This window comes from Vanessa atalanta, chromosome 23 (genome assembly GCF_905147765.1).
Source record: "Vanessa atalanta chromosome 23, ilVanAtal1.2, whole genome shotgun sequence".
NCBI classification, from domain to species: Eukaryota; Metazoa; Arthropoda; class Insecta; order Lepidoptera; family Nymphalidae; genus Vanessa; species Vanessa atalanta.
Genome location: NC_061893.1, coordinates 4,439,764 through 4,561,942, shown reverse-complemented (window position 1 = coordinate 4,561,942; position 122,179 = coordinate 4,439,764). Strand labels below are relative to the sequence as shown.

The 122,179-nt window shown below is 32.1% G+C and overlaps 3 protein-coding genes across 4 annotated transcripts in view; 2 read left to right on the top strand and 1 right to left on the bottom strand.

Moving 5' to 3' along the window:
• Positions 1 to 37,195: 37,195 nt before the first annotated feature.
• On the bottom strand, positions 37,196 to 44,941 carry LOC125073178 (pro-corazonin-like). Its single transcript, XM_047683902.1, has 3 exons — positions 44,822 to 44,941; positions 38,139 to 38,341; positions 37,196 to 37,324 (listed from the first exon to the last, which is right to left on the bottom strand). Exons 2-3 carry the CDS (start codon positions 38,334 to 38,336, stop codon positions 37,226 to 37,228), a joined length of 297 nt encoding a protein of 98 aa, XP_047539858.1. The 5' UTR covers positions 38,337 to 38,341; positions 44,822 to 44,941; the 3' UTR covers positions 37,196 to 37,225.
• An 8,195-nt stretch (positions 44,942 to 53,136) lies between these two features.
• Positions 53,137 to 114,870, top strand: LOC125073007 (lateral signaling target protein 2 homolog). Of its 2 annotated transcripts, none has more exons than XM_047683662.1 (14): positions 53,137 to 53,355; positions 78,316 to 78,456; positions 101,368 to 101,505; positions 102,059 to 102,249; positions 104,313 to 104,460; positions 105,817 to 105,922; positions 106,771 to 106,926; positions 107,139 to 107,241; positions 107,706 to 109,256; positions 109,522 to 109,614; positions 110,073 to 110,269; positions 111,306 to 111,527; positions 112,224 to 112,337; positions 112,712 to 114,870. In XM_047683662.1, the coding sequence occupies exons 1-14, from the start codon at positions 53,293 to 53,295 to the stop codon at positions 112,846 to 112,848; spliced, it is 3,360 nt and encodes a 1,119-aa protein (XP_047539618.1). In that variant the 5' UTR covers positions 53,137 to 53,292; the 3' UTR covers positions 112,849 to 114,870. The 2 variants fall into 2 exon arrangements, with proteins under 2 accessions (XP_047539618.1, XP_047539617.1); XM_047683661.1 differs by having other exon boundaries at positions 111,306 to 111,528; positions 112,213 to 112,337.
• A 5,831-nt stretch (positions 114,871 to 120,701) lies between these two features.
• The window catches only part of LOC125072977, an 8,530-nt gene continuing 7,052 nt past the window's right edge, over positions 120,702 to 122,179 (top strand). The window contains exons 1-2 of the mRNA XM_047683612.1: positions 120,702 to 120,738; positions 121,231 to 121,445. Coding sequence (XP_047539568.1) covers positions 120,702 to 120,738; positions 121,231 to 121,445 — 252 coding nt within the window. The remainder of the gene's footprint in view (positions 120,739 to 121,230; positions 121,446 to 122,179) is intronic.

Below are 122,179 nucleotides of genomic sequence, written 5' to 3'. Positions count from 1 at the left end.
TTCAACGAAACCAGAAGACATCGCCAATGACTTTCATTATCAAAACTATCAGAACGCTTCCGGCAATTAGAAAAGTTTATTCGATACGTTTCCGTTTCGTTGGTCAGGCTGCAAATGTCGGATGCAATAAATTTCAAACCAATATTATAATTTAAAACAGTAAAATGATGTTTGCTGTTGATTAAATCTTTCTAAATAAACAATATTTTACTTTTGGTACTCTTTCTTACAATATATTCAAATACAATTATCATTTTATTCTGTATTGTTGAAATATTATTAAGTTATGATGATTCTTTCGAGATAAATATTATAGTCTATGCCGCTCTTCAATCTATAGACTAACTCTTCAGAAAAATCGAGATGACCTGTTGCTGCGACAAAGACGGATAAAAATAAATTAAGCAACACCCTTTCACAGATTTATTATATTTACTAATATGGATTTTTTTATTCCGTTGGAATCTAAGTAGACAAAATTTACAAAAGTAAACTTATTGAAAAAGTATCCATACATGTTCTCAGTTATTACTAGCGTTAAAAGAAATGCGTATTTAAAATGCTTAATATGACACATTCATGTTATGATAAAATAATTAAAGATATAAGAATAAATTCCTCGCTTTTATATTTAGTAACACTATGTAAGTAAATGTAAATAGAAAATGATGTATTAATATAGTAGAATGTAGTAAGAAAACTTGTTACGAGATGTATTGTAAATAATTGTATCGACAAGTTTTCATCGATCTGGCCGATTGCTAGATGTTTTAATAAAATAAACGAAATATATACCATAATATTGTTTTATTGCGCATAATACTACATAGCTTGAAATTCTGATGCTGCCTGAAAATAAAAGTATTCACATAAAACTTCGAAACTCAAAATAATAAAAATATTCACCAACGCCATGGACTAAAGGTCAAGGGAATTTACGTAGACGTGACTTTACAAATATGTAAATCACATATTAAAGTAATTAAGTGAATATAGTTTTTATAAAATTAAAACTAAAATGGAAAACATTTAAGTAGCTCAAATAATAGTTGAATTAACCAAAGTGTACACTTTATGTTATCCACCATGCTACTTATTATGTATAGTGGTCTTCAATGGTATACTAAAGGATACTACTAAAATATAAACTACTTAGCAAAGTGTAAATGGCTTAAACTCAAAAAAAGAAACGACGTCGGTTAAAATCCGGCTCGAAGGACCAAACCATAGTGTGATATATTTTATGCAAAAACGTATGCTTTTTTATACGTATTCTATACAGTTACGAATCATTTACACCCGATTGTATAAAAACTTTGTTTAATAGTTAATGGTAGTTTCTTAACGAATTTTGACTAAGGGTCATGTCAATGGTAGTGGTCAAATACTGAATATAATTGGTACATAATGTCTCAAAGTAAATTTCTTTGGAAAGTTTCAATTGCAAAACAAGGACGTAAATTTCCGTAGATCCTTAATGTTTATAACGCCATTAATTAACGAATTTATTAACGTTACGCTAATAATATTTGTCAGTATTTTTTTGATAATAGTAGTTTAGTAATGAAAACTTGGTATATACATATATATAAATTTGGTGGTAGGGCTTTGTGCAATCCCGTCTGGGTAAGTATCACCCACTCGTCATACATTGTACACAAAGCAGCAATATATGGTTTGTTTCGATTTAAAGGATGAATGATGTTCATGATTGAGCCACTGTAACAACAGGTGTAACACACTGGCTCATTCATCAACATAACATCTCAGTTTACAAGGTTGGTGGCGCATTGTCGACGTAAGGAATCGTTAAAATGTCAACATATATAAATATGTACATTGTACATATAATGGCAAAATAAGAAATATTTATGCCATTCCTTACACGATGCATTGTTAATCAGAGGACGGTACACCTAGGTAGACATGCACAAGACTTCCAATATCTGCGAGAGGTATTTTGGAATTATTTTTATACCAATAGTAATTATAAGTAGTCCTTACTTCTTCAACCGAAATAAAATTAATTTCCACTTCTGATATTCTATTATTAACGAAAGTAAAACGATGGTATTAATTGAGAAGCACTTAAAGCCGTCTCATGAAGTTTCATTGAACTTTGAATGAGGGAAAAGAGAGTGCACTTGATTCGTATTACCTATAATATTTTCAATTTTACTTTAAACTAAAATTGTTATTGTAATACTTATTTAATTGTTACAAGCTTTTACATCATTTGCAGTTTGCAACATTTCTAGATAAGAACTGTTTCCTTGTATTATATGGAGTTGAAATATTAAATGTTAAGTTGTTTGGTACCTGTTTGTAGTCCCAGCGCCTCCAGACCTACGTTATTTTAGCAAAGTTTAAATTTTGGGGATTTCTAGTCTACTATGTAGTTAAGACAAAATAAAAATAAATAAATATTTGACAACATCACATACATTACTCTGATCCCAATGTTAAACTTGTGTTATGGAAATCAGAAGTAACGACGGTACCACAAACACCCAGACCCAAGACAACATAGAAAACTAATGAACTTTTTCTACATCGACTCGGCCGGGAATCGAACCCGGGACCTCAGAGTGGCGTACCCATGAAAACCGGTGTACACACTACTCGACCACGGAGGTCGTCAACGACAAGACAAGACAGTATGCATACTTACTAGCTCCAAAGCGGGGCCCTTTCACAGGTAGCGCGAACTAAAGGTGTGTAAGAACCTTACTCACTTACGTTAAAGCAAAAAGGCTCATATTTAAATATGTTTTTAAGAATATTATGAAAAATCTATATTTACAATTGCCAGACCATTTCCGTGGGTCAGTACTGCCCCTAAACGCCATTATTTTACTATACTAGGATTGATTCTAGATGAAGGAACTCAACGATCAACAAATATCGATCCTTGAAAAATGTTCGTTTTTACTATTACTTAAAATTTAAGAATATCTATATTAATAATTCTTGTGATCGCTACTTTATTATATTCCAAATATCATAACAAATAGTATCTCAAAATTACATCGTCGTCAAATACAATAGCTTTGACTTCCTATCTTATAACCTCAAATTATACAAAAACGGAGCAATCAAGGAAAACAATTGTCCCAAAACTACATTAAACGAAATCGATTTGGGATAAAAAAAGCCTATTTCCGTCCAAAAACGGTCGATTTAGCGACGATTTAGTATCTCAATTACACTGTAATATAATTTTAATATCCTTGCGGTGCAAGGAGGTCTGTAATGGCATAGATTATAAAATACGTGACTCCTGCGCTGTCATTAGGATCTTTTGTTTTTCGAATACAACTTTAAAATTAATGCTCTATTTTTAAACTCAAAATAGTTTGTACATTTTAAATTGGATTTTGAATTAAGAATGTTACATTTTTTATTAGTTTCAGACAATGATACGCGGTAAAATTACATATTGTTTAAGATATATTTATAAAAAAATTAACTTAATAAATGTAGTTACAGAAAATAAAACATTTGAAATGTTACAAGCTTAATTTTCTCATAGATTAAGTAAGAAACTTCTGGAAAACCATTTATTTTAATAACATTACGTGCACTTATACACGTAACATCGAGCAATCGTTTTTTATGACGTATAATTAAATTAATAAAAACTAAAACATATTTTTAAATATTTTTTGCTGTCACCGATCGCGTGACATTTGTTTCAAATTAGTTCTCAAATGAGTCTAAGGGGCACGAGAATCGAACCCAAGACTGACGTTCTGTAATAATCGCTGTAGCGTGAGTGGATTATAGTATGCATTCCGTGTATTGGTTTCTTGGATTATATTATAAAAATATATATATTTTGATGTAAAATATCTGATCGTGGGGTTTAAGATTGACTAGTATGATGTGACAAACTATATGAATCTGTCTTACGCAGTCATGTCACCTCCCCCGATTCTCTGTACGCAGTGCATATAATAACATAGTGTATGTATATATAAATTATTAAAATAGTAAGAAAAGTATATTTATTTTACTAACGAAACTCTGTTTTCATTTATTAGGGTTCCTCAATTGTATATTCTTTTAATATTCATCGATTTCGATATTGCACATTACTGCGGATCCCGTGACGGTAGATTTTTTTTAATATAATTGTCCTCAAGTTACACACTAACAAATAAAGCTTGTATCAGTATGTATATTGTTAAATACAATTTAATATTTCCTTATAATAAAAATCTTGAAATCCTATACGACCAGTTCACAATGAGCTCACTATAATAGGAGGCTAAGTTGACAGAAACGTTTTCGTGAACAATTTATCCGTCACGCCATGGTGGCAGTCAGAGCAACTAGATCATAGCGAAATTAATGCGTTGGCTCTCACGCTATGATACATGTTTTTATTTATACAAAAAAAAAAGTCAAAAACATTAAATCATAATTATGAGGAAGACTTTCATTATGTTATATGGTATACTAGTACTACACTAGTTATCGCTCTCGGCTATGTCGTCTGGTGTTACGCACACAAAAGTAGTCAATGTCTTTAGGGTTCAATTTGCTTAATTCATAATTTCACCAGATTAGATTCAGTGGCTTGGCCGTAAAGTGTAAGATAAATCGCATTTATAATATGTTTATTTTATACATACATATATGTACGGTACTGCTTTATTCGAATAACAAAATTTATGAGAATAAATAGTCCAAGAGCCGGCAGTAAAAATTAGGATAGCAGGATATTTTCAATGGTCAAGTTAATATATAATTGAATTTAACTAACATGACTGTATTTTTAGATGTTGAAAAAGAGTAACTACTGAGTTTCTTGAAGGTTCTTCTCGGTAGAATCTACATTCCGAACCGGTGGTAGCTTTACTTTAAATAGTTTGTTAAATGACGATTCAAAAGTGCTTGTAAAAACCTACTTAAATAAAGTTTATTTTTATTTTTATAAATAAATATCAGTCATATGTGTACCAAAATATTTACTTGATTTAATTGGAAAATCAAAAGTATAGCATTATATTATATTGAATTAAACAATTATTTCTGAATCATAAAACAACAAATTGTCCAAAGATAATAATCCCTTTCATTTTCGTGTTACCTCCATTCATTTTAGTCTTCTCTAAATACAAACTCGTTAATCAACTTTCAATCGAAACGAAATCCAATTTTGATGAATGAAATTTACGTCTTTGTCTCTATAATAGAATTTTTCAAATTAAGAAAGTGAGACAGAATTTCTTGTCAAAATACGAAAGTATTTTTGATAAAAAGAGATAGACAATGTATGTGCATACATGTTTTAAATTAAAAAAATATATATATAAGTTATCGGTACAAATAAAAGACAAACAGAATAAAGGCTATTAGGTTATACATAGTGGTACAAATGGTGGAAATGACGCGGTCCTGATGGATATGGACCAAATGAACTTATTTCTCCAATAGTGTTTTTCACTTTTATTAGACAAATAACAAAACTAAAAAAACTTTGTAACGATGTTCTTTTATGTAGTTACGACTTTTAGATGTTGAAAATGAATAATAATAATTATTGGAAAATATTTAAATGAAAAATGATTGATTTTATATAGAAATATACATATATCTTCTTGCTCTATATAAGGTCAATGACATTATATAAGTTTTAAAAACAGTATCAACAACGCGTAATATTACGTAGTAAACACTTAAGTATTATTTATTAGAGGGTGCGGAAAGCAATTAGCGAGTAAGTGAGACTGATTAGCGCCGCATCAAATATAATCCCGGCTGGCGAGCAATTTGAGGTTCACATAGACCTCTTAATATATAGAGAGTCATTAAATTTCAGGGAAAAATAGAAATATTAGTAAAATGATCTTATTTCTTTCCTGTTTCCGTTCCAAGTTCTCCGTTCCGTTTCGCATTCAACTTGAAATAGAAGTCTGTATGACAATAGCCCAAATATAAAGAAACATAGGTGGTTTGTATAGCATTTAGCTATTAAACTGCCTCATTATTATAGTGGCCAGTGTAAGATTGAAGATTCCTATATACTGGATTGATATTTTGGCTGATAAAAAGTGTAAAGGATACTTAAAATACTATTCATTTTCACGAATAACCCGAAAACAATACCGTTAAAATATGCCCATTTCTTAAAATATCTAAGTCTGTGGTACCTGAAACGAAGCTCGGCGTTCATCCGACTCATTACGGGACCGCAGTCGTATCAAATAGGAATTGCGAACATATAATAACATCTAACACTGCATCTGAGTTATATTTACAGCATACTTAAACGTATATATCTTGAAAATCTCAATAATAATAATGTTAATATTCAAACGTTTATAATAGCAAAGGCTCGTTAGTGTAGTGGCTAGTTTTATAAGAATGGAGAACCTGATGCGTTGAGTCCAAACGCAAGGCGGGCTAATGAAAAATTGTCAAGTTTATATGTCGAGATATCTCAGTATTCAGTTCGAATTTTAGAAGTTGAGTGTGCAATTCTGTGCTTTGGACACATAAAGCCGATGTTCTCGATTGAACTCTTCCCGGTTTTGTCTTATATCTATCGCAACGGAATATGAGTGTATACAGAGTGTGTAAGAATATGAAATGTATAATTCTGTTTGCGCACTCTTGAGAGTGACTGTTCTTTCTTAAATGTGTCCGAAGGAGATCATATTATCAAAGTTGTAATTATATTCCGGCGATCACAAAATTCTCTCGGAGTTATTCGAGTTATTCTACGGGCAAACATCAATGTATTATTTTATTGGTAACAACAGCCTTAAAGGATATAGACCAATTGTATATACCTTTCTATAGCCTATGTACATACCTCATCGTTATGGTTACGTAAAAAACCAAATGGTGTATGACCAAAACTTTAGCTTTTAAATCTATACTTATAAATGCGAAAGTAACTTTGTTTGTCTGTTTGTCTGTTACTCTTTCACGGTACGGGTACTTCGGGAAATTCGGTTCAGTGACACACTGAACCGAATTTCATGAACGAGCCCCAAAATCGTGAACGAAGTCGCAGGTGACAACTAATTTAATGTAAACTCACTTGATATTAAACAGACCTCAGCCATTAAAAGCAAATGGTATATAAATGATTAAAATAGTATATTTGTACAATTACATAAATATTTTATCATAATGATACTTTTCTTTTATAATACATGTAGGCGGCTACTGCCCATTGGTGGTGTGGTGGTGACGGCACTGTAAGAAATTTTAATCATACCGCACGTGGGTTTTGCCTAAATAGTGGTTTTTAATTTAAAAATGATTCATTAATATGTATTCCTGTCTTTGGTTGATAGCTTATACGGTATAAAGTCTTGAATGTTTATTATGGACAGAACAGTTATTAGGTTTTTGTTTTCAGTATTAGTCCGAAATTAGGAAGTTGAGTAAGATACAATATCACGCTGTGGAAGTCTCAATTAAAAAAAAACGCCTTTTCGCGTTTCCCCCGCCTGGTGTGGTTGGGTATGTGGGGCTTGCAGGCGATTAAGGCACCGATAAAGAAACAGCGGTACCCAATCTGTCTTTTCGGGGGACGTTTTGGGATCGCTTGCACATACTATCGTGGATTATAATTAATTTATTGCCTAACTTATTTCAATAAGAAAGAATCTGTAATGTGTAAATGTGTTTTTTAACCCAAACTGAAACTCAAACTCAAATTCCTTTATTCACAATAAAAGCATTATACTTACTTATGGTCAAATTAAACACTACCACCGGTGCGGAAAAGGAAACACCCTGACCTGAGAAGAACCGGCGGGTCTTTTTTTTGTCAATCTAATTAAATACATATATTGAATATGAATAGAAATAGGAGGACAAAGAACCAAAGACAATATGTGCCCATTGAAGTTTTAAAAAGAGAAATAAATAGTGTTGATTTCAATAACACGATATCAATTACAAAACCAACAAATAACAGTAAAACCCAATTTTAATATTAATTTTATTAACAGACAATAATAATTAAAATGTCACTCTAACTGCCTTTACCAGTCTCTATAAAAAAAAAAAACTAAAGCGTTAATATTTAATGAGTCAACTTTTCAATGTTAAAAATTCTCTCTCCCTATTATTTTCGCCCCTACTCGATAATGCTTTTATGTTCCCCACTTGAATAAAAAAAAAAAACTAAAAATAAAGAGTAAATTTTAAGTTAAAATTGACTTTGACAGATGACAGCTAGATCTGACCCTTGACCGTCTTGTGCTCAAATATTAAGGACGTCAACACCTGCGGGAGACGGGTCCGCTCATGTCGTTTAGATTCCTGTTTAAACCTAACACATATTATATACTTACATAATGTATATAGTCTAATGTTCTTTCCTCAGTTACAATACTTATGCGTTTTAGAGAGATCACAATTTTTGGTAAATTATAAGAGTTTTAAATAATGTTGCCAATTAAGGGAATAATTTTATTATATTCAGATTTCACAAGGGTATTTTAGTTTAACTGATTATTAAATTATTAGTTACAAGTTCTATTATTAATATACAATAAGTATTATGTCAAGCGACTTACTAACATAACTGAATTAATTTTGATATTCAGAAATATTACATAGAGAGTTCGTATGAAAAATTATTATGAGTGTACAAGTGATGTTTGATTTAAATAAGTTGACGAGTGGTATTTTGATGGAAGTGGTCACTTCCAAAGACACGGACATATATGATATGAACCATCCACATGACATCACCAATGCGCCACCAACCTTGGGTAAAATATCCTATGTCCCTGGTGCCTTTAATTAAATTGGTTCAGTTACTCTTCAAACACACAACCAAACTCAAACTTAAACTCAAATTCCTTTATTCAATATAGAAGCATTACACTTACTTATTGATTGTCAAATTAAACACTACCACTAGTACCACCATACTATATTGCTGCTTGACGGTATCTGATGAGTGGTCGCTACAGAGACGGGCTCTCACAAAACTCTACTACCAAGTCATTTCATATAACCTAAAGTAATCTTACAAAATCAGTAATATAATATTATTAAAATATTTGCTTTTGACCCCATAACTACCAACTCAGTAATCGCTTGATAATCTTTGTGTCTCAAATAACATATAATATTCGTGAGAATATACATAGACTGACCGTTATATTATGACCCTTGGATATTCGTACTACGACGGTTTTGTGTTGTAAATATAAATAGGAAGCGTAGAGAGAGAGATCAGCATCTCTGGTTTGATGATATGCCCCATCATAACTTTAGTCCCGAGAGACAAATAATAATTTGGAAATCGTCACACGGAACTATGAGTGAGGAATACTCCCATGATTATACTAAATCGATTTTGACAGGTGATTATGATTTTATCACTGTAGTTTTCGGAATTATAATTGCAAAAACAATATGGGCAGTGGACACAAGACAAAATTTTCTATCATTACCATACATAGAATCCAAATTAAGAAGTCGCTTCTTTCTAGAATGTTCCTTAATTGATGTTCCTTATTATTGAACTTTATTAAGGTATCAAAATATAACCTTAAAATTCTGTATTTGTGACAATGGAAATGACGGCATGTATTTCAGCCAATGCAAATAGTAAGGATAAATCCATGCACTAAAATAGGAGGCTTTTAATTATGTACCTTTATATATATATTTAACGCCAAATAACAGTACTCTGTATTGTTGTGTTCCGGTTAGAATGGTGAGCGAGCCTGTGTAATCACAAGCACAAGGGACATAACATCTTAGTTCCCAAGGTTGGTGGCGCATAAGTGATGTAAGGAATGGTTAATACTTCTTACAGCGTCTTTGTCTATGGGCGGAGGTGACCACTTACCATCAGGTGGCCCATATGCTCGTCCGCCAACTAATGCCATAAAAAAAAAGTTTTCAGGTACTTAAGATCTTTTTTTAACTACCAACTTATCAACAAATTAATCCAATTTAGTAAGAAGAACTCAATTGGAATATTTCGAATCATTTTAATATTTAAATTTGGAATACAAGCGACAGAATAGATAATTTTTCAAACATAAGCCAATCGCATTAATAAAAATATCATTAGACAATTGAATCTCAAGCGTGCCACATTACACACTGCCAATTTTCACGTTTTATTAACTCATAAAGTCCCCTCCCATACAATAACTGTTTTTGTAATTCCCCAGAAACAAGTGCGCCTTCATAAACTAACAATCCAACCCTACAAAGCTTGGGGCCACGGTAACCCCGAGAGATTACGCGCGTTAACCGACTTGATATTGATTCTTTAGAACGTCCAAAATTGAACCATATCGTTCAAACAATACAGTTGAAAATAGGACACCTTTTACCAAACACTTACGCTATTGCGCAAATAAATTCAAAAATGGCAATAATCCATACGAACTACGAACAAAATGAAACCTTCTATGGTGTGGAATAAAGTTTAATTTTACATGAAATTGTTGTTACTACAAATGTTCTTTTAGAATTGACAACCGGGCGTGATTCCCATAATCTGCAAAGCGTTGGTGCAGTAGTGAATTCTGCACTTGACTGTCCGCTCAATGAATGGATAACATCTTGTTCAAAAGAGATATAAATTAGAAGGGGTGAACGGTGTCCCAATGCGATGAACTTTATTGTTGCTTTCTCACGCTCGGCTTGATCGTATTGTCGTGAAATTTGCTGATGGTTTTTGCATTTGTTCAAAAAATAGTAATTTGATTTAATTTTAATTAGGATATAATTTATGAAGTCGAGATGATGAATTGGAATTAAGCTGAGTGTACCATACATTCGGTTTAATTCCAATCCAAGGATGTCCTAAAGTAAAGTAAAAAAAGTAACATACTGAAAATGTTCCACGGCTAAAGTTGTTGTTTCCTTTTGAGGAGATGGTTTAGAGTTTATAACACGACGCGTTCTATTGTGGATTGTGGAAAAACATGCAGGCTTCGCGACGACTTTTTCCTTCACCGCCGAAAACGAGTGACTTGTGTTAACTAGTTTAAAAACCTGATGCTTTCAAGTTATTGTAATCGGATGTTTATGTAAAATCATTGGTCGTATACCGAATATCAAAGGTTACCAGTTCAGGGCAATAATTACGTATATGTGATATTTTTCAATTATGGAAAACCTAGGCAGGAAATCTACATGCTGTGCTACTTGAAATTGACATTTTTATACTAGTAATATCATTACTGACCTTAAGTTAATATCGATTTGGAATGTAGATTCTACTGAGAAATACCGGCAACTTAGTTATTTATATACGGAGTTAATTTCAGTTGAGTTACAATGAAAGGGACAAAGCTGATCACGAATATCTTGCGATAAAATCACCATGTACTTGCTTAATACAATAGCCATATTAAATAATAAGTATATTTGATATTTGATGGAATAACGTATTTTAACACATTTGAACTCAACCATTCATTAGTAATACAAATACAAAAACAATAAATAACTGCATTTTTAATCGACATCAAAAAAGGAGGAGATTCTCAATTCGACTGTATTTTTTTTTGGCATCGAACATCCTACCCAGACGGGCTAGCGCAAAGCCCTACCACAAAGTTAGTAAAAAGTATATTAAATCATGAAACATTTAAAAAAATACACAATTTCTGTAAATGAAGCAATAAAATAATAATAGGTACTCTCGTAATTCAGTCAGCCTTTCATATCTAGCGAGTTAATAAAAGCAAAATCAATTATCCGAAGAGAACGTACATGTAGGTTAGAAGACAAATAGATAAATAATTAAATTCGCGCACCCCACATCAGTATATCAATGCGCCATCAAACGATTATATCAGATGCGCAGTTATGGTATAATTCGATCACACCCCACAGTTTTATTGTAGCTCACTCCATATTTGAATTGAAATAGTAGGGTTGTCAACTATATTTAAAATCAGCTGAAGCTCACCACATTAAAAGTCCGCCAGCAGTGGTTTGTCTAAATTTAAATCACAATTTTTTGTCTAAGTTTGTCTTTTTTGTCTAAATTAAAATCAAAATATATACTTGTTAATGAATAAAAAAGTATCCTACATTGAAATATTCCATATATTCGGCTACTTAAGTTTTAAAAATCAATTTACTAGAATCCGTTCAGTTTTAATTGGAAATGAAAATATTTGCATATATTTTTTTAACTGTGACTTTTTATTAATGGATACATAGTTTATGAGATGATTTAACGAGTTACATTTATATTTGATCCAAGCAATATATTGTAAGATCTTCAATCATATAAGAGCAACTCAGATTTAATCACAAACATAAGACTGTTATTGTAATTTGAGGTTTGAAATTTTCTATTACTAGGTCATCATAAAAAAATATTGAATATTATTCGTGTGTCAACCCTAGTAGTACGTTTTTTTTTTTAATTCGTTGTCACGGGTCTGTGACAGACAGCTAAAGTGTTTTGTTTGTTTTGACAACAGATTGTTATACAACTGCTGGTTATTGTTTATTCGATACCATTTTTGACAATTGTATTTTTTTTATCTGCATTTATACGTATGACAAGTTTATTTTTTAAATTAAAATGTTAAAGGCTTGTAAATGGTAATATTAAAATTCATATTCATTTTGATTAAGGTAGATAATACTAGGTATATTATTAATATTATTTAAATGAACTGTAACACTTCAATAAATATTTTTAAAGTGCTTCTTCCACAGTTTTTGTTGAATTGTTGTACGTATATTTAAATTGATATGTTATTGATAATATATATTCATGCTAAGAACGGAAACGATCTTATTAACTTTATAAAAAATGGTAATTATTTACAAATTATTCGAATTATATTTACTATTTATTTTTACAATCGGAATAGGGATTGAGCGGGGAAATGTTGCTAGCATTCTTGCCACCAATCCAAGCTGTACAGTAACTACTTCTAAATTTTTATTTTTGTATAGTTAAGGCCTAAATGTCAATAATTATTATATCATAAACATATATCTATATTATTTTAGGCATTAGTTTCATTATGAGACACTAAATATATCTGCGTATAAATAAACTAATTAAATTAATAGTTAGTAGTTATAATATAAAACAATGATTTAGTTCCTAAAATAAATAGACAATGACGAATGACTTTGTAGTATATATTATAATGACATTTCAACTAGAATTAATTGTTAATAAAACAGATATTCCATCAACCCCAATACATTTATTAATGAGAGCTATAGTGTTATAAAGATTCTTATCACGAAAATAAGATCGATTATAATTCAATCACAAACAAATAAATTTTATCGGACAACCAATTCAAAGCGATCTCTATAGCTTTTGTAAAATCAAAGAACTGTAGAGGATGGACGGGTCTTATAAAACTGGACCAATTTCTTAACCCACAAAAGCGCGTTAAAACTCAATAGGATGGGGACCAATTGCTTTTATAATGTTCGAATAATGGTGTAGATGTGGCAAAAATATTATTCCTATAAATTTGAATGTATATATCGTCACGTATAATTAATAAGAAACACTGAGACACTTTGAAATGTAGTGTTTATTCATACTCGGAATACTTTAGTGAATATTTTAAAAATTAAAAAAGCGTGGAGCTATTACTTGTTGACTTTCAAGCCCAATGGGTCAGAATTGATCCTGCGACTTTTTACATCGCTAGGCGGCCCGTAAACCAATGCGCTAATTTTATTTTATAAATAAATATAATTTAAACATAAAGACTAATTTTGAGACTTGTCCGTAGTAGTCGAAAACGGTCAGGAGGACAAAATTTTCGTTCAAAGTCGTAATAACATCATATATATGTTTTGGTTGCTTTGTAGATAAAAAAGCGTGGACTTATTTATTTACTTCTAGATATAAAAAAAAATCATTGTGGTTTACATAATTAAAATCTACTGAGTTTATTGCTGGTAGAATCTACATTCCGAATGGTTTTAATTTTAATTCAATAGTGTAACATGACGATTCAAAGATGCTTTTATGAGCCTACTTGAATAAAGGTAACTTTTTTTTATTTTAAAGAACATCGCGTCTGTTTGTTTGTTATTCTTTGTGTAACCCCGCGTATGCAATAAGTTAATTGGTTACAGAAGGGACGTTACGGCTCATAGTCCTTACCGTTATTGATGTTCTAAGCACGCCTTGTTATAATTTTATCAGCTCTTATTATCGTTACAACCGCAAGATCTTTTAGCGCATTTGTTCATGGAAATAATTCAGCGAAAGAAACTAAAGTAGAATTGCTATCCCTTTTAAACACTTGCGTGAGAAGAGGATAGCGTTATTTGTGGTTTATATAAATGCCAAATTAGTTTGTTTTTAAATTAAGAACAACGGTGTGGCTAACAATGTTATTTATTGAATTAATAATTTTGTTTAAGTAGTTGTGCGTTGAGTACAAATGTTTCAGTCCGTGTGTGTCTGTAAAGATCAATGCCCTTTTAAACAGAATAAATTAGGCAATTATAGAACATTAGTTGTCGCCTGTGGTTTTGCTCGCGTTTTCAAGGTTGGTAGTCAGGTGTTAGGCGTAAATTGTAAAAAGTCATTTTTTGTGGCTTCACTCCAAATCTTATCAAAGTCGGTTCAGTGATTTGACCATGAAAGCCTAACACATAGACATACAGACAGACAGACCGAGTTACTTTTATAATATTAGTATAGATATAGAGATATATTTTAATCTATTGTATGGCTTTCAAGTCGACCTCTTGTTTTTTTTTTCATTTTTGTGTGCAGTTTCAATAATTTCTCCGATTAATATAATAATCCTCATTTTAATATAAAAGAACCAAGAAGATAAGCTAATAAGCCTGATAAGTGGTCACCTCCAGCCATAGAAATTGACGATGAATATTATTAACCATTTCAACATATCGCCAATGCGCACCAACATTGGAAGCTAACTGAACTCACGCACTCTATAAACGGGAACACAACAATACAAAGTATTGCTAACTAGTAGAATATATAACGAGTGGTACCACCCAGACTGTCTTGCAAAGAGCTCTTCCAACAATTCCTATTCGATAGCCTTTTCCGATTATCAATTCGATAAATATGTGAAAGTATTCGATTCGATCGAATACTTTTACATATTTATGCAACATTACATTCAAATTAAACAAACTTATATTTCCAATATATACTTATATATAAATTTGAGCAGCTTGTTTAAACGAGCTAATCCCGAGATCCATTAGTAGTCGGATTCGAAATATTACAGTAACGCGAGAGAAGCCGCGCGGCTCAGCTCGTGGTTTAATATAAATATTTCATATTTAATCAAAACTTCATCAACTCTATATTGATCAAAGATTTAATTATTCGTAAATTAATTTGTCTCATTTGCTCTCGTGAACGTTTATTATTTACAATTAACTTCATAATGAGATGAGCGTGAATAATTAAACATACATTCCCATTAATCATTCTTTATGAGGTTTATATTTTCATTCACATTTTAGTTTATACGAAAACTATTAAACGAATATAAATGACGAATAATCGATAAATCCGATATCGATGATTGATGAATTGTTTAAAATTTATAATATTAATAATGTGACTTAATCAATCAATCAAATCGTTGTGGCTTTCATTTTTGATACGAATTATTGACTTTTCTAATAATCACGAATCGATTTAACATAATATAATAACTCTATTTTTCATTCACACACACACATATGCAACGAATCATGTAAGTGTGTATATTTACACACGCACACACACATAAATTATAATTCTAATATAATTACCGAGTGGTTTTTGCGTAGTAGTGATTAATGATTTCAAGTCAATAGAATTAAATAAAATTAAAAAAAATGTATATCTTGTTGAATTTCATATGATAGAGAAAAAAGACTATCAGAGTTGTATCTATCACATGTTATCAATTAATACTTCCGGTCCTACATATACGGCTAGTTCGGGTACATCTTGATGATTATTTATAAGTATAGATTAAAACTTTTGTTCAACAATTTAATTAGTAATTTCATAATCAAATAAATAGTTGATTCATATTTGTTTATACTTGGAACATTTTATTATATATTATTCTATTTATTAATGGCGCCTTCAGCTTCCGGCGCAATTAATAAATAGTGCTTATTGTTATTTATATTTTCTCAAATTATGTCGATTAATCAATGCTATAATAATTTTGTTTTATTATGTATAATGTAAGGATTAAGCTACTAGAATCTCATTTTACTAATCTGGCTAGGTTATCTGCTGCTTATCAATTTCCGGTGTAATATATTAATCTTTAATATTTAATGTTACATAATCCTGTATTATTAAATAATATTTGTCCGTAAATAATCATTAGAATAATTAAGATAAACAATGTTTAATATTATCTTTTAAGTTTGCGAATTTAGTATTAAATTAGGTCAAGATATTTTTGTATAAATACCGCCAGTTTAAATATATCGGGCATTCGTATTTTAACCGTGGTAATGAGCATTACAAGTGTTTTCTAATATAACGTATCGTCATTTTCGCCGCCACCCTGGTAACCCACCTTCTATACACAGCACCCCTTTTTAATTTGTCAAGCGTGAGTCAATCATCGTGATAAACTGCTCCCCTCTATTAACTTAATTATGACCCAATTCCACTGTTCGTAAGTTCTTTGTATAGAAGTTTGGTTTTGATATACGTACGCCAATGATTGTGATGTCTATGTTTTCAAAATATTATACACGGAAGAGGAACAATTTTTTTAAAACCATTCAGTAACTTATGGATATAGAACCTTTTGAAGTATACTATGTTCATTGAAATAGATAATTTTTTACTCTTATTCCATCCTTACGATAAGATGTTTCTTCTCTGAATTTTATTTATGTTAGATCACCTTCAAGCTATTACATATACCCCTCTCTCTCTCTTTCTCCTATACATTTATTATTCTATACCCATCTGATGTTGGACTCTGTTTTTCTAGTAGTTTGCTTCTGCGTCGCTCTATTCGACTTATCGTAACATTGTTGGAACTAAGATCTCTTCTGACCGTATCTGTCCATTTGGTTTTAAGCCACCCTCGGGGTCTGAATACCGTAATGTTAAGATTGGGCGCTATATTTCTTACAGAAGGTCTTCTTCTGATATGCCAAAACCAGCGCAGTCTGCTTTCTTGATTTTTTCTGCTATTATCAATTCCATACAATTATTATTATTGAAAACGTTTTAAAACAGATATATATATGAATGACTTTTCCACTTGTTATCATAGCTTCATTTCATTCTATAATCTTTATTTAAGATATAAATTTAAGAAAACGAATATATATATATATATATATATTTTATGGCATCGGTAGGTGGACGATCAAAAGTGTCACCAGAAGGTGATCAACAATGCCGATAGACATTTTAACCATTACTTACAGAAACCCTTCAAACCGGGACACAACAATAATAATTGTTGCTGCTTGGCGGTAGAATATAGGATGTCCCGGTGGTACCTACCCATAAAAGTCCGAGTAAAATATCACTTCTATCCTATGTATCAATGCGACCACAGAGAATCAGTGTTGTCCAAACTCCAAGCCTTTTCTTTGAGTGGAGAGAAGACCTATCCAGCTGATTAAGAGATGGAGTAGTTTTTCTTGATTACGTCCAAAATATTTATTATCTAAGATTTCCGAATATTTAAAACTAAATGTATCTTTGATATTTACATTACGCCAGGATGTGGAAGCATTACTGGCTTCAGAACTAATCATTTTGAGAAGCTGCAACGTGGATTTAGAAAATTAGTTTTCCAATGAATGAAATTATATTAGTTTGCTAAAATGATATTTCTTAGTAAAAATTTGAAATGAACAGAGGAATAAACTTTCATTGATAAAAACAATCTACAGGGAAATAAATTCATTTAATTTTTTCAGTCATGGTCTGTGATGCAATGAAAAAAATTATAACCAATGAACGACGCTACACAACTCTGTTCCTAGTATGAACAACTTAAAATAAACCAATAGAAGTAATGAAATTAACCAACAAATTTTGCGGCACGCGACCGAATTACAAAATAATTGCATTTCGCTTAACGCCGTCGAAGTTAAGGGACGATATATAGCTATGAGTCTATTTAAATTTGGAATCTAATTAGATTCTTACTTAGTGGTTAGACTTTGTGCATCTCTGTCTAGGTACCCAGCACTCATCACATATTCCACGGAACGTTGCTAACATTGCTAACTTTGCTTGGTGTTTCTGTTTGAATGTAGGTGTGTTAGTGTAACCAAATGCACAATTGACATAACATCTTTGTTTCTATAGTTAAGCATTGACGATTTAAGAGATTGGAAATATTTCTGTGCCAATATGGACGGTGACGATGATCAGGTGGCCCATTTGTATCTACATATTATTGTACCTAATTGTAAAGGAAACCATGAAATTTTCAAACGCTTTTCTTTCATTCGTTGTTTTTGTGTAATTATTACAGTAATAAAATATAATTAGTATACTTTACGATATAACCTACGGACATATAAAGCAAAAACAAATGTTAATTTTTAACTCCAGTAAATGTTTTGTTAGCACAGTGAAATTTGTTAAATATTATAACTAGTAAAATATAAACTAAACAAATACATGTTTTTAACACACAGAAACGCAATTGAGTCTTTATTTTATAAATCCAAGTAAAAATAAACATATCATTACATATATATTAATTTAAAGCAGTGCTCTACCCAATAAGAGATCAATTCGAGATGATACCGTAGCTACATTATTGTAATAGCAACAACCAGAGATCCGCACTATAAAAATCACTGTATCAATAAATGCAGGCTCACGTACGGCACCACAACGAATCACTGCATTGGTTCACATCAAAATTTCATAAACGTTCGTTCCGAATACCAACGTTTGCCGATATCTCCAATATTCACTGCGGATGGTACGAGTATGTAATTGGTTTATAGCTTTAGTGTGTTCGAAATTTGTGTATATGCCTGTTATAGAGAACTAGTTCAGTGGCTTCAACCACGTGAGAGGAGGGGGGGGGGAGTATGTATGCTATTTCGTGATGATTGGTTGAACAGTTAAGACGTAAACGCGTAACGATGAAACAATTGAACAATCTCATTTTCGAATTCGTAATATTTGTCGTAAAGATCGTTGGGGATTTTTTTGCAGCAATACTATTCTGGGAGATCTTTTGCAATGTTGAAAATCATACCCTTAACGTAAAATGCGTAAATGTTAAAGTCACTAAACTATACAGCAAATTTTATTAGAATCTGAAATGATTACGGTTTCATCAGAAACATAATGGTAAATACAAAAAAAACTTTACTAATATAATCTTAATACTGTAACATATAACACGCTCACTGAAAGTTTTGACTATTCTATCAAAACTCTTTAATTTTCAAGGATAATAACAACCCTAAGATGATAATGAACCAACCACCATATAACCGCATGACGATGATTAATATATTATAAAAATAATGTTTGTCAATTTTGTTTATAATTTAATTATTATTTTAGAAAATTAGTAACATGCCAATTTTATTTATCCAAGCGAGTTGCTGGCGATATATTTAATGAAATTTAAAAGTGTTCTTTTTAATTAATAGGTCGAATGGCAAATACATACACACTCATTCCCTCTTAGGGTGTACATTATATAAATAACAATAAGTTACACAATATGGGACTACCTGTATAATCGCGTAGAGTAAGCAATGTGCCCTTACTTTCATAAATGTCCCTACAACAATGATAGCTGTTTGCAAGCTGAGCACGTTTTTGGTTGAATGTGTGTAGTGAGATGTAAGCATTTTGATACTTTTTATATATTAGCTTTTTACTAGGGATTTTTTTCTATTATTGATGAAGGCGTACTAAGGTGTGCCTAACTTAAGTTGAACGTGCGAACTTAAGGTGACGTTTCTTATATTTTTATAACTAACAATGCTACCAACAGAATTTGACCTTGGGAGATTATCTCAAATACTAGACAAATGTGCAGGAGATTATATATAAATATATGTATATTTGTATAAATAATAATCATAATCCGATGTCAGCACAACCAGAGAGAGGCAAGGGGTAGGTTTGGATCGACATAGAATTCACTTCAAATGTGACAAAAAAACTTCTAAAATAAAGTTTAATAAATTAGTTGATTTTATTTGTTATTTTGCATTCAATTCTATCTAAGAGATAAATAGAAAAAATGTACTGTAAGAATCCCAACTGAATGAATAGGTTAATCTCAATCACTTGCCTAATGTCATGATGAGCAAACTATATAAATAATACAAAAAAATAATAATGACTGCGATAAATGTATTATTTTATCAGACGTATAATTACATATGAATATTAAATACAATAAATTAAAAATTAACTTAATTAAATCTATAACGTCATTCCTTATTGCCTCCACTGGTGACATGGCTGTTCTTGCTCAGAGATCGGAATTACGACTCAACGTGGGCCTAAATTACACGGGGTCAAGATTTATACAGTCAGCATTTTTAATTCACATTTGTATATATTTAACTACTTAATTTTAATAAAGCTCTATTAACACATATGTGTACATATGTATTTAATAGAAATATTTTATTAAATATCCCAAGTACCAAAACCATCTGATCTAACTATAGAAATGGTAAATGTCATAAAAATAATAAGCAACTCAGTAATGTACTTAGGTACCCTACAGTTATCATTTTATTGTACACTAGCTACCACCCTGACTTCGCTCACATACAATTAAGGTCATCTGTGTGTTCTTCAATATAAATAAATTATAACACAGAAATTGATCTATTTCTATATGAGAAAACTATTACTTTTGTTATTATGTAATATTAGTAGGTGAGCTAGTAAAAAATTTAACGACGATTCCGCTAACCAATTAAAATGTTTTGTCCCTTTATCTGTAATTACACTGGCTTGCTTACCATGTAAACCAGAACACAGACAACGGAAAAATAACTGTTGAGTATTGTTGTTTTTAATGATTTTGGTACGGGACTTGGGAATTGCTTTGGGATTTGTATTTGACCTAGGAATCTACTGCATCTTAATTCCCAAGATTGGTGGCGGATCAGCCATGTAAGGAGTAGTTAAAATACTTCAATATACATCAATCTTCTATATGCATGCATATAATAAAATTGGAGTTTTTTTTATGGTATAGGTGGCAAACGAGCAGGAGGCTCACCTGATGGAAAGTGACTACCATCGCCCATGGACATCACCTTAGGAGACTTGCAGGTGCGTTGCCGGCCTTTCAGGAAGGAGTACGCTCTTTTCTTGAAGGTTCCCAAGTCATATCGGTTCGGAAAAACCGCCGTCGAAAGCTGGTTTTACAGAGTAGTTGTGCGAGGCAGAAAATGTCTTAAAAATCGCTCTGTTGTGGATTTTCGGACATCTAAGTAAAAAGTGTCTGTTTGTAATATTAAAATGACCGCGTTTTACTAAATGCATTTATGTATATAGTACAGTACTTATACCGAAATAACATTTTTTTTTTTAATTCAAACGCGCATTAAGTCGCGGTCTCAGCTAGTGGTATATAAAATACAAGTATGTAAGTGCATGTACCCCTTAGTGCGACGGTAACATAACATTTACCAACAGAATATACATTATGTACATTGTAAATAATACACAATCAAATTAATTAAAAAAGTTAAATGTTATCTATCTCTACATTTCAATTAAAGATGTTTTAAATGCCAATATAAAACCGACACGTGTAGATCAATTTTGACAATAAAAACTGTCACATTAAAGGTTCAAAATAAATGCTAAAAGGCATATTTTAATAGGTTCAATTAATTACAATTTTATATTCCGCTATCAACACACAGTTCGAACTTAAAAGGTTTTAAAGCATTCAATACTTGGACCAAATACTCACAAATCACTGCGACGTGTTTGATTAGCTGAGAGTGTAAAAGGGTGAAGGAGGGTTCAGTATGTATGTATAATATTATTTTCATTTTTTTTTTGTTTATAATTTTTTATTTATTTTTTATTTTTAGAGGTTTGAATAGAATGAGTTGTCATTTATTTATCAATTAAATAAACATAGGCCTCTAAATATTAATAAATATCATCATTTTGCAAAATTCAGTGAACTGCTCACTTCTGGACATAGGCCTCTCAAAGTGTGCGCCATAACTTCCTGATCTGCAATTTCGACACACAGCCGAGTTCCGGCATTTTCTCGTCATCGGTCTACCTAGCTGGATGGCGCCCTACGTTTAAAACGGGCAGCTCAAAAGAGACAGTGACGCTTATTAAAACAAGTAAGCTTATACAAACTTAGACTTGAATTTAAATGTAATACTTTACCTTTAAAATATATATTACATAGTTAATTTTTTTCATATATTTCATCATCCTAAAACAAATCTGAATTAGATTCAATTTATTGTGACTGATAAACTAAAAAACGTAATAACTACAAAAAAAATCCAAACAAAAATTTGATTTAAATCCGTCCAGTCTTATGGATCCAACGAATACAATCCAAGTACAGTTCTACATTTACGATAATAGCGAAGTTAATAAAAACCATTATCAAATGAACCCTAAAACCAGAAAACATAAACCGAGAGCGAGATAAAGAGGCAAAGAGGCAAACATCGGACACGTATTGGGCTAAATATAAATGTCTCTGGGCGACATTAAGATAACTACAGGAATGTTAAAAGCTATTTAATATTATGTTCTGTTCAAACTTTATTATGAAATAAGTGAGGTGCGTGGAAAGTTATGAAAGACATTACAAAAAAAAATTAAAAACTAAGATACTATTTTGAGACGATGCTCTAGCTGCTTGTCATGACTTGCTGTTTAAAAAGTCCTCAGTGTAAATACAACAAAAATATTGCTATCTCTTTTTCGCACGTAGAGTTGAAAAGGAGAGAAAGTTCTGTCAAATTAGCTTAGTTTAGAAATGTTACCAATCATTCATAAAGGCACATAGCTCATGCTTAACTTCATAAAGTAATATGTGCTATACTTGGTTTGATTAAAATTTTCGTTAACTATATACTTATTTAACTCAATTGAGTATTACATAAATTTACTTAGCATTAAGTTTCATACGAGACTGAATTATTGATCTCTTAGTCAAATCTATTATCTGGTCGTATCGGACAAACACACACAATAAACGTTAAAGATGTAGATAAATCAAAAAATACTACTAGGATATATATAAAGCGATATTTTTATTATGTAGCTTAACGGACGGGCAATTTGATGGTAAGTGTTTGGCCACCTGATGGTAAGTATTATGCTTATAGATACTGGCGCTGTAAGAAATATTAACCTATTCCTTACATCGCCAATGCGCCACTAACCTTGGGAGCTAAGATGTTATGTCCCTGTTGCACTGACTGACTCAACCTTCAAACCAGAACAACGTACTATTAAGTATTGTTGTTGTTAGCCGAAGAACAGCTGATGAGTGGGTGGTATCTAACCATAAGTATTGCCAAAAACCGTAACATCAAGTAAATTTTATTTAATAATAGTAACTCCTGGCCAAGATTTCACCACGGCGGCAAATCTCATGCCAAATGTTGATGCAGTTGATGCCCAAATATTGCCGCAAATACTAATTCCTCGCGCTCCTAATCTTATGGGACCAAGTGTGGAACCAACATAGAATAATAACTAAGTTATTTTAATAAAATATATATTGTTAACATTTCAGTCAAAGAACTAAAATTTTATGAATAATCGATGGATCTTTTTGATTAGAAGGTTTTATGTGTACTACGAAACTTAAACTTAACTTAAAATATATTTTTAATTAATTTAAGTACGTCTAAAATTAAATCTATTTATGATTTAAATACCATTATACACCGTCTCTTATACCAGAATATCATAATTTGACTTTATTTTTTATATCCTGCATATGACGCCCATTCTTATAGGCTAGTCTAGTCTAGTCTTAGAATGAATTTTGAATTTTTTTCGCGTAAAATTTATAAAGTTATTTCTTAATAATCTTTTGACGACCTCCGTGGTCGGGTAGTGTGGGTTTTCATGGGTACGCTACTCTGAGGTCCCGGGTTCGATTCCCGGCCGAGTCAATGTAGAAAAAGTTCATTAATTTTCAATGTAGTCTTGGGTCTGGGTGTATGTGGTACCGTAGTTACTTCTGATTTTCCATAACACAAGTGCTTTAGCTACTTACATTGGGATCAGAGTAATGTATGTGATGTTGTCCAATATTTAATATTTCGTCTAAAAAATTTCTTCTAATAATCTCTTTGATACGGCAGTCTCCCAACAATTCGTCACTACGTGAAATTATATATTTTTGTCGCATTTTGAATAAATACTTATAAATTATAGTAAATGTGAATGAAATATTACAACAAAATAAATATTATTAACATAGAGTTGATTCTTTCTTTGGATATCGTTCATTTTCATCTAGAAACCCGGAGCTCTATTTCACGTACCTATGAAATTCAAGTGAATTGTCATATTATTAAAATGTATACAATTTTAGAATCAACATTGAATGATCTGAATTTGATATAATCTAAACTCAGAGACTGTTCCTCCTAATTTGGTCGTGTAACATAAAGTTAATATTACTTTCATGTTGCTTCACATCTATCTCATAAGACGGTATTTAAACAAAAAAAGCGATAACATGAGCCAGGTATTAATGAACGTGTTCGCTGACGACAACACATTACACGTCCTTAAACTAGGGTTGGCAATTGGCATTATGTCATTTAGAAATACAGATTAAAAATATATTGTTATTTAATAACGTTTATTTTTAATTGTTCCATTTTCAAATGTTACAGTATAGGGTACGGTCGTTTCCCTTTCCTCAGAATTTTTAAAACAATGTCTTAATAACGATATTTCGTTTTGTTATTTGAGACAACCCTAACTCAAATCCGTGTGCGTTTTATGTTTTACATAAATGTAGTTTTTTTTTTTTTTTTAACTAAAAGGTAGACAAAATATTTGTATTGGAACTTTTTGTTTAGATTAAATATGAGCTCAAGGTTTTGATGACTATAAATTAAAGAAAAAAAAACACTTTTTACATGGCCGTCTTGGGAAAAGATCTTCTATCCCTTATGTCTGTAGTTACACCTAGAGCTGTTCCCACCCAGACGGATACATAGACTTCCCACCAAGTAAATTGTTTGTTGAAGAAATCAGAGGAAGTGAACTTAGCGATGAGGCCGCTTGTTGCACTGCAATATTGTACATTGCGTAATTTGTTGTATATGTATGTAAATATTTTGTTATTTGAAGTGCAATAAACTATAAATAAATAAATATGTACGTACATCTAAGCCACTAATCGTTCGAGTTATCACTCGATATTTTAGCCAATCAATGAAACGTTTACGGGCTGTTACGATTTTTTCTTACGCAATTTCCTCGTATGCCTTAGCAGCATACGGCATGATGCTTTCATATACCGTCGTACCCCCTCTCCCCCGCTTCCTTGTAAATATATGACACTTATAGAATTGTACTATTAGAGATTTATTACACCTTCACAACACTATGTGCTACCCTCCTTACTGGAAAAAAAAAAAAAACATAATAATCTTATATTTTAACGATTGCGATATTGCTTACTCAGTTCATCCAATTATGTATTTGATTTTTAACAGCGATCTTACATTTACCAGTCAATTCGTTAAAACGTCTGGTGGAACTCTGTCAAAACTTCGGGTCAAAAATAAATAGCGGTTAAGCCCCGAATATGTTCTAATAAAAATAAAATAAAGTAATAGTGATATTATTATTTTAATTATAAATAGTATCCTGTGTACTTTTTATAATTCCCACTGTTACTTTTGCATAAAATTTCATTAGAATCGCTCTCGTCAAATAGAAAACAAAACATAATATACTTCTTGCCTTATTATTGCATATTATTATTTTTACTATTTAATTAATATATTTTTTATTATTACATGTAAATACAAGCAGTAATGTACAAGTATAGATAGTAAATAATTCAAAACAAAACATGATACAACAAGAGAGCCGAGATGACCCAGTGGTTAGAACGTGTGCATCTTAACCAATGATTACAGGTTAAAACTCGGGCAAGCACCAATGAATTTTCATGTGCTTTATTTGTGTTAATAATTCGTCTCGTGTTCGGCGGTGAAGGAAACATCGTGGGGAAACCTGCATGTGTCTAATTTCAACGAAATTCTGCCATATGTGTATCCACCGACCCGCATTGGAGCAGCGTGGTGGAATATGCTGCAAACCTTCTCCTCAAAGGTAGAGGAAGCCAGCAGTGGGAAATTTACAGGCTGTTAATGTTATGCATGTATGATACAACTTTTACCATTTCTCGGTTCTAGATATTTTCTTTTCCGAACCAGCTTTAGTTTCTACCGTGACTACCAATAAGTATCATGCTTCTATACTTAATAAATAACGTTGAATTTTAATTTGTACAAATCTCGACACAACAAATTTATGAATTCAAATATAACCATTAAATAGGATTATTTTAATAAATTTAAATCTCATATAAAAAAAAAACCTTGAAAAATAAGGCATATTACTCAATACATCTTTGACTTAGTAAATGTTGCTTTCAAGGTACTAAAATCTATAATTAAAATGGTGGTCAAGAGTAACTACTGAGTTTCCCTGACGGTTCGTCTCTGTAGAATCTACATTTCAAAGCTTTAAGCTTTACTTTTAGAATATACTGTAACATTACGATTCAACAGATTTAGACGTACTCCGTGGTCGAGTAGTTTAAACACCGGTTATCATGGGTACGCCACTCCGAGGTCCCGGGTTCGATTCCCGGCCGAGTCGATGGAGAAAAAGTTCATTAGTTTTCTGTGTGGTCTTTGGTCTGGGTGTATGTAGTACCGTCGTCACTTCTGATTTTCCATAACACAAGTGCTTTTCATTGGGATCAGAGTAATGTATGTGATGTTGTCCAATATTTATTTATTAACAGTATTTGAATGAGTGTACTATAATAAATCATACTTTGATTTTGTTACTGTTAACTTTAACTCTTTAACTCTACTGTCCCAACAATCCGAAAGAAGTAAGTTCAACTACATACACAATAATTACCACGGTATCATCAAACATTGGCACAACTATTCAAATCTAATCTAGAACTAGTAAATAAAATAACTTCAAGTATAAAAGTGCATCTTAAACCAGACGACGCAATCTAAGAAAGAGTTGTAACAATACCACTGACCGTTGAAACTTTATCTCATTACAATAAATCGCGCCGCGATGTGGACATTGTAAGTTGAATAAAACACAAACTTGTAGGTTTCGGTTTGCGATTACGTTGTGTATATGTTTATTATGGTAACGCAAATAACCCGGGATGGCCCAGTGGTGAGGACGCGTGAACATTAACCGATGTTTGCTTGATCAAATCCAGGCGTGTACCACTGAATTTGTGTTTTGTCAGCAGTGACGGAAACCATTGTGGGGATACATGCTTTTGTCTAATATGAACGAAATGATTCCACGTGTATACATGGAGGAGCGTGGTGGAATAAGCTCTAAATATTCTCTTTTAATAGAGTGCCTTTTAATAGGACATTTACAGACTTTTTCAAAAAAAATATATTTATACAATAATTTAAAAAAATATTATTAAAAATTAAAATTATAATATATATAGTTCTCGTTTTCGTTCGTATTTTATGCGTACACGTATCGTTTTGATTTGATATTTCGTACAGTATATTCGCGTGAAGCTGTCTAACAGACACTATTACATTAAAGGTTAAGAAACCTGTATATTTAATCTTTCCTTCTCAGTAGCTAATAATGCAAATATCTTCAAACTTCACCGCTAGCTTAGTATCTAGAATAATTAGGTCGAATCAATATAAGTTATTCGTAAACTTCTAGAAAATTTAAAAGTAATAAAAGTCTAGCGGATCTGTAGTTGGTCGTGTCTGTTTGCATTTCGATTAGACTATGAGACTAAAATACAATGATAATAACAGAGAACATACCTGTTCTTGTTCATAAGCTTGTGGACTGTAATATCTCCTGTTTAACTAGTTTAGCTTTTGAGATTATTCCGTGATCGGAATTCGTGAAGGATGACATTATTAGATAATCTTAGAATATATGACTGGTATGTATCGGTATGGTGGTTCACTGCTGTAACTGTTTAAGAATGGCAACACCTGATTTTTAATTGTGGTGCTTTATAAGTAATACCTTAGTAATATATTTCATATCTAAGGCATATCGAAGTCATTTATGATTAAATGCGTATTTTTAGAATTATAATAATAATAAATTAAATAAATATATTTATTTGAAACTTTACCAATTGAATTAACTTATTTAAATTATTATTAATAATTATTATTATTGTAAAGACGAACAAAAGAAAATATATTTATACGGCAAAGATAATATGGACAATATATTATTTCGAGACTCAAATAAAAAAAAATTGAGTCGGCTAAAAACCTTGTTGGACGATAAATGTTCTATTTAAAATCACTGTTCTAAAATTCGAAATTCAAATTTTCCTCAAATCGTTTTGTTTTCGTAGTCGTGTTATTTTCCTCCATAAATGTTTAATACAAAAGGTAACATATGCTCTGTTTAATGTTTCAACGGCAATCGAATCTTATTCGTGATATCTCTACGTTTATTTTATAAAGTCTTAAGAATGTAAACTATTGGAGCATCACTATCAGCTCTATAAATCCCAGGTTCGCGGAATAAAGTCGTCACGATAAAGTACGGCCCACGACCGATACTTGTATACGACTTTAGGAGCTGTTGCTTGTATGTTTTTATTTATTGTTTATTTGACTTTTAAAAGTTTACTTAGTTAAAAATACTTGTACTAATAAAATTTTGTTGGAGTTTTTTTTTTTACTAAAGAATATTTAGTCAAAGATAGAAAATTATTGAGACGAATATAAAATAAATATTAATTGTACAAAGAGTACAGAATTGTTGAAAATTAAAAAGTATTTTTTATTTCGTATCTCAAAGAAATTAAAAATATAATTATAAGCAAAAAAAATCTACTAGATACCTTTTTAAGTTTTCCAATATTATTTTAAATTTAGAACACAATATGTTTTATACGTTTTCTCATATAGTTATTGTTGTATCTCGTAGAACAGTTGCAACTGATTACAATAGTATTATTTATAAGTTACTCTTAAATAAAAAAAAACATAATGTTGTCTTAGATTTTCGCGATTATTACACATTGAAATAAGACTAGTTTTTAACGGATTTAATCGCGTATATTAATTATTTTAACATCCCGACGTTTCGAGCACTTTGTAGTGTTCATGGTCACGGGCAGTCTGCCCGTGACCACTCTTACCACCAGTCTTATTTAAAAAAAAAAACATATATTACAAACGTACATCAGCGTTGTTGTTCTCCTACGAAAACAAACAAATGATGAAAACAAAAATTAATCGGTAAATTTAAACTTTAAGCATTTTTTAATACGTAATACTTCTCTTTACATTTGATCGAACGATATCGATTTTAATACCTAATTAATCGAACAGTGAAATAAGTTCAATTCCTTTATTTGAAATTTAATTGATCGTTCACTTTGTATTTTTAAATCATATTAATTATTTTTTTGACACATTGGCACATTATTATTATTTCTGGATTGTTTTTGTGTTGGTTACAATGTTGGTAACAATGTAAAAACTCGCAGGAATGAATCCTTGGGCTATTGTCGTCCCCACTCCTAACACGAGTGATAAGCTTAAAAGGAGGGGGTAAATAGGAATATTAGTAAATTCTTAATTAATTTGGGGCACTGCTACTATGTTTTATATATGTATATAAAAAAACAATGTACATTTGTAATATAATACGGGATGCTATTATTTCATGTACAAAGTATGGGAGATCAAGGGAGGGCTACGTCTACGGGTACGGCATAATCGTTACACAAAAAATATGACGTAAGCTATTGCTGTTTGCATCGTTAATCTAGTGGCTAGCTTATAAGGCAGAGTCTATGGTTCAAATCCCAGGTTGAAAATTAAAGTAAGTTTTTATATTGAGATTTTTCACGGTAGTCTGAACTTGGAACTTGGAGGTACAAATCTGTTGATGGATCGTGTAGGTATGGAAATGGATTATAATCAACACAGTACTAAATAATACTTACCCAGATTGGATCCCGCGATATTCGGTAAGGATCATTGGCGTTCCCAGGTAGAGTGGGCACAATAACAACAAAATAGTGAAAATGAGAATATTAGTAAATCATAATTGTATCGAAGTGTTGTAAAAGCGTATCCTCTCCAAGACTCAAATCCAAACCCCCTAAAAAAATCCTGGTGGTAAGGACTTGCATTAATAAAATGAATCCATCAACCCACAGTAGAGCAGAGTGGTAGAATAAACTCCAAATACTTCGCAACAAGAAATCCACACAAAATTTACAAGATAATAAAAAATAATGAATAAAAAAATTTGATTATAAATACGAGCCCGACGGCCGTTGCCTATTTATAAAATTATTCACAAACAACGTAAAGTAAAAAAAAAATCGATACGAACCTAAGGGATCTTTAAAACGTAGAATCAAAAGTCATTACTGTCCAATAATTTAAAAAGTTAAGCGACGTATATTATAAATCATTTTAAATTTCATCTCGACGCGAATTTTTTGTCTTTTTTCATTAATATAACACGAATGCGTAGAACGGATCACGCGTTCTGGTAGACGCTGACTGAATGATAGAAAGAGATAGAAGTGATGTATTTATTTGTTATTTCATGAAAATACTGATATAAAATTTGTTTACTACATAAATTCAACATTACTAAATATTTTTTTAATTTCGTAAGAGGCATAGGTAATTTCTTAAGTTCCCAAGGTTTGAGGCACAAAAGGATGTTTAATATTTCATACAGTACTGTAAATGTATGGTTTCCAGTTTGCCTAAATCCCTATTTAAAAAAAAAAAAAACATTTTAATATTAAAAACTATTGTTACTTTGCTTAACTTCAATAAAATTGTTATATTGAATGGAGTATGTATTTTTTTTTCTAATATATTATTAGATTACTATGCTTATAGCTAACGCGGTTACTTTTAATAATAGCGCTACACATCGCCTAGGCCATGTAATATCTATGAATGCCAACGAAAAAAGTGGCACTCAATTGTAAGCTTTATGTTGCTGACGTTTTTTGTTACGGGCAACTCGTTTTAATAATTTCGTCCAATCAGCGATCGAGTTTGTCGACCGCTGACGCCCTCCTGCCCTCTGATTGGTCGGTTCTGCGGAACAGATTGTGCGATGGCGGGAAACGGATTTAAGTTTAGGGCATCTCATTCTTGCGATGATAGGGATGGGAATTTCTAGATCGATTTTAATTGCACAAAGTTTTATTAATTTGATGATGACGTTTGTAAAATTTATTTATATTTTATTGAAATTATGATAACTTATAATTTTATTATTTCTCTGGTTAGATACATGCTTTTTACATTAAATCGCTAAAAACTTCGATACTTTTTTTTATTATTATAATAAAAGCTAAAAAACATTTGACTTCCAAAATATTTTTCATAAGTGTAATAAAAGTAAATTTATTGATAATATCAATAAATTTACTTTTATTACATATATTGTTGCTTTATCGATAACTGTACGCCGTAATGTGAACCAATAGGAATTAATATTTTTTAATGTTAAGCATTTTCTCAAGTAGGTACCTATGTTTACAATTATATTTTTCGAGGTACATGCTTAAGATATTAATTTAAATTTTAATAAAATATCTTAAAGTAAATCAGAGATTTGCGTTATGACGGACATTAACAAATATGGTCAAATTATTAAATTGAATTAACTTAATAATTTCTACACAATAACAGTTTTAATAATTTATTAAACAAAAAATATCTGACTTCTTTATATTTCCAACGACTCACTCATTCATATTATTATTATAAAAATATTAAAAAATATCATCGATAACATCCAATATAATTTTATCGACTCTACCTCATCACTATTACGATCTAATTGAGACAGACCACGTTAAATTCGCTGAGCGTTATTGAGTCTTACCAGTAGTTAGACCGAGGGCGCGTTTACACCAGACCCTGTTGAGTTTAATGACAATTTAATTAAGTTATTTTAATCTAATAAGATATTTTAATCGATATATGTAAACGAGCTATAGACATATAATATTTGAACTGCTTTATTTTGAACTAGTTGAAAAACATACCTAATATATTATATACTAGTTTACTTGCCCGGGGTAGGTATCAAGATACCGTATGTTTTTTTGTACCCCTGACATCGCGTATGAAAAATTTTATAAAAATTATTAGTTAAGACGAGAAAGCGTGATAAATATACAAACTCAGTTTATCATTTATTATAAAAATTAGTAAAGGATTAATCACTGAAATACTAAATCATTTCATTGTATCAATACATAATTAAACATCATAATTCTTAATTGAATTTAATTATTTAATAAAATATTTAACTAACTGTCGGACAAGAGTAATTACTAAGGTTCTTCTCGTATCGGTATAATCTACATTTCTAACCAGCTTTACGTTTGATTCAATTGGAAATCAAGTAAATTTATCATTTATTACTATTTACAGTTTAAATGATACAAAACGTACTAGAATGACAGAAATGCCTATACAGCCCACTTGAATGGAGTTGGAACTTACTTTTATGTGATTTAACGATTACTTGGTCGTAGGACTTTGTAGAAACTCGTCTAACTATAGGTCTACTCAAGTACGTACCAAACAATCATCATCTAATCTACCGCCAAACAGCAGTACTTGGTGTTGTTCTGTTCCGGTTTAAAGGGTGAGGTACAAATGTTGTGAGGAATGGTAAATATCTCTTACGGAACCAATGTATAACGCACCCCGTGTTAACAGAAAATCATATTATTTTCTGTTAACGCACAATCAGTGATCTGCGATTTGTGTAAAGTTTGTTCTTACGAAATTAATATTCCTATATTTGTAAGTACTAAGTATGTATGCTTTAAGTTTCATTTCAAAGCAATATTCAATTGGCCTATGATCTGCCTATGGCCTATGGTCTGGATCTTAACTGAAGATCGTGGATTCAAATCTAACAATGGCGGTTGCAACTGTATTATACGCTGTAGGTATATATGTATATTAGTATAATACAACAATATTGAGAATTGCTATTTGGTGGTAGAAAACGTATTGACGATAGCACCTACTCAAATTAGTTTTCACAAAGACTACTTATAATAATGATGACATTTAAACTCTTTTTCATTGACGTATTATCGAAAAAACGCGTTGATTCGCACTATTGGAAATATCTAATCGCCTTAGATTTTGTATTCGCTTTTGTTAATTTACATAAATGTATCGCGCGCGAACAGCCTTTTGTTTAATAATTTTAGCGTTTAAAATACACGCATCAAAAGTAAGGTATACTATGAATCAATTGTCATGATTTCATTGAGTGAGATATGAAGTTAGGTTTAACAGAATAGGACAGCAAAAAAAAGGTACAATAATAAGTATGTTGGCTGTGTTCTAAGGTTAGGTAGGTAGGTCAATGTACATAGATCTATTTATTTAGTTAATCAAGTAAATTGTTAAGATTACATTTCAAAAAAAAAATATTGAAGCGTTGAATTTCTTAATGTTTTATTTGAATATTTATCATAAAACGTATATCGTTTGATCGAAAAACCGTTAAACCCCTAATAGCCCTCCAAACTAACCTACTTTCAAAGTTAATACTAACATAAATGCATCAATAACTACCACCTTAATACGCTCGTAATGGCGCTTGTTTCAAATGATAGATGAACCACTATTACTACCAAATACATTAAAACGCACACATCCTTATATCCATAACCATTGGGGCTATAATTCAAAATGTATTAACTTTTTTTGGAATTTAAATTCGGTTTGTTATTTTCAACTCTATGTAATCGTAATAAGGTCGTATATCGATGTGTTATAATACATGAAATATGTATGAATGCTTTTTAATACTAGTGTGTATTTGACTGGAATTGTTATATAATTATATTGATACATAGCTTTTGTAGACATTTTAGTTCTAAGTACTTACATAAGTTTTCCCATAAATCATCGTCCGTCCTTTCGTTGTTACATGTAATTTTAAAAATAAATATAGTTTATTTTGTCATATAGGTAAGTGGACGAGCGTATAGCCCACATGATCACCGACTATAGACATCGGCGCTGTAAGAAATATTAACCATGCGCCACCAACCTTTGGAGCTAAGATGTAATGTACCGTGTGCCTGTTGTTATACTGGTTCAGTCACCCTTTAGACCGGACACAACTATAGTAAGTATCGCTGTTTGGTGGTAGAATATCTGATGAGTACCTACCCAAACGGGCTAGCACGAAGCCCTACCAAGAATATATATTGCATGTTTATGAACTAAAGGTGAATTTTAGTAATGATTTTGAAAATGAATAACAGTTATAGGATATTGTCTCTAAGCATATAGACAAGATCAAAAGATTATTTATTTATATATGTATCATGTCAAAGTCTAAAGGCGTTACACTTGCTTCTTGATAGTAAAATGTTCATCGGTTCGGAAAAATACGAGGTGTATTTTTCCGAACCTTGGAGGACTTGAAAATAACAGGCGAATGAAAATGACCGAGTTTTTATTTTAAATTACATTTGATACCACTATTGTTTTCATACAGTAACAATACAATAAATATTTTTTCTTTTAAAACAGAGTGGAATATTTAATTCCCAAGTTGTGCAATCAACTAAGAAGTAATTAGTTTTGTAATAAACTTTAGCACACAAAACGCTCTTTAACGATTCTTTTAAATTTTTCAATCAAATATCAATAAATATAATAATGCAACACTCGTTTCCAGTCAGCTTCTCGAAAACCAAAATGTCTCTATTCTTTAGAGCCATTTTGATCTATATGCCTCATACCATTATGTGCATGAATTGTTAGTTATTTTGTTACGTTGTAGCAATATATTGCTTCAAACTTCATCTGCGGAAATTTGTGCTTAGGATTTATGTGAAAAAAAAAATCAATAAAATGCACCTCGTGTTAAAAATGTATCGTTTTTGCAGATTCCCGGACAGAAATAACTCCCACTGTTTTGATTGTATCCAATGAAAAATTGTCATAATCATCACATATTTACACTAATGTATTAGGATATAACGGAAAAACTTCAAAGATAAGAATAAAGAAAAAAGGAACTTTAAAGGCTTAAGTGCTATAGTAATTGAGCTATGGATAAATTGAACTATAAAAAATATATCGTATTTCTGTGCAATGTTATTTTTAAAAAATATACTCGAAATTAATAATACTTATATAATATCTTGGTTTAAAAAAATGTCTGTTTATAACTCCCATGTCAGGTGTCCATCTAGTGTCCAATATTATTATAATTTACTCATACTATTCAACGATAGATGGCGCTACTAGTAGTTTCTGTCAAATACATAACCTAGTTTGCAGTTTTCGTTAAAAACACTAGATGGCGCTAAACTATTACACGCTAAATAAGCCTAATACATGTTAATAATAATGTTATTTTCTTATTACTTTATAATTTAATACATTTATTTATAATATATTTATTATAATTTTAATGCTAAATAAACATTTTTGTAATACATATATGCAGTGAAAGAAGTCTTTATTATATAAAAAGCTGATGTAAATGTAAAAGCCTTTAACGGAACGTTGTATATTACTCAATAATAAAATCAATGTTTAATACACAATAACAAATCATTGAATATAGGAAAAGGCTAAGATTTTAAAGTGTTGTTGTGTTGTTGTTGGAGAATAATTCATCTCTAGCCTCTAGCGTACCTATATAATCAGATATCATGAATTTTGTAAACAATAAAATAATATTCTTTTAGTACTTTAACTAATATAGCTCCCTGTCATGATAAATATTTGATATGACGTCGTTTGTAAATGTTTTTTTTGTTAGTACCTATACATGTTGGCCTACGTTTTAAGTATAAATTTCATCCTCAGCGCAAAGATTATCGAGGTAACGGTTAATTAATTAATAAATGAACTATTCAAACCTTAAAATTCCGCGTGGTCAATTCCAAAATCCATCCATCCCTGGATCATACATGAACTGATCTATTTCAATTCTGAACATCAAATTGAGACACAGAATAGTAAAAATATTACTATAGTTCCTTTTTTAATAAATTCGAACAGACCTTCAATTATTTACGAGCAGCGTCACTCTAATGTTTTATTTAAAACAATTTTACTATTGACATAAATAAGGTTTATATAAATGGAACTTAAAGGTCACATGAGGAAATCATATTGTTATTTCACTCGTCAACACGAGCAAATTAACCATTACTTACATCACCAATTCGCCACCAACCTCGGAAACAATGATGTTATGTCCCTTGTGCGTGTAGTTACATTGGTTCACTCACCCTTCAAACAGGAACACAACAATACTGAGTACTGCTGTTTAAAGGTAGAATAGAATAGAATAGATAAATGGATGGTACCTACCCAGACGGGCTTGCACAAAGCCCTACTATCAAGTAAACTAGTTCGCTATGAGACATTTGTTTAAAGCCTTATAAATAAAAACAACTTTTAGCAACCGTTATATATTTTATTATAACTAATATGCATAGTATGGACTGTTGTCAACATTTTTCAAACATTTAGTTAATATATATTAAATACATACAATCAGCTTAACATTATATTTGTATCTATAGACAAACATTTCTATAAATGTTTTATTTATAAATAAATACATATTCAAGTCATTTTTTGTACGTTATTCGGTACAATGTTTTATAATATTTTATTATACATTTAAAATATTACTGAGTTTAAAGAAAACTCACTGGAGCCGATTTTTTTAATAATATGTATTATTGAGTTATTAATAATAACAATAAATTAGTCAGAGTCGAGTCAAATACATAAAACCAGCCATTTTATGCATTGACGTAATTAGAGATTTTTTTTTTATAATGAATCCATTTTTTAAATGAAAATTTAAGACTTTTTTTGTGACATACAAAATAATTAGTTCATGTCTTATACTATAGTTATTTATTTATAATTAAGTTAAGATAATACATTAATACAAAATCTCATGTTATGGCAACGTTGTAGAAGGTACTAGAATTTACTGAAAGGCGTCGTACAATGAGTCCTGTCCGGGGTCTGATTTGTATCGCTTTGGTAGTTCGCCGTCCTCTTCTAAATAATCACAAGGGGTTAGAATCTGAAAATGAAGGAATATAAGTTACATTAAATCCTTTTTTCAAAAGAAGTTTTTACATGGCGGCGCCTTTGAAACTAATTATTTGTTTCAAGGCACGGCCATGTGGATACTTTTTTCGTATTAAAAAAATATATATATATATGAAACCAAACAGCATTAAAAAAGTGTGGTCCAAGCTCCTGAAAATGGTGAGGAGACCTTTGCCCAGCAGTGGGAAATAATAAGATTATTACTCATTTACCTAGACTTTGGTTAGTTATTATTTTCCGAACCAGTCGTAGTTTTAATCGTCAATCAATCAGTAAGTGTAATGTTTCTATGTAAATAATATAATAAACCAAATATATGTCTGTATAATTTTAATCCTTTCTTTTGGTTTGAACTGATTTCAAATTGAGTTGCAAGTTCTCAGAGGGTGTCTAGTCAAAGTCGAAGTCAATCATCTTTATTCAACGAGATTACACTTGTATATTGATAGTCAAAAATCTATCTGAGGTATGGTTTATGTAATGTTATGTAATGGATAATTTTTCATTTAATTTCATTGTCACATGTGTTGCTACATGTATTGTATTGTATACATGTTACACCTATTGTTTTGAATAATCAATTGTTTATTGATTTTACAGGTATAATAACGTCGAAAACTACACTTAAAGATACACGTACACCAGCTGATAACCAGTGCCATATTGCGACTCAACTACCTACACACAGCATTATACCAGTCATTTTAATGAACATTATATGTTTAATTCTTTATTGTATGAAATTAATAAAAACTTTATTTCCTATTATATTAAACAAAATGTACCTTTTCCGTAAGTGGTTTTCCTTCCAGCAAGTATTTAAGCTTGTGCATTTGACAAGGGTTCAAAATCCTCTCTAAGCTAAACTCATTTTTCTGCCCATTTCGCTTGCCGTTCGTCCAGCCTCTTGAGTACTGGAATGTCTGTGATGCCACCGACGTCATCGTAACAATGATGAGAAGGATGGTTGTGTTCGTAACCATGGTAACTAAAAAATATACGAACTTATATTATTTTATAGTCAGTGAGCCTGGCTAGCTCCACGCAAGGTTAAAATGTAACAAACGTGTATGAACATAGAGGAACACATACGAGTAGGCTTTATTATAAGACCATTATTCTTGCTAACACGATAGATCTCTGTGCAATATTTACATCAGTTGCGCTTTATACATTGGAAATATCGAAGAAGTGATATTTTTTGATCTTTCTAAGGCATTCGATTACATGGTCCACGAAATGCTTCAATAAATTAAAGCTTAAACATTAAGGTGTTGTAATAAAACGTTTTTTTCTCAATACTTCGTCCCTAAGTCGAAGAAGTCAACGAGTGTAATAGTAGAATAATCTTTTAGGTTTGTTATATAAAAATTGCATTCCGCAAGGGTCAATTCTAGGCTCTGTTTAACTTTATGATATTAAAAGTATTTATTATATTAGTTTTCTTGCTGCCGATAATGTGACAAAAAGGAAACTATACTGACGACAAAAACAATGCCTGATCTTTGGTATAAAAATTGGTTCTAACCGTCTAATTATCAATATTGTGTTTACTTTATTCAATATAAAACATCAAAATTAATCTTAAACATTACTTACTACAATATTTTTATAAATTATTTTAGACTTAAAACTTTAATGGATCTAATTCGAATCTTTCATTCTTAGAGATGATCATACCACAAGTGCATATTACGTAGTTAAAAAAAATTAAACGATTTATTGTCTCAGATACTGCTGAACGCACTAAATTTTTTGGTTTACATAGCATTGTTTCCAATGTTATAATACTTATTAAAATGTATTCATTCTTCTAAAACTATTTGGGTTATATCAAGTTTTTATCAAAGTACGAATACCTACTGGTAGGATCACATTATATTTGCAACAGCACGTCACTTGTGCATCCATATAAATGTCGTTAATAGTTAACTAGTAGGACTAAAAATAAAGTTGTAACAATCAAAAAAAGTACCGACATAAAAACCCAGTGGTTACTTTTTCAAACATTTAAGACACAAAGTTATTTCTGTTAAATATAATTAATTTTCTTGATTTCAAAAACTGAAAAAGTATTATCACCACCGTTTTTTATCAACTATATAATCTTGTATTGAATAATATTGCCATAATTATTAATAATTTTCCAAAAAATCATTTGAATTTATGAATCGGCAAAGTTAAAATAACTTTGTTTTAATATTAATTATGAGGAGACTCGATTAAGTCTCTTAAACACGTAAAGTCATAACTCTCATCAGATCAGATCAGATCAGAACTTTAAGAAAAACTAAACATTGACAAGAAAATTGTCGCTTCGTGTAACCACTGCCTTAAGAGTTTACTACGCATCATCCTCGCTTATGAAAAATATTTCACGTTGAATACGAGTTTGAAAGACTGAACAAACTGAACTGAACCGAGTGTGCATTTTATTTAAACCTTGGTTATAGGTTTGTTGGTGTTCTGTAACTTAAAAAAGGCATGTTATTCTCTAAAGGAAAAAGCTTAGAGTTTATTACGCACAAGTAGCAAAAAATCATGTGTCAATAAACAGTATCCGCTCGCCTGGATGTGAACCCGTAGCTTTATATTAACATTCCCATGTTCTATCCACTGTGCAAGATATCGCTCATAAGTGTCGAGATTTAAGTGTAAGTGGTCACCACCGCCCATAGACAATGGCACTGTAATAAATATTAACCATTCCTTACATCGCCAATGCGCCATCAACCTTGGGAATTTACAATGGTATTTCTCTTGTACCTGTAGTTACACTGGCTCACTCACCCTTCAAACCGGAACACAACAATACTGAGAACTGTTATTTAGCGGTAGAATATCTGATGAGTGGGGGGTACCTACCCAGACACAAAGCCTTAACACCAAGCAAAATATTATGTCATAATAAATTCTCGCATGTTTAAATAAATAATGTTGTATTAAAATTTCATCGATAGAAAAAAAATCGAATTGAGAAACGCCTCCGCTAATTTTCATCCAGACTTTTATAAAGCGTATTACAAAGTATCGAGTGAAACATTTTTATTTTAAAAGAAAATGTGACAAACGGTAATTACCGGTGTTCAATGTTAACAAAGGCGCCTCTTATTTCCTCTTCTCTCCTCTTCTATAATTATTACAACTAGACTCCACTTTAGAGATGGGGGACGCATTTTACCGTTGCTTTAATGCGTCCTTTTCCGATAATTTTATACCAATCTCAGTCCACTACTATTTTCACTATTAGTAATTTAGTAATTTATAGATATAGAGAGGCCTTTAACGGTCCCGTTACTGGTATAAATAAAGGCCCTGTTCTCACCGTAGCAAGACTGTTTGGAGCTGTTTGATATACATGTGGCAGAATTTCATCTTTATTTATCTTATAAAGAGGTACAATTTGTTTGTTTGTGTATAGTGGTAATCTCCGGAACTAATGAGCCAATTGTAAAAATGTTTTCACTAGAAAGCTACAAGTATTTATATTCATATTGTTTGATTTTATTGATTCATAAATTACACCCGTGCAAACCGGGGTGGATCGCTAGATTCACATATAAGCGAGAACTAGATGAATTACAACAAAAGTCATGCACACTTACTAAGTTGGTCGAACTTGAACTCGCGATTGTCACTGATACTTAAAAAACTTATCATTATTTACACTCATAAATTCATTCATTCGTTCATTCATTCATCAAATTTATACATGTAGTTTTAAGATTATTAAAGCTATTTCTTAGAGATTTTTTTAGTCTAGTAGATATATAAGAAATTAAAACATTTAGTATAATAATATATCCTGCTTTTTAACATATGTAAATATTTTACTAGCGAAACAATAAACGCCACTTTATTAATAATATTAACAGCGTAGTTGTTATAATAGAAAACGCAAATGGTATAGGATCTCTTGGGTTGTGATATAAGAACAGAAGTATCTCGCGCTGTATAATCTTTACATATATTAATCAAAAATATTATATTATTTTAATATAAAAATACAATCCATTATTTTTTTGTATTTATTATCATTACCATCTTTAAAATGAACTCAAATCGGTGGTTTTTGTAATATCTCGAATGGGAAGGGGCAACTCCGCAATGGTAGATATGACAAGTCATAATTATACTTTCATTATTATTAATAATAGGCTCTTATCAGTTATTTTAAATCAAATAACAGGTTAAAGTTGAATGTAAAATGATCATCGGTTCGGCTTTTCCACAGAATATTCTACTGCGAAGATCCGGGACGAAAACTCGAAAATTACGCTTTTAGGTACTTTATTCAATAAAAATTATATATTCGAATCGAACGACAACTTCGAATTTCAAATATTTTTGTGACTTTACAATATTGTAGTATATAGTAATTAATAAGTGTACTATTTTTTTTTTTTTATTTTTTTTTTAGAAGCGAAGGTACAGTTTGTAATGTTTATGTTAATTTCGTTTTGAAATCAATTGGTCTCTTGACAAGTTAAGAGAATCTTTTTATGTCACACCATTTGAGAGGTACGATCGTTTAGTTCATATTCTTTGATTCTCAATATGATCATAGATTTGCAGTAGGCTGGATACCGCAAGCCGTTCGACCAATTGTGCCCAAAGTTTTTAGCTTGACGCGCTCATACTTTAGTTTGTGTCCGTGTAATTGAGCCGTTATAAAGTGTAAAAACTTTTCTAGGATAGTAAATCGGTGAAGGTATTACCTATCATTGGTAATTAATTTTGTTACTCAAATAGCTGATCCAATTTTAAAATATTTATAATGATGTTCAATTATGGCTTAAGTGATGTAATCGTTGTTATAAACAAGTGCGAGTCGGACTCGCGCATAAAGGGTTCCGTAAAATTATCTATAAGAAACGGCAAAAAAATAATATCTGTTTTATAGGAGCCCCTTTAATTTTTATATCTGTTGTTGTTGATAGTATCTGTTGTTATAGCGGCATCGGAAATACATCTTCTGTAAAAAAATAACTGTCTAACACACACACGCACACACACACACACAAATGCGCATGCGCACGCATGCATATACATACATTTTAATCCCACATTTGCCTCCTTTTTGGTAATTACTTCTCTTATTATTACTTTTTTATATTGTTTCTTTATTATTGTTGTACCTTAAATATCTTGTATACTTCTATCTAATTCGTGATATGGAAGAGCGGAGTTTCCTGGCACAGGCTTTTCATATGCTTAAAAGGATACTCCAACAACTTTATATTTAAGTACAAACTTGTTAAATAAAACATACCTTTTACTTTTTTTTTTAACTATCACGGTTCATGAGATACAGCCTATCGACGGAGACGGCAGACGGAGGGACAGCAGAGTCTTTTTAGGGTCCCGTTTTAAACTTTGGGTACGGAACCCTATAAAGATGATACGCTGAGTTTCCATAATATCTAATGAACATGCGGTATCTAGCCAGCTCTAAATCTGTGGATACGATATTTGAAGCGAAAGATCTTGTGATCCGTTGTTAGTATTTCTATATGGACCATTTGTTTCCTACTATAATATACTATAACCATTTAGGTAAATTGAATTTTCATTCACACGCACGTAATGGGTTTCATTTCTCAACTAACACTGTTTTATAAAATACTTAAACTATATAATAATATTATTAAATGCATATTGCAATTTTTTTTTTTATTTTTATGTGTCTAATTTTACGGTATTTGAGCACAAAACATTCAGCCAATATCACACATGACACGAAAAGAAATAATAACATTTAGTTATGATGCCTAAGATTAATATGTAAGAAAAAACATTTAAACTCATCACAAAATAGCATGAAATGATATTGACTATAATAATTTTAAAACAGGGTATCACCCAGTCGGTCTTCAATATTCGGTTTTCGCGTGTGAGATACGACGTGAGTTCTTACAGAATAGAGCTTGAGATGTTGTTTACTATGTACTTATTATACAAAATAATCGTCTCCTCTACCTACATTTACTTTGATATCGTATAGATATATGGATATTTTAACCGTTAGTCCGTTTAACAGTCTTCGTCATGATTTCTTTGCTTTCATCCTATATTATCATATATTCATCCATATTTGTGGGTTCCTTGATTTTAATAGTACTGCTATTAAAGATTTGTTTTTAAAGAATTTTACAACCGGTCTATCTGATGATAACTCTGATGCTTTTGCTACTTTACTCGATTCTTCAGGTTACAGTTTTTTTTTTTATGATAAAGGTAGATGGACGAGCAAATAATCTGATGGTAAGTGGTAATGACCGCCCATAGACAATGAAGCGGCAAGAAATTTTAACCATATCCCAAATCGCGTATGCGCCACCCAGGGAACTAAGTTGTTATGTCCCTTGTACACTGACTCACTCACTCTTAAAACCGGAACACAACAATACTGAGTACTTTTGTTTGGTGGTAGAATATCTGACGAGTGGGTTATTATTATTCATGTACATATATATTTATTTTTATATTTGAGGTAAAGAGAAGAGCTGGAAACCAAAACTGTGTTTCGACTCAGCCATACTGAGCTGGTTCGTTTTACCACACAATATTATACGTGAAATTTATATTGTCATTTGTTTAGAAACTAAAAAGTTTAGAAACTTCTTTTTGCTGTTGCGTTTTATAAAATCAATAGTCTTCTCATACGAAAAACCACAGGTTGAGTTTGACTAGCTTTATACCTCATTTTACATAGTATATATGCAATTTCGGAGGACCTTATCTTAATTGACCGTTAAAGATTACCTATGTTTGGTTACTTTTTTTTTTTTTTGTTGATCCATAATTTGAAGTAGGACTACGGTGTTTATTTTGGCGGCATTTTTGGAAAATTATATTGATATATATTTTAATGAAAAATAAATATACAATGACATTTTGTATTATTATTATTTTTGCTCGGTTATTTGGAGTGTTTGCGATAACGCGATTGTTAAAACGTAACCTATCCCACCAAGTATCACGTTATGTCAAAAGTTGACTGATTAATTGTAATTAATAATTAATTAATAACATATATTTATCGCACTGTCTAGTCTTTAATTAAGTGGATTAGTAATTAAATGTGATCTTAATTCTTTTGAAATATTAATGATTACTTCCAATTACTTTTACTTTGTAAGGTTTTGTGAAAGCCTGGGTTGATATCATCCACTCATAACAAATTCTACTGCCAAACAGAAATACTTAATATTTTTGAGTAGTTCCGGTTTGAAGTGTCAGAGTTCTAATATGACTACAGATACATACAGACTCATAAGTATGTGTACTTTCGGACTTTTCGAAACGTTTATTTAACTACGTACCTATTTAATTTAATTAAATATAACGCAACTTATAATAATAAAAATAATTTAAATTAAAAATTATCTGTTATGTCACTTATGCATAAATTGAAAGAGTACAGAAAATTAAAAATAAACATTTAAAGTCATCAAAATAACTTTACCTTTTCGCTTAGAAGTCCACAAAGAAAATTTTCACACTCGAATCAAACTAAAATTAATTTAAAATATACTTTTTTAAATTTCGAAGTATCAATTGGATCTTGATCCTTCTTCAGTTGACGGTTGACTACACTTCGTAGAGTCAACTTACCCCTTTTATACGAAACGGGGCGCGCTACAGTGGTCTCAGAATATTTTCAAAACACCCACGTAAAGAAATAAATTTGAAATTATAATTGGGAGTAAAGCGTTATATCTTATCTTTAGTGCATTAATATTTTCAGCATTTTTAAAAATTTATATGGACAGCGCTTTTCTCTTTAGCTACCAAAGTATAGGTAGTTACATTTAAAATTTAACTCAGATGTTTGTTACATTATAAGGATTTATGTTAAATCCGGAATGGCATTGACAATAATTTTAGTATTTTTTTTACATCCAAAATTAATTAATTATGACAATATAACATGCAATGTTCCCATTAAGATATGTACGTCAATAAACACAAGCTTCCTCGCTAATTAATCTTAACGTATATCGTATATTTATCTAATAATAATCGACTTGTATATTTCCTTGCGTCATTGTAGAACAGCCATGAACAAACGCAGATTTGCACCCCGCGTGTAAACGTGGTTTGGTATAATTTAGCCCAGTTGCACCGACTAATTACACAAACTAATGAATTACTTAATTAACTTATAAATATTATAAATGTGTGTTACTGGCATGAAGTTTGTTGCTGGTAGCAAGACTGGTCATCGTGGAAATCTTTGCCAGAGGCCATGAAGTTTTTTTTTTAAAGTCTCTTTTGATTTGGTTGTTTGGAAGAAATGGGCAAGTCATCTTAATAAAGTACAAAGGACGATCTCTTGCACTATATATTTAATAGTTCTAAGTATTATTTTGTAATATTTTTGGTGGTATACAATTGTAAATAAAAAATCAAAGATTCACTGTCATATGTCACATGTGTTAGCTTAGATTACAGGATAAGACAGAAAAAGCTAAACTTGATGAGAGATGGGATGTGCAAGAAGGTACTTTAACTACCCTTCGATTAACTGAAGATATTAGAACACACACTGCGACCCAAACGATCAGGGAAAAAGTGATATGGTGACATGAGTCCGAGCCAGATTCTGGAACAAATTTATTAGATACTCGTGTAGCCCTAAATATTAGCCTTTTCTCATTATAAAACTACATAACACATAAACAGCCTTATAAACAGCAACTCAGGTTACAAACTATGAAATAACCAAAAAAATAATTTAAATGCTACACAAATAACAATGCATGAACGAAATTTTCGTAAGCGAGCTAGTGATGGTTTCCACCAATAGGGAACATTGAGACGTTCAGTAAGTAAGTAACTTAATGCTCTGTTCGACTATCTCTTTAGTCTAGTGGCTTAATATAAGGCCAAAAATCCAGAGGTTTTGGGTTCAAACTTTTATCAGCCCAAGCTGGGCTAAAAAATTATTGGGTTTTCGATCGAATAATTCTCTGCAACAGCTCGAAGTCTCGAAGTTGGAGTTAGGAGAGTGAAGGAATGGAGAGTGAACTTGTGTCTGCGCACACAATTGAGCACTAGAATATTTCCTGCGTAGTTGGTTGACAAAAAAAATCTTAAATTCTATGGTTGGCGTAACATCGTGTGAATTAGCTTAAAAATCGTTCGGTCAATTATTATTGCCTATTGGCAATGGAGGATAGGTGTTCCAAATTTAAAATTTAAAAAAGCCGTAATTAAACCGCCATTTAGTAAACGATGTCGATGATCGATTGTTCCGGTGCATTTCACATATGAAAATATTAAATTATACGTTCTGACATTTCCGAACTCGATAGAAACCTTACATTTAAAATTTTCGAACTATCAATTAACTCCAGTTGTGAATCTGTGTTCATTGTATGTGTAACGAAATGTAATAAAGGTGCACTTATATTACATCGATATTTATAGCATATAGTACAATTTATTAATAAGCTTTGATGTAGATTTATAAATAGTCAAATTTGTAAATTTTACTAACAAAACCTCTTTTAACAAATTATGTATATTAAATTATAATACGCGAGAATAAGCGTTTATTCAAAAAAAAAAATCGACACCTATGACAGGTTTTGTTTCGATTTAATTTCATTGTAAACTGCGAGTTACTCACCTTAAACCCAAACCTTATTTAAATGAAGTTTTTAATGGCAAATAGTTTACATTGCTTCAGTTAAAATTGCAGTTTGTTGATAGCATTTATATTACTTTTGTTTACGTTTTTCATTTTTTTTTTCTTATACAACCGTAGTACGGTTAGGTAGTACGTAGAAGTTTTAGACAGTATCTTTTTTCCGCTATATAAAATTAATTATTTGATAGTAAATCACTCAATAATTCTCTTTTTCTGCACATCTACGGCTGGAGCTCTTCAAAATGAGACTATAACCCAGTGGTTATCGTATTGTATCCCAGTGGATAAAAATCGCCTTACCCTACAAATAATTTACAGGCTGGGCAATTCTACTAACAAAAATACTAACAATTCATATAAATAAGAAGAAATGGTATTCAGTTATCATTACGCTGAGAGTTTTGTGAGAAATTCAGTTGGATCGGAATAGAATCGGGGACGTATCGTTATAAATTAGTAGAATTTCCTCCTAGATTTCTCTTCTAACTAATAATAATAACTAGTAATAACTACCTATTCCGATGACAGATATGTAATGCCGGTTATAGGAATGAAATTATCGAATTTTTATCGTACTGTTAACAAACTAGCACTAGAAGAAGCTAGAAGGAAGGACTATTGGATTAGTGTGCAAGCAATGTTTTTACATAATTACACATGACTACATGTCATTACATTTAGTAATGACATGTAGTCGTTTTAAATATCGTACATACGTCTACATTCATGAACTAGGAGATTTTTTTTTACATGCCTAAATGAAGAAATTAACAAATCAACATAAATAAAATTTATATCAGAAGATGCAGTACGTTTCGGAGATGCGATTTTAGTGCTAATTTTAATAAAAGCCCTTCATAGTTTAGTCCATTTTCAATTAAGATTACTTTTGTAGTACCTACTTATACGCTTATTACGCTAAGAGAAAATTACAATTTAATAACAATAATCTTTTTTTATAATACTTAAAAAAAATAGATTTACAAAAAAACGCAAGTAACATATACATAATGTATTTTATAAAACGGAAATAAGTATAAAGATATTTATTAAATAATACGTTACGACGTTAATAGTTAATTATGTCTTTTGGTGTTCTATCAGAAGATTCATGGAATAATAAATAGCGAAATAAAATTACAAATTGTTACAACTCATTTGTTAACGACACCATTGTAATATCGTGTATTAAAAAAAAAATATTCAAAGAATTTATTTTTTTAATTTCGAACGTCGAAGGATGTTGCAGGTACAACTTGTAACAGAAAAATAGTTTTTTTTTTTTTAATTTATTTGAGCGTGGGCTGTGGTTATAAACAGATTCTAATCAAAGGTCTAATAAACCTTAGCCATATAATTAAGAGAAATATAATCAGACACGATGACATCAGTCATTATTGAAGTAAATCAATAATTCAGGTTTCCTAGAAGTGATAATACTAGACACGTCATTTATCCAACTATTATTAGAAAATACTGTTTTTGTTATGTATTTATATATAAGTTTGTCAGAATGGATGATGTTAATGAATTAAGTATGGTGATATAAAATTTAAATATCGAATTAGGTATACAGAGATCCAAAATATTGATATAAATTTCTATTTAGCAACTGTAAAGATTATTTTACTATGAACCTTTTTATCTTATTTAGTTATTTTAGTTACTTCTTTAAATAAAAATTCTATTACAATCACTATAAAATTCTGATTTCATAACCAAAATAATACAGATCATTAAATAAATAAATATTTTCTCCTTGTAGTTAATAATGATCATACCAGATATTTATAAAAAAAAAAGATTTTATACGCCTTTAAAATTAATAATATTTTTTTCCGGTAACGAGATATTGTTAATATATTAGTAGGTAAAGTACCTGGGTATCACTATAACTTACAATTTACTCTAATATTTAATAATCTACAAAGATTTCATATTTCATAGTCGTATTTTTAAGCCATTTCTATTATGTAGATTTATATCCTTGATGCCTTGAGATTGTTTGGAGGCAGCTTCTAATAATTGTAGTGTAATTTATAATGTCTCAATACAGCATGATGAAGCTTGTAATCAACGATCAAATTATACAGAAATTGTATTAATGAGCTATTCAGTGGTTATGATAGTGAAAATCATTAGCAAAAACTATAAGACACGTTTGATTCAAACGGTTTGTCCGTTTATGTACGAATTATAACAGCTTTGTTGTATCCATGAACTAATTATTGTATCAAAATATCGTCCAAGCAAGATGTTTTGAGTACAGATAAGATCTTTATCCACATTTATTGTTAAAAATTGAACTACATTTGTGTCTTCTTGTGGCATCTAAGCCGAACTAAGTGAAATCAGACAACTCCAGTCATAAGTGAAATATCAAATCTTTAATAACTGTACTTTTTCTTGAGTTTTAAAATCAATTATAGATTGAATTAATACAATGCATTTTTACTTAGTTTTTATTTAATGAAAACGTAATTATGATTTGTACAAACATAACTCAAAATACAACGATACTGACAATTTAATTGAAATAATTTTGTTACAATGTCATTGGTAGCTGCCAGCTGGACTGTCTACGGCAATGGTGACCACCTACTATCTGATAGCCCATTTGCCACAGACCGTAACATGTTATTAACATTTTTTCTTTCAAATAAAATACCATAAAATATTTCACCTATAAGCTAAAACATTTTCATAAACGAAGTTATCAATAAGTATAAATCATGTAATGACGTGTAGATATTTTGACAAAATCATCACTTCCTTTGTGCGAAAGACAATAATTTTTTTTAATACTTTTGCTACAAGAATTAGGTATAAGGCCTATATAATATTATATAATTATATATCTATTCTTTTCGATAGAAATCCTCCTACGAAGATTATATAAATTTTTAATTACCGATTATTGCGCCTGAATACTTTTACCGAATTATAAACGAACCCTCTTGTTATTGTTTTTTTAATTGAACCTTAGAGACAAAGGATTAATAAAAAAAGTTAATCAAGAGAATACAAATTTTCTACCATCAATATAATTTCTGAGAGGTTAAAAACATTTGTATTTATATATAATAAAAATAAAACATATTAACATATAAAATTAAAAAAACAGCTTAAAAATATATATTAAGTCTTTTAAATAAAGTATATCTATATTTTTATACTAAGAATTTTAATATTTAGGAATAATTGTATCTTTATATTAGTAATTAAATATGCTATTCTGATGTACTACTCAAGTCAACTCAAGCTTAAAATTAGTCTTTCACCTTTAGTTCTGGATTTTTTCTACTAATTATTATGGGATCTTATCAAATTTGAAGAATATTGCATAAAATCAAATTTCAATCTGCAATGGCACTAAGAGGCATAAATCTACTACTAACGAAAAACTGTAATTTTAAAATGAAAGGAAAGAAAAGAATTGCTCAAACTTATTTTCAACTACTACAGTGCGCGCCGGTAAATTAATTTTATCATTTACCCACAAATAGCATTTTATTAAAAATTGCTGACTTGGTGTATATGTCTGTATGATAAAGGTGCAATTTGGATCATACAATTATCGGTTGAAAACGATTACAAACTACACAGACCTATTAGAATAAGCGATCGTATGATAATTCCAAAAATCTATTGTCGTTTTAAACATATATAAAAGTTTATTTGTTATTAATTTATAATTTAAACATATTTTTATGAAAACACATCGTCAAAGCGTGTTTTTAATTTAAATTAATAGCTCACGTGAGAAAAGATTTGACGTATATTAAGGCAAAAACTGTAGAAGGCTGGAAAGGGGGGGGGGGGGGGGATTCGATAGAGGGAAATTGAATCATGTGTTGTATCGACGCTTCCTTATCGTTATAAGAAATGGGTAAAACATTATACAATAATATCTAGTTATAGCAGCCACTATCGTTCTGGTCGGGTCGGATGTGTCTGGGTGGCACTATAATAATTATTAACAAAAATATTTTGAACGCTTTGAATTCGAAAATAGCAGGAAACATCAGAGCTGGACTTTTCAAAACATTCCTTTTCATTTCTCTCGGTGGTTGCTTTTTTTTCTTGACATTCATTAAGTTAAGTGTAATTCATATATTTAGTAAATATTTTTGACTTAGACTTTTGACTTCTGAGTAGGTGTATGAATCATTTTACAAGTAGGGTAACGGTAGATTTATTAAGTTGATTTAAGTAAATATATTTTGAAAAAGAAATATAGTTATAGATCTTCATAAGATGATTTATAAAATATTGTTTGAAATACTGAATACCTACTCTAGAACTATTAAAATCAATGCAAAATTTGTTAAGTATTTTGGGGTATCACTTCTTTGATATTGTAACAAAAAACCTTTGAGTAACGACGTCGTTATTGCGTTGTTTTCCCGTGTAATATAATACAAACAAATAATATTTTTTGTAACGCCTACAACAGCTAAGTAAAAGGTCTATTTTTGAAACTTTACACCTTACAGTGTTTTGAATCAATTTATTTTTGTATAAATATTTATTATTGATAGATCACTTATGATTTGAAATAAAAAAAGGGGGGCTCATGTGATACATTTTATAAGGATTACAAAAAAAGAATGAAACGACGCGACGTTCAGGTTTAATTTAAATAAACAAAAATTTAACCTTAATTATATATGTATCAATAATCTATCATCTGAGGGTAGGTAGTATAAGTGTATTATCTATGGGTAGATTGTTGATAATCAATAAGCAAGTGAAACGATTCTATGTTGAATAAAGATGATGTATTTGACTTTGACTTTTTTTTATCTTTTAAGGAACTTATAATATTAGTTGAAATAAAAAAAGTTAAATACAGTTAAACCTATTATAACCTAGGCAACTAAGTATATATTTAGAGGCAACATTTAAAAACGAAATTGCCTTAAAAATGTGGAACGTGGAAGTGTGAATGGCAGCTTAAATTTGACGATAGTCTAATAAACATGTACTCGCCTAATTTTCTGTAAAACTATATTATGTTAAATATCAAATTATATTATATGAGACTATGGATGAGCCTACCTGAAAATAAAATAGTTAAATTAATCGTAATTCAAGTATCATAAAAAAAAAACAAATAACTAAATTGCTCAAAATTGTTGCAACACATTTGACATTTACACATTTCTATATATATGGATATTTATATTCTATATGAATTAAAAACAAATAAAAGTTTATGTAATCATACTACAACAGCTTTTAAATTTTCACTGATTACATTTATTGTAGTTTTAGTTTCATAGGTCTAAGTAATTGACTATAATAGGTAAGGGTCTAATAAGATACTGATTACCTAGGTAATTAATACAGGTAAAGAAATTCAGATTTTATTATTTTTGGTTTTCTCTGCGTAAATAATCAGACACGGTTTTTACCGCAGTAGCTGTCTTATACCCAATACGAAAAACTGTTGCACTCTATTAAAAAAAGAAGAAGCAGATCAATGTGATATATAAAACATCGACATCTGAGATGATAAAACATATCAAAGACACTGCTATAAGCCCTTGGAAGCATATATAAATTAGGACAATTTTATTCGTATTGTAATTTATAGGAACTTTAAGATTTTGTTTATTTAGTAACGATAATATTCTGCGGTAACATAAGAGGCGATGTAGATTGCAAGGCACTGGACACATACTTAAAATATAATTTATTTTATTCCTTGTGTAATAATTAAATATATTAATATACTTTTTTACAAAATTTTAAAACTTGGAGCAACGTAATTATTTATAAAATTATTACCCTTCTCTATTAATATAGCAAACATTTACTGATCCTATTTTAAGTTATATAACGTTGTTTTATACTAACTCAATATTTATATTTACCTAATTCGATAGAATATAAATTAAAATTTTGTGTTTAAGCATAGTCAAAGCAATTGTAAATATATTATTTACAATAGGAACATATCAATAATTATCTATGTGCAATTTAGTTATATCTATTGATTCTGTATAATTAGGTTACAATCGTACGAGTATCCGAGTTTGTTGTTCACCATTCGTTTGACGTATGAATGGAAAAGTTGCGTGACGTGCGTCGAGGAACTGTTGCTCGTTCATTCCATTCACCACTCTCAAACGTGAACGCGATTAGTGAAACATGTCCGTCTTTTGTGTTTTTTGACGTAAATATTGGCAAAATTCCTTTTGTGTTTGCATCTGCGTGGTGATTTTCGGTGCTAAATCTGTTTTATAATGTGTGTGATCGTGTTGTGAATAGTTCATATGAGGCTGTTATACAAAACTGGTCCAATGGAGTCTCTCAGAAAATGGTTCTACAAACCAAAGGTACTGTCAAAACAATTGTTCTGTGTTAATATCCTTATACCCATTTGTTTTATAGCTTGGCCTTTAAATCGTAATCGTTAAAGAAATATTTGTTTTTTTTTGTAGTAACAATAACTGCAGGCACGATGAGTTGGTTTTTTTACGATTGCAAGTCTTTGTTATGAGTGATTCATTAATTGTTTCTTTTCCTTTTACCTACTGTTTAATCGACCATACTTTGCAAGGCAATTTAAATTGCTTATCTTCGATATTAATTAGAGAAAGGGTTAAATAATACGAAGCGTTCATTTAAACTTACGTCATAAAATACAACATAATATTGTGAATGCTTACTTACATAAAGTTTTTCATTTAATAAAAAATGTAAAAATAATTTAAAAAGCCATTAAGTTAGTCATTATAAGTAAAGTTGTCATACAAATTTATAAATCATAAACAAAATTAATATATTTTTTAATACCAAAAATCTCAATAAAAACAAAGAAGTCTTGATTCTCTGTCTCACAAATTAGAATATATATTTATATATATTTTAAATATTGATTAAATTAAAAAAAAATCTTTATTAGGTCATGTAAGTACTTCCCCCTTTTTCATTGTGATTTAAGATTAGATATGTTTTTAAATTAAAAAGAAATTAAATAATTGTAACAAATGATATTGTATCTGTGTTTACTTAGTCATTGGATCTGGTTATCAATTCTGATTATTGTATTGATGGAGAAGATTTCAATATATTTTATCTGTAAACAATTAATTTCTTTAGATTTCATGTAAGATAAACTTAAACATTTATTTCAATACCTGTTCTTCATTATTTTTTAAATATTTGCTGTGGTGGTTCACTCTGATAAAGACCAATGCAAAGCAATGCAAGCCGGGGTGTGTTGTTAGTACCTTATATAAAATTAAGAGAGAAGAACAACTAAACATAGAAGAAGAACATGTCTTCCAAAATTCCATATAATTTTGTAATGATTGTTGGACTAATTAAATATATACATTAATAGAATATATCAGCTATTTTAACACTTAGATGCAAAGTATGACACACTTAATATGTACCCTTTTACTCTTATTAGCTACACACAGTAACTATACACAATGTACTGCATTTAAATTACTTAATAAACACTAGCTACCGAGTCTTGTTTTTTGTTACTAATATTATTATTATTACTTCAAATGCCATGTCCTCTTATGTCTGTGTTTATATTTAGGAATACATTAACATATTATTGAAACTGGTTTTATGTTTACTTGTTATAATTAAACAGCTGCTGGTGTTATTGATATATCATTTTATTAATATATGTTAATGTTAAACATTCACATTTAAAGTGAAATATTAAATACTTGAAAAGTATTTTAAAAAGTATGTATAGCCTATTCCATGTAGGATTAAAGATAAACGAACCTTAGATTTACATATTTCACGTGATTTGCTAATAACTCAGCTTTCTCATGCACTACTAAGAGTTTATGACTTAATATATTTTTATTTATGTTACAACACTATTAAACTTAACTACTTATTTTCACTTAATTTTAAGCTTCCGAAATTCCACTAACAGTTTTGTTGATGTTCAAAACACAATTTTTTTGTATATCCCTAGTGAATATCATAGATTAATCAAGCTTTTGACCAATTAATAATCGAATCAATTTGCTGTCTAATGTTGTTTATTTGGCTTTTCTCCTCTTATGGTTGGAATAGAGTATAAGCTAAGATCTTTATTTAGAGCCTCATCTGGGACCTTACAACTACTTTGTCCAAATGTATAACATTTTCGGACAAGTTATCATAAATTAATATAAACTTGAAATAATGTTTTGATGTCAAGAATTTCCAAACTATTTTATAGAACTAAAACTCTTGCTATCCTTTTCAATCCTACAGGTTAGAAAGAGCTAGTAGTATTGTATCAATCAGTATTGTATTGAAAGTACAGTTTTGCACCTATGTCCCACTTCTAGTAGAAGTATAATAATAATATACTCTTAATTTTATAGAGTATACTTTACTATGTATAGAGAGATTTATTACTGTCTCGAATGTGTTGTTTTAATTTTACAACATTGTTAGATAACTGTTCAATGAATTTCCAGTTTAAGGAATTCATTCCACATATTGTGAATTCAACAATTATTCAAAACATTGAATATACAAATAAATATTACTTTGTATGATAATTCAATTAGTTGTAGGATTTTAAATAATAACAATGGATGATATTAGTCTCATACTGATATGGATTTTTTATCACATTGCTTATCTACTAATTATAAAGTGATTTTAATTGTAATAAAAATTTTCTCATAAAATATAATTAATTGATATTTTTATAATAAATACTTTTGTTTTATTTATGTTGTTCTTAAAAATTAAATGTATGTGTAGTCAAATAGAATTTTGTGCTATGACCCTTAAATGGAATGTTTTAAAATATATTTTTCATATTATACTTAATTGAAGCATGTGATGAACACTTTAGAAATGTCATTTTACAGTATTCAATTATATACAGTATTTTAACCGGTTTGGAATGTTTTAATCCTGAATGAAAATAAATGGATAACATTTTATATCACATACTATAAAAAAACTAAGCTTTAAAAGAAGATGTTTATGTTCGGTACAATGAATAATCAATGATCTTATTTATTTGCAATCATCTGTGCATCTGTGGTTTTAATTGAAACACAAATAGATCGATAATATTCTCAATAATCATTGTATTTATTAATAATATGCATGATAGATTGTTTTGGTGTCTGTAGAGATATAAATTCACATTGGTTTATGAATTAAATCATCAATAATTTTTTTTAGGGTTTATGTGAGATTCCTAATTATCAGTGCTGAATTGGGAAATTAGTGGCACACTCCCATGTCACAAAATATCCCATCACAGTCTGATAGTGACATCTATTGCATTATTTGCTAGTCTGTGATGAGCCTGTGATCCATGACCAATGTTGGTCAGTAGGCCACTGCTATTGATCAGAATTATGGTGGTGTCTTCATCAAAAGTAGTTTACACCCCATTAACCTTATATCGCTTTTGTCTGTGAGAAGATCTACTTACATGTAACCTATATTTGATTTTTGTTTAAAAATTTGTCATTGTTGGTAATAATAATCAATTACTTTTTTATCCTTTTATATCATTGTTATGATTATTATAAATTAAATACACATGAAATGTTTATTTAAAAATAACGTTTATGTGACGCTGTTGCTTGAGGTCAGACTGTCCTTGTTTGGCAGATGTCGTGAGCCTCTTCCCATCTCGCTCGCACACTTTCACTTTTTTTACCGCTTTCCCAATAGCGGGTGAAACTCGGTCGTACTGCCAAATGTTTCGCGAATTATTGCCATTCATTAAAACTATTTAGGTGTTTTGCAAACATTTTAAATTGACATAATATTTAAATAATTAATATGTAAGAATACGATCAAATGTCTATGACAACATATTTGCTAAATAAACTATTTTTTTTTTAAATTAATTATAAATAAGTAATACGAACAACAAAAAAATAAAAATAAGGCTTGTCACTCTATATATAAAATATAAGTTGCCGACCGCGGTTTCGCTCACGATTTAGGGATTGGTTTTTAGGTGTTAGGTATAAAAATAGTAGTTTATGTCCTTTCTTGGAGTTCAAGGATGCTGAATAGCTCATTTCATTAAATTTGGGTATAGGTATTTGGATGTAAAACAGACAGACAGACTTTCGCATTAAAAAAATAGTATAGATTATATGCTACGTATAGATACGCAAACCTTCTTCGAAACGCACTGCATCTCCTCGTGTAAATTTAATGTACCTATTTATTATTTTATTACTTTAGTCATTTTATCAGTTATGGATTCAAAAAAGTGGCCTCAATTATTAGTTGCTTACTAATATGGATTTGTTGCCATACACAAATCTAAATATAAGACCCTATAAATTGAAGTATAATGTGAATCGTGTTTGCATGTCCTCACAATGAATAATAAAATATAATTTAAATTATAAGCGAACACGCGATAGTGGTCTTTAAAAAAAATATTTCTTGTAGTATGTAACCTTTGCGTATATTTTAAGAGTTATGTATGTAGAATAAAAACTGTATTACTCTATTCCTACCGTAAGAGGAGAAAAGGCAATTAAACAACATTTGACTGCTTATTGACGCCATATCATTGGTCGAGAGCTCGATGAATCTATGATATTCACTATAGATTTGCGAAAAAATGGCGAATTGAACGTCCACGAAACTGTTATCGGAATTATGGAAGTACTACACTTAACTACTTATATCCGCTTTAATTTTAGTGGATATAAGTAGTTAAGTGTTATATTATAAAAAAAAATATATATATTAATCATAAACTCTTAGTAGAGCACAATAAAGCTGATTTATTAGCAAATCGCATGAAATACGTAAATCTAAGGTTTGTTTATCTTTTTTCCTACTTCCATTGGAATAGGATATAGTTACTGTTATTTGTGAAGGGCGAGTGAGCCAGTATAATTACAGGCACAAGGGACATAATATCTTATTCCCGTAATTGATCACGCATCACGACGGCGACGATATTAGAAGGCTTGTCGTTGTGGTAGTGTTAGTGCCTAAGGAATAAGGTTACAACCTACCATCATGTGGCACATTTGCGTCTTAAGCCTTATTTTGGATGCAACTTCTCCGGTTGTTTGTAAAAATCTATAATTGTTTATCGTTTTATTTATTCAATTCTTTGTACCATAGATAAGAAAATGTAGATTGAATTCGTCGATTATAAATGTTCAATCGCGAACACGTATTCATAGTACGTGTTTGTTGTTTTAAATCGTGATTTATCAGTAACGACGTTAAAGGACCGATATTACGTACGATAACATATTCTACTTAGAGGTCATGAAGTTTTATTAATAATACACTTTGTGACAAATAACAATGCTATGATTTCATCGCTAATATAAAAGCCTTTGAACTTACGGTATTATTTTTATTATTAATTAAATTAATCAGTAATCGTATAGAAATTCATGTAAATGTAAGTGTTTATTTTCAGTGTTTGATTCTAATCATTCTAAACTAGCTACCCGCCCCGTTTTCTCATGGGTAGATATGTGTCTACGTAACACGTTTAAAGTTCGAGCGCACCAGTCGGTATGAATGTTTCCGACTTCTTTAAAGAGACTTATGATTAATATACATTACATACTAGTATACAACCTTTACCGTAAAACACTCCTTTAATTGGTGGAAACCTATTGATTTTAATATTACTTGTCTGTTTATTGGCGTTAAATGAACGACAGACGCGGCGGATGGCTTTGTTACGTTTTTGTTGTACATGTAAACTGAATTTCTACCAGTGCTTTCAATGTCTGCAGTCGGTATAATAATGATAAGATTTAAATCAATAAGAACTTAATTCGTCTTCGATTTTCGAGTTTCTTGTATGACGTTTTTCATTCTGGATAAAATATTAACTATTAATTTCCGAATGATATCTATGAATGTTGCTTTAGGGCTGGTTAGTTAGACAATGTTGTGTCTTCTTCTTTCTAATGATAAATATTTATTTATTATTATCTATCATGATGACAAAAAATATATTTCGAAGTAACAAAAGCGAATAAATATTCTCAGTTGTGCCTTTTGTTAATTCGTCAATAATAATTAATTAAAGTGAATATTTATTAAAAAAAACCTTGATTAAAAAATGTGCATTCGCTTTAAATTTTGTATTTGCTTAAGTTGTTTCACTATAACGTTCCACGCGCTCAATTTGACTTGTTGTTTTGTAGTCGGAGGAAATCAGTGTTTAATTAAACACCACATAAGGTCATTTGGTATTAGATCGTTGTCAAATATTGACATCATGCAATCCGTTGTTATTCTCTGACACCACAATGTCACTGAGTACATTGAACCCTTATTGTTAATAATATGTAAAACAATTCATTCATTATAAATTAAGGAAAAAAAAAACAAATGAATGAGAACTTTGTTGTGGTATTTCAGGCTGGGAAACACGTTGCAACCTAACTTATCAATAACTGTTTGGTTATGTATTATTCAGTCAATACAGTTAAACTGTTGAGGTTAAAATAACAATAATTATGTATAAATATAATGTGCTTATCTCCTCTTGTGTAAATTTTGACACATATAAATTTGTCACGATTGCTTCCAGCACGAGATGAATTGGAAACATAAATTGAACACTCAGTGCTGTTTGCCTTAATTTAAGCACGTGATCTTCGGTTTTTACACTTATTGGGTGATTGGGTTGATTCTCAATGAAATGAAATTTATCAAGATGAATTGCAATTTTTTTCTGCAGATTTTTATTAGTAGGATTTCCATTTCGAATATAAGTCCATTTAATATAAGTCGAACAATGACCTATTCGAAGGCCTATATTGTTTTGTATTTTACGATATATATAGACATACCAGTCATGGAATATATAATCGAACACATATATCGATTAGATACACAAAACAATAATTTTCTATCGCTAGTTTAAAAGTTATTTCTGCAATCGTTATCGTCTTTCGAAAAGCTAGAAACAGCTGGTGACCTTGACTTACTATATATATATATAGACATTATATTATTCCTTAACTTTAATTAATTCATACTTGTGCCAAATGAGCTAATTATTTAGCAAATGTATCTTGAGACAGCTGATAGCTGTCGTAAATACAACGTCAATTTAATTTCCGTCACCTATCTAGAATAAAGTCGAGGTTAATTCGTTTTTAAAATATATAAAAGAATAGAGAAGATATTTATTCTTTATCTCTTTCCTAACTCATTCAAAATGCTTAGATTGGCAGTAAAGAGCTAATCCTCCCATGTAGGACTCCTAGGGGTACACTCCGTCAGTAACGTCACGGTATTAATATAGTAATCGAAGACTATGACGTTCTGACCTTAGTAAGTACTTTTATAACATTTAATTTTTCTTTGGATATCAGAGGTAAAATGATTTACATAACATTTTGGTATGGTTCTAAATATCTTTAATTGGAGGGTAGAATTAAAAAAAAATCAATTTGCTCTTAGCAATGTTTTTCTTCTACAATAGTAATTTATAAATAGAAACAGCTTTGAACATAATTTCCATAGTAGGTACTAAAGATAACGTCTATTCTAATTCCGGTAAGGTGCATATAAAATTTATTTCATTGTTTTTGTACTCTTATCTCTATGTAATGGAAGATATAAAATCCGTATCAAAACTGTTATTTATGAGTAATACGTAACGGAACTCGAGTCTTATTATTTATAAATCAAGTCTAGTAATTACTAAACAGATAGTTTTAGTGTGGTTTTCTTTTTAATTAATTATTATGCCTTCGGAAATGTTAATAAGAAACTGCCCGAATCTGTAATAAATTATGAGCTTCCATTTAAATTTTCATCCTAATTTTCAAATCAAATCAATTTTATTCTTCACAATGAATCGTTTATGAATCATCAATATTTGAATACTACCACCGTTTCGGAAAGCAGCCTCCAGCGAGAAGAAACGGCAAGAAACTGGTATAGTTGTTCTTTTTTTAAATAAACAGATTTACAATGCTGTTTTTTTACAGAAATTAGTGTCCTAAGGTGGAACCCGAGCCTAAATCCAGGCGGTTTTTTCCAAAAAGTATTCTTTTCATGAATAATACGATTTATTTATGATTTTAGTCCTAATAAACTTTTGAATTTAGTAAATGGTAAATTGATTATATTTTCCGGTATCTTATTATATAATTCACCCTTTTAATTGATAAATTTTGAAAAGAGCTTCATTCGTCTGTATTTTACTCATAATTATAAGCAAGGTTTTCCTTAGTTCTAACTTTCATAAATGACGTCTTTCTACACAAACTTTGAAACCAAATTTTAACCTCTTAGGTGATGAATTTTCGATGAAAGGGGATTACAAACAAATTCCATATAGAATTCTTGTGCAAAATTTCATCTCAGACTCACAGGATTAGGCACTACGTTGTATCACATTTAAAAATTTTATTACTAATAAATTTTAGTATTGTATTAGGTATTTGTCCGTCAGTGCTCTAAGAACATGGCAAGGTCGGTAAGTTGGCCGAACTTAAATTACTCACAAGTGACTGCGCAGAAAAAGTTTTTAGAAACAAAAGTGAAGGAGTGCGGACGGACTTGAGATACAAATGCGACTGAGATTAAAATTACGCAAATACTCGATTGACAGTATTGACAATTATAAATTGATGATATTTATGTCTTAGATTAATTGGTTTCTAAATATTTATGTTGGTTTAATACATTGATTGTTATGACGTGCGTTTAAAATGTTAGTAGATTAATATAGAATTTAAAGTTTTAAAGTAGTATTGAACTGAGTAGCGTAACTCGTAAGCAATCGCTTTTCTTAAGTATAACTGCTAGTGTAAGTACAGGCACAAGGGACATAACATCTTAGTTCCCAAGGTTGGTGGCGCATTGGCGATGTAAGAAATAGTTAATATTTCTTATTGCGCCATTGTCTATGGGCCACTTACCACCAGGTGGCCCAGTTGGCAAACTATGTAGAATTTGTAAACAATAAATTATATATTTTTATCTTTAAATAAAATCTCACGCACTACCGACCGATTACGTCTGAACGATTTCGTTGTACGTAAAACATTTCAAGTTATTACATACAAACATGTTCTTTTTTAAAAATGTTTTTTTTTTACCTTGAAATATACAAACACGATTGAAGGTTCTTGTACTAAAAATGTCCTCCTAGGTTGATATAAAAAAAATATGAATACAGTACAGACAAGGCCGCGTTACAGTTTTATAGCATGTATTAGATAATATGTCTGTCTGTGATGTACTCATTACGTCATACTCGGTATAAAGACCTTGTCCAATGTATAATTTCGCGTGGGTTGAAACTATTCTATTTTTAGGTAAATAATAATAAAGTAGTAGCGATATTACGTTTGTGTATTGAAGTGTTTTTTTTTTTTTGTTTCAGCGAATCTCTTAAAGTAATTGTTGTAATTGATCTCAGACTGTTTAGCATAATTTACAAGCGATTAATCTCGACAAACTACCTATTAAGACGTAGAAAACGCAGCTAGCTAGCGTTTCTTTTGTAACTGCTTAAGGAAAATAAATTTGTTGCCCATTTAAGATTTATTTACTGGCCGTAATTCAATTAATAAAATTTGAATTTGCGATAATCTTACGGGAAACAGAATGTCGTAATTACGCGTGCGCAAATCCGGATGAATGAGGTACTTAGGATTATTACTTCCTTCGCTAAGCGACGTTAGATAATAGTAATTATTTATTCGTTGATAATTAAATACAACTTTTAAATAATTAAGAACATGGCCGGATGCCCTTAAATTGGCATTATCATTTAATGTTAAATTACTAACTTAAAATAAGTGCTGGGCGAAGGCCTCCTCACAGTTTGAGAAGGTTATCAATCACGCTGCTCCAATAATGTTTGGTAGATACGCGTCTGGTAGAATGTCTAATTTATCTGACAATTGCAGATGTTTTCAATGGTGCTTGCCCGGTTCAAACCCACAACCTTCAGTTACGATTCATGTGATCTTAGCAACTGGGCCATCTCGGCTCTTATATACTTATTGACTCAATCAACAATCTCAATAGTTGTCTTCTTCCTGACATTTGAAGTTAATATTAAACAATATTGTAGTCGTATTGTGTTTTGCGAGTCTCGTAATCAATGTTAAATTGAAAGCGATATGGTCACGATTGTGCTGCATTCAAGGAAACGTAACTCTGACGTAGTACTAGAAAGCTACGGCCCTACATATGCGTTGATGAATGAAATGATTGCGATTTTTGTTGTAATTGTTCGTTATTTAGTACTAGCTAGCTAGTATAGCTTTGGCTTATTAAAGTTAGATTGATTTATGTTAGTGTGCTACTTCACACGAGTTTTAGACAAAGATGAGAATTTCGAACGTAAAATTAAAACTAAATATGTGTCACACATATGGCATTGAAAAAAAAAACCGCTGAATTTGACGACTGCGAATGAATGTTTGCAGTAATACACGTAAACAGATTATCAGTATCGAAACGTATTTCTGCATTTAAGTCAGGCTAATGAATGATGAATCCATGATTTTATTATCTCTGGCGTCTAACGCATAATATTTTGATTTTCAAATCTATGTATACCAATCAATTCCGATGTGTCTGACGTACAGTCACACAGTTTATTAGCTTTCCCGTCAGCCTTTCATTCAATAGTAATGTGTTAACACGACATTTCCAATATCAATCTATACTGGCATGACTGACGGAGCTGTTCAATAGGTTTTCCGGTAAACGGAACTTTACTTTTATATTAATGATGTATTTTTACATAGTCATGTAAACCGTTACATAAATAAATATTTGAAATGAAATTTCATCTATAGTGTGTTTAGGTAGTTTTTTATGTTGGTGTGTTTGGATAACACATTTTATATGTTGTTCATCAGTCAATAGAAGTTTTATAAGCTTGACGGCGCCTTCCCTCGTTAGGCAGTTGTAAACATCACGGCCGACAGTTGTGTCAAAAACAATATAAAAGTAAGAACATGACAACTAGGGGAACTCTCTTGTCAGAACTCGACCGGAGCACATGTTGTATCTTGCTTGAGCCGATAAGCTTGTATCGCCTGGATAACAGAATCAATTAAAAAATCAAATCAGTCGGAAATCGATCGATCCATCCTACCCCAGTGTCGATCTTACCCTTACACACCCTCTATATTACGTTAAATGACATATTTTATATTTTTTTGTTATATACGATCGCGTATACATTTTAAATTTAATAGTTTATATATAAGGCGATTAAACAAAATACAATTAATTTTTCTTTATGTAATTGGCACAGATTGAAGATGATATCGCTGGTCACGTATTTGGGTTGTAAAGCTGTCACAGGATGACGCACTAATACAATTTTAAGGAATATTAGTAATTGTCCCAATGACATAAGACATTAAAAAAATTAACTAGTGGGTCTCCCGTGAAACTTCCTGATTATTCAAAAGCTTTTTTTCGAAACCTACGACACTTATTTTTTGTAATTAAATTCATTGTAAACCGCAGGTCACTCATCTACATTTTGCGACGAAAATGATGAGACCTTTTTTTTATAAAATTTTAAATGTCAAATATTATACATTAGTTCAGGTAGAATTGGAGTTTGTCGAGGCGGTCGGACATAGGCCACTTGATAGTAGTTAGTCACCACCACTCATAAACATGAAATATTAAACATTAATTACATCGCCAATGCGGTACCAATATTGGGAACTAAGATGTTATGTTCTGTGTCTGTAGTTACACTGGCTCACTTACCCTTTAAACTAATGAAACTATTCAGTAATAAATAGTACTATTTGCGGTAGAATATCTGTTGAGTGGGTACTACCAATTTCATTTATGTCTGGCTGTGTTTGATTGCCGTCATTTTGGATTATTAGTGTGCGGGAAAAGAGAGTCCACCTGCGTTTGCTGGCACTATATATACTGAACTAACTATAACATATGTCTTGCGCAGTTGGCTAGTTTCTTGCTTCCGTGACCAAAAACATGAATTTAATATGAAACGCACGAATTTCCATTCAAGTGCAATGTAACTTCATTCTTCACTTTACTAGTGAAATTATATTATCATTCAAGTGTGATTTAGCCTGAGCGTTTTAAATAAAATATATATATATAAGTTTTAAATATAAAGTTGATAAGGAATTTATAATAAACTAGACTCGTTTTCGCCTGCGTCTTTGTCCGCGTGTTAGGTTAGGTTAGGTTTAAGGTTAAAAAGCCTATGTCCTTTGGGGTTAAAGCTCACTTCATGCCTAATTAAATCAAATTCGGCTTAGTGAGAAATGAGGACCATGTTGTGATGAAGGTCTTGTGTCTCATCTTGTGTGAAAGACGATATGGTTAGAAAGAATGTTACTTGTAAGATGACGCCAGACAGAGAAGTATGGAAAAAAGACATGCTGCGCCGACCCCAAGTAAAAATTGGGATAAGGGAATGAGGATGATGATCGGCTTAGTGAGAAAGCATAACAAACCGATTGACAAAGTTTCTTTCCCATTTATAATATTAGTATAGATTGAACATTTTGTTCGGTGAAGACATTTTGATTATTATTGTCGCATTTGAGATTGTTGTAGGTTTTTTATCGATTTAACGGCTTCCATTTTGAAACTTATTATTTTAGTGTCATTAACATTTACTAGCTACCGTTTTGCGGTTTCGCATGGGTGTCTCCTTAAAAAGTTTATTGAAGGACGAGTATATTACCAAGAATAAATCTTGCTTAGAAAGTAGCTTCGCAATGACATTGATGGCTTAGGAACGTATATAGGACAATTATACAAACATTTATTTTTATGAATAGGTATATTAAAACCCTAGCAAGCCCTACAAAATCTGTAATAGATCCTAGCTAGTGAAAATCAATAAGACACCGTTATATTATCTATAGATAAAATTCAATAACTTTTTAATGGCTCGACCCTAGGTTTGAACTCAGCACCTTTGGATCTGCAGCCTTATAAGCTAACCACTAGACCAACGAGCAATAGGTATACATAGTATAGTGCTGCTAAATAACAATAGAATTAATTATTCTTTGTTGATTGTATTACCCTGCCAAATATCAGTCTCGTTTGTTGAGTTGTTCGATGTAATGCTATTTATTAAAAATAGACATGTCTAACACAAAAAAATGTGCATTATTCAAAATGGTAGTGGCTTTTTAATATAGTAGCATAAACTTTATAATTCTTAATTTAATGAATTTAGAGTTCGATAATTTGAAATTATTAACGTATATAAATGTGTCTGTGTGTGTGTAATTTTTTATTTCGCATTATCTCGAGAACAAATAATGATGTCTATACTGAACGAGTTTCTCCAACGCGTAATAACTTAAAACGTAAACACGATTTCATTAAATTCGGATCGAAAAGAAATCCTAAAAGGTAGATTTATATTATTTTTAAAGGTCATTCGCTAAGTTGGTGGTGTGGACAGAGCAAAAAATATCATCCAACTTTTTTTTTTTTTTTTACGTTGTTATTATTTTTTACAACTGCGCAAATTTCGCTTTCTCTATTTATATATAGCGATGATTCATGTATTATTATGTTAATAATACCAACTTATTATCTTATCACGAGCGTTAAATTATTCTATTCAACTGGTTGAAAATTTTCCTAAATATTGATTAAAGTGTAGGCTACACACCAGCACCTTACGTGTTTTTGAAATATAATAAATATGTAGTTTACGCGTGACCACAAACACAAAGAAATAATCATTAATTTTAGGAATAGTATTTGTTACCTTTGTCATTTAAACGTGTTTTTTTTTTAATAATATTTACTGTATAATTTTAAATTTAATGATTAATATATAGTATAGTAGTAATATTGTATTTACATTATAATTAAAGCAGCTCTGTTAAAATGTAACTGGGCTTGATATGTTGCATGTCAGATGGTCTGTGATCGAAAACTACAAACAAATGGATCGGCCGCAAAAGCCAACGACATCGTGACATGCCTCAACGGTGATAACTAGATGAGCTGTACTCTTTCCAGAACTGTAAAAACAGTAAATAGATCTTATGTAAAGATAATAATAAGACTGTTAATTTAAAAAAAATATATAATAATTATTCAATTATAACAATAATGTGAAATTAAATAAATATTTATGTTTTTCTCCAAAACAAATAATTCGAAAATGAGTACATGTTATGAAGTCGTGACGGCAGTTTTGACTAAACGTATTGATCGTATACCAAATCATTGCTTATACCTGGCACATAATATAAAAATCTAAATACGAAAATACCAGATATGAGATAATGCACTTAAAAGACTGATAAAAAACTCAATTGGGTTTCAAATCTTTACGCAGGTACATGTACTACTATAAAAACGTCTCAAGTCCGTGCCAATACCTAAGAATGTTCTACTATGTTTCACATGTCAATATATAACTTCATTTATTTATATCGGAATATATAATCATAATTAATTACTTAGTAATCGTACTATTGAATAATAACGATTTTAGCTTGCGAGTAGCGGGCTGTAGTTTTCTAGAAGGGTTCGTTGGACACAACTGCGGTTTTGACTTATAAGATATTTATAGAACATGTTTTGATTAGTTATTTTTAAATAATTAGGTATAACATTTTGGTGTAGGCGTAAAAACGTGTAGTAGTGTAGGCTAAGAAACCAGTCTTACCAGTAATTATAATCAATGTGCTGTATTATTATAGCAATTAAAATTAGTTAATTGGTTAATTTTATTTTCTGGTAAGTGTATATTTATCTAAAGAGTACATTTTAAGTTTATTTCTAAGAAATCAATGATCTATCTGCCTGTGTTTACTGTGTTAGTACAACTTACTAAAGGTCACGTGTTTATCATATATAGCCTATTCCAATGGAAGTAGGAAAAATGATAAATAAACCTTAGATTTATTTATATTTATTTATATTTTCATGCGATTTGCTAATAACTCAGCTATACTCTGCACTATAAAGAGTTTATGATTAATATTTATAATACAATATTATTGCGCTTATTACTACTTTAATTTTACTTCCAAAATTCTTATAACAGTTTCGTCGACGTTCAAATCGCCATTTTTTCGCAAATCCATAGTGAATATCATAGATAGATCAAGCTCTCCACCATGGACATTGCCTCAATTTGCTGTCAGATGTTCTTTATTTGGTTTTTTTTCCTGGTATAGTTGGAATAGAGTATAAATTTATTATTAAGTTTGTTTAGCAGTTGCCATTTTCGATGTTTTGAATATGGATTTGGTTCCAATGAGATAGTCCATAGGTTATAATGTTTATTTTTGATGTCAAGATTTGTATAATAAGTATATTATATCTATACTTTGTAATAGATTATGAACTAACTTCCTTTTAGAGTTAGGGACTTCGAATTTTTAAATATAACTCATAATACATATAATTTCTTTACATGTTACTAGTTAACGTAAACGTATATAACTTTTATCGCGCGTCATCTATTGTACAATGATGTTACTGTAGCAGAAAGGCTAATAAGTGTATCGTATTGGTATTTTGATAAAGTTATATTAAACTTAATCTGTTTATATGTATCGGTCTGATATTCAAATTGTATGAATCTGTTAACCCAATCCATTGAGTTTTGGTGCTTGTGACACTATAATGCAGATATCACTTTTATTGTTTTTACTAAACGAAAGAGATTCACGCGTGAATCTTAACTGCTGATTGTGGGATCATATCCAAGCAAGTACCACTGCAATTTCATGTGCCTAATTTGTGTTTATAATTAATTTCGTTGCTAAGTGGTGAAGGAAAACATCGTGAGGAAACTTGTATGTGTTCTATTAAAGTGAAATTATGCCACATGTGTATCAGCCAACCCGCATTCGAGTAGCGTGGATGGAATTAGCTCCAAACCGTCTACTCAAAAGGAGAAATAGTTCTTAGCCCAACAGTGGGACATTTATAATCAGTAACTTTACAACATGAATTAAATAAAAGATAATTTTTAAGGTTTCATACGATAAGTTATTTTATTTTGTTTATAGTTAACAATGGTATCTCAGCGCTAATAAATATTCCAGTCATTCCGAAGTCTGTGGAGATAGCGCTGTGCATCGCGCCTTGAATGTCGACGAATAAATTGTCACACGATTATTATGCATTGTGTGTTTATAAAGTGTATTCCAGCTGTGCACGTGACGCTCCCGTGTGCTCTTTGTAAAGTGACCACATATACACAAAACGTATGTGTCGCAGTGTGTATCACTGATTGAGTTGGTCCATTAGTCTAATAGCAGAGGGTGACCGAGATCTAGAAAAACCTGAGGTTATTTATTTAGTTTGTGTATACAGTTGGTGTATTTATTTGTTATAGTCATTTTAATGAAAAGAAAATATTCTTATTTTGATACTCTTTATTAAATGAAGTGAATTTACTCAATATGTAGGCTATATCAATGGAATGAATAAAAATCAACAAGACTAGAAAAAGTTCGTGACTAATAAATATATATATTTTTTTATAATATAACATGATTAAGCGTGAATACTTTTACGCTGTTATTTGACTTTCAAAGTTTCGATAAGAAATTCGCCGAAAATCAAAACGTCACATTTTCATGAATCCCTAATGAATAAATACCACACGTTTTATTCATGATCTCGTTCCAACGATACTTGAATTCTCTGTCAAAGTTGTTTATTCGCCGACTACAAATAATAAGTATACTTATAGTTTTAAAGGCAATTTATGTTAAATAAATAAACTTAAACAACGACAAGATATTGCTTTGAATATTTTAGTATCATACAGTTTATATAATAAGTAGCATTTGTTTGAGAAATCAATCACTAACGTTAAATTATTTGATTCCCGATGTCGTGTTAGATAACATGAAATGTGAACTATAAACTCTCTCAATCGAAGAGAACATTTAGGTACTATATGTAACAGGAGAATAAATCTGTATATGGTATAGGTATAGCTACAAAGTTATATCTTTGTACAGTATATATAATAGCAATTTATTTTGTGTTATATTTTATTATACGAATCCAAATAAAAGAAAGAATACTTCTTGGTTCCCTTCAGATATAACATTTATAATACATACATATTTCTTTACATTAGTTGATAATATCATTGAATTTAATAATAACTTGACGAAAACAATAGTATTTATTACTAGAAACGTATGAAAATGACAGAAGCGAATTAATTACAAAATTCTTTAAAGATATTCATTCAACTGCATTCAAGAAGGAAATAAATATTATAAATCAAACATTAAATCTAAATTACAATGTACAATGAAAATCCTATTTATATCCTCCGTTATCAGAAGATACAGTACATGATTGTTTTATTAAAGTAATCGTAGTTGTTATCAACAACTGTTCTATATATATATATGATTTTCATATAATAATAATAATACCTTACTCCTTTAATGGCTAATTCACCACTAACCTTGGGGCTATGATGGTATCCCCTGTGTACAGACACATATACATTACAGAGCTATACTGGCTCACACACCCACAATTGTGTGTTGCTGTTTGGCAGTATAATATATTACACTATGAATAACACCAAGTCTCTTTTGGACTAATCTAGTTTGTACAGTGAAAATATTATGTTCAAAAGCATTCTCTGTATAATATTAGTATGGTACTTATGATAAACAAAATCAACATTTTCGAGTTATTTTATAAGTCATGCGCTCTTGGTATTTTGGTAAGAATGTTTGCCGCACTTACGGTCTTTGGTTTACGTTGTGTTAATAATTTTCAGAACATTTAATGACGGCTTTGTATACTGTTATTATAAACCGCTACGAGAGTCGTGGAGTAGGATAGGATATTATTTATTTTAAATAAATAATATAGTTGTCGCTCAAGACTTCGGTCGCGTTGTAGGCATTGGCCGTGAAAAAGCAACAGACAGGGTAACTTTCGCATTTTTAATATTAGTAAAGATTATTTGAAAATATTGCTATACAGCAGTAAGTAGGTAAAAATATATGCAATCACGTGAAGTTAAATACTGTAGAAAAATAATCGTGTATTAATTCTTCTAATTCCCTTCGGTTTCAACTTGGAGGAAAGCAATGATGAATGATCATAGCGAAACCATGTCTGAAATTATAACAAAATAGAATATCATCTTTGAGCGATTCGCTAGATGGAATTAAATATGATTGGTTATGAAGCAACGAATACTTTTTTCTTTTTTTTGTATAATAAAACAAGTGTTTTGACCTTATTTACGTCATTATGTTCGTGCCTGGAGCACCTTGAACCGTCATGGAGACGGAGCCCTTAATTATGAGGTCATTGTACGCTGAAGCCATAGCATGGACTGTTTTTTTTCTCGAAAGTTAGCGAAATGTGATACAGGTATGGAACGATCACGTTAACCACACTGATATTATTATAATATAAATGTTTAGTCTGTATGTTTGGTACTTACGACTATTCTAGGCTCATATAAATACATAGATGCTAGAAGTTATGCTTTACTGAATAGATTAATTTATTATTATAGGTCTATAATGTAGAAATGCTTAATAATATAAGGTGCTCTTAATGCGTTTTAATTCTCGTATACGTTTTAAGCATTAAATACATTTTAATATCCGTAATATTATTTTTTATGTTTAGGAGCAAAAAAAAAATTGACCGTAATAAAAGTATACAGCGAATGATTTCCTTGTATTTTTTTTCCGAAGTATAAATGTGAACAAAATTCCCACCTCCTCCTGATTAAGGGTTTATTTAAATCCGACGTCAAGAATTAGTTCTATTGAAATGGCAAACCCTCATATTTAAATCGTTATATAATGTAAATACTGTATGTGTAATTTTAATACGTTTAATAAAATTGGCGTCCTTGACTAAATATCCCTTTAAGGAACGGGTCCTTTCGCCTCATGCCCGTAATTATAAAGGTTCTTGTAGCGCTCTGGTTTACTTTTGTTTAAATAATACACATGTATAATACTTAATAATAAATTATCGGTTAACTGTAGATTGGTTCATAAGTGTGTGGTATAGTAAACTGTAGTGGGTTCAGCACTAAGTTGCTTAACATCTCGTCTCATTGCCTCCACTGGTGACAGAAGAACTGGTTCATTTTTATCGTAGCAGATTTTTACTGAGATTTAATTGAGCAGCTAGTATTCCGGCTACCCTTACTAGGAGTTTTGATTTGTAGAGTAACTATTTTTAATTATTATTTGTATGTTGAGTCTTAAATGTAAATAATTGTATTCTAAAAAAAATATGTTGAATTCACCGATGGCTATTTAAAATTTTCTTTGTGTAGATTCCAACGAGAAAACATTTAGTATGTTACTTTTTTTTCGTCATTTCAATTACATAAGTAGTATATATAGTTGATTGAAAACAATAGATTTTCTTTTATTTATGTAAATATATTTTTCTATTTTCTATCCACTTTACATAACAAGAGACAATTAACCATCGGTAAATTTCTTCGTTTGAAATATTCACACAACTAAAAAATTGTCAATACTAGGTGTTCCTCGCAAACTTCACAAGATGAAAACGAAACTATAAATTATTGCTTAACTTCATGCTTCAGCTTATTACTCTACAAAGAACGTTCATATTTTCGTATTTTTTTAATTAGTCGAAGTACTTTTACTGTTTATGTCATTAAAAACATTTTTGGCACTATTAATTTAAGATCGCTCTTCTCTCTCTCTCTATCTCTTTCTCGTCCTTTCCGTGGGGTAAGAAAGAGACAACGATATCGATAAGCTTAAGGTTTTAAGTTCAATTTCGCACTATTGTCTAGCTGCTATACCCAAATATATACTCCATTAATGATATGATTCATATTTCGTGATAACATCTGATTTGAACGCATTTGATTCTATCAGAGTACGCAATGTCGAGGTCAATTTGAGGCGTTATTTCAAATTGTATATAATTAAAATCACCTTTATCGTGTATGGACTAAGAGCGAATTACGCCCAGCAATTGTTTGATGACTAATAACGTCAACTAATACGGGTATGACTGCTCTGTTTTCGAATTGTAATTATAGTGTGTTATGTTTACAATATTTAATTATTGTATAGTAATTCATTTAACACGGTACCTTTAGTATCAGGATACAATTTTGTAGCCCTGTCTTCCATTTTATTGATAAATCTGTTGCAGATTATTAAAGGGGAAAGTGATAATATTAGTAAGGTAGATAGATAGATCGGCTTGTTACCAGGGTTGGCATGAATAAAACATTTTGATTTAAATCGCGATTTAAATCAAATGATGTTTTCAATTAAAATCAATGATTTAACCAGAAATGTTTAATTTCACTTTCTTTTATAGAAATCAACATAGAAAACAGATTTAGAAATTATGATTAAGTTACTAACTAGGGTCGTTTAAATCTGAGATATCAATATAATTATTATAATATTTCAATAAAAAATGTCCCAGTCTGTTTCCTAATGTGCTGTGAACAATTCCAAAAGTGGAAAACACTCTTTCGACAGCAGCTGAAGAAGCTATCGCCCCAAACAATCGCTTCATCACTGGATTTTTTTTTGACTTTTCCTCTCCCGAAAATCAATCGTGATTAATAAGGATTTTTTGAAAACATTAAGGACTTTGAAAACAGTGTCTATAAATATATGCTCATACTAAGTCTGTGTCAATTAGCTTGGCAAACGCTCGGACCGATTATTTTCTGTTCTATTACGTTGATATAAAAACACAGAACTTTTTACAATATAAGTAAGATAAACTTAAATATGACGTAATCAAGTAAGCTGACGCATTAACTCGTAAGTCGTAACAGATCTTGTTACAATAACAAAAACATTTTACATTTTACGATTCATCGTATACGGGACCGTCATAAGCAAAATATTTAATGTTGATACGTATATATACATATATTAACTACTTCAAAATAATATAAACATATTGGGTGTCGTTGCACTATTTGGTTATGTTGGGTTTTTTCTAACAGGATAATCTCAGTAACGTCCCGGTTGGACGTTAACATTTCTGCGATCCCGCGCCTTTAGTAAAAACGTAACGCAATTGTTTCTTATGGCACTGGTCGAGTCGGATTACCGTTTTTTTTAAATATTATATAGGTCGGCGGACGAGCACATGGGCTACCTGATGAAAAGCGGTCATCACCACCCATAGACAAGGGCGCTGTAAGAAATATTAATCATTCCTTACATCGCTAATCCGCCGCCAACCTTGGGAAATACGATGTTATATCCCTTGTTCCTGTAGTTACACTGGCTCACTCATTCTACAAACCGAGTATAAATACTGAGTACTGCTGTTTGGCGGTAGAATATATGATGAGTAATCTAACCAGACGGGCTTGCATAAAACCAAATCCATTACCAATGAAACTGAGGGAATCGACCTGGGTATTGTTCATTTGTCCTCTATAATGTCAGACACTAAAATGTCTCCTCGCCTTGTCTTCGAGATTGACAGCTCTGATTCGGCAAAGTATTATCTTCCATACTTATAAAATAAAATGTCCTGACTGACTGATTCATCATCGCCGAGCGTAAACTGTTATATTATTGTACAGTTGGGGTATATGAAATTTGGTTGGATCGTTTTATTTATTAAAAACCCACTAAGGAAAAAGGAAATTTTGGAAATTCTACCCCTAAGAGTAAATAGAGGTTGAAAGTTTGTATGGAAGTTCGTAATTTTTTAAGTTAGAAACATGAAACTTGATTTTTGGGCTACTTATTAGAAATACGTATTTAAGCGTTTCTTACCCGAAGGGGTGAAATATAAACTAATGTGGTATACAAAGAGGTCTTAAATTAACGTAATATTTTAAGTTAATCTGTAAATATATTCAACTTCCACGCGAGCAAAGCCGCGGGCAACAGCTAGTTATATATCTTAGAACCTTTCAAAATTATCCTCCATTACATAAATATTAGTTGAAATATTACGGACGTACGAAACTTATATGAATATTATGAAATGTATATAAACTTTAATAATATTATAAATGAGAAAGTAACTCTGACTGTCTGTTTGTCTGTAAGTCTTCACGGCTAAACCATTGAACGGAATTCGTTAAAATTTTGTATGAAGCAAGAACATAAAAAATGTAAACCTAAGAAAACACATAGGTTCCTTATTCGACTAACACCTAAAATATGAGCGACGCCGCGGGTGAGGACTAGTCAAATACCTATATATATATACCTATTAAAATATTAGTTTTATGATATTCAACGCATTTAATATTGATCTTAGGGAATCCCAGAGTATTTTCCTCGTAAGAGATGGACACATTCTGTTTAATGTTATGTTACATCTGGTTTTTATTTTATAAATAACTACTTTATCCTTTTAAAATATTTTGATACTTTAAAAAAAAATATATTTGACGGTAAACTAATAAACTTATTATGTATATCCGTTTCTTAATATTTGTTATTAAAATATTTAATATAACATATGTGTCATATTATGTTCAAAAATATTTTTTTTTTGTAGTTACGATTTATTATCTTAATAAAACTGCGTCATATCTTTACGGTTTATATTCTCTTTAACTCTTACAACTCGTGTTTTCATGCAACTTTCTCCAGCTATTTACGATTCACGTTATCGGCGACAGTGAAATAAATACCTTTCGACTTTGTCCGTTTACGTTTTGGCGATTTCTTTAACCGGACTTATACAGACAATTTAGAAAAAAAAATGCTTTAATGACGTCATGTTATCCGTGTAATGACATGTTTTTGTGCTGGACGTAATAATAAAATATTCATTTTTTTTGTTGTTGTATAACATGATTGTTTTTTTTTGTGAACTGGTTTTTGGAGATCGTGTTGATAAAGTTGAACCGATGATCGGCTTCGAAATGAAATCTGTAATTTGTTTGTATTGGAATACATTTTTATTACCGTGGTGACTCATATGAGTTTCATAATAATTAATCTTTGTAAATAAATTATAATCCATATTTCCTTTTCTATATGTTTGAATTTGAATAATCCGTTCGAATTGTTACTTGTTGTGTTTCAAAATCCTGTTTGTTTTTTATTATGTGTACCTTCGTAATATTTTAAACGTAACGATCAAAACAAAAGTATTAAGCGGTTTTTTATCTGATATATGTTTTCGAGGCTTGAACACATTTTCCGATACGATTCAGCCTTCGAGATGAGTTGGCTCGTTGCCAATATATCGGGGACCGATCTATGTGTATTATCTTGCCGGGACGTTGATATTAAATTCCAGCTAATCGCTCTCACTTCGCTAAAACCGAAATAAAACAAGTTGAAAAATATTTGGTCACTGGTTGTCGTGTAGCAGCGGAGTGGGGTAAAATCTATACCAAGATTATGAAGTAAAAATTGTTTGTTTGTATAAATAAATAAAATAAAATAAAACAACTCCGGAATTAATACAATACGAAAAAAAAAATCACTAGTAAGAAAGCTACATTATTCCTGAGTGCTATAGGGTGGGTATACAATATTTCTATCATACCAACATCTCTTTTAGTAAATTTCCACCCGGGTGAAGCCGCCTCGGGTCGCTAGTGATTTCATAGTAGGTAAGGTTATTTGCGGATACGATACCAAACTAATTACCGTATTTCAAATTAATTTATATATTTACATATCAGTACATTTCTCTTCTTTTTAAAGTACTCTGTGCTATTATTGCTCTAATTATACTTCTAGTGTGTTCATAATACTGTTACATACAACAATATAATTAACGTAATAATGCTAATCAGAATATTATCATCACAAGGAAGGCTTATCAGTTTAAAAACATAGTCATTGAAATAAGCAAAGCCGTTACACACAATGTCATCGACGATAAAATAAAGAGATACTTGGAAAACTTATTTAACTGTGGTAATGATTGTACTGCTATTGGATTTATATTTACTTTGAAAGTGTTTTTTTTTTTCACATAAAAACTTTTTACGCGTTAAACTTTTTGCACAAACAATTTTATTTCGCATATACTTAAAGAACCTTTTTCTTGATTTATTGAGTTTTTATTTCAAAGGCCGTGAACTTAAAATCGAGCCGGCACTCCGCTCTATTTGTCCAAAGCAAGGCTAATTACAAAGCTGGTGTTGTTTACAAAAACTATATAACATGAAATATTTTCATATGACTTAACGTTTCAAACCAGTTTTCTTTTGTGTACGTTGATACAAAAATACCTTTTACTTTTACCATATTTGGTCAGTATTCGTGGAGTTTAAGTTTTTTTGTGTCCTTTTATAAGACTAATATTTTATTTAATATAACTAGTCATGTAACCGATGGGATATCCTACCGGAAAGTATTTACATATAAATTCAATAGTGATTAATTTAATATACTGACTTTCATATCCCATTAAACATCGTTAGGAGATGCGTTTTGGTAAATCTTTTCTTAGTGTTCACCTTCGTTCCATAAGGAATTCCTGTGTAAAATTTTGTCTCGTTAGACCTTAGGCTGTGCGACGTGTTTTGTTTGCCATTTTAAAATTTTATTAGACGATCTTTATATATTACACTTTCAATATGTTGATAAAAACGTTAAGTAAATTGTATAGGAAATATTATGAATTATATACTGTTTCTTATCCGCTTGTTTTTTTTTTATACGATTGAGTAATTTCCGTTTATTGAAATTATAGCAAATAAATGATTGTTTGATTTAGAATTTTTTTGTTTCTTTTTTTTATATATATATATATAGAATATAGGCCAAGTAGTCAGAGATCTCAGGCTTTCCAAGTGGCGTTGACCATACATCTTGTTAACCATTCGTGGCAGCTTTGAAATTAAAGTTGTAACGATCGTTTGCGAAATTATACTGGCTCACTCATCAAATGTATAAAGTATAACTATTTTATTTGGCTTTGAAATGAATTGATGATGTTCTACTGATTATAGTTCAGATACTGTTTGGGTTCCCTGATTATTATAGACACTGTTAGTGTACACGGATTACATATCCCTATGATCCATAGGGATATGTAATCCGTGGTATGACTAAAATTTCTCGTGATACGTAGTCTTTATGCCTGGCGATGAATATAGAGTGAAATCATAGTGCTCCGAGGCAGAGCATGCCTCTATAGTCAAGTCAGCAAAGTATTATGCAAAAGCAATCTAGTAAAGTTTCAATATTATGTGCACATTGGTATAGTTTGGTACTGGTCCTGGTGACAAACGATAAAAAAAAACCTGAATTTATATCATAGGCTTGCATAGAAATCTAAACGATCGATGCAGTTTAAATTCCATTAAGTTTTTATTCCACCCTTATAAAGTTAAATTATTTTATTTGCTTTTGTTACAGAGGGACGACCGTTCACTTCTAGCGCAGTTTTTCTTCGCCGATGACGCGCTCAACATGATAGCGGCGGAGTTGGATTCTTTCGACGGTCGCAAAGACCCCGAAAGGTGTTCCACTCTTGTCAATCAATTACGGCACGCGCAGGTTTGTTATTGTATTCTTTGTTTAAGGTTTATATTCAACATAAGCGACATGATATTAATACATATGACAGTTGTAGGTATTTAAAAGTTTTTATTTAACTTACAATGTAAAGTACGGGTGTAATATTGCAAAGCTTAGAAGCAGATTATCTTTAACTTGGTTAACTGTGTGACGTCATTCTAAATACAAAATACCCAAGATGGCGGACCAATTATTTGATGAAGATTTCGTTTAACGATTATATCGATTTAAAGAGATTTCAAGTTCACCTAGCTTTCCTGTTATCTATTGAGATTTATTTAATCTAATTTTATTGATCTAGACTAATGCGGATATCTTAATTAAATAATTTGCTTCCACTTAAAAATTTTATTAAGTTTTTTTTTATATTTTATCAATTAAATTCGCGTAAATTGACCTAGAAATTATTAATTGCTGTATTATTTTTATTATTCAATTCATGTATATTATGTGTGTACAATAAATATATCTAAACAAATATTATATCGCTTAACCGATTTAGATGACATTTAGTGTGAGTATAATTTGAACAGTTTTCCCGAGGAAGGTATTTTGTGTGTATATAGGTAAAGTTTTATAGCGCGGGTAAAGCCGCAGGTTCAACTAGTACTTAAATAAATCCAAGTGTGGTTATCACAATGCATCATCTATCAGCATTTATTAACCTTCCCAAATCATTAGGAAGAGTCATTCGCAGATAGTAGCTATCTGTTGTCATGCAAATAAAACCAAACATACTTTACGATATAATGTTCCGTAATAGATAATAATATTATTATCGCTAATTGTTTATGTGTACTATATAATTAATGTGAAGCAAAACTTGTCGGAGTACAAGATTACTTACCAGGTGCAGGGGGTTTTATATGTGTAGCAATTGTCGTAGAAAATAATTATAGCGTGATTTAGAATTGTTGACTTTAAAGAATATTGGCAAGCAAGCAATATATACTTTTTTGTCTTTCAATCTGTTTGCGATTGTTAATGCGAAATTGAGTTTTTTTATCTGTTTGTTACTGTTTTGCGTCATGTATACGCGTTGTTAGCGATGCAGAGAAGGACCTAGTACCTAACGAAATCCTTTCATATTATAATAGCTTATAATAAATAGAAGATCCGATAGAATATAATTTCGTAATACAAGTTGACCAAGTAGATTAAATATAATACTATATTAGCATTACATTAGCAGCCCGTAAATGTCCCACTGCTGGGATAAAGGCCTCCTCTCCTTTGAGGAGAAGGTTTGGAGCATCCATCACGCTGCTCCAATGCGGGTTGGCGGAATACACATGTGGCAGAATTTCGTTGAAATTAGACACATGCAGGTTTCCTCACGATGTTTTCCTTCACCGCCGAGCACGAGATGAATTATAAACACAAATTAAGAACATGAAATTTCAGTGGTGCCTGCCTGGGTTTGAACCCGAAATCATCGGTATGCACGCGTTCTAACCACTGGGCCATCTCGGCTATATAATATAATATAATACTAAGTAGTATAAATTAAATAACTTTGATAAGTACACTAAACTCGTGTCAAAGGAAAGTATAGTAAAACCGTATATTACCAATATATCTTAGCTTATTGTATGTGACGGTCTGTCACATACATATATAATTGTATTTAACTAACATAACTGTATTTTTAAATGTTGAAAAAGAGTAACTATTGAGTGTCTTGCCGGTAGAATCTACCGTCCGAACCGATGGTAGCTTCAGTTAATATGACGATTCAAAAGTGCTTGTAAAAGCCTAATTGAATAAAGTATATGTTGATTTGATTCACGCAAACATTTTATTAACATTTACATTTATAACATTTTATTAACAATCTATATAATAACCACCTCTATCAACAATATAGACGGTTAACAAAACAGAACTATGAAATCAATTAAGATATAGTGTCACCCGGTGTCGATACGATAAGTTGGTCATCGACTATATGATATGATAACTTTGACAGCACGTGACATATGATAGTAATATCATATCATATCTATGTGCGGTTTTATTGAAATACATAAACATGCGGTCGATGCGGCTTTACCTCTTTTGAAATGATTTTATTTGTGTCCTATATACTATTTTAAGTAGTAGAAAACAAGGTTAGTTTAATTTATTCAGGTACCTGAAAAAGCGATCCCTGATCATTAAATAGTGTTATGTTGTCGTAGTAAAACAAAATATTATTGCGATTACATGAACTTAAACATGTGCATACTTGCTGCCTATATTCCATAGGGTGATATAAGAATTATATACTCCCCGATCGCAGCGCCGGGCAGCGATCTACCGGATCCAATCTAAACCAATCAAGGACCCACTCGAATATACACAAAAAATCATCGAATTATTCAAACCGCTTAGAAGTTTTGTTACATACATACACACATGCACACACAGATGGATAAAGATATTTTCGCTTGTTAATATGAAATTAAAACTTCGAAAAGTAGAAAAAGGAGTTAATTATCGTATAATAAAAAGCGTGTTGCGAACTCTTTTTAATTTGTCAATATATTCATTAAAGAAAGTAAATAATAAAATAACGGTCTGTTAATGTTTCATTGCTGGGTTAAGGAAAAGGTTTGGAGGGCACTAAACTCTGCTCACAAGATAGTATTAAGAGCGATCCATTAATTCTATTATATATTTAATTACGTCATAATATTTACAAATGACCACAGATGAGTAAAACAAGGTTAACTCACCGAAAAGAAATCGGTCAAGGTAACATATTGACCCATATGTAACGTGTGTCGGTTTCGTTAACGTTTTAAAAGCCAGTTTACACTAAATCGGACCGACTGTTTTGTAGCTGACCGGCTGTTGGCTGTGTTCACACATGTCGTGTATAAATTCTTTTATCAAGCCAATATATAACCTCATTTTTAAATAAAACACTTACCCTGCCTTATCGCTAATGTGGCAAAAACCTTGGGAACTTAGATGTTATGTCCCCTGTGCCTGTAGTTACACTGATGCCCTGATGGTATTTAGTTGTTTTAAATGTCATATTATATTTTGACGTTGACAGAGCTTCCTTTTTTATATCGCTGGAGAGATGCATTACGCGTTTCCCCACGTGGAAGTGGGGGTATGTGGCACTCGCCGGTGTCGAGTGCGGCCCGGTACGCCGGAATACCCACTAAAAAACATCGCTTTCTGAAGCTACGGTGACTTGACAGGTGCACCTGTGTCAACCTCAAAATATAATATTACAATGTCAGCTGTATTGGTAGAATTAGAGTGACCATTTTATTATTAATACGAGACGTACGTCGGTGTCGGCATAATGTAAACCGGCTCTCTGTGTTTCGATCAAAGACCTAAATATTCACACGTCATGTGAATTGTTCATTGTGTTCGTGATTAACGAAATTCTGAGTAGTTTAGTTCCATAAATAATAAGTATAAAGCCCAATAAACCTATATTATGTTGGTATGGTTACGTTATTTTAGATTGTAGGTGTTCCGATAACATTGTTTAAGTTTTGACTGATAGAAGTAATCACGTCCATTTTATAGTTTTAGTTTAAACTAATTTAAAGTTTCTTATGACTTACTTTTAATTTAGATTTACTTGAATGGTACATGACAAGAAATAAATTAAAATAATTGGTAGGGCTTTGTGCAAGCCCGTCTGAGTAGGTACCACACACTCATCAGATATTCTACCGCCAAATAGCAGTACTCAGTATTGTTGTGTTCCGGTTTGAAGGGTGAGTGAGCCAGTGTAACTACAGGCACAAGGAAAGTAACATCATAGTTCCCAAGGTTGATGGCGCATTGGCGATGTAAGGAATGGTTAATATTTCTTACAACGCCATTGTCTATGGGCGGTGGTGACCACTTACTATCAGGTGGCCTATTCGCCCGCCGACCGATATCATATTAAAAAAAAAATTGGTTCGTCTGAGATTTTGTCACACACGACCGATTATTATTTATATGTCCAAATTACCAACCCAGAGACACTATTGATAGTCTTGACTGGCTAACAAAGCACAACCAAAATCACTGAGTCTAGAAAGCTGAAATTTAAAACATAGCTCTATTTTATAACGTACTAGTTTTCCCTTGCCTCTTAGTCCGAGTGAGTAGAGGGAAGGGGTGGGTGTTAGCAATGAAAAACAACCTTTGTGCTGCTCCAAACTACGATATATCTCTGCGCCAAATTTTGTTCAGTTCAGATCATTCATAATATTAGTTTTCGCAAACAAATGTTTTATGGTTTGGTAGTTGACTATGAATTTTACCCGTTCGAAGTCAGGATGGGGAACTATTATCTTATATGCGTTTTATAATTTGCTAAATAATTTTAACGTAAACTCGATCAGGTGATAATATTATTCACGCATTGAATGATATTGGCTGATATCATAATTTTCTTAAACATTTAAGGCGATAAAGATTTACAAACTTAGTACTCCTTTGACCTAAAAATGATGATTAAAAATTATAAATGATAAACTCTCCATTAGGAAAAATTCCGTATGGAATATAAAATAAAATTCATTAATGTAGGTCAATAGGTCTACGATATTATCGTTAACAATAAACAATTGGTTTCTACTTCCAATAATATTTTAGAATATCTCTCAGTGAGATACTCATCATCACCTAAACCCTATTCCAATCAAAGTAAAGATAAACAAAGCTTAATATTACATATTTTATGCGATTTGCTAATTGCTCTACTATTAGTATGCAGGACTAACAGTTCTTATTTAATGTATCTATACATATAACAAATTTGCAGTGTCTGTTTGTAATATTAAAATAACCGTGTTTTACTAAATGCATACGTATGTATACACGGTACATATACCTAAATAACATTTTTCACAATTTTTGTCTGTCTGTCTGTTTGTTCCGGCTAATCTCTGGAACGGCTGAACCGATTTCGACGGGACTTTCACTGGCATATAGCTGATGTAATAAGGACTAACTTAGGCTAGTTTTATTTTAGAATTATATGTAAAATAATAATAAAGTCGCGTTTTTTAATAAATTCAAACGCGCAAGATGTCGCGTGCACAGCTAGTCTTTATATAATATAATATGACACTATTCCACTTTGCTACTTATATCTACTTAAATACACTTTAACTTTCCTTTCAAATATCCGCTGTAATTCAAATAATATAGAAAACCTCAAATAAATTCAATGTTCATTCATTCTCTGAGTACATCACTCGAGCCTCATCTATCTGTGTGAGTACACCTGTCCACTCTCGTTTTAGGCTTAAGGTTTGCTTAGTAGCTTCTGTCCGAAATGAGCTACAATATAGCATGATACATGCATACATTAAGATACGATTTCCGTTTTAGTAAGATTTAATAGATTAAAAAAAAACTAATAACTTTTCTTAATGACTCACACGCCACTTATTGGGCACAAGTGCAGTACCAACACACGGACTGATGGATCGTTTGGATATTGATTGCATTATTATGTCATTAATCAATCATCTTATAACTATTAATTAATATTGTGGGATACAATCTTTTACCTGTGCGAGGTCAGGATAGGTGGCTACTAGGTACTTACTTATAATGATGGAGTATCAAAAAGTATTATTGCGCTAAGTGCTTTATCAGAAATGAGAATATTTTTGTTTAAAGTAATTTTATACGTGTATGACTCAGCTCGTATTCTTATCCGTCTTTTGTTTTTTTCAAGTCTGGTACAGAGCAAGTATGCGTACGACTAAATTTTAAATTACTTATTTGTTTTATCGACGATTCCTAAGTGAGATAAGATGATCGAGACGTCAAAGAAACCACTCTGGTCGCTACCAAAGTCTCTTATGAACAGTCATTCTCTCTCTCTATTTCATTCCACCAGTAAAGACATTATTGGATTATATGGCATATAATCTCATTTAGATCAAACAGAAATTACGTCACAAATCAGAATATTTTCTTTATTGTTTCGTCGATCATATAAATTATTAAAAACAAATCGTTATCTGCACATGAAAAATGTGAATTTAGAATTGCGCTCGTTAGTCAGAGTTTACGTAGAATGGGTATCGGATACACTGGGTATCCTCGTCTTTTATATAAGGGTATTAATTGAAAATGTAGCGTTTGTGTGTGTGTATGTGTATGTGTTTGTGAGTGTGAGTTAGTATATTGGCATTATAATCCTATTAAACCCTAAAACATAATGGGAGTTGAGATTACCAATTCCAATAAGGTCCTATCCTCAGTTAGTTTAAAATGAGTGCGTTTGTTATAAGTTAATTAATTACGAATTTAAATATAATGTATTAAAAAACATAGTTGGACTAATACTAACAATTAGAGTTAAAATAATCTTGAGATTTTTATCTGTGGATAATTCAAAATGATTGTTGTTCTATTAAGATACATTTGTTTGGAAGATAGCAATCTTGATCTGATTGCCAACGATCATGTTGATGCTTGTATCAATTTGCAAATGCTTTAAGTAAACAGCGAAAACATATGAATTATAATGGAATAAGGAAATAAATAACTTGTGCCTTTTAATTCTGAACAGACTATTCGCTACTTCGTATGTAACATTTGATGTTCATGCTTAGCTTGCGTTAGAATGCCTCTTTAAACTTTTTTAAAATGATTTGTAAAATATTTGTAAATATACCTATATATATTTATATTGTATGTATATATATTGTAATAATTTAGAATTTTATATGTCCAGTCCAGTGGTTAGCATACGTTAAATCCTAAAACTAACTGGCAACTAATGATTTTTTTCTCGTGCTCAGCGGTGAATTTAATTATAGTGAGAATACTTGCATGCGTCAAATAAAAATTACACGTGTCTTGCAGTCCGCATTCGTGAGGTTTGTTGGAATAAAGTCAAAACCCTCAAGAGGGAAGAATGCTTTAGCCGAACAATCGGACATTTATAGTAAATAATATAAAACTTAGAATAGTTAAAATTGATGAATGGAATCAGATATTGTCAAAAAATTGAATTAATTTGAAAGAGGTAAATATGTTTCATAAAAAATCTTTGTAATCGGTTTGCTTCGCTATATCCTGTTGACCTAGAATAACAAAACAGATTAGTATCTAAATTAAAAAGAAAAATATTGACAGGACGTAAATAAATTATTTGTCACGATATTTTTTTTGTGTTTACTTGTATTATTATTATCAGCCAGGTTCTTGACAATACGTACTGAAGAATTCTAGTATATTAAATATTATGTACGGAATATTTATCGGCTCGTTATGTGCCAATGAGAAAAAAATAGAAATTATTTTAACTATTTAAAGTCTAAGTACCTATTGATAACAGTACTACAGCCTTAGTAACTAGCTGCCCGTCCTGAATTGTTGCGGGTAAAAATAATTTAATTTGCTTCTCAAATACACAAAAAAAGCCAAGTTTAAGATTCCAGTGTGTATATAACACACGTACGGACAATTTCCTGAAAAACCTAAATCGTTTCATAAATATTGCTTCATATAAACGCTTATAAACGTCATTACAATAATACCGTACGGATATTTATTCACAGAAATAATTTTTTATCTATGAATAAATGTGAGTCATGTTCTTCGTGCGTTTAGATAAACTCTTTGATAAGTATAATGCAACGCCTAATTTCATTGTTCAATGTACAAATAGAATTGAATGAGTAATGATATGGAAAGAGGATTAAGCGTCAAATAGCGTCAATGGTTTACGGACCTAGCGATGTGAAATCGCAGGATCGATCCTGACCTCTTGAGAATTATCGTCCCTACTCCCTAGGTGTAAATAGGAATATTAGTAATTCCTTAAATAATATGGGGCATTGCTGTTATTGTTAAAAAGAAAGAAAGTTATCTGTTTAACGAGGTCGCAGCGAAGTCCTATAAACTTCTAAATGTGATGCCACAGTGGTATTGGAATTAGCAAAGTATTAAAGCAAATGGGGTAAATTTTAATGTACTTGGAGTTCGACTTGGGATTAGGGCTTTGTACTCGCCCGCCTGGGTCATCCGTTATATTATGGCAAAATAGAAATTTACATTGTCGCTTTAGATTTGAAGGACGAGCGAAATAGAATGGTTAGAAAAGTAACCTATAAATGTCCCACTGGGATAAGGACTCCTCTCCCTTGAGGTGAAGGTTTGGAGTTTAATCCACCACGTTTTTCCAATGCGGATTGGTGGATATACATTTGGCACAATTTTTTTAAATTAGACACATGCCGGTTTCCTCACGATGTTATCCTTCACCGCAAAGCTCGAGAAAAATTATGAACACAAATTAAGCACATGAAAATTCAGTGGCTTTGAACTCGCAGTTCTAACCATAGTTCTAATCACTGGGCCAGCTCGGCTTGATGAGAAAGAAATAGAATATTACGAACTTGGCGAAAAAGTGATTTATTGACGGAAAATACGAAATACAATAATTCGATTTGCCAAATCGCTTAGTCGTTCATAGTTCTAGGATTATAAGACACCGCCGTCCTAACAAGATCTTAAATTCCGTAGTTGGCGAAGTATTGACAGATTAAGGCCTACCTACACCATCATGTCGTCTAGTCCGAATGACGTCATGTGAAAAATTATTTAAAAATAAAATAATATTCAGACAGCACTTCATGGAATTTTAATTAGTCACTCACTTTAATATTGATAAGGTGGAATGACAACCCGAAAGTATTTTTGTAAGTCTAATATAAAATATTTAAAAATAGAATCCCAAAGTTGTACTCAAAAGCAATGTTATTCGTACAGTTTAATGGAAAATGTTTTTAGCATATAATAAACGTATCTTGTGGTTGATATCCTCTAGATCTATTTTGTCCATAGCGGTCATTCTCAAGAGTGAATAGCCAACTTCACGGGAAATTGTACAATGCACAAGTGTGTGTGTCAACCCAGGTGCACTCTCGTTATCTGATGGAACGGCCAATCCGATACGGCGACAGAGGGAGTTTCTGCACAGGACTTACCGCTCTACGTGCTTTCGAAGCGTGGGATTGTAAACTCTGACAATTTCAAACCTTCGTTTTGCTACTCAAAATATCTTGACAAAAAAATTCCGACGTGGGTTCATACCGATTCTTAGATCTTTGTATCTGCGACCTTATATCGACTAACGTGGCAGTCGTATTGATAGTATCACAATCATTAATCTCTTATAATGATATTTAATGCAAATACACGACCCTATTAAAATGTTATTAGGTATATGAATAGATAACTTAAATTGGCTTCGTACGACCATAAAACTAATTGATTTCTGATTTATCGGACGCATACAACTAACTTATCTGTTGCTGTATGCGCATACTTAAGAAGGATAATCACCTAGACTCTAATGTAAACAAATAGATATTCTATGACGATGTAAGTGTGACAGTCGAAACTTAATTTTAACAAACTCATTTCCGGTCAAAACTAGTTTAGACCGGAATTAAAAGTACCATTGACTAAAGAAATAGCTTTGGCTCGACTTTTTTTTTATAAGTGTGCTATTTGTTTTTTTTGTGTATTAAGTGTAGATATATCACATGGTCATTGGACACGGTTAGAATATAAAACAAATCTAACCTTTTTAGATTAATCAAAACTTTACAAGCACTTTTATGATCAGAGTACTTTTAGACTGTATCAGTGAGCATTACAGTGGTACGCTTCTGGTGGGGAATACTTTGAGCGTTACATAATATGCTATGCTACGAGTGTTTGATACTTGGCGTTCATGTTTATAACGTTGATTTGAGCTCGGAGGCAATTGAAAATCAGTGTTCTCATCTACAGTTTACCTGAGTCGTTTTTATACACGTTTTATGGAAATGTTTTAAGTTTTTATACTTTATTTTGTTTATACGGATGTCGTGTGAGATTTTATTTTAGTTAACGTTTCTTTTTGTAGTATAAGTGCAAATCGATATTAAGTATATCTTATTTATTTATCAAGTTATTCTTGCAATGAGATACAACATTACTGAGCATGTAATGTGTTACATTACAAGTGGTACGAATTGGCCTTACTGATGACAGCTGTATTCGAATTTGTAACATTACAAATGCACACTGCAATGTTCGTCTCGACGTATTTACATGATGTAATCATGACGTAATGCACTGAGTACATATATGTATAGTGAGCTACATTACATGCAAAATTCTCTCGCTGAGTATCCTTCTTAATATAATACGTAGAGGGTGTAACAATGTATTTCCAGCGGCGATCTTTAAATTGGCGAAGGATGCAGACATGTGATTATATTGTCAGAAGTGGTCGACAATTCCAAGCTGACCTGACAGTTAAAGGTCCACCGAGATGATGAGGGGTCAATTGGTGTTATTCTTTTTATATTGAAAGAAAGTTCGTAGGGAATTGTTTGTAATTGTACAAGGGGAGTCATTTTGTTTGTAACCATCATTCCAAATTTAAAGTTTTTTTTATTAGTCTGGATGAAAATCGATAAATTGTCGGAATAGTAATTAGTCAATAGAATAGTCGATGAACTGTTCGATTAGAATGGTACTAATTCTTACACTTGATGCTGACGGATAACCTAAAAATGCAATGAACCGTAAACGGTTTTATTGTTTCCGTTACTTTACCAATCAGGATCGCTTTCAAATTTATCAAGATTAAGCGATTGTTTTTTGTCATAGTTGAAGTCATTACGATGATTTTAGTAATTTGATTTTTTTTTGTTCTAAGGTGCGATATTATTTAACATTAATAAGGCTATTGCCTGCATCGAGCCAGTGTAATTTGAGCGGGTTATAACCCAGATAAACAACTCTGAATTTTCATATACTTTCTCGTAAAAAATCTGCACGTTGTATGAAAAATGCTTACACCAATCCCATTTTAGAACAATTGGAAAGTTAAACGTTACTAAATACGATAAATAATAATGATTGTATAAATAAATATATAGTAGGCATTAATATATTGTGTCGGCAATGGAATTCATTTAATTCTCACCGTTCTACTTTCGACCCAAGTCCAGTTATATTGGCTTTGATATCTAATACCGTCGCCTTTCTAGATATTAATTAAATAACAGGATCTGTCCCTCTGTTTACTTACTATATGATATGGTTATACATGTGTTTTTTTTAATAAAATGCGTTATGTCGAAAACTCGGTAATTTGATATTGTTATCTTGATAGTACTGATCAGTCTCAGTTATATGTATATGAAGTTCTGGGCCTAATGTTTATAGGTTTTTCAACGGACCGATTACTAATAGCTCGAAGTATTGGAATTAGGTATGTTTATACTCTCATGCCTTGGAACGTTCCTAAAGCCTTCGGTCGTGTAGGATTTCCCCTGTGGACACTTGTGTGTGTGCACGCAATAGTGTACTACTATAAAATGTAATACGCAGATGGTTAGTTGCCGAAAGTTGGCTGATAAGTCTCTTCTTATTGTCGTGTGTTAAATATACAACTTATAAACACGTACAAGTATCCGTACTGAAATGTTGAAGTATTATGATGTTAAAGTTAAGAGGTGGTCGTTATGCCTAGCAATATATGGTTTGTAGGCTAATTAATTCTCGGAGAGTTGGAAGTGGTTTTAATTATGCCAATTGCATACCAATGGTACGTAAGGTTTTTTCAAAGGGTTTATATTGACGTGATTCTTATGTACCGAGTTGATGTAACTAATATAATGTACAGTATAAATGTAGCGGAATGATGATCCGGCAACGATACAGTCTTAAATAAAAAAAGTTTGTATATATATTACATTTCATTAATTAGTTAATATATTATGTATTCAATATGAAAAGACTGCAATTTACTGGATGAACATTCGGTAAATCTCTGGTATGTCGAATACCGAATATAAAATATATATTCTGTCACTATCACTTTCTTTATTTGCAGGTCAGAAAAGGTTTTTTTATTTCTCAAATTTAAAATTAAAACTTCTACGTTCAGTTTATCACTAAATAATTCTTCGATAAATAATTAATTGTCTAATATAGCTCAGGTTTGGGTTATTGACCGATATTGCCTGGCCTTTGTCAAGCAGTTCAAAAAGTTCCTTTCTTATTTAGTTTTGATTTAACTTATTTTGTAACTGTTTCATTTCAGGTACGTATAATAAATGTTATTTAAGTTTACGATCAGGAGCTCAATTTGAACGGTCAGCTTCCTTATATAAGTATGTAAGTACTGACTTCTTATTCGAAAGTCCATTCCAACGGCAGGAGTAATGATAAATAAACAACTTTGACCTTGAATTGACGTTACATCATTGGGTGAATTGATCGCGTGAAGTGATCTACGGTATTTATTGTTTATGGCCGGATTAAGCATATGCAAGTTATGTTAGTAGTGTTAGTTATAAATATTTTTGTTAGAAATAAGTAATAATAAATTAGTTCAATACGTCAAAATACATTTAACATATCCGGTAGTCCACTTGGTCAATTTAAATTACGGTATATATGTTTCCTTATTTATTTATTTATTAATAGTTGTGTAAGCACGAACGAAAACGAAAATAAAAATATATACTATAGACGCTCCTTTGTTTTAGAATTGCAATCCGTCACGAAGCCCATTTTTATGCAGTGTGTGTCATTTGTGCATATACAGTACAGGTCGTTTTCAGGCGTCACAATATATTTGATTCTATAAGGTATTTGGATTAAAACTGTTTTATATTTTACTGAGAATACTGATTATTATACTAATTTTATTTCCTCATCAAAAATTTTTGCCCTCTTAGAATTTAATTTCTTTGATGTAACCTTCCTAATAAATTTGCTGCTTTTATAAAATAAGTATTATACTTTATTAAGGAGTTATGTGGAATAGTATTAAAAATAAAGATATATTAGTTAAGAACTGTTTGTAGTGCATAAAGCTAATATTAGCAAATCTTATGGAATTTGTAAATTCAAAAACTTTTTATTAACTCCTTTTGACGTTGGAATAAGCATTTCATAGTTCGTTCCATATTTACTGAAATATAATATTCCAGATATACTCGTACGTATTGATTATAAACGTTTATTAATTTTGTAACTAGAACAAGGACGAATCGGTGATACATTAGGTTATGGTCTAGACGTGCTAATTAATTAATAGTATGATAAAATTATACGCTACTTTAGAGAGAGATAAAATAAGGTGTTTTATATTTTTATATGTATCTTTTGTTCAATCGTATTGTGAAAAATATGTTTATCTCTTTCTTTCGAGGTGTATTTATTTGAAATAATTTTAATACCAAGGTTTCAACAAAATCGCATGAATGATACTCGTTGAAAGCAAGCAATATATTTTATGTTAAATATGTTGTCTCGTATGTAAAATTTATTGTGTAATAAACCATGCGTGCATCATCGTAAAAATAAAGTCCGATAATATATTTTTTTTAACCTTATAATGACTTTATTGTTGTAAAATTTGTTATTATCATTAAATGATTACGAAAAACTTCTAGTGGACTCGTAAGTGTTCGGGTTCATATATTTTCAAAGTTAGGTTTCATTAATTGAAATACAAATTGTATCTTATTTTTAAATGCTGTCACTGAAACACTACGCAGCTCGATCAATTTTGACCCTTGGATTTAGTTTAAGGAGAATTGTAAAAGAATAAAGAATGAATTCTTATACCCGTACGACGTACCTCGGGACAGACAGTAAATAAGTGTAGATTTATATTCGTTTTAATGCGTATAAATAGTTTAATTAAAAGCGACTCGTAGTAATAATCATTTTATACTATCTTAAGTGTTGAGTACACTGAAACGAAAATACGATAAAATATAAAATAGTGTATAATAGCGAACCAGAAAATAAGGTTACTAGGTACAAAGTTGACAACAAAAGATGACAGTTCTTTCTTATAGCAAGAAGGCTGTAGACGCAATATGATCATAACTGCAATTAAATTCTATGAAAAAAAGTGACCGATCGAATTATGCAAAGGGATCGCTTTCGCTTCTCTTCGTCGCGCAAGTGTGCACGTAGTATGTACGTTTAATCGCACACCGGTATTAATTGCAACATATGCATCGCTGACTTGTTGCTGACTCATTTGTTATGTCAAGAGTGTTGACGTGTACTTTGACATTTAACTAATTATTATTATTATTAATAATTCTTTGTAATTTCGTCCTCATGGCTTACGGCTTTGCTCTCACCCTTTCATCTCTCGATAGTGTTATTGTGATTGTCGTAACGATAAGACTAAGGCGTTCTATAAGATTATTTTTTATTAATAGTTAATATTTTGATCCGTGCAGTGACGGAGTAAGAATACAATTCACTGCCCCTCTCTCTCCCATGGGTGTCGTAAGAGGCGACTAAGGGACATCTGAGCGACCATCTGCTCATCTGGTGGTAGGATGTCAATCATCCGCCTGGCTTGTTACCACCGTACGCATGGTGAAACACTCGTGAAGTGGCTGCTTGCAGCCGCGTTTCGAGATCAGCCGGCGTACAGCCAGTGCCCGAGCGCGCATTGTCGCGATAAGTGTTGGTCCGGTGGATGTTGCTGTTGAACCAATGCTGGAGGAAAGTATATTGACCCGCCGGTCAGGGAGACCCGTAGAAACGGTTGTTCCGCTGGCCGCCCGTGGCAGAGTACAGGGGCCCAAGCGTTCCTAACCAGCTCGCGAGGCTGCCCCACCAGGCCACGCATAATCCCGGTGTGGACCGTCGTGCCGGTTGGTGACCGGACGGTGGGGTCCCGGCGGCCACTACCGGGAGGGTTCGGGGGCCCTTCCGCCCGGCGGGTCGGTTTATTTTCTCTTCTGGCAACTTATTGGGGAAACACAGCTCCACACTTTGACCGTCCTTATCGTGGCAACGCATCGCTCGCTTCACGTCTCTTCCTCTTTTTTCCCCCTATCCATGACAGTGCATAAAAGAAATGACGGTCGTACAGCGGTGCACACCCCCACCATTCCCACGCTGTTTGAGGTTGAGTTCGTTAACATCCGTGGACTCCACGCTAACCTCAATGCTGTCCACCACCATCTCGAGACAGCACGGCCAGCAATGTTGTTTCTGACGGAGACTCAAATACTCCGTCCTGTCGATACCAGCTACCTTAATTATCCCGGCTACATGCTTGAAGAATCCTTCAAAGCGAAAGCCGGAGTATGCTTGTTCGTCAGGACGGATGTTTGTTGTCACCGTCTGCGCTGCTTGGAGGACCCTTCCTTCTCCCTGTTAGTGGTACGTGTGGACTTGGTTCGTCAGAGTCGGGTCTACGTGTGCCTCTACAGATCCCACAATGGTGACTTGGAGACAAGCCGACTATTTGACCATCTTAGTCGGGTGGCAGATGCTGCGCAAGAGCAGTTTCCTAACGCGGAACTGGTGTTTTTGGGGGACTTTAACGCTCACCATGAATCATGGTTGAAGTCCTCCAAAACTGACCATGCGGGAAGGACTGCCCATGCTTTCGCTCTCACGCATGACTTGACCCAGTTGGTTGATCAGCCCACCAGGATCCCAGACATTGACGGGCAAGCGCCTTCCCTACTGGACCTTCTGCTGACTAGCCACCCGGTGGAATATCAGGTTGAGGTTCGGGCTCCACTTGGTTCTTCGGATCACTGCCTGATATCTACCAAAGTGCCACAGGCCAAGCTGCCGCCACCAACGGTAAGCAAACGTCGCATTTGGCACTATAAGTCGGCAGATTGGGACGGTTTGCGCGATTACTATGCGTCAGTCCCTTGGAAGGAGCGTTGCTTCAGTGAGAATGACCCGACAGCTAGCGCCGCTGCTATTGCTGGTGAGATCCTGTTGGGGATGGAATACTACATTCCTAACTCAGACCTCGCCAGTAAGGGTACGCGTAACCGTTGGTTCACTCGCGAATGTGCCGATGCTGTGTCTTCTAAGCAGGCGGCATATCGCGCGTGGATCAATGGCTGCGTTAGTGGGGCATCTAACATTGACTCACTGAAAGCAACCTACAATAAAACTTCCAAGTCTTGTAGGAAGGCATACACAAGAGCGGATGCACAGCGCATTGCGCGGTTTGGCCATGACCTTATTTCACATCCTAGAGGCTCCCGTAGCTTCTGGCGTCTGACCAAATCTGTGCAAAGCAATTTCTGTCAACCTTCGCTGCCACCGCTCAGGTATCCGGACGGATCGCTAGCTCACAGTCCGCAGGAGAAAGCTGATCTTCTGGCAAAACTCTTTGCGGATAATTCCGTAATCAATGATTGTAGTGCGCTGCCACCAACAATTCCTTCATGTGGCTACATGATGCCTGACATCAAAATCAGGCAACGTGATGTACGTGCAGAGCTACAATCACTTGATGTGCGGAAAGCTAGCGGTCCCGATGGAATACCAGCCATAGTGCTGATGAAGTGTGCAGCGGAGCTGTCTCCTGTGTTAACGCGCCTGTTCCAGCTGTCTCTTTCTACAGGATGTGTGCCGGATTCTTGGAGAGAAGCTAATGTGCAAGCGGTTCCCAAAAAAGGGGATCGATCTGACCCGGCAAATTATCGGCCAATAGCTATCACCTCAGTTCTTTGTAAGGTGATGGAACGGATCTTAAACAACCAACTGATCCATTACCTAGAAGATCACTGTCTAATTAATGATCGTCAGTACGGGTTTCGACCAAAACGGTCCACAGGTGATCTTCTAGCGTACGTAACACACCTCTGGGGTGAAGCTATCGATAAGCGTGGAGAGTCGTTGGCCGTCAGCCTCGATATCTCCAAGGCTTTCGACAGAGTCTGGCACAGAAGTCTTCTCTCCAAGCTGCCGGCATACGGTCTGCCGGTACAGCTCTGCACCTGGATTGCTAGCTTCCTACACAAGCGCAGCCTTCGCGTTCTAGTTGATGGTTGCGCTTCAAAATCCCATGTAGTGAATGCTGGAGTCCCCCAGGGGTCTGTGATATCCCCCACGCTCTTTCTTCTGCATATCAATGATATGCTCTCTCTCGGGAACATACATTGCTATGCAGATGACAGTACAGTGCACGGGGGATACCACGGACGCGCAGCGGCTGGACGGGCGGAAACTGAGGAGAGACGGAGGGATCTTGTTGTTGAGCTCGATAGGACGTTAGGACTCATCGCCAAATGGGGCTCTGACAATCTTGTTGAGTTTAACGCCAAGAAAACACAGGTGTGCGCTCTCACAGCGAAAAAGTCACCATTTTCCCCTCCTCCTTCCCTCTGTGGCACCACGCTGGAGATACATAGCAAAGTCGCCATACTGGGAATCGACGTTCGGTGCGACCTCAATCCAAAGGATCACATCGAGGCTGTTATTAAAACAGCCTCACGTAAACTCGGAGTCCTGAACAAGGTGCGGCGTTTTTTCACGCCTGCTCAACTGCTCCTGCTGTATAAAACACAGGTACGGTCCTGCGTTGAATATTGCTCGCACCTCTGGGATGGCTCCGCTAAGTACCTACTGGAGGCTTTGGATCGGTTGCAGCGACGTGCGGTTCGCATTATTGGCGATGTAAAGGTCACCAACACCCTCGAGCCTTTACAATTGCGTCGAGAGATAGCGGCACTCAGCGCTTTCTATCGAATGTGTCACGGCGAGTGCTCAGAGGAACTATTCTCCCTTATTCCTGCTTCCCCTTTCCTTCACAAGTCCACGCGTGCTGGTTCTCGATGTCACCGCCTAACTGTGACATCAATTCCATCGCGTACCAAGAAATTTGGCAACTCTTTTCTTTGTCGCACTTCCAAAACATGGAATTCTTTACCAGCGCACGTATTCCCCTCCTCTTATGACCTGGGTTCCTTCAAGCGAGGCGTGAAGAGGCATCTTGCGGGCCGGCAAGGCGGGGGCGGCTAGAGCAGATCACCTTTCCCAACTGCACTAGCCGTCGTCGCGTTTGGACTCTACTACCACTTACCATCAGGTGGAGCAGAGTCATTTGCCCTCCCGGGCAATAAAAAAAAAAAAAAAAAACTAACATTCAAGAAGATGTATATCTAGCACATTTTGGCAAACCCCTCCTTGTCACAATTATTACATAGATCAATGGGAATATATGTAATATTTATCGTGCTAATCCCACTTTAGAACTAGACAAAATTATGTATAATATAGGTAAACGTAATATGTGTTAATAAGCAAAACTAGATAACATAGTATAATTAATGGAAAGATAAGAATATTTGTGTAATCTACACGAGCATCATATTCACCCAAGTGACTCAGGTTTTAAAATGAGACTAGGATAAAAAAAAACTAACATTCAGTTCCATAGAATATAATAAGATAGAATTGACAGATTTTATTATTAAATATACAGCAGGTAGCTGCTGTCTCATTTAATAAAAACAAAATCCGCGTGTCCTCTCCTGTCATTTACAATAAAAACAGACATCGAACTGTTTTCTGTTATAATAAAGAAGAAAGTGCAACTGCTTAAGTTGCCATTGTAGTGGAAATAAAATACTTTAAAAGCGATTTAGCTCGTTTACGTCTTCAACCAGCTTACCTTATTATTTTATTGCTTAGTGGTAGGGCTTCCCATCTCATCAGATATTCTACCGCCAACAGCAGTAATCAGTATTGTTGTGTACCGGTTTGAAGGGTTAGTAAGCCAGTGTAACTACAGGCACAAGGGACATAACATCTTAGTTCCCAAGGTTGATGGCGCATTGGCGATGTAAGGAATGGTTAATATTTTTTACAGTGCGATTGTCTATGGGCGATGGTGACCACTTAACTTCAAGTGGCCCATTTGCTTGTCCGCTAACCGATATTATAAAAAAAATATATTTGTGTCCATTTAATTCGTTTGTTTTATAATACTTATTTTATGCGATAACATTTGAATTTTAAGATACTGTTTTTTTTCTAAAGGCAAATAAATGACCTAGGTTCGTTTATTGGTAAGGTTTTTATGTAATGAGATTAAATGGATTTATATTGGTTCTGTGCTAATCCGTGCTCTAATTACGTGCACATACGCATCTTTTACTCAGGCTTCAATACACAAGATTATATATTTACTACCTAAACCCTGCGGCTTTACTCGCGACAAATTTATAAAACACAAACTACCAACCTCCGTTTTACTCCCTTAGGGGTGGAGTTTTGTAAAATCCGTTCTTAGCGGATGTTTCCTACAAGGAACCTACCTGCCAAATTTCATGTTTGTAGGTTTTATAGTTTCTGAAATTTCGTAATGAATCAGTGAGTGAACTTGCCCGAGGTCCTTTTTTTTTTTAAATATCATAATTTTCATATTTAATTGATTGGTTCAACCAAGAAACGTTATCCTCCCGATAATATACTTAATTATATGAAAATTCTGCTGTGTTGGTCCGGTTGAGGACCGGCAATCATCAGAAGAGATTAACTTATATAGTACCATACTGTACCTACTCACAATGTAGCGTAAACCGTATATTTAAGAATGTCAAGTATGGATGTTGAGAAGGTAATGAGACCGAAAAAATATATGTCGAGGGAAAGAGACAGCATACTTTGTCGACCTCTAATATATAGGACGAGGGTAAGCGAATTGTGACGATAATAAAATACTTTATTGTAGGTACACCAAATAAAATAAAAACGATGTAACAAAGTATAGTACATCTTTAAAGAGCTGTGCAAATAGGCGGTCTTATTGCAAAAAAGTAATCTACCAATATATAACAGTAAAAATCCTGTACATATTATCATACGTACTCTTAGGCTAAAACGTTTGGAGGTGAAGGTTTGCAGCCTATATCACCAAGTTGCTCCAAAAGGGGTTCACCAACGGTGAAGACATGTGATTAGATTTTCTACCGACACTTACAGGTTTCACGAGATAAATTATAAACACGTATTAAACACATGCACACAGGTTTAGTGCTGTTCCTGGGTTTGAATCCGCAGTCATTTAACCTGTACACTCATATTGTGTTCGAGGTTCCTTGTCAATTACGAGTATATTGTAGTAGAAAATTATTGCACGTATTCCTGATATATTACTGTCTGTAATTGAAGCGAAGTGACCTTACTGTCAGAATAATTTAATACCTTTGTTCTGTTTTTAACCAAAAATTATTTTCTTGGTTCACTTGAATATGGTAATGTTAATGTTAAAAAATTATCTATACTAATATTATCATTCAAATATTTTTAACTACTAGAGAGCTACAACATTCCTGAGCGTTGATTAATAAATTACAAGCGAGCGAAGCCGGTGTGGTCGCTTGTATTATCGTAAAATTAGTTCTTATCATTGTTTATTAAAATTGAACCAAGTGAGTCCAACTTTTATCACAAAAACAACTTGGTGCAGAATATATACGTCAAAATAAAATCTCATATATTTTTCCAATAAAGATCGTACATACTCAGCGATTATTTTCATATGTAACCTACTTCATAAGATTTACGTATTCCGTGCGGATCGATGGCCCCGCTTTAATTACCTGAAATAACTTTACTGCTCCATTTTTGAAGTGAAACTTTATGCGTGAATAGAATAAATCTTCAAGGTTGACTTTGAGTAAAACGTTATATAATAACGTATGTATCGTTTCTGATGCAGGTTTCGCTTCCGTCACGTGTGCTGAGCTGAATGCTTGAATTTTTAACTTCCATTTCCAGTACCTAAACCTCTTTTCATTTAAGTAATTTATTAGATTGCGATTTAAGCATAGAATGTCGATTTTGAAAAAAGAATTAATCCTTTTAAAAAAAATCTCTTCGTTCCAATAATGGACTCTGCTGGGCGAAAGGTTTTCTTCTTTTTACGAAAAAGGTCTTATTCCACCTCCTTGTTTGAAAACAATTTCCCACTACATGTTTATCCTTGGATACAGCTAAAATGTTGGTTTTATTGACGAATATTTCCTACAACGACGAGGTCGAGATAGAATATAAATACAATCTGACTTGACCTGATTGACCGCAGTTCCACAGAATATTATATACTTTTATGTTATTTATAATATTTACAAAATTTTGAAATTAGAATGTACAGAATTGCAAATAGGCAACCGATATTGTTCAGACATGCATGTCGTTACGTAAGTTTTATCGCACTAAGTGAGCTAATGACATACAATATGCGGTTGTTAAATAAGGTTTATCTCGGAGAGTGCATTGTCCACACGTGTGGTGTGGGTATTAATATTTCATTACAATGTCGCTATCTTAAAGTGTAATTGTTTTTGAATATATTATTTTGTAACATAAGATAACCTTTTATTACTCTTTCAACTAGGTATTATAATAGCGTACTAGTAGTTTCCTGTTGGGCGAAATTCGATCTTAATTCATGGTCAACAAAAATCAGAATTGACATAATAAAAAATTTGTTACATTCTTTCCAATTATAATTAATTTTGGTAAGGTACGAAATTCGATAACAGTTTCGATATTTGAAAAATATTAAAGATAAAACTTGTATGTAAGGAATGTTTAAAACTTGTTCCGTAATAAAGCTGCGCGATAGAATATTGTAAGAAAGTAAGAAAAAAGATAAACAAACCTTTGATTTACGTATTTCATGCGATTTTCTAATAACTCATATATTGTGCACTAAAGAAGAGTTTATGATTAATATATATTTATTAATAATACAACACTATTGCACTCAACCACTTATTTTCACTTTAATTTTACTTCCAAAATTCCGATAACAGTTTCGTCGACGTTCAAAACGTAATTTTTTCGCAAATCCATATATATCACAGATTAATCAAGCTCTCGACCAATGATATCGCGTCAATTTGCTGTCAAATGTTTATTTCCTGTTATGGTTGGAATAGAGTATGTCGTGTCAAAATGTAAACTCTCCCTACTATTTGTTTTCTTCTGTTTTAATAGTATAAATAAATTATTGTATAAAAAGAACTCGTAGTTTGAATTTGTAATGCATCACACAACGTACTTTTCTTATCGTCGTAGTAACGAATTTACGATTTATTTTACGATGCGGTATTATGTAACATTGCGGTGGTTTCAAATTTGTTTTTATAATTTAAAATTTTGTAATGTCTTATATTTTGCGGAAAAAAATACCTATATCATTTTTTTTTTTGTATATGTTAACAATCGTCGAAGTGGTTTACTTTTACGATCAATTTAATGATGTATGTATGTTGGTAAGTAACCTAGTACCACCCATGGAACCATAGGTATAATAAATACACACATGAGATATATGTTTATAATTAAGCATGTAATCAAGAAATAATGATGAATAAAAAAACCTACAAGCAGACGAAGGCTTAGTAAAACTTAATTTAATACATACTTACTTAAAAATATATATTAGTCTCTATAAGCCTTGATATTGGATAATGCTATGTTGTCGCTAACAAATGATTACGTCATCAAAATAGTTCGCTTGAGCAATTTTGAACTGTCCTGCATCACTGACTAACTATAGCGCAGCTGAGTAACATTTTCTAGGTCCATTGTGAAATATAACCCCGTCTCGTATAGCACAATAAGTAATTATCATCACTTGCACAGATGGACGGATATGAACTTTGAATAATTAGTCAAGGTTTATTACTATTTGATGTTATTTTTATATGCTCGTCTATTATAATTTCAACAAATTTTATGGTAGCTGAACGAGTTTTACGAGTGGGTTCTTCAAGAAGCGAAATTACAAATGATTGCCTCGTTATAACAACTCTTTCAGACAATAAAAATCTCCTAAATAGATATAAAGCAATTTCAGTTTTTTTTTTTTTTATAATTTAATAATGAACTGGATTTGAAATGCCTCACTTTCATTTTCATTTTTATATTAAAATAAGAAATATAGTTAATATTTTGCAACTAAAACTGTACAATTAAACATGACCTTTGAAAAACTGTGATGTAATCTTCTACGTTTAGGACGTTTTGTTTACTACCCTCGGAAAAAAGCTTTTACATTGAATCTTCATAGTTCTTACTGATTTATCTATTTGTCCCCAGGATAGAGTGCTCAATATCACAAGTCAGATCATGGATCAAGTGCTGGGCGACGAGAGGGTCGCGAGAGGTTTCCGGGTCAAGTTCCCGGAAGACGTGCTTCAAGATAATTTGGCTGGACAATTGTGGTTTGGTGCAGAGGTTTGTGAGCTATTTGTACCAATAATTTATACTATATTCAAGTTCAAAGACTATTATGAGCCAGATTATCCTGTAGTTAGTATAGTGAAACATGTGGAATTTTAACCGAGGATAAGGGAAATCCGAGTTAGCACTGCTGTTTTTTATACGTACTTATTTTGGGTTGTAATTCATCCCTAGCCTGGCGATGAAGAAAAACTTTAGGAATCACAAGTTTCCTATGACAGAAATTTAGAGAGATGACGATAAATGTGGCAGACTCTTATTACCTAATATTATTAAAAACATAATCTTTAACGTCTGAAAGGCGTGCTTAGGTAGAAGTCGTCTTTATAAACCTATATGGTTACTAACTCTTAAAATGTCAAATACGTTTTAATGGGTTGAAGGAATAAGAAATCTTTTGAACGACGACTTATCGATTTGAAGAAAAAAATATTGTTACAATGTGCCTTACAATAAGGCTTAATAATGTTTTGTGGTAAAATATGTAACAGGTAAACAAAAGAGGTTTAATATGAACCAAAATAAATATGATAGCAAAACTTTCCAGTGCCTAGCAGCCGGTTCTTCCATAATGAGCCGCGAGGAAGAATCAGCGGCGATGAGACCTCTAGCCAAAGCGTTGACACGCAGCCTGGAAACAGTAAGATCTCTGCTACGTGAACAGTGCCTGCGACCACGAGGCCTCGCTCTGCAAGACCACGATGATATGCTGCACGAGAGCCTGAGGATATTTGACAGGTGAACTATTTTTATGGGATGTATTTATTAAAGCACGGTTTCTCAATTTTATAAACGTCATTCTATAAACTATTTGAATTCATGTCACGATTGCTTGTAGCGAAATAGCTACCGTAATTATATTCAACCAACATAGCAAACCGATTATACGAAACAGCAATACGTTCAAGTCAAGTCATAGTCATAGACAAATCATAGTTCCTACGAACAAGCTTTGGGGCAATTGGGACGCCTCAGCGATGGTGCAAGACGACTATCAACGATGAGACGTCTCTAACGTGCGGCTCCCGTTTTATTTGCCACACATGAACCCTAGATTAAGACGAAGCCGTAACCCGGTCTATAAAAAATTTATTAAAGGTGATATCCCTAATATAGTTATATTATATTATAGAAAATATATGACGTCCGATATTATGTAAAGCATTGATGTTTTTTTCACCAAAATATTCACTATAGATCTGAGTAGGTCATAGAGGATTAAAATAAGTATATATGTATATCAAAAATAGTATACGTTAATATGGTACGGTTGAGTACACGTTTTCTTTGACCAAATATGTTAGATTTTGGGGTTTAAAAAAATAATCGATTTGAAGTAAGTTCTTCTAGCGTTCCTTTTGTCTTATAAATCTATGATGTTACCTAAATATTTTTTAAATATGGTATTGGTGTTGAACTTAGATTCTATCCATAAAATATAAATCTAATCAGTCAGTTACTAGATACATTTAAACTCGTTAAATTGTTAATATTAATGGATATATTTTATCGCAAATAGTTTCTTAGTAAACGGACGGATATTAACTCAATGTTATTGTGTTTTTTTTCTTTTTTATGAGCAATAAAAGTGCAGAATATAAATAGGTTTTAATTTTTTTTTTTAATTTATTACTTTATTCATATGTTATATATCATAAAACCTAAATAGTGTACAATATTTTCCAAGTAATAAGGGTGTTGCATATGGAACGGAATATTGATCTGTATTAACTAAATTTACATAATTATTTTAGTATGTAGTAACATATTATCATCTCATTATATGCGGATGGATGTTTGCTATCAAATCACATCGGATCTGAATGAAATTTGGTACAGAGATAGATTATGGTCTGGAATAGCACATAGGTTACTTTTTATCCCGGAAAAAAGTACCTGAAACTTGCAGCCTCCTTCGTAGGTGAACCTGAGTTCAGTATTTAGTATAATATAAATCTCAATCGTAGTGTATGGAACGTAAATAAATTTGAAAATAAGTTTTTTACCATACTATAAACTATTTGTGTTTATATCATTCATCTCGTACTCGGCGGTAGAATAAAAAGGCTGCGAGGATACCTTTATGTGTCTAATTTCAACGAAATTCTGCCACATGTGTATTCCGCCAACCCGCATTGGAGCAGCGTGGTGGAATATGCTCCAAACCTTCTCCTCAAAGGGAGAGGAGGCCTTTATCCCAGCAGTGGGACATTTACGGGCTGCTAATGCTAATGCTAAAAATATAAAATAATAATAATTAATAACAAAATACTTTAATCAATTTCTGGTTTGCTAATATTTTTACAAAAACCGTTTAAACAATGATACGCCTGACCGTATTACGCGCTGCCTCCCGCCAAAATTGAATGAATTTAAAAGACGTTTGACAGCTATGACGTTCGGAAAATCAAACTAATTCTCGTCATAATGTACATATACTACGCTACGAGCCACAGCGGCGAAGTGGTAACATTTAACGCGGATGAAACCGCGCAAAGCAGATAGCAAATCAATAATAATGAATATACTATTTCAGTTTTAGATTTAATATTATATTAGTAAGGTTTCAGCCTATTACCATGTTGCATAATAAGTTCGATAATATAATCTTGTTTGACGTAAAACACCTCATTGGTCTCGTGGTTAGCTCGTGTAGGAATACCACCTAGTTCGGGTTCCGAAGACAATATTACATAGCAACAAAACAAGTCAAAGATTCGGACCAATAAAAATAAATTCAACAATATTGGAAATACCTGGTGTGATAGTTTTAGCTAATGGCATGCTTTTCGTATTTTCAGACTGTTCGCCGAGTTCGAACTGTGCTACGTCAGTGCCATGGTGAACGTGAAGACGCCACACGAGTTCGAAGCTCAGCAGTTGATATGCGTTCTGTTCTCTGAAAGTCTTCGTCGAGCGTTGAAACTCAATCTTCTCACACAAGAACAGGTGTGTTAATTTACGATACGTTTAGTTTTAATAAATTACTTTACTTTCAATATGTGATATGCAATATATATTTTTTTAATTTATATATTTCCTTGCCTGTACAGAAAATGTATGAGATATACTATGTTCTAAATCATGTCGATTAAAAAACTACATTTCATGCAAATAAACGATTATTATTATTGGTAGTTGAGGAAATGAACTACCTATTTTTATGATATAGGTAGGCGTACGGGCAATTGGGCCACTCGATGCCAAGTGGGCACCACAGCCCTTAGACAATGATGCTGTAAGAAATATTAACCGTGCCTTACATCGCCCATGCGCCACCAACCTTGGGAACTAATCTTAGTTATGTCCCTTGTGCTTGTTGTTACACTGGCTCACTCACCCTTCAAACCGGAACACAGCCCTACTGAGTACTGCTGTTTTTCGGTAGAATATATGATTAGTGAGTGTAACTTACCTATACGTGCTTGCACAAAGCTCTACCAAGTAAATCCAAACTCACCTTATGGTAAAGTGTCAAATTTCCTTAAAGACGGTGATATTCTTCTTATACAATGCATCTCCATCTTCAGAATATAAGACGTTATAGACCTTGTACCTATAATTATACTGTATATATTATATACATATACACAATACACACATACATACTCGTCTCAAGCCTGAAGTTATCTCACATGGTACTCTCAGGAAGCGCATAAACCCATTAATGTATAATAATTAATAATGTACATGTCATGTTTGGTCTTTTTCATATGTCATGTAAAATTATATAATTATAATACTAAAAAAAATTATAAAGGAAAATATGTATTAATAAAATTAGTAAACATCATTCCCATATTTAAAACACGAATTTAATATTATTGAAATTTCAATTCTTACATTCTTTTTTTATTTATTTATCTTGTTTTTTCTTTCCTTTTTTGGGTCAATGTGAATACTGCCACAGATTCTACCACTAAAACAATTTTTATTTATAAGTTATATGTATTGCTCATTGTAAAGTGAACTGTAATGTTCTTTATGAGTAATAAAGTTCTTTAACCTGAATTATATAATAAATAGTTGATATCCCAGAGGGGGAGCCAGGAGACCCTTAGTACAGGGCAACCTAGTTTGGGCTCCTGTCTCCCACACACGATTGTACTTATTATTAAGATGCATTTAAACTTTAATCTCTGTAATGTGGGAGAGAATACATTATTATTATTATATCCTGGTACTTACTTCATTAGTATTGGATTTGCTGTCCCTCTCGTGTATATATCGCCCTGCTCAGCTGAATCGATCAGGCAAACATCGTCAGTGTTGTATAGTGTGTAATGTTTATTATGAATGTTCCAGGTGGATTCGTACGACCCAGCCCTTATGTTCGCTGTACCTCGACTAGCGATTGTTAGCGGCCTACTCATCTACTCTACCGGTCCTTTGAGTATAGACAAACAGCCAGGTGATTGTCATGCTATATATTATTATTAATGGGAAACTTTGCGTGTTGAAATATTTAATAGTAAATCAGATCAGATCAGATAAGGAGCCGAGATGGCCCAGTGGTTAGAACGCTCGCATCTTAACCGATGATTTCGGGTTCAAACCCAGGCAAGCACCACTGAATTTTCATGTGCTTAATTTGTGTTTATAATTCATCTCGTGCTCGGCGGTGAACGAAAACATCGTGAGGAAACCTGCATGTGTCTAATTTCAACGTAATTCTGCCACATGTGGATCAACCAACCCGCATTGGTGCAGCCTGGTGGAATATGCTCCAAACCTTCTCCTCAAAGGGAGAGGAGACGTTAGCCCATCAGTGGTAAATTTACAGGCTGCTAATGTGAAATCAGAAAAGGTTCTTTCGGCCTTACTTATAACCGTTGTTAAGCGTAGCCGTGTTCAGTTAAACACTGATTTATACCTTTTTATAATAATTGATTTGACACGTGGAAGAAAAAGACGCAGCATAAAATCCACTACAATCCACCTTATAAACATTTATTGGTAAATACTTCGATTATAAATAAAATGCAGATGGAGCGCTCTGAGCATTATAGTAAAGCAACAAAAGCGAATACAAATTCTCGGTATCAGTGTTGTAGTAATTAACACTGGTAATACGTCAATAATAATCAATACTTAAAATGATTTCACTATTGATGATTTTATAAAAAGATGAGTCGTTCCGCATTCTGTATTCGCTTTTTTTTTAACATTCCTTATGTATTATAAATCTGAAGCTAAAGCCTTTACTTTTTAAAAGTGACAATGTTATTAAATTAATTTTTATACTTAATTATTTTTCAGAAGAAATGTCGGATATGTTTCGACCGTTTCGTCACCTCTTGCACAAGATCAAATCTTTGCTCTGGACGTTGGATAGGAGAGAATTAATGGCATTGGAGAAATTACTCTGTTCCAACGAGGATATATCGAATTTGGCGAATTTGGAATTTTCATCTGGTAAGTTATATGGAAACATTTAACTGATAGAACAACTTAATGAACTTTCTTTACCTTATACGGTGTTTAAAGTTACCAAATTCAATGTAAATTCTTAGTATTTACTTACATTATATATTTTTAATTATGTTTTGGTTATCAAAGGTTTAGGTACATGCTTATTAACTTTAAATATCGTTATGTAATTTAAGAGTGTATTTTTTTTTAAATAGCACAAGCGTCACCTGATGATTCCTGTTACCCGGACATAGGCGAGTTCGTTTCAAAGTTTTACGAGGACCACGAGTCGTGCAGAGATTTATACTCACGACAAAGGTAAAGTAGTTCATTATACTTATAAATATGAAATAATTTAACATTGGCTTAACGATAATAATTTGTACCGCGAGATGCAAAAATTACTGATTTGTCAATTTTTTTAAATTCTAAATTAATTCAGTTTTATTAAGTTTCATTTTGTGAACCAATTCATTATTAAATATTCTATATAAACTTATTGCTGTTGAACTGTTAAGAACATGCCGCAAATGTATCTAAGATGGCAAAGACGAGGTATGCCTAGCACTTGAATATTATGTTAAGAAAAAATTGTTAATTAAAAAAAAAAACGAACTCTATTGTACGAAATTATTTAAACTACCAATGTTTGATCTTTTTGATTACACGATCTGAATAGCTTGGGTAATAAACAATTGTCTGTTTCTTTTGCTATAATATATTTCTTATACAAAGATAATTTTAGTAAATGTTATGTTTTCATAATGTACTTTCTGTTTCAGCTCAAGTGAACCTACGATAACGGACGCCGATTATCTCCCAGGCAATATTGAAGTTATGACACCAATCATAGATGGTCTTAAGCGTTTAACGGGTGATGATGAATCTGAGAGAGAATCAGAGATTGATACCGACGGGCAAATCGAAAGGCAATCGATAGACACCACTAGCACAGACACATTCCAAACAAACGAGAGCAGGGAGTTCGATAAAACAAGAAAGACTAGTAGAGCTGAAACAGATATGTCGTCACTGAGAAATCTATCGACGAACGGTCTCATGATGTTTGACCCACTTGTTATAAACGCGGTCTCCGCTTCGACGTCAGGTGAATCGTCGTCATCGAATCGACAAATACCAGATCAGGAACTGGTCACATCACTGAACGAACAAGTTACAGAAATAGCGGATCGATTATCGTCTATAGTTAGCGACGTAGATATATTAGATCATCAAACACATTCTTTCTCGACCAATGATGTGCCTAAACTGATATCGACGGATAGTTCGGAAGACTTTAGTTTCTCAGGACCAAGAAATGACCAAATGAGCTGTTTGCCCTCTACTAGTCATGGTTACTTGATACCAAACGCGATCAGCCAGGAACCGGTCGTTCTAGCGTCTCTGTCACATAATAATTCAGCAGTTTTCAATCAAGAGGAAGAGAATAATTTAAATCGTGTAATATTAAGCTCAGACGCTCCGTTAATAATGCCAAGTATGGACGCAGACCTTGTAAATATAGATATGGCCATCGCCAGCGTCAGTCTTAGCGTTATATTACTAGACGAAGAATACAACCAGGAATATAAACCTAGCTATGAAAACGAAAATAATGAAACAGAAAATACGAGTTATCCTGAGAAAATATCCACCGATAAGGAGGAAAGAGTTAAGTTCATGCTCGGATACGAAAGCGATCACGAATCGCCTGTCGATTCCGGCGTCAGTACAGAGAACACTAGCCTAGACAGATCTCCAGATACAGACCAGAATAAGGACATCAAAGAGAACCACTTCATGCAACAGAACAGGGTACTAAAGAGTCCAGTTGAAGAGAGTATAGAAGAGAAAGAGAACAACACTCTAGAAAGTTCCTTTTCAGATGTAAGAGAAGACGTTGTAAATATTAATTACGTAGAAGATGATACTCAGAAGAACGAAGCCGGTTCGTCTCGTATAGAAAGTGTAAATATTGATAGGTTAAGCGACGAAGGGTTGAATGAAGCGACGAATGTAAATAGCAGCTTACAAAACTGGGGTGCGAATGATCCCCAGGAAGAGTTCAGGACGATAGAGGATGTTATCACAGAGTTAAGGAGACATAGAGAGTCAGATAAGAAAATTAGTTCGCTAGTTGAAGACAATAAAACTACTGACGTTCCAAATTGTAGTCAGAGTGCTCCGTCGCGGAGGAAAAGTAGGAAATCTGATGTGAAGAGTAAAAAGAAGAAAAAAATGTGGTCGCCACGGAATGTGATATTGAATAATCGCTCAACACAAAGCCAGAATACTCCGCTGAGATTAAATTTAGACCATTTTGTCGATGAAAGGTGAGTTTCATATATTTGAAATACTAAAATGACATGTATTGACGAGTGCGTACCTTTTGTAAAAAAGAATAGTCGCAGGTCCCCTTTAGGGAATTACTAATATATTTCTATTTAACCCCACATTTAAGTTTAAAGCTTGTGGCAATATCTCAGAGGCTCAATATGAAACCTGCTACTTTTTATATTGCTAAGCGGCCATAAACCATTGTGCCACTGACGCCTACATAGTCCCGCCCTATGACCAATATGCATGTCGGGGTTCCAGCGCCCCTACGGAGTGCGCGGACGACGAGCAGATCGCGCTGGCGCTGCAGGCGCAGGAGCTCGCGGCGCGGCAACACGCGCGGCAGAAGTTCAAGTGGGTCCTACTATGTTACTTATATTTTTCTACCGTCGTCGTTCATCATTCTTGGTGGTAGGATTTTGTGCAAGCCCGCCTGGGCAGGTACCACCCACTGATTATATATTCTACCACCAAGCAGCAACATACCATATTAATTGCAATGGTTGTTGTTTGTTGTTGGTTAGTTGTTGGTGGCGCATTGATGATATATGAAATTTTTAATATTTCTTTTAGCGCTAATGTCTATGACCGGTGGTGACCACTAACCATCAGGTGGCTCATTTGCCCATCCGCGTACAAATACCATATAAAAAAATTATCATCAATATCTAACATCTTTAGTGGGCCTTAATGATTTGCAGTCATTGGTGATGGTCATTGGGAAGGTGAGGAGATAGTCTGCCTAGACATTGCTAAGGCCTAAATAAGTTCTAGTGTATTAAATTGACAATATTATTTACTATTTACACTAGATCGAGCCAAGATCTCATCCACCGCCTGTTCGTCTGCATCGCGGGAGTCGCCGACCAGCTTCAGACGAACTTCGCAGCTGATCTCCGCAACATACTGAAGGCCGTGTTCCTATTGAACCAGACCATTGAAATGCCGGAGACCAAGACGGAGGACACGATAGAGTATCAGCCCACCGAGGACCAAATCATACAGAACGGTGAGAACTTACAAATAAGTCCTTTTTTTCTACTTTTATATAATAGGTAGGTGGCCTGCCAAATCTTAAGTGGTCACCACTGTCTGTTCACATTGCCGATGTAAGAAATATTAGTTATTCCATACATTTCCAATGCATCACCAATCTTTGGAGCTAAGAATTTTGGAAAATATATTTGCCTCCTATCTGTACTTACACTGTCTCTTCAAAGCGAAACATGACAACTGTAAGTATTGCTGTTTTGTGGTAGAATATCGAGTGTGGGTGTTACCTACCCAGGCGGGCCTGCACAAAGCCTTGTACAGTGCATTGTACATTAAATACCAAAAGTAATTATACTAAAATCGCTTAAACGTTCACCGAGTCTTCGCTTAATTCCTAGGTATCCTTGTTCAACGTATCACACATATTCAATGTCACTTATGAAGGGAAACTGACTACTCCGTCACGGAACTGAAGCAATATAAGGCACATAACAATAAACAAAAATAAATTACCTTCCGTGAGTTCGAAGTCCATAACGCAGTTTCACAAAAAACTGAACTGACAAACAATACACGACTGTACCTCTTACGAAATAGGGCTTATTTTAGTTTGCATGTATCTGTTGTATCGTACATTAATTGAGCTACATTCTAGATCCTTCTTGATCGATTGATATTTAGGCAATTTTATGAAATACCTATTATTTATATTTAGAAACGCGATCTTAATATTTTTTTCGTCCTTTTTTCCCTTCTGGTTAATGAAAATTTATTTTAATCGCGTTTGTGCATCTAACACAAATTAAGAACCACATTTTTAAATGCTTTATTTGTGTTTAGAATTAACGTCGTGTTGGTCATTAAAGAAAATCATCGTAAGGAAAGCTGCATTTCCAAAAAAAATTTTTAACAAAGCTTCATGAAAGAGGCTGTTAATTTCCTAATTATTTTTGTTAATGTCATAAGTTTACATTTCTTTATTAAAATATAATAATAATAGTTAAAGAGAGGTATAATTGTACGTATAATAATCGTTTATATGTTTATTACAGGTAGCTCCTTTGATAGTGTATATTCAGCTGAAGAAGTATACGCCGATAGTAATTCCGATTCGACTGCATCCGAATCGAATTCACGGCTCGCTCGGAGGAACACGATGAACGCGACAACAATCAATGAACAACAGCAGACAACAACGACGGAGGCGAGAAGGAAGTCTGTTGATAACAGCAGCAACTTACAGGCGTCCGTTTCGACAGGAGATCTCACTTACACGTAAGTGAAATAAACAATTTGATAAAATATAATCAAACCAATTAATCCTAAATTAGTTATAACAAGCGAATACTGTAAGCTTTGCCAATTATACAATAATTTAAATTCACAATATATTTACAACAATATTATGTATATTCACAGTAATATTGATCACTAATAATCAATAAGACGTAAGAATAAGCTTACACCGCCAAGTTTCCAACTCCGCAAAGTTAATAAATCTTTCTTGGGGCAAGTTATTCGTTTCTATAATAAAACTCCGCAGATATTTATAACTTTGCCGGTTCATAAATACACATCATTTGTAAAAAAAAAAAAATTAATAAATGAAGCGTATTATTCAAGATTATATAAATGATAAAAAAGGATGGAGTTAGAGTTTCTTGTCGGTTTCCCTTGGTAGAATCTTCATTCCGAACCGATGGTAGCTTCACTTAATATATTTTTGTAAAATGACAATTCTAAATTATAATTACCTCAATAAAGAATATTTTGATTATGATTTTTAGATAAGTATTTTAGAAAAGTTGTAAATATGAAAATTTTAAAGAATGATGGGCTCTGGAGACTCGTAAATGAAACAAAACTAAAATATTAAATAGTAGATTCGTTGAATTTTTTACCCTTTTTTTGATATAATTCTTCGAGTCCTCGTAATGTATACCTGTACCCGCACGGCAGGCGCGCGGCGGCGCGCGGCGTGGAGCGCGCGCCCGAGTGGGTGCCCGACATCGCGGCGCCCGCCTGCATGCGCTGCCTCGCGCACTTCACCGCCTTCCGCCGCCGCCACCACTGCCGGAACTGCGGTGAGGCGCTTACGATGCCGTTGAACTTCAACTTTTGGGTCCCAGTCCCGGGACCGACCGTTCAATTATTTTTTTCCTACTCTGGTCATCTCGGTTAGCTCGCTCGTTGTATTATGACTGGACACTATATATCCTGTGCCGTTAGCCGGTCACCGTTGAAAGTTACCACCGTGGCCTGATTTGGTGTGAATTTTTACATAATTATGGCCAAAAAACCATTTTATTAATTTGAATACTTATATTTTCTCAAGTAAATAAATTTCTATGAAAAATAGAAATATAGAGCTTTTATGTAAAATAATAATCCATTAAAATACAGGGTACGAAAACATTTTATATCATTTTATAATATAAAAATTCAACTCATATTTCAGGTAAAGTTTTCTGCGCGTCTTGTAGTTCGAACTCTATTCCCCTACCGCGGTACGGACAGATGAAACCGGTCCGAGTCTGCGACGAATGTTTCCAGAGCACCGCCCACGATAGACGAAGGCAGGCAACCTATCGGTGAAAGAGTTTGTTATATGAAGATGAGCTTTGTTGACAGTTGAAAAATATGGATTTAATATCTTTTGTGAGCTAAATAACTATTAAACTTAATAAGAGAAATATTTGCTAGAAATAAAATTAAAAGACAATTAAATAAACAGTTTACTTAATAAATTTAAGTGAAATTGATTATTCCTTATTTTTGTACGAAGTTGTATCGATTTTTTTAATAAAGAAACTTCGTTAAGTTAAATATATCAATAAAAAGAATTTTATAAAGTAAATAAATTAATATTAAATAAAGCTATTTTTAATGCAATCTTTTCTTAATAAAATAAAATAATGTTAGGTTGCTGTATTCAATACCATGATAACGGAATATAGGAAAATGAGTTTTAACTCACTGTGACAAGGCTTGTTTTCGATTGAAGCATTTTCAATATTTTTACAGAAAATTAAAAAAAAAAGCAATATCAAAGAAAAAAAATGTTTTAATATTTGTTCGATAGTTATCATTTTGCCATATTTTATGATAATTTAATTAACAAAAGACACGATATTTCATAAAATCAAACGCATAGTATGTTTTATTTGATAAGGAAAATGCGCTCATATTTCTTCCATTTTCTATTATATTTTCCAAATGTTTAATTACTTTGTGATATTGGAAATTTATTCCAGAACCTTCTACTAACCGTATTGACTAGCTGTTGTATTGTTAAAAGTATATTTTCCATATTGACTGATGTTTTAATTAATCAAATTTTGAATAGGTTTTCAGTTTTGATGAGCTCTCTAATATTTCGATAGCACGTCATTATATGTCAGCGATTGTAATAAAAAATAATTATATACCTTTTATACTAAAGCATATATTTTATTTATGTTATTTTTAAACCAATAGAAGTTCGATCGATGTTGCTACGTTAGAATCAACTTTAATGATTTAAATATTCTGAATTTAAAATTGGCTTTTAAAGATGTCATGAGATTGATTAAAAAAATTATAATAATAGCAAGCTTTTATTTGATCCATATACTCAAACGATTCGGTTGTAACCTGATTGTTGCCAACGCTAAAATATGTGAAATTCAGCTAAATTGGTTTTAAAATTTCAAGTTGGTTCCAAGATTTGACCCAAATGTATTATCGTTAAATAAAAGTTTGTTAAAATGTGGCAATACTTTATTATAAATACCCACCAATAGACAATTTCGTTGGTTTACTGCATGGATTCGTTAAATTAAAAATTACCACTCTTCGTTAAAACACTTAGTCTATAAATAGAATATTATAGAAAAAAAAAAAAGTTTTTGTATGATTTATTAAGGAGTTCTTGCAGTAACCTAATGTTTTCTTTATGTCTTGTCAATTTCATTTCATAAATGAGGCTGTCTATACCTTATCGTGAATATTTCACCAAGCAAATTTTCTCTGATACATATTAAGTTATTAAGCGTGACACAGATAGAAATCAAAACTGAAATCAATATATTATTAAGTAGACGCGTTCAAATAGATAAAAAATATTTTTAAGAATTTTAACTAAGATCATAAAGCATGTAACCCGTGCACTATGGTTTGTTTGTTTCAAAAAAAAGTATGTTTAAACGATCTTTATATTTTCTAACTTTGAAATATGCCATAGATAATAATATCATAGACTAATTGAGGCAAAATACAATGAGATATCTATTGCAATCATTCTCTAACAGTCTGATGTCTATGGTATCTGTTTTGAATATAAATAAGATAATAATAATTAAAATAAAAAAAAATATATTCCATAACTTTTTATATCCAACGGTGTTAGTAAATAAAATATAAGCGTAATTTTAAAATTGTATGTACATTTTGTAAAGGTTTGAGTGTTAATAAATTTGTAACTAACCATTGTTGAATACTGAAGCTACTGGCTGTCCCATAGCCTTTTGTATGTTATATAAGACGCTGATTCGGTATTCTCGAGACCACATGTGTAAGTGATATAATGATACTGTTATTATATTTTAATCGTGTAAAATAAATGTCGGTTTTATTATTAGATAATTGGAAGTTTTATTTTTTAATTATTATCCTCAACAGTCGTAATCGTCTTTTTTTTATTTTATGTGCGCTGGAAAAACTTAGGTGTTTGCCGCTTACTAAGTTTCCGCCGCGGGGGCGCCGTTAGTGGGGAATTTTACGGCCACGGTACGTACGGGACCCTGTTCAGGGCCACGAGCAGTTCCTCTCTCGCTCCCTCTTTGGCCAAATGCATCGTCGTCTGCAAATCACTCGCACACCTCAGGATATCTCCTGGACCACCTGTGGCGGAATTTTCTCCAGCGCGGTCGGGGCGCTTGAAGAACAGTCAGTCATTGTTACGCTTACACATCTTAACTATTCAAATAACCATAGTGAAATTTTTCTTTTGAAAATTTGCAAAAACGGGCTGGGAGGAAGTTGTCACCTGTAATTCGCGGGTGGAAACAGTTTCACTATATTCAAATTTAGACTCATGTTATCAGTAATGAATGTCATAGTACAGAAAGTGCTAGCCAAACGCATCTATACCTATTCCGTGGTAAGTGAGGTTTAACTTTAGTTAGGAATATAAAAATTAAAAAGTAGTAAAATTGTCTATGTCTAAATCTCATTATATTCGATTAGTATCTATTGACAGAACGCCAGAAGGCTTTGTATGAATAGGTTCTATTCAGGAGGACTCTGTAATAATAACTAATATATAGTGTAATTAGTACTTAAACACGACGAGAACCTAATATTGAATAAATTCAGTTAAACTTTATTATTATCAATATTTTAATAATTACCGACTTGGAGCCTAAATTTATCAGAAGGTGTTCATTTTAACAATTTTAATCTTCAATAAGTAAGTTATTGAAATAATCCTTTTTACACATTAAATAGTTATGAAATTACGATACCAAACCATCGTTACGCATTGCTATAAGAACTGTATATATTAAGCGCGAGCGTCCTGTTGTTAGATATAAATGTATTTTACGTATAATTCTTTATAGTGAAATAAAATATTTATTATTTATTTTAAACACCATCGCCAAATTCCCAAAAAATAAATAATCAAAAATACACGGACTGATACGGTGTGATACATCACTAGAGGTATTTACAACACTTTTAAAATCAAATAAAGAAGTAATACACTCGAATTATTAAATATAAAACAAGTTAACGGCTAAATGCTTTAAATTTATAATATAAAATACGTCCTGGCTTCGCACGGGTAGAATAAGGATCTAAGTACATATGTGTATATCGAAAGACGAACACGCGAACAAAGTTTCATTTTGGGCAAGGAGCCTTCGCAGTAGAATAACTTACCCATTTCGTCACATTCGTATGAATGACTTAGCAATTTTTAGAGATCAAACATACCATCATTTTTGAATATTAAAAAGATACGACAAGATCATATTTTAACCTTTTTTCACTATCTTTAAAGTTTTTCTTTTCTTAAGATAAATAAAACTAAATGGAATACAAATAATAAAATCATAAAGTCGATGTCTGATCATTTACAATAAAGCGATTTTCAAGGCAGGTTTTTCTGAATCGATTTAACTTGAGAACCTTCATGAAAAGAGCGTATACATTTCTATAAAGCTCTACAGTGTTGCAGGTGTCTATGGTCGGTAGTAGTCACTTTCTCTTTATTTTCATCCCCGCCAAGCACGACATGAGTTCAGATCATGAAAGTTAAGTGGTGTTTGCTAGGGTTTGAAACCCAAATCATTGGTTATAATTCACGTTTCTTATCACTGGGCCATCGCGAATGCAATAAGTACTTAGCTTAAATAATTTTCATTAAGGGACGCTAATGAATCATTACTGACGCTGAGAGGGAACTTAAAATCACAAATTAAGATCTGTAAGTAGGGCCTTAAGTACCTCACAATTGAAAAAGCAGGAGCGAGGCGGTAAGTCCTTAATTAATTCATTTATTATGTAAATTTCATAATTGTCTTAGTTTATTTACAACATGTTTAAGGTTCACAATAACAATATTTAAAACAAAAAGTAATCACAGATTTACTTGGTGGTAGTAGGGCTTTGTGCTAGCCCGTCTGGGTAGGTACCATCCACTCATCAGATATTCTACCGCCAAATAGCAGTACTCAGTATTGTTGTGTTCCGGTTTGAGTGATCCAGTGTAACTACAGGCATCAGTAGTTCCGAAGGTTAGTGGCGCATTGGCGATGTCTAGATGTTTCTTACAACGCCATTGTCCACCTCCCAGAGATGGTGACCATTTATCATGAGACGGCCCATTACACACAATTACCATTTTCAAATGAATAAAAAATGTCGCTATCGTACAGACTACTGTTTCTGAAATAGTTATTTGTTAATAATAATACCGATCTAATTAAGATGTCGATAACCTAATATCTGCAACAGACTAACATATAAGTAAAGATATATAATGTATGCACATACATGGTGAGTTCATTCACAGTATTGTCAAGAGAGCGTGAAACGTATTGACCTTTAAAAGGGTGTTTCAAGGTACGTTTATTCAACCTATAATGAATGAAACAAATACTTTATTAATATTCATTAAAAAATGTTCATAATGAGCCGTTACCTGCCCGCTTTATTTCGCATTCAATAAAAAAATGTTAGAGTTTTAGATGGTTTTATTTATTTATAAAACACTTATCTAACATTACAGTAATCCAATGATTTAGTTAAGTTGACTAGCAACACAATATTGTACTAATTCCTCAGTAAAATTTAACAAAATAACATTCAATAAGTAATAACGGTATAAAATATTTATATTACAATTAAAAAATAAGTAAAAATGTAACATTTTTATAGTCTATTGCCATTTATCGACGATTTCCCGTCAATTAGTCATAGTCTGATGTGATTAACACACAAAGGAAGCAAAAACATAAAAGAAAATTAAAATGTCAAAATAATTTGTTTTAAATTTAAAATCATTCTTTGAATTTAAAATCAGTCTATCTACTCAGATTATCTTGTTATGGACATGTACCTAATATACAGTATATTAGCAATACCTACAATTACCTACACTTATAACTGCCAACGTATCTACTTAAATGGTTGTTTGTTGAGGTTGAATTAAAGAAATATAAATCCACAAGTTTCCAACTTATGTGGATTATTAAATCAAGATTATCGCTAAACGCTTATGTTAAATCTTTACCCAAGAAAGCAAAGTAATGTAAGGTAAATTAATTATAAAAATCACGTAATTCAGTTGCGTAAACAACACAGGAGACTCGAAGCGTTTTTCATCATGAGATAACGAAGCGTAAAAATAAATTAATGTTGTAAAAACAGAAAATGTAAACAATCTCTCCAGACTTTGCAAATAAGAAAACTGCTTTCGACAATAGTTTCGACGGAGAGTTCAAGTGTGAGGTACATTTTTCCGAGATAAAAATAATCTATGTGCTATTTAAGTCCATCTCTGTGCTAATCTTGATTCGTTTCCGTTCGGACGTTTTGGCGTGATTGAATAATAAAGATCCATCCATCCAAACTTTCGTATTTATTATTATAATAAGATAATACTAGCCGTGTACTTAATGGTACATCACAACAGAAACATTATCAAAATTCTCTAGAATGTTATAAAAAGGTATTAGTGCTTTTTGGTTGCATCAGCATTGTACCTAAATAGTCCACACCATCATTTTACGTAGGTCAGCGCACATTATTATCTGTGTAACGACAAATGTCCAAGCAGACTTTCATCTTCTTAGGTGATTCATTACCTAAAACATTGTAACAACTATCTTTTATAAACACCGATTTTTAACATCGATAAAAGTAAACGTCTATACAATTTTTTATCCACAATTTACAACCCCACTACAAAAACATTCGCTTCTCATAAATAGAAGCCTAAACATTCATTTCCATGTTTATAACTTAAGAAATGACGTATACTCATGCAAAGTTTCATCTCCAATTTTAAATCCTTAACGATGAATTTTCAACAAAAGTTCTAGGCCGACTGACTTATTTATAAGCATTATACAATTTTTTACTGTAAGCATGAAAAAGTTCCATACAAATTTTCATCATTAATATAAGCTTCTACCTAGTTGAATTGTTAAAGATCCTTTCTTGGTCAATCTTTCATTCTATAACGAATTCCTTTGAAAAAATTTCTCTTAGAATCCTTCCCAGTAGTTTAGGCTATGCATTGTATGTCAGCCAGACATTGAATAATGTTATTTAGTAGATTAATCGTGAGAATGATTTAAAATTGAGTATCTCGAATTTTAAATGTAGCTCATCAGTTATTCAGTCCAAGTTTTAAGTACCGAGCAAGCAAAATAACGCGCAAAGGCAGTCGGTAATCAAATTAAAAATGTAATTTTTAGATGCGGTCAAGCCTAAAGCAGAGATTGCAGGAATGCTAATTTTTCATCAGAAACGACACGAGCGTGATGTTATATCTTGAATTGAGTCACGTTTTTGTTTTAACCGTTCTACGTTGTTAGTATAATTTTGTTATTCAGCTATAAAACAACCCAAGTTATATCATAACTGTGAAAGTGTTTGAGAATTTGTCCTGTTTCGCCGAAACAGTTGGTCGTGATATTTTGGTTAGGTAAATGTGGTGGGCGAAAGAGTTAGGTTATTTCTTATTCCCGAAAATTAACATGGATGCAATGGATTTTACAAGTGTTAAATAAATACTTTACACAAAAGTTTATCCCAACCAATGCTTCGATATATAAAATAGTCCAATAACGTTTATCTGGTGGTGATATGCCTTACTTTTATTGTATTCCAGTTTTTAGGGTAGGTGAACCAGTCTAACTACGGGAACTAGAGACTTAATATCCTAGTTACCATATTTGATGGCGCGTAAGATATTTATGAAATGGTTAAGATTTCTTATGGTACCAATATCTAAGGGGACTGGTAACTAATGTTACAAAAAAGATGTAAATTTCCGCAAAAGATGTTTGTTTTTTTTTTTAACAATTTTTTATTTGTAATTTTCAGTTTCCTTTTGCGAACGTAGAATTGTAAAAGGTCAACAACTTTCTACAGAAAAACGCTATATGGTAAGTTTAATTACAACCGAGTAATTATTTATGTTACAGTACTCATATAATACTCGATAAAAAATTAAGTATAATTAGTAACACAGCTAAAAATAACCATCACCCGCTAGTGCTCAGGACTTCTAATTCTTAAATTTTGTCCACTGAGCTGATAAATGTGTCAGAATTTCTTTCAACACATATTTATATATATAGGTACAGGCAGGTTTCCTCGCGATATGTTTTCGTCACCGAACATGATATCAATAATTTAAAAAAAATTAGTACTTGCCCAGATTATTACAGCAAACCATCGCGTCGTTTAAGTTCCACGCGAGGGAATAAACATATTACAAAGTCGTTAGTTCCGATAGAGTAGTATAACCTTTTTGAAGAATTTTTTGCTGAAGAAATCCATCAATCAAGTATTCTAAAACTTTCCCAAAGAGATCAGGCGTTATTTAAATTTCTCGAATTCTTTCATTGTAGATCCTACATTCCAAATAATAATTCGAAACGAAGTAGATAAATAGGAAACTGTGACATCATAATGGAGTGAGCTGGTCCTTCGGGCCTTATGCTGTGTCTTGTTAAATATCGATGTAAAAAAAATTATAGGTATACTTAACACGAGAAAAATCATCTCCTCGAAACTACGATTCCTGGCTGTGTGGCGGGGTGATCGTAAGTAGTTGGTATATCCTTACCTCCGCGGCGTGCGTCGAAGATGTACAGAATATGTACGCGATTTCCGGCTACGACAAATATGTAAAGGATTCCGAAATAGACACTAATACTTGTACGAAACATATGAAGAGGAGAATTGTTTATACTTGCTTACCCGAAGGTAAATAATAATTATTTTATAATTTTATTCCATAAAACTTCTTTATTCGTTTGTAAATAATTGAGTTCGGTGTGTTTTTTCCTCTCATATGTCTAAGAATAGTTAGGTATATCCTGAGTTTCATATTTGCTCGATCTTCCACTCATCTCCTATCATTATTAAAATTTATTTCCGTATCACATATAACATACCTTCTGCCCTGACTATTCCTTTCAGCTAAAGGTGCCATTGAAAACCAAAGAATTCAAAGTCATTATACTGACCAATGACATTGAACTCTAGTCATGTTTTATGCTCTGAAATAACTTTATAAATAAGGCGAGGTTCGTGTACCTTAATTAGTAATATACGATACTAAAAATGTAACAGACGTTCTTCAGAAGAAATTTTAATTATACAAATAGTTAAAGCTTTTAGAAATTAATATATTAAACTTGATTTTGAAAATGTAATAAAAAGCGTGTATTTTACTTGTGCTTAATCTAAATTCAGCTTATGGACTAGTTTACGATCAACTGGAAGAATGGTCCAAGCTCGACATAGCACTGGTTAAAGTCGACCAGAAGTACAAATTCAAGGACAGATCGTACATACAGTATTGTGCGTACATGCCAACGAAAATTAATGTCAACTTCGATGTTAAGTACGAAGCAGCTGGAAGAATGGCCATTATGTTGGGTTGGGGCCACTTCATTAAATGGCGAGAGGTAATCTTCAACTCAACTTCAATTCAACTGAATCAAAATATTAAATAATTACACTAAGCATTCGGATTACACGTCTGTGTAGATTTGTTAATAGGAGAAATAATTTATCTACTGCAGGATAAGACATACCAGTCCCAATATGACTATTTGCTAAAAAAATAGGTACACACACAAACACACATATATATGCACATATTACATACATAATTATATTAAATCAAATTCTTTAATACATTAGCGTGACAATTTTTTTATTATTATCTTAATATATGTAAACATAAAATTTAAACTTAATAATAATTCTAATAAATGTACGCATTGATTGAGAAGTAATTGGCCTCTAAGATACGCAGTCTCCTAGTTTAAGGGTACAAAAAGGGCCTCTTTGATGTATGTATCGTACTGTATATCAATAAAAATATTATTATTTTATTATTATTTGCTAATAGAAGACATAATTGTTGGGCAGATTTGTCTTTATATCTTCCACTACGAAACTAGCTGGATGTCCTCAAAGGTAGATTACAAAATATAGAGGTCGTGGGGCAAAGAAGAAATATCTGCTTGGAACAAAATATTTATGTATTTGTTTAAAACTATGCGAATTTCTTTGAGGAGAGACAAAATGATATCATATTATTGGAAAATTGGCTTAACGATCATTTTAGGCGAAGTATTATATTATCATCAATTTCGGTGAAATCATGCTCCGACACAAATTGCTTTCACAACAA

Excerpts from the sequence above, each read along its gene's own strand:
- LOC125073178 (XM_047683902.1), bottom strand. The coding sequence starts at position 38,336 with ATGGTTACGAACACAACCATCCTTCTCATCATTGTTACGATGACGTCG. Across the intron at positions 37,325-38,138 it reads GAAAACCACTTACGGAAAAG|ATTCTAACCCCTTGTGATTA; the intron begins GTACATTTTGTT and ends CTTCATTTTCAG.
- LOC125073007 (XM_047683661.1), top strand. The coding sequence starts at position 53,293 with ATGAGGCTGTTATACAAAACTGGTCCAATGGAGTCTCTCAGAAAATGG. Across the intron at positions 109,615-110,072 it reads CACGCGCGGCAGAAGTTCAA|ATCGAGCCAAGATCTCATCC; the intron begins GTGGGTCCTACT and ends TATTTACACTAG. Across the intron at positions 111,529-112,212 it reads ACAGGAGATCTCACTTACAC|GCGCGCGGCGGCGCGCGGCG; the intron begins GTAAGTGAAATA and ends CCCGCACGGCAG.